Genomic DNA, 141,479 nt, shown 5'->3' with positions numbered 1-141,479 from the left:
CATTGCGCAAAATAATTCTTTATCTTGAATTGATTATTTATAAGAAAATTGTTTAATATCCTCGACGATATGATGGGAAATAAAATATAGGTACTTCTTTTTAAATGAAATATTCCAGATGTTTATTATAGTTACATATTATAGTTCATTCAAGATAGTTACATTTTTTATACATTTTCATTTACTGCATTAATAAATGGTTGAAAGTTCGTGCAAACACTTTGAATAGTTTATACATTTTTAGAAGTTTCGGTTGTAGAGTTTAAAATATTTTACCAGTAGCTTGTATCTAAGTAATTTGAGAAAAGTAAAAATAAAATTACTCGGAGTATATTGCGAAAAATCAAAATTATTTCTAATATTAGTATACCAATTTTTTCGCAAAGAATCAATTCTTTTCCTAAGTTCTTCGATTTAAAAAATTAGAATTTAAACTAAAAGGATTCTTAATAAGATTCTAAAGAAATAAACATTCTAACGCCTATACAAGAAGAAATATTACCCGATTCAAATTAACGTCTAAGCATCAATTCGTTAGTTATTCGTGGTAGCATAGCCGAAATGAGTCATTCAATGGTTAAAGTGATCGTACAATTCCGCGTTTAGGGTCAGCACAGAGGAAACGAGCGATAACGCGCGAATAAACGTTAAATGAACAAGGTGAATGCGGAAGTGTGGTTGCAGAGAAGGGACGAATTTTAAAGAACCGCAAGGAAAGTTTACGAGCTGCCAGGCTCACGTAATGACTGTCGTTAACCACGGTGCGGGACTCTCGGCCGGAGAACCAAGCCTTTGTATGCTAATGACAGGGTGGTCCGATTTCAACCACCCTGAGTAAAAAATCTTAGGGGTCAACAGACCCATCGTTCGGCCGAGTTTTAAATCTCCCTCGAGTACCATTGACCTCGAATTAAAAACGGGCTCGACCTTCGACCCGTTGAAAACTTTACGACCACTACGAACCGTAGCTTTTCGCAAATTCATTGACGAATACAGTCGTTCTCTTTCTTCTATGGTTCCTTATCCGTGCAAAATTAACTTCTGCCACCGGGAGGTTCTCGCTGCTCGTCTATAACAACAGTGAGCTCACGAGACCCTCGGGACGACGGTGTAACCATTCGCTCAAGTAATACGTGCATTAATATTCATTAAACTGCACCAACTGTGCTCAGTTAAGAAAGGAATTTCCACAAGGTGCACGTTCTTGCGTGAGTAACCTAGTATCGGTCTTACGCTTGGTTTAAACTATTAGCAGAATTTCTAATGTCTTTTGGAAAATATAATGTAATTTCAGCAAGTACTTTGATTATTTTTCTCGCTGTTGAAATATCGATATTTGTTCGGTACATGTTTCGGTATTGCATATTACATATGGCACTTAAAAGGAACGAAATATGATTTTTAATATCCTCCAAAAAACAGTAATTTAAGTTATTAAAAAGAAAAAGCTTCGGTCAATCGTCCTTGTGATATTTTATCCTTCATGATTAATAAAATTTGCGACGCTTGTGTAATTGTAAATAGCAATTTCAAAAGTGTTCAATAGATAACGAAGAAAATATAAAACATCGAACCAATAAATTTTTGTTATACATAAATATAATGATATAAACATTTTTCAAATAATAAAAACAGTATTTACCCATTGGAAAGAATGTTATCAGGGGCTATAAAAATAGTATCGTTTAGCAAATCTAACAGAAAGAATTGTTTTGCGTCACGGTCTGAACGTAATTTTAAGCGTCTCATTCTCTCTCATGGCTATTCGGATTTCATTCACCCAGGTGACACCGTGACATTGGGTTCTAGGGGAATTATTCAAAACCAGGTCTGGCTGGCAAAAGTACAGCCGTCCCTGGCACCGTAATCCCGTATTTGATTTGCATAAAACAGAAACGCAAAAAAGCAACAGACGAGAAAACAAAAGCGTACAATAAAGAACACCAATCGAACGCTTAAAACATCAAAAACTGTTACGAACAAATCATGATCTATCAAATACGATCGCTTATTTAACAATTTATATATTTCTATATATATATATATATGTATAAAATAAAAGTTTTTATAAATTACAGATAATAGGATAGTTCATACGATAGCAATTCGTTCCATAATTTCTCATCGAGAATGCTAAGAATTTGTGTTCAGAAAATTAATTTCGAACACAACGTGTGTCTATTCCAGTACTTAGCAATCTTTTCATCAGTCATAATCTATCGCGATCATTCACAATAGTTATACTAATATTTAAAAATAGTTGACACAATATAAGTTCATCTAAAATTCGGTAAACTAGATTATAAAATAAATTTTCGTTCCAACAGGTACAATTTGAATAAATAGTACTACATTTTAACTACGATAAATATACTGAAATAAAATAGAATTCATCGTCACCAAACTTAAAATCCAACAAACGCAGCTCAGATAAATAATGCTTCGTCTTAGTTACGGTAAACGTATAACTGATAAACTAAAATTCATTTTTACGAACTTAGAAACATTCTACGACGATTCACAGCTTTCAGACGAGACAATTCATTCATCCGTGGCAAAGAGCCCGAGGACCCTTTGCTCTCCCGTACCTGACGATTATGCGCGTGACGAAAGAGATCTTCAGAGAGGTGAGTATGCTAATCAGCAGGCATAATGCAATATCGATACGCCGGAGAAAGCCAATTATAGTATGGGGATCCGTCTCGTTCGACCTATAGGTCGTTCTCTCGAAAAACGTCTCCGTGAAACGCATAGAGGGTCGCACACGGGCGACGCATCGGTGAGAAAATGAATAGCAAATGAAAGAAAAAAAGGAGGAAGAACGAGAGAGGACGGGGCCGCGTGATAGACAACGCCATAGGCGGAGACCTCGTTGGCCGTTGTTCGAAAGTGCTATTTGTATTTATTCGAGGCCTTTGTTCGTACCCGGAGACTCATGGGGAGGAGGGTGGAGCGAGCAGCGAGAGGGAAAGAGAGAAAAAAATTATTCAAAGACGCGGCAAAGGGGTGAGGTCCACTAGTCGTTACGGGACTATGCGACGTTTCGGTCGAAAAAATAGTTGCACGCGGCTCGATACTGCTACGTGTATATTTTGTAGACGAGAGTGTGCCGCTGTATCCGAGTTTTTTCAAAATAATTAATTAAAATTAAATCGTGCACTCATTAAAATAATTAGATAATTAACCGTTGTAATCGAAAGTATACACCAGGAAAATCTTCTTTCAACGTGATACGTAAATTTAATATTTTGAAAAATTTATATACGATTATTTTCAATATTTTAACATTTTTTTCATACTAGAAATAATTCATCGATTACTATCGGTCGTCTGCAAGTTTAATTCTTCAATTAATGTATTAATTATTAAATTAGTGTAATTTTCGTACGTCAACTTCGTTAAAAGTTGATCGCCCGGTGAATTTTCGAAATACGCAGAGCCAGGTGAAAATAAAACCGGGAACCAAGGTGCACGGATGTCCAAGCACGTAACACAATTAATCCCAGAGATCGAATTACGGCCAAGTGTTTGCCCCATCATGCAGATTCCCTCGTTCTCGTTGGTGCAGTATGTGACGAGATGATCGCATGTGTGTGTGAATGCATCTCGTGCAGCGGATGCAACTGCGAGTGGTCAGTAGCTCGCAAAACGACTGACCGCTCGGTGCATCCCCTCGGCACTTTTCGATGTACCTCGCGCGAGTGACATATATCGAACCTACATATTTTTCTCCAACATTTCTACGAACGATTCTGAACGTGTGACACGTGATTGTGTCTAGCGACATAACCGATTCCGTTTCCGTAGAAAAATCCTCGACAGCTGTTCTATCGATTTTCAAAAAAAAAAAAAAAAAAAAAAAAAGGAAAAAAGATATAAATATATATACGTTTTGCAATCGTTAGTGTCGCCGCGTGTACAAGAGAGGAAAAAAGTGTGGTTTACAAATTCAATCATAAAATCATGATGTAACGAAAAGTTGAGGTGGATAGAGGAGAGAAAAAAAGTACGAACTGTCGTCGTGCGATAAAGTTTTTAATCACATCTACACGGTCTAAGTTTATTCTATGCGGGATCCGGCACGCTTTTCGACGAGAACGGACAAGTAATTTCATAATGTCACAAGACGAAGTTCTGACAGTTCTTACATGGTCGCAGGCACGGAAGGAAAAGTTCCGTTATAAGTTTTAATGGTACATAAATAAACGGCGACGTTGTAATAGAGTTTCTGCAGGACGAGTTTCCTGGGCGAGATTCGATGCGAAAACGTAACACGGTCTCGTTATAAATATTCAATCATAACCGTGACATTTTTCTCTCTCGAGCAACGCAGCCGTCACGTGAGACCGGGACGGACGATAAGCTTAATTCGCCGAGCATGTGCTAGAATTATAAATTAAACGCGCGCCGTGGCGCAAAAGGACCGCGTTTTCGTTGAAATTATAGAAAATTAACGAGCCGTCCGCCGGCTCGAACCAGCCCGCTCTTGTCGTTCATGCACGAAATAACTACGTCGCGCGATATTATTCTCGAAACGCAACCGAGCTTGTTATCACTGTCTTTCCCGTTGCATTACTGGCTTTTCATCTCGAAACTTCGCCCTCGAACAAGCGCCTCTCTCCTTTAAGACAACGCGAATGAATTTCGAGCGAAGCTTTAAACTACGTATACGAGACGGATTTACAACTACGTGCGTAGTTGAAGAGAAAAAACTTATCGACAGATTTTAATCGATCAACTCGTGCAACGTACCACCGCCCATGTGATTATTGAAGATCTATTTCGATCGATAAAGTTTCGAAATTGTTACGCGTAAACAACGTAAACTTAACAATGAAATATTGTAAGTATTATTTGAACTAAAGACAAACATCGGCCACGAGATATACCTGTACATCGAAGCAAACAGACTAGGGAAGAGAGAGTAGATACTGCATTTCGCTGAGACGACTGTCTCTAGGCGCTGAACAAGCATCATCCATGCTTTGGAAACATTTTTCATTTTCTTTCCATTTTGCTTGATATTCAATCGCGCGAAGCGAACCTGCCAGAATCCATTCCCGATAAGAGCGGGTGAAGGAGGAAGGGATGAAAGTGGTTGGTGGCTCTCTAATACACGCGGGGGTGCGTGTAATTCCGAGGCCGCGCCATATTTTAACATCGTTCCGAGTTACATTATGTTTCAGCAAAATGGTCGGCGCACACGTGGCAGCAGCGCCCCGTCGACGGGGAGGGTGGTTTATCTCGAATACACAATCCCACCCCAGGCCACCCTCTCTTCGCTGAACGCGGCTCAGGCCGGAAGGGTGGAGGGGAAAGAGAGAAGACGAGAGAGAGAAAGAGCGGAAAAGAGAGAAAGAGAGAGACAGGACCTGTGCATGGAAGGCGGTTCAAGGGGAACCGGGTGAGAGAGGGTGGAGGTCGACGACGACCCTCGGCAACCAACGCCCACCACTAGCCACCCTCCTCCCCTCTCCCCGTTAGCTTTTGCGACGTCTATACGGAGAGGGGGACGATGGTGTGGAAGGCAAGCCGGTACGGTACGCGAGCTAACGACGTTCTTTCGCTTTTCGCGGAGAAAAGAGCGAGAAGAAACTATAGAGCGAGAGGGATGATTGGGGGAAACGCGTAGAAAAAGGAAGAAAGGAAAAGAGAAAAGGGGAAAAAAGAGAGAAAGAGGTGGTACAAACCTCGTTCCTCCTCTTTCTTTCTTTCTTTCTTACTTGCTCCTGCTCGCACGCTTCGTTTCTTTGTGAACATAGACACGAAAGAGGAGGGGGGAGGCGACTGCAGCAGGTAATGATGTACCGCGGTAAATTTCCTGCGGAAAATTACCCACGCTGTTGGCCGCGGAGTCACGGGCAAAAGGTAATCATTTTCTTTTTGGAACGCGCTGGCAAACATACGCATAGCCGCGGCGAGCCGACGCTGCAACAATGTCGACGCGATTTATTGAATTATTAGCGACGCGGGGCCACGAGCGGACAAGTAAGGCATCGAGATTCAACTGGCGGGGCTTTTTTCAGACCAAGCATTTGTTGGTCGGGAGTTATTGTTAGCGGGACATGAAAGAAATCATGGTCGTTTGATAGTTTGTATCTGGTGGCTGGGACTAGCGATTTTTCTTTGTTCTTAGAGCACTGTGGATGTACGGTTATTGAGAAATTGCGACAGGTCTAATTGCGATCTACTGTTGGCGGTTTATATCCTTTGAGAGTGTTTTGAACGAATTTGAATAGAGTTTCAGTATTGTAGTAATTTTTACGTTACTATTTGTACCGCTAGTTTTATTATTTATCGTATAAAATGTTACTACTACAATTAATTATACAAGAAATTAATTTTTTTATAACTTTCTTAGAATAATTGAAATATGTAAAATATAAAAATTAACGCTGTGCTAACTTCCAAGGTATAAAGATGGGAGCAAATTATTAAAAATATGTACATAATGAGAGGTTTAAACGCTCTCTGCAAACAATTTTAACGCTGAAGTACTTTGCAAAGAATAACATTTGAGTTGAACTCCACGATTTTCCTACTCAAAAGTTAAGTAATTGAAGATTATTTGCCCAACGGATAAGGCCAATAATTTAACACGAAGAGGAAGTTTGTTATGCGAATTAAATAGTAATCTGTTTTAACGGTATTACTTCTTACTTACAATTTCTTAATTCATCAAGATCGAAACTAATTCGAACAAACAATTTCCTTGTTAAGCTCGATGTCCCTGAACGTAAAATTTTATCATAATTAACAATCTCTTCTGATAATCTGTATACACTGATGTATATAAATTTTACATTAACGATTATCTCTTTACCGAATAAAATCATTTTACAGCAAAAAAAAACCGTGTACCCTTATTTCACAATAAAAAGAGCAACAACTTTACACATGTTAAGTTCCAACGAAACGCTTTTCGCGGAACGAGGACAGAGCAAAGAAGTGTTAGTGGAATCGTCGTCTGAACCGTTCAGTTAATTTGTTCTGGATTAAGAAGCACGACAGAGCGTGGCCGATGAGACGAGTACTTTCTTCTTTTGCGCGAGGGAAACAAGATGTCAAGTAAGAAAGAGAAATTCTTTCCTATAGTCCGGCTATGCACGGAAACCCCTCGAAGGCGTATTGTGAACGAGACAGCCGATAATTTGTTTTGGGCCTCTTCTCTCGTTCAGCAGCACAGAGCCGGAGGTACACGAGGAACAGCGAACTTTGCATTGTTACGGAATCGAGTGTCGCATTCGCTGACTGCCGACAATTTCGAACTTTTAATTTGAGTTTGAGGATTCATTAGAGACATTATGCTCCACCCGGCAAACTTCCAAGCAGCCACGCGAACGCCACCCCGCCCTTCCAAGTCACCCAAAACATCCTCAACCTCTGACCCTTGTGCCAGACCCTCTCTCCACTCGAATCTCGAAGCACAGATCGAATAATTCCGGAGTCGCGGATCGTGTCCCTATTTTTTTCTTTTATTTCTCTCTCTCTCTCTCTCTCTCTCCCTCTCTCTGTCTCTTCCTCTATTACCCGAGGACCAACTTTTCCTCGAACATCGGCATCGAAAGGGTCGCTTAACAATATGCCGCGCGATTGCTCGACACTTTGAAACGAGGATTCTAATGTCGCCCACGACGGTAATCCTACGCAATCGCGATCGTAGAGACCCGGCGTTATTGCATTCCGCGACAAATTCGAGGTAATTGCAAACTACGCGAAATGCTTTGGGATAAAGAGAGTCGGTTTGTCCGGTTGCAACATATGATATTTGATTAACCTCTTCGAACGGAGTGTGTCACTTTCATTCTCGAATATCGTAGCAAGAAGAATTTCTCGATCTTTCTCGTCCTCTAAACGTTGTCTCAATTTCTAAATTCTGAGAAGTCCAAATATTTGTAATCCTTGACCAGATCGATGAACCCGACTTTGTAAAAAGGACGTACAGCTGCCGTTCACTTTCACCTATCGCGCTATCATCGGTCCTCCCTTTTCTCTCTTTCTTCCTTTCCTTTCCTTTTTTGTCTTTTTTTTTTTTTGTCAGGGCGAAGGTATCTCGTCGTCAGTGGCAAGATCGCGAGTGAATCGATACCAGAGGTAGATGTACAGGGTCGACCGATGGAGAGAACGAGACAGGCCAGAAGGGACACGGGAGAGGGTGCGAGGGTGGTTTTTGAGGGAGATGTTTCGTTCGTAGGCAGTAGGTTTCCCCCCACCCAGAAGTCCTGCAGCATAATCTCCGTCCCTCTGGCCCGTCTCTTTCGCATCCCTCTCACCCCCTCTCGACGGTGAAGCTCGCTCATCCTCTGTTCCATGAGCGCAGCCCTCCACCCATCTCCGGTGTAAAACCCCCCCAGTGCCGTGACGTAAATGCCAGAGAAATGGGCTGGAGGGGCTGCGAGAACGTGGCGTGGCCAGTGACGCGTGTGCACGCAGGAAAACTCTTCTTATTTATATGCTCCATGCTGCCATAGCGAATCGATATTTCGCATGAGTTCACTTGGAAAAAAAAGGAAGGAAGAAGGTCACCCCCCAGCGTCAACGGGGGCGGGGAACGATTTCCTTTTCCGCTTTTAGCCGAACGATGGCTACTTTCTTACGTATCCTGTTTTTCTCTTAACGCCACCCCACAGAGTCACGGGAATCTAAACTCCGATACGCGCACTGAATTCTAACGATAAATTCTCGCGCTTTCTTCTGGCGTATCTGACGTAATAGTGTTTGTTAATAGCATTAGCGTAAATTTTTTTGGCTCAAAGCGAAGCTTTAATGGCAAGTAAATGTATGGAACAGAGTTGAGGTATGATGAAGGATTAGTTTTGTATAATATTCACTACTCAAAACAATTAGAGGATCGCTATTACAGTCTATTGCATCAATCAGGCATAAAGTTGATAGACTGATACGTCACTTACTATATGTAGTGCTGTAATAAAGTATATAATATAATATTCAATAAAAAGTAGTAGGATTATTAAAAGTTATGTTTATGAGCAGTTTATTAAGATATATTAAACGTACCTAGTTATTAAACAATAAAAATTAACCATCTACTTGTATAAAAACGAATTCTTATTCGTCTCTGGGCATTAACATAAATGAGCTTCGATTATAAATTCCTGGATTAATTAAAAAGCATAAAAAGTACAAGATATATGCTATCTAAATAACCGATATCAAAAAATATGATGGAAAATAATTTAACTTAAAACAAATTACATATATATGTATTTAAAAAACCAATGCTTCATATTTACATAGAACCTATTATTTTTAAAAGAACTTTATAGTTAACGAAAGGGGATTATTTTCGTCGTAAACTATATGATACACTCTTCCTTATATATCATGTAAATTCGTAGAAGAATCTTACATATCGCAGTTGGCAAGATTAAACCAAAGGATGGAAGAAACACGGGGGAAGAAAGGGGAAAAAGGGGGTTGGCCAGAAAGATACGAGGGTGGATCGTGGGTAGGAGGCGGATGAAACGTAGTTGGTTCGTATCAGCATAATGTAGATATCTATTCCTTGCCTCTTCCGTTAGCTTCGAGGTTTGGAGATGGCTGGAATACGAGACGGGGGATGAAATTGAAATGAAACTACCCGAAGGAGCAGACGGCCCCGCGGCTTTCCAAACCCGGAGAAAGATTAAAACGCGACCGAATGGATGCGAAAGAAAGTTTTGCCGCCGAACTATACTCCGTCTAAACTAAAACCGATCTCTCTGTGTACGTGTGCGCCCGGTTTCTCCGCCGAGTCTCGAGTGATTCTTTCTATAACTGAAAACTAACCGGAAAATCTGAATGTAACTGTTGAATTATAACTTTTGTATAATGATATTCATTCTTAACGACGACTTCGCGTTCTCTAGCCTGTCTCTTATTATAAAGAAAATAAATATATCGCAAAATTTTGCCGGCAATAAATATTACATTCCTTAACATATTAATCGAGGCATCCTTGAATTCGAAAATTTCAATAAGGGCAAACCAATTTCAATTAGGTCAGATTCAGTCCTTGGAAATGTAAGTATAATTTATTTATAACAAAAATGAAACTACATGTAAGAAGATAGGAAATTTCTAAATAAAAGGAATTATTATCCGAGTGAGGATAATTAACTCGTCTTTCTCGCTTAACGAGTGAAAGATATTTTATTTTTCGTTTTTACGTAACGTCATATTTTAATATCTCGGTTTTAAAATATTTAAATACTTTGATCCGAGACACGAATAAACGTATCGTATAACTTTTTTCGGGAATACCATACTCTCCGAAGAATGTTTAATTACTACCATTTCTTTATTATTCTTAAATTTTTTATTTCTATCAGTCAAAGCGAATAAAATAAAATTCATGACGTAATTGTTGTAAATTAATGATAAAATAGTTTAATTCCTTTGCCTTGACTAATAATCGGAAAATGCGTAGTTAGGCTATCGAGTAGTCGTAACAAAGAAAAGGATAAAACTTTCCTATTAACAGAAATTACCCTAAGGCAATTTGAGAATTAGAAACGAACACGTGCAGAATAGACTTGCTTAAACTGTGCGATAAGCAGTCTATCGTTCTGGTTATCCTTTTCCTACTCGGTTTCTTGCTCTTACCACCGTGGTCCGAAGAAAGTAAGCGCGTGGCGGTATGAAATGGAATTAATTATGAGAGCGTCTCAACAGGTGGGTGTAGACGTCTTTAAACTCTGTCCGTCTCTCTTTCCCTCTCCTCACCGTTCACTCTCGCTCTCTCTTTCGTGGCCAAACCCCGCCACCCCCTCCGACAATTCACCCCGACCGGCCACCCCTTTTCGCCGTGTCCCGGACCGTCCTCAAGTAATTTACTAAGAAAATAAATAGAGGACGAGTCCCTGGAAAAATGGAAGGTTAAACGAGCGCGTCGGCGCGCGATCTTCAGCTTCCTTAATTGAGAAAGAGGGAAGAAAAAGGTGGAACGGAGTCGGAGGAACGGAGACGAAAAGAAAAAATAAGAGAACTGGAGCTTGGCATAAAAGAATGCATCATTAAGGATCGGAGAAATGAAAACACCATTGTACAGGCGCACCGTGAAATGCCGATTTCAATCGATTTTTAACTAAGCATCCTCCGATACCTTTTGACCCGTTTCCTTTCACTTTGTTCCTTTTCTGCAAATAATTGTTTTTAAAGTGGAGAAACACGAACCCTCGTTTATCCGTCTTGTCGAATAATCTGAATTGTTTTCCTTCAAATTTAAAACGAAGTTGATAATGTTACGTTTCTTATTCGTCGACTGTGGATGTTCATGCATTTACGGAAAATTTAAAGACTCAAAAATGCACAGAATATGTGAAATCGTACAAAATATCCAAACCAGTGATCGTTATAATATTTGATAGATGAAACAAATCTTTGCCTTGGTTCTATTTCTTTGATTATATTTATTGAAATATCAATTAGCATAAACATCCATCGTTTATTTATTTATCAGTTACGAACATGATATGTGATATATCAAAAAAAAGAATCAAATTCATAACAGATTGAAATAAATGATGCAGCTTTGACAAACTGTAAGTAGTTCTTTTGTGCAACAGGATGGCTGCGTTTCCTAACTGCACTTCAGTTTGTCGAATCGCTCTCGACCTTCGACCTCGCCCAGGATTGATTAATTGACGTTTAAGGTATATTTGTATCGTCACTATTGTACCGCAGCGCTATTGTAAACCACGGAGCTTGCGGTCCCAGGATATACGATCTATCGAATCCTTTGTCACACCACTTTACAATGTACACGATTTTGATTTATTAGTGACGATTGTCACGTGCCTTCGGACACTATTTTTATTATTAAAAAGTACTCAGTCGTATTATCAGTGTAATATCATACTTCGTACAACGACAAACGTTGAATTAACGATAAAATTACTTAAAAAACTATAATCTGATATTCAAGTATTCTAGCGTTAAAAATGCTATTAGAAAATATCACATTATTGTCTTTTTTCGTCAAATGAAATAAAATAATATTTCATGTAATCCTGAAATAAAATTGTATAATTTCACTTCTTATACGCAAAATAGAATTATATGATTTCACCGCTTTCCAAAATAGAATTTTACAAATTTCATCTCACCCATAAAATAACGTTAATATGATTCCACAGGTGCCAAAAAATGAATTATTTTTTTAATCAAATCTCGACAGCAGTAGTACGCATTCGAAAGCTAAACAAGTGAAATCATGTCGATGGGACATGACATTTGATACCCACTTGCCTCGCCCCTCAGAACACTATTGACTATTATTCGAAAACGCACGAAGGGGTTCACGCTCTTGGAAATGGAAAATTCAAGCGATGAATTTTTCTCGCTCTTTTCCAGCCCTTCAGTTGGCGTTTACCTTCTCTCCCTGCCCCCCCCCCTCCTCCCAGCCATGGAAAGGCCCTCGAAACTCCTGTGAAGGAAAACATACCCTTCGTCTTCGAACGTAGTACGTTCAAGTTTTTTCTTCAACGAACATATGTATGCTGATTTATGCGAGCTTCTCAGTGAGAAGAGCGTCAAAACGGCCACACCATCCCTTTCCCACGTTTAATTTAAACATTCAACGTGTGTTTTACCTGCGCCCTGAACGGGGCAGGTGCGTAGTGACGCGGAAAAGAAAGAAGATGACACGTATCGGTAGCAATTGATATTCCACGAGAAAAAGATGCTAATGAGCCTGGTATTCAGATCACCGACATATGTTAAAATTATTTAAGAGAATTTTAAATAGTTTCTTTTATTCCCAAATATTATGAGTTTCTGTTATATGTTCGTTTTTTACTCGTACAGAATTAAACGTGTAATGGAAAATGTTTTATCATGGAATAAAAATACTTGAATGTAAATTTCATGAATTTCTGTTAGTATCTTTTATTCCATTTTTAATCGTATTACTTCTGAAAGTGTGGTTTCATCCCAATTTAAAATACTTTAATTTTATTTGATGAGAGAGATATGCTACGAAATTTTCAAGCGAACGTTGCCCAATGAAATGAATTAAACCCCGCTTTTTGAAACGAACAGAGTCATATGATATAATAATTTCAAACAAATAATTTCTTCGCTTGAATAATATTCAGCGCAGAATGTACAAGTGGTGTTGCAATTTTGAACAAAGTCTCCCTTCGTTTCGGTAATTTTCAACTCACGAACGTGATTAACCAAATCTATAATTTAAAAATTTACTAACGATAGACAACGATGTTTCACGGAAAATTGTTGACAAAGGTCGGGTAAAAATCGGCTGTCGCGATGGAGAATTATAAACGAGATCCATTGCATGGAACGTGGTTGGAAATACAGCGAAGCAAAATGCTCGCGAAAAGATATTGATGACAACGTTAATAATGGATCAGGTTCTCCGTCGATGGATATCATTAACGATCATCCGCTATAGTAAACTATAGTGGCTTCGATCAATCATACGAAAGCCCGACGTCGTCGGCAGACCTTCTTCCCCATTCCCTGTCCGTCTCAGGCAGCTCGAGGCCCGTGTTGTCGTTTCTTCTTTCACACCCCCGACAACGACGTCTTCGTCTTCGAATAATTCCCGCATAGGCCGGGATATCTTTTTTCCCTTCTCCCTGTCCTGGAGGTTCGCCAGGATCCATTCATCACCGACATCCGAGGGCGCGAACGGAAGGAGGCAAAAACTCGAAGGAGGAAGAGAAAAGAGCAACGAATAGCGTCGCCAGGGCGAACCAAGATGGAGTGGCATCGTTATAGCGTCTCCGGCATCGTGCCCGTTATGCCGATTATCAATAAATCACCGGAGAAAACACCGAAACAATGTCTTATGGAATACCAAGGGAGTTCGCCTGTGCACCACCTGCACCGATCGTTATTTCGACTTCGTGCGTCGAATTTGTTCGTGAAAACTCTTTTACAAAGTATCATCGTTGCTTATAAAATAAATTTGAAGCGTAAAGTGTAAGGAGAATAAGGTCAATAGGAAACAAAAATAGCGCAATATGCAATATAAAAAATATGACCTACCTAATATCTGAGTTAAGTAATAGACTAAGTCTGTACGATATTAGAAGCGATTGAAATATATGTTCTTAGTAATATTATAAAAGTTTATATAGATTCTATCAAACGTCAATTATGTATTTCTTATAGACAAGCACGGAAATAGACCAAAGCAGATTTACTTTTTCTTTCAGTTTACATTTAGCGGAGTAGTTGATCTCGTCTCAATCTTTTAATCGAGTTGCACCAGACGTCCCTGATAGTGTACACACTGTACATGGTGAGAAAGGAATATACCTAACATGCCCGAAATGCACTATCGAACGAACATTAACCCCGATCCAGATTGCCAAAAGAAAGCCACGTAATAGAAAAAAACGTAGAATCACGTATAGCACTCGCGCATACTACACGCGTGCACGAAGAGATAGAGAAGAAGTTGAAGCGATTTCCATCTGGGGCGACCTTTCGTCGCTCGGGAAAGCGCGAGTGTGTAAAAGCTCGAAAGCTGGAAAAAGCTTTTCGGTTCGGTGCCGGTCGGATAAAAGTTCTTCTATTTCTCCTTGCCGCCACCCCCTCGGCCTGGTCGAGCTCTCCTTCGTCTTTCTTCTCGCTCCCTTTCTCGTTCCACCCTGGCCCCTACCTGTCTCACCCTGTCCTTCTCTCCTTCACCCTCTTCGCCTCTCTCGCGATGGAAGGCGAAGATTGAAGCTTACGCGAGTCGTCTCTGTGCTCGCATATTCCGTCTGCTCCTCTCCGCGTTCTCTCCGTCACACGTGTGCGCTTCCCTCGCGAACGCACACGCATGTACCACGAGCTCGGGACGCGAGTGCGCGCGCGTGTTCGCGTCGCTCTGTCTTCGTTGTAGGAGCGGTTGGGCGCCTGCTCTCTCATTCTCTTCGGATACAATGTGTGCGCGTCAAGAATACACGCTATTGATCGCGGGTGGATGCGAGAAAGAGGCAGGAAATACGAGAAACCGGTCCCCGCTTCTGCAAACTCCTTTCCTCCCCGTGTTCTTCACGTGAGAGGAAGAGAATGTGACGTTATTCCAGCAGAGTTCCACCCGGTATTACCGTATACTTGATTCATGCGGACGACTTCGAGAATAGAAAGTATTTCGCACGATTCGACCATCGTTCCACCATTTCATCGCTGCCGAGCAAGATATCGTTTGGAGACGCGTTGTTGGCACGCGGTCAACGTATATTGTCTGATGTAAAAGAATCACTTACAAGCCAAGCTGGTTAACTTTCCACTTTTTATTAATTTCTTTGTCTCGTTGCATAAGTACACACAATTGATATTCAATTTTCACAAAACAAGTACTTACTTCCATAAGTTCGTTCGTCGCGGGAAGATGACGTGAATAACGGGAAATTCTAAGGAAAATTTAAGAAACAACGTTTGTAATATTGTCACTTTTCTGAACTTTTCGATTTATGCAATTGGCCAATATGACTTATGAATGACTAAAAGATTAGGACAGCTGTTGGTTGTGCATTTATTGGGAAACTCTAATAAATATTTTATTTTGTATTTTATATTAGATATGATGCGAGTGAAATAGATTTAATAAAATAATTAATAGATGAAAGCAATATATGATACAGCAAGTATTCTAGTACTAATGATCGACGTGTAGGTATGCAATGATGTTAATGGTAATTCTCAGAATTGACAGCAACTCTGTTTAAGTTCATGGGGTAGATAAAGTCTTTTGTTTAAAATTGATAGATCTCTCCCTTTCTATTTGCACAGAATTTTATATATTTCTCAAGCTCATTTTTATTGGGGAAATTATAAACCGCGCTAATTTTATTACATATTATGAATTTCAATCTTTTCATCCATTTTTCAATTTTACATTTTAATTCATTATTCATAACTAAATGCTAATTCATTATTGTACCTATTTATATAAAATATGATTATCTAGATTGGTTTTCCAAGATAAAATACTGTGTTAAAAAATTTCACGGTACCATGAAACAATTATCAAAGCGTTAGTCACCAAAAATTTCGTACTTGTACAGACGTTTAAATAACTCGTCGTTTAATAAAGAAATTCCGGGTTTATAGTTCGCAGAGACGTGAAATAGACTCGATCTTTCTATTCTACGCTAGAATTAATGTTCCTGCAAATTCGCAGTACGCCAGTAAGCCGTAACATGAAAAAGCGATAAAATGGGTTTACTTGATCTTCGAGACTTCCGTACTCCGTTCAATTTAGAGTGATCTAACAAACGGAAACTTTGAAAAGATCTCGGTTCCTTGGATAAGAAATTAGTTTGAAATCCGTGTGTCTGTATTAAATTAATCCGACGACGGGAAATCACCGAGTAAGCATCGCGGTAACATTTACCATAATACCAAGGAAGTTACGACACGGTAATGAAGTTAAGACCTTCCTCGGGACCAGTTGGGCCGGCTTTTGTTCGAAACGAAATTGAAAAATACCAGGGACAGTCTTTGAAGACATGAAAATTTTTAAATATAAGTTGATCCAAATATTTTTGAATTTATAAAAAAAAATTTAAACGATCACCAAGTTTAAATCTTTTTGGAATTGATAGTATTAATAAAATACAAGTCTCTCTATTTAGTAAGATTGCTATACTTATTCCTAGGTTTTCTTATCAATAATATATTTTACTTTTAATAAGAGTATTAAGATTATTGTTTTAGTAAATAACAAAATAACCATCACATGTATTTAATAATAGAACTACTAAACTTGTCAAAATGCTCGGTTTCACAGTTTTCTTTTTTTACAATTGCTATATACAGGCACTTTTAGCGAAATTAACGTTAACTTCTATTAAATTAAAACCGTGATTATATATACTTATTCGCATTTATCACATTATAATCGTAATCATTTCTTTTCGTATTAAACGATTAAAATCTCATACGAGATTTTATTTCAACCCCATAAACGTATAGAATATTTGTATACATAAAGTACAGGTAAAATTTTTAATAATATTTTAAATTTTTCGAGTACAATTTTTCAAAAAGTTATATTACATATATGAGCAAACGAGTATATTTCGTTGATCACAATACCTAATATTTAAAGACAAAATGATAAATATTCAGATGTACATCAAAGTTTGACAGCTTTAGTATTAATAAAAAGTAAAAAATATCCTTATAATTATTTATTTAAAAAGGCTATAGTATCTATAGTTGATTTAATTTTGATTGATTATTAATAAATACTCCGCTTCGACTGCATATCATCTAAAATAATCTAAAATAATCTAAGAATAAAAATGATTAAGATTTTGTCTTCTTCTTTGTCAACTTCTATCGATAGAGATAGGGAAAGAACGAGATGGAGATAGTGTTCGTCGGTAGGTTCGAAGGGAAACACATGCCGAGGATCCAAAAAGAGAGGCAGGCGACGCGACGCCTCGGATCGATGCGCGTTGGAGTGCGCGCTCAACCCCAGACCAACATAGACGCGGATTTACGAGGTTGAAGCGAATGGAAAAAAGAAGACGAGAAGAAAAGGGAACAGTCGTGTCTCCTGACCTTATCGTATAAGCCCTGCGATATACGAATACTGAACGAAACGCGAAATTATAAATCAGTTTAACATTGCGAGCATTTTGAACGCACACACATTGCAAAGATATATGTGTATTTAATTGAAGAACATACCTATGAATAATTAAAGTATAAAGAATAACGTATACGCTCCATACGGATACATTCCACGTATATAGTCCTCGCGTGAAAGGTTGAAATTGAAATATTTGTATAACAGTAGGTGAATCATTCTGATTCGATATAAATATTAAATATTGAAATATAATACTTCATATAAATACAAATTACTATCATATAAGTACGAACTATTTGGATTTAAAAAATATTTGCATTTAAAGCTGCCGAAAACAAAACCTCGTTTACTATCCAACATAGATTATTTGTACGAGTATCGATAAATTTTTCTAACCAATTTTCCGAACAAAAGCAAGCATATTATTCTTCTCTGCGAAACTGTTTGTTCAACCGCATTCCGAATTAAAGTCGCGAATTGACCTGACGCTTAACCCCTTTGTCCCCGGCACGTAAACGCTCGTGATCTTCGCCGGTCGGATTTTCTTGGCACCGGCCGCGAGAAGGGTAGAAAGTTTGCCTGACAAAATTCGTCGTCATGCGGCGCGCTTCGTTTTACTTGTAATTCTGGCGCGTTTTAATATTTTAACCGTGTATCTGCACCGTGTACCGCATTAATACGAGCGAAAAAACAACTCTCGAAAGGGAGGCTGCAGTATTCGTCTTTTGTTTTCGGTCGTGCGAGTATTTTCGATGCAATGGCGCCGAAAAGAAGAGGGCCCCAACCGAGTAATGGGGTGTCGCTGGCAGTCGCGCATTTATAATTTCTGTCCCCCACACCTCCCCTCTTCTCTTTTCCCGCCCCTCCACACCTACCGACCACTCTTCGTACTTTATTCTTTCTCTCTTGCAGACTGCCAGGTCGAAACAATTGCTTTCCGCCTGACAGAAAGGAACAAAACTGTCTAGGGTAGTGTACAGGCAACCAGGGTGAAAGTTGCAAGATGAGTTACAGCGACAGCTTAAAGATCCGATGACATCCGATGCTTTCGTCTACTACGACGGCAAAAACGCAGCATCTTTCTTCTTCTATCTTTTCCTTTTATTTAGACCAGTATCGTATCAACCCGTTAATTAAATTATCGTTTGATTGTAAGTTTAAGGTTACGGTAAATGCGTGTTTCGACGAATCGTCGTTGGGATGAATGAAACATCTGAAGATCGAAAGGCATGTTCTTGTGGGAATCTACATACATTGGGCATTTAACATAGAAAACTTTTATGTCCACATTGTATATGTTATATAAAACATTCTGAAACTTCAGTGGTACTGCACTGTAATGAGACTCGATTGCCATAATTATATCGATGAAACTTGAATCCAATTTGAACGTGTAGGTCCAAGTTACGAAATGTTATGTTACGAAACATTTATTTAGAAAAAAAAATGGTATACAACAAGAATTGTCATGTTAAGTATGTAATAAGCGTCGAAGATGGTTCCGCCGAATATCGAGGTTCGTTAATATAGCGGATAGTTCACTGTTTAAATATTTTTATGATCTCTAAGAAATATACAAGCGTAATTGTACTAAATATCTTGTAACTTCCGATGATAGTCGGTCCCATAACAATGCCGATGAAATTTCAAAATGTTTCGTGCAACACACATAAAATATTCATAAAAAGTGTCTACAAATGTTTGAATGCTTTCGTGAGTCTGTGGTAAATTCATCAAAATGATAGTTCGTCAGAACATGCATTCACTGTAAAATGAATTAGATCGAGGATTATTATTAAAACTGAAACTTCAAACGAACTAAGGTAAAATTATGGCGAAAAATCTTACGAATTCTTGAAACGTTTGAGGAAGATCATCGAGTGCTGAAGCTGCAATATCGTGAAAGAGATCGCGCATTAATTCAATAAACTTGATGAGGAACGATCGTGCCAATTTACAAGGATTATCAGGAATGATGGTGTCTCTGTCTCGTTTACGACAACCGAAGGGGATCGAAAAATAAGAGCATCGTAATGTCCTCGCATTCTTCAGCACCGGTGGACACGTTCCTCTCCCTACTTTTGCTCCTTTCTCTTTCCTGCCCTCCTCGGGGATTTGTGTCTTTATCAATGCTGATCATCGCGCTTAATCCTCCGCCCAAAAGTCGTTACAACACGACATGACTCTCATCCACAGCGTTCAAGGGCCAGACTGTCACGGATCCCCGATGTAATTAAATTATATTCTGATTAGTTTTCGAGTAGATACCGATCAGTTAATTTATTTCGATAATAATTTCATCGTTGCGCCGATGTGGAATTGTTAACAACAAAAGTATCCTTTCCTCTCTTTTTTTATTAAATAATCATAAATGAGTTAAATGATTACATTGTGTTGTAAAAGTGGACTAGATTGCAATTTTTCTGAGTGTAATTTATTCTAATAAGCTGTATTAATTATATAGAAATGGAGAAATTCATTTTTTCCAAATTAAATCGGAATACATACAACGAGATCAATTGTACTGAATATTTTGTGCTCTTGTCTATTTTAAACATGGAATTACTTAGTTCGTTTAGTATTTCCTATTAGATTTAATCTACTAATGTCGAAATATTTTCGTATCGTTCGCATATTCTAAACTTCCCAGTATCTTCTCAAAACCATTATACAATAAATATTCATAAAAGAACTACGTTCAAAGAACTCATTAATATGTTAATAGCAGGAAACTGCCATCTGAATCGTTACTAGCGAACGTCAATGAAAACAGCAACGTACTATGAGTGTTCTGGACGAGCAGAAAATGACGGAGGCTTCGACCCTTTTCGATCTGTTGTCTCGCGGAACTCGTTTCGATTTAATTTATGCATCGTGGTTCACGTTTCCCACCCCGGTCTTAAGGCCCTTTTGTACAGTTATTAATGCCCTGGGCCACTTCATTTTCACCGTATGCACGCACACAGCGACGCGCGAGCTGTGACGCATCGCTACCTGACGTCCTTCCGGATCCTGCGATTCGTTCCCGTGTATGCAAATTTTGTCGAACACGAAAGTCCAACAGAGAGAAAAGAATAAGTGAAAGAGAGAGAAGAAACGAACGACCTTTCAGTATACATCTGCCTGCTCGAACAATCGTCGGAAAAATAATAACTGTTTTTACAGGAGAGAATAGGGACTTTCGGTCTGGTTCGGGGCGAGGGTAACACGCGGACGAAGAGCTCTGTGGAAAAAGTGAAGTGTGAAGGGAAAAAGGAGAAGGAAGCACAAAGAAGAAACGAGGAGAAAGTGAAAGAAAAGCGAAAAGAAGTCAGGAACGAGAGAGAGATACAAATTAGAAAAACTAGAGGAGAAGAGGTTAGGAAGTCAAAAGCGCGGCAAATAAAGTAAGGTAGGGAAACGACAGATGGCGTCAAACAGAGGAAGACCAAGGAACGCGCGTAAAGCGGAAGATAAGGCAGATTTCAGAAACACATTGGATAAATACAGCTCGTCAGAAAAAGAGACACCAACCAGGGAGGTAGGAATGGAGGTAATGATGGAAAAAATAGAGAAAATGGAAAGAGGATTCGATAAAGGAAATAAAAGGGATATTCGAAAACAAGTGGAGGAGATGAAGAGGGAAATGAAAGAGGAAAGGGAAAAAAGTGAGGAAGAGAGAAAGCCAGAGAGAGAGAAGAGTGGGAAAGGGAAAAGAAGGAACTATTGGGCAGAATTAGAAGAATCGAGGAGGAGAAGGACAGTGCAGAGAGAGAGAGAGAAAAGAAGAAGGAACATAGTAATCAAAGGAGTAGACTGGAACGAAGGGAGCAATGAAGGGACAGTAAAGGAGTTCATAAGGGAAAAAATGAAAATAAGCGTAGAAGTAGAAAGAACACATATGATAAGGGTGGGGATAAAAACACAATAATAGTGGCGACGATGAAATCAATGGAGGACAAAATAAGGGTAATGAAGGAGAAAAGCAAATTGAAAAAGTGGGTATACATAGATGACGACCTGACAAGAAAAGAAAGGGAGGTACAGCAACAAATAAGAAGAATAGCCAGTGTAAAAGGGGAAAAGGGCGAATATGTAAGGATTGGATATAAGAAACTAAAGATAGAAAATAGATGGTGCAGGTGGAACGAAAATGAGCAGAGGCTGGAGAAAGAAAGAAAGGGAGGGGAAGAAAAATGAAAAAAGAGGGAAAGGGGGGGGACTACAAAGGGGATAAAAATGTGCTTCTGGAATGTAGCAGGGCTAATAAGTAAGGACAAAGAGGTGTGGGAATATCTGAAGACGTTCGACGTAATCAGACTCACGGAAACTTGGATAGAGGAAGATAACTGGGAAAAACTAAAATATAGACTACCCAAAAATTTCGACTAGAAATGCAGGGCAGCAATGAGAGTAAGGAAAAAAGGAAGAGCATAAAACTGCTAAAGTAACTAGAAGAGAGAGGCTGGATGATAGTCAATGGAAGAGATAAAGAAAGGGAGGAGTGGACATATATTGGGGAGAGAGGAAACTCGGTGATAGATTATGTGATTGGCAACCAGGAGACGACAGAAGAGATAATTGGCATGAAAGTAGGAAAAAGAACAGAGTCAGACCACATGCCGTTGTTAGAAATAGAAATAGGGGGGGGCTGAACTACAAGCAATCATATTCAATCATATGATGATTGATATTCAATCATAAGGGCGCTTTATCAAAAATATAATTGCTTACGAGATAATACAGTTATCAAAAGAACGGATTTCTTTCTAAAAATGGATTTATTAAAGCTAATAAAGTAAAACATATCGAATGTTTTTATTGTCACAAATGAATGAATCAACAATCACGCACTCTTTTTTTTTGTTTTTAGGTTATCTTTTGCGCTCCTCCATATTATTACTATTAATAATATTTTCAATAAAAATAATAACTAATTATTGAACCTGGGCCCATTACTTGTTGTTATTTCTGTATTCAGAGCTATGATCACAATAGCTATTATTTTATTCTTCGGATAAATCTATCACACTGTTCTGAGCCGGAAAGCTTTTATTGCACTTTCTTACATGGACTAGGGATAAAAACAAAAGAACTATTCTAGTTACTATTTATTGTAAAAAGCGCATCTGCATATGGATGGCGAGCATTGTCATTTTCAACAAGATATTTATTTTGTTTATATTTTACACTTTTGTAAGATATTCACTCCATTTATATTTACACTTAACTCTATAACAAAAAAATAAATGACTTAACTCTTTGACTGTTGTCTTTAAATATATGTTTAGACACATTAAAATAGATTTATCTCGGATTTCGACAATCACGATCCTATTTGAAAGAATTAGACTTTATTGTTAAAGCTAGAATATATACCATAATTGATAGACAATACAAAACAGGAGAAGTGGGAAGATTTTCAATAATTAAATATATGATTTTTTAATACCTAATGGCGTACATAATTTTATCACGATTGCATTTCCGTAAAGCATAATTACGTATTAGCGATCGTTTGAATGCGTGGAAATACTTTCGCTGGAAGATAAACGAAAGCAATTAAGATGGTAAATTCGAATTTATACGAGCAATTTTCCTGCTTTCAACGCGTAAGTGACTGTTTTATCACGCACATAAATCGTTTAGAAGCGAGCCGATGCGACGCGTCTAATACGTGAGATACCTTCAAACGTGAAAATTAACATGGGATGCAATTTTGAGAACCACTGAGTGTGGTAAAACAAGAATCTATAACCGCAAAGGTCTCTACAGATAAGGGAAATTTCTACCTTGACCGAAAACGTGTTCGATGCGCCTACCCTCTAGCGAAGGGTAGTTGAAACACATTAAGGGTGGCTTTACAGCCGATAACATTGACTGAAGTTCCAATTGAAAAGTGAGAAGCTATCCTTTGTCACTTACAAATTTTACAACTAAAATTCAATATTTTTTATTAAAATCTTTATACAATCGTATAATAAAATATTTATAGTCGTAATTATAGTTTATTTTGCATTTAGTACCGCAAATTTCATTTTCATTTTTATTAGCTCGAATAAACATCTATACTTGCAAATAATTTTAAATTGTAATATTTATAAGTAGAATTTTTAGAAGAATATCTAACGCTATTATTAGATTTCTTTATATTTTCTATAATATTTTCTATAAAATCGTATAAAAGAAATACAAAATCATTTTGTATAGAATCACTAATATTTTACTTATCCCATTCTTTAATGTTATTTTGAAACGATGTCGTAATTTAAAAGTAACAAATAAATTTAATATACTTAACAAATACATAGACACTTTTTTACACGACCTGGACGAGAAACTTCGACAGGAATCGAAATCGTTACGACTCTAAAACGTTGTTCCCTCCGAAACTAACCCTGCAAAGTGATAGATCTTACAAGGCTGCGCATTAATTGCGATCCCGGTCTCTTGTTCGAACGAAATGTAAGTCCTGGATTACCTTATACGTTAATTACAGCGTAATTAACTCTCGTCGTCACCATCGTCAGGGAGGAAGTCGTAGAATGTCGACGAAGCGATTTTACACCGCTTACCTCGAAAATCCTTCGTAAACCCGAACCACCGTAGCCGGCGCGGAATAAAACGTGACGATGGCGATTATCGACCCCCACCGAAAAAAAAAGAGGAAACAAAATAAGACGATGGGGGGAGAGAGGACCGGTAGAATTGAACGCGACGCCATTAAAACTTCATTTTACGCTCGCTTATAGCTCGTACTTTTAACAACGTGGCTGAAGACGGGAAGTGTTTGAGGCCCCTTCGATGTAAGAGCGAATCTCGTTTAGCAAATACCAAGACAAACAAAGAATTATGCGGTACAAATTGAAAATATTTTCAATACCTGTTATATTTCAATATTCTCGAGCAAAGTAGCGACAGAATGATGCATGGATAATTTCAGAATGAGCCAGACGAGCTCGTTGAAATTTAATTGATATCGAAAATATTTATCGCAAATTATTATTACGATATTACATCGTTTTTATTTTTAGAAAAATACTACTTGTACCGTTTTATTTTATTTGCTTTTAATTGTTTTTAAATAAAAGCGGATATTTATAATTCAATAAATTGACAAATAAAAATTCTTCTCCATCATCTAAGTTACCTACTAATCTTACTAATACCACTTCAGAATTTTTTATGTCTTCTTATATACGCATAAACTAAACCTGAAACTTTTTCACGCTACACAGAAGCAACTAAACTTGAAAAGTAAAAAATCTTTCTTGTCATCTTCATCATGTATCTCATATACGATTTTTACATTTATATCTTACGCGTTAAATTATTGAAGAAAATAGGGGTAATAGATGAATATTGTTTACAAATATATCCTGTTCGACAGAAGGAAATGGTTAAATTGCCTGGCAGTGCATGGAAGGGAGGCAGGTAACAAATCGGGCTTCCAGCAACAGGTATCAATACCTTTTATTATTTTCGCACCATTGATTCGATACCCAATAGAATCGATATCGTACCTGTTCGGTGCGCAGCAGGTAGGTGGCACGCGACCAGGTAAAACCATCCGCAGGTTCACATCGAATATCATTGAGGGGTAACCTTTACCTTTTCAACAAGATCAAAAGTAGTTGATGTTTGACACGTTCCAATAAAGAATTTCAATCAAGGATAAGAACTTCCTTTAGCTTTTAATTCTAATGATGTCATTTTTATAAATAAAATAGTAACTTTTATATAAACAAATAACTTGTTTCGCTATCGTATCACTTAATTTTCTCCTAACATTTAATTTTAATTTAATTTAATCTTATGCTAGATTTATATTTTTAGAGAATTTTGAGATAATCGTTGTAATGTAACTGCTTTTAAATTACTAAATATTCTTAATATTTTGTAATTATAAAATAATACACTGTGTCCGTAAGAATTCGTAGAATATTTAATGACATAGTTGTAAATAGAGTCACAACATTATGATTCTTGTAGGGTTTTCGTTATTTTATTGAAATGTATTTACGAGTTTTCCAATTTCTCCTTACCACGATTAATGAGTTAATTAAATAGATTTAACGAGAGCATTTAAGGAACACAAAACTGAAACGGGCGCCATTGCACAGAAGAGGAGCTTGAATTGTATCGTTGGTCGAGGAACCACCCTCTAACCCCCACCCCAACCACCCTCGTTTATTCTGTGACGATACAAACACCATATTCTATTCGGAAAATTATTCGTATTCTAATTATTAAATCTTTGACAATGGTGAATAAAATTTGGAAAACGTTTTATGTTACAATGGAAATATATTTAACGGAATATAAGTAGAAACTAATAATTTAAAAACATGCAAATATATATGATAGGTGTATAATATAAAATGAATGGAAAATAAGTAAAATAGAATTTTTGAAAACAGATGTTTGCCATTTTCTGAGAAATAGAATAATGATATAATGATAAAATAATATAATGAATATGATATCAAAATAATGAAAAGATGTTTGATTGTTTTTGGAACGACAATTAAAAGCAAATCTAAGAACTGTTCTTTAAAGACGTGATATTTCTAAAAAAATTTCTCCGACAATAATTATAACATTTTATAACAAATTAAAATTTTCCAGTTATCAACATTTTTTTCTTTTTAGTTCTGAAAGTGAGGCTGCAAAAAGGCTTAAAAAGAATATCGCAATTTCCCGCTACTCGAATACAAACCTCATTAATATAATGATCTATTAAGGCCCGTATACAAATTCCTGATATTCCTTTTACTTTCAACTTTTCTTACTCGAATGAAAATTTGTATTATTAAATATTTAACTATGTACTTAATAATATTTAAAATATAAGAACATGATGTATTCATATGTAAATATTTATTAAGAAAATGGGTGCTAAATATATAACGTAAAATACTATTAAATATTTAACACTGTCGCTGCAACTAAAATTTCATTTTCTCTCTCCTGTAGTAATGTACTCTTTTTCCCATAATTATCTTTGCATCCAGCTTTGTTATCGACCCTTATTCGAACAAACCAATTTTAAAAAATCAATGAGTAACCGCATGAAATATCAACGTATCAGAATATTCTTCGCGTGTTTCACGATATTCTTCTCTTAACCACGAAGATGCAACATCGATAAGTATTTAATAAATACGAAATCGTAATAGTTGTGTCAACAGCATTACCAAAAATCTGGCAAGATGCAACTTATGCGTCAGTAGCGGCAAAACAATTAATATCCCTTGCAAATAAAAACATACGCTACTTTCCTACACACTGCAATTATCTCTCTATCTGTTGCAATGGTTGAAGATTAAAAACCAACATGCGCAACAAACTTTTCTACCTGCACGTCCATCGATAATAAACCATCTCGATATCATATGAACAACTTTACAGTATCCACCATCATCACGATCGAAATTCCTTGATCGTGACGTGATCACGAGAGCAGCATTTCAATTACAGAAAAATATTTTAAAATTTTCTGTCGGGGTTCACCGCGAAGGGCAAAGAGAACGAAGGAGAAATCGCTCGGGCGCAATAAGTCAAATCTTGTTTGCGAGTCGGTGCCTAGTTAGGACGACTGGCCGGGTCTGCGCGAGGGATTGATGAGGAAAGCTCGAAGAGGCAGTGACGGAGCGGACGAAGCGGTGTAGAAGGGGGACGCGAGAGCAAGAGGAGGACGAGCACCTTCCTCATCGACCGTATAATTAAACCGGGCGCTGATTAAAAAAGTTACCACGGCCGTAAGATCATTACAGGGGCCTCCGACTCCGACTCCCACCGAGCACCACCCTTCGCTCCCTAGCTCCTCTTTAGTCCTCACTTTCTCTCGCTCGCTTTCGACCCTTGGGGCTGTGAATTCTTTCCACTTGCTACACCCGCGACCGAGCCTGCGAATTCAGACAGTGAATTTCCGCGTCTTACCGTGATTTCTTCACGGTTAAACCGGTTCAATGGTGATGATTTCCTTTTAACGGAGTTGCATCGTTCGAATATTGCGTTTCAATCTCTTGAATCGAGGAGAATTTTGTATCGGTATCGTCATACGAGGCGAATTTTTGTACGAATGTTGCATGTGTAATGAGTTGGAATATATGGCCCTTCATTTGGGAAGATGTGGACATTTTTTCAAACTTTATAAAATATTTTGTATATGAATGAGGAAAATATATGAATCGCGACGTATCGTGCAGTTCTTTTGATAATGCGTTATTGAAAATATCACGGAGGAAGGTTGAATCATTTTTCCAGAGATTGCGAAATATTTCTTGTTCGTATCGTACGCTGCTTCTGGAAACTACGTTGTATCCGAAATATAATGGAAACCATTGTATCCAATTTGAATTTAAAAACGTAAATTGAGTGAAATATATACGCGTGTAGGTACACTGATAATAAATGAGATGCACATGTATGGAGTAATGCAGAGAGAGAAGTTGTAAAATCAAAGATCGAAAAATATAGAAAATCCATGGTTGACCATATGATATACTAAAGTTTTCTTTTAACTATTTCTATATGAAATGTTGTAATAATTTATACCTTTATCAAATCTATAGTACTAAATTACTTTTTAATGTTCGAAGTGATTATTACAATTCGCGATATAACGATGACCGATACATTTTCGAAGTAGAAGTGTGGCAAAGATTTTAATTTACTAAAAGTAATTATATTCATCCTAAAACCAAGCATTATCCTCTTTCTCTATTTTTAGTGAAAAATATAGCGGAAAGCTGTACGCGCCCTTTGTTTGATTCTACTGGAAGGTCCATGCAGCTAAGCGTACAAAGTTTACGAGCGCTCTCCTCCGGGAGATTGTTCCTTTTAAAACAAAAGGAGGAACCGAAGAGAAATATGAAGAGTACTGAAAATATAGAACATTCGCAATCGTAAGCGTGATTTAACATCACCAACCAGCACTTTGATTACAGAAGAAGGAAGATGAGCTTCCTCGATTTTCACAATGATGTTGTGTATACTTGGCACATGATTCAAATGATTCAGCAGCTACAACGAAATATATCCAATCTTTTTCTCATAATCCGATCAATCCAATGAAATAATGTCTTAATTTCACCATCGATTTCGTCATCTTGAATTTATAATCGTTCAAAAAATGATAAAAGGTTATAGACTTCGATGGAAGGATAAAAACATACATTTTTCTTGACCACTAGGTATCACTGACAGAGAACGAAAGAACTTCGTCAGGTCATATAGGAACACCATGAAGAATAAAAATTATAGAAATCGTGGATAACCAGTGGATACATTTTTCCGCGAGAAGCCACCCCCACGGCTGCATGTATCTTTTCCGCCGGCAGGAACTTCCTTAAAATTCAATATAAGCCCCGCGGGCACCCCTGCGAGACCCGGTCGCCACCCCCCTCGTCGAACGAGTCCCTTCAGCCGATGGCGACGGGGCCTGGTTACCATGGCGATTCTTTTGCTTGACAGGTGGCTGCAGCCACCGCCAACCACCCTCCCCCAGCACCCTCCATCTCCTCCAGACTCGTTTGTTCTGCCTGCCACTGGTACGACGAACCAATCGCGCACAGCGAAAAAATATTCAATCACGCGTTAAGAACTCAAGGGTGGTGGTGTGGTGGTGGTGGTGGTGGTAGTGGTAGTGTTGGTTTTGCGAGTGTGGTGGTAGTAGTAGTGGCAGAGAATCGAATCACCCTCGAAACCCCCTCGTCTTCACCCCACCCTCCTTCTGTGTTCGACTGTGACCAGGGACGAAGGTCGATGGCGGTGGAGGTCGAACCGCCCCTGCCTACAGAGGAACGCCACCCCCTTCCCCAACTTCCAAGTACGATGGAATAATAAAATGCCTCAGATTACATATTCAAAATCAATGGCTCCATACCTTCGACGTACAAAAGGGTGGGTGGGATCTACCTCCCCCATCCTCCCGCCCAACCCCCCAGGAGCCGCGAACCAAAAGAAAGAATGATAACGGACGATTTCGCGGCCGACATTTTAAGCAACCACACCCTCATTTGCAATTGTTGTCCCTGTTTTCAGTTTGCCTTTAAGATTCGCTTCTTTCAGATTATTCCCCCGGAATAATTGACTTGGTTCGTTCGGTTCTTTTGCCAGGATTCTCTTCTTTGTCGTAGATCTTGGTCGCGTCTTGGAACAATTATCAAATATTTCTGCACGGAATTGAACGATTTCTGAAGAAATATCTATTAACCGTAATTTTTAAACGCTTTGAAATAATAAATTGGATCTTTGCCATAGTTTTCATAGTTAGAAAAGAAATCTGATCTGTTGAATGAAGCCGCTATGATTAATTAGTGGAACGATCTATTTGTGGCAGTGCAGTAAAACATGATTTATTGTGGAATTATCTCATAATTAATACGAATATTTTAGATCGTGCTCGACATCGCTCTTCATATTCGATAAAGCAAGCTATGGTTTTAGAGGAATTAAATTATCAAGATAAAGGTGATAAATTTGAGCGATCCTCGAACAATAAGTGAGCAAAACATTAAATAATCATAGAAATTAATAGAAGAATTTAGTAGAATCTATAATTTGTAATTTATTGAAATTTATTATTTATAATTCATTATTGTTTTTAGATTTAGATTTTTTAATCTTCTATTATAGGTAGTTTCTATTATAATTAGTTTCAATATAATTCAAGTTATTAAATTTATTAATTAAGTTTTGTATATCGAAAGTGATTATTATTTATCTGAAAATTACGAAAATATTTTTTCACTAATTTTTTTATACTTTAATTTCGTGTACTTACCATCCATACCTTTTTATCTTCACTTTTCCGTATCAAATTTTATTAAAAAAAATATGTAACCTTAAACCGAGGGTCACCCTTCGAATCTCGTCCTAATTAGCTGTAATTAGGCGCGAACTGGAATGGGCTGCAACTTTATAGAAGTCGAGGGGAAGAAAGTCGACCTGATCATTATGAGGTCTGAATTACGCGCGATAATTTCACAGACAATCGAAGAGGAAATGGCCGAGAGGATACTTCGCGAAAATTAATCAGCGACTAATTGATCCTGTAGAGATTAAGGTCATCGTCTTGAAATGGCGACCCGAAAAGTTTTTAGCTAATTAAAATTAATTGGCGCAATGTTACTGAAAGAATCTCTCGAAATCAAATTCTCGTTCTAGTATTAAGAGACAAAATTAAAAAACTACAAATCAAAGAAGTTCAATAATAATTTTACTTTTGGTAAGTATATATCAAAAAGACACTTATATTTGAAAAATACATATAAAATATTTTTTATTATTATGGAAGATGTGAAGAAAAATTTTTAAATAAAAATTTATTTTCTTTTTGCTTGTGAAAAGAATTTTTTCGATCGTCTCAAAATGATTGTCCTTCTCCAATGATCAATTTCGATTTTACATATTCCACGAATTTTATTACAATGTTATAATCTTATTTATTCAGTAAATATACGACAATACCGGTTACGTATAATATGTTAAAGAAAGAAATAATAATAAGCAATTATATTAGCTGGTGCGAAATTACACAGAGTTGTTTCTTTGATGCTGATATATAAATAATACTATAATAAGAAAAAACTGTTAAACTTGTTAAACACTGGAAGTTTCTAAGCTATACGAAAAGATCGAAGTATTCTTTTACAAAACAAACGACCAAATAATAGAATAAAAATTCAATGAGAAATGTAATAACAATAATTTTAGAAAGACGAACTCTTTCGAACTTTCTACACCATCGAGAAGCAATCAAAGACTCTACGCTGTTCAACAAATTTTCCAATCAAGTTTAACAACTCAGCAACTTTACATAGAATTTTGATTTCAATTACTCTGATTTTATAAAACCTAAAAAGATATATAATTACACAAAATTGTATGTTAACGAGTTACTCATTTTCTATTCGATTAATTTTGAAGCGAAGACTTATCTTTCTTCTTCACTAATTACATAATTGCTTGCATAATCACTCAATAATCACACTCGAATAACAATGCAAAATGAGCAATCTTAGAAATCACCTCTAAGAAATCGACACGATATAACACAACACGGTATAGGTTACAGCAACGCGACTTTCTAAATGAAGCGAACACTTTAAAGTCGTTAAATGAAACATTGGAAATCAATTTCCCTTGATTGTTCCACAGCCGTCTCTAGCAATTACTTTCCCCTGTCCCTTTCCCTCTCGTTTACCTTGCTCGTTACGACTTTCAAGAATGCAATGAACTCGTGACTCGTTTCCCGATTTTTACTATCTCTTCGGGGATAATTCAGAGACGTAATAACGTGGAGATATGATGGCCGGTCGTTTTGAAACTGGCCTCTTGCATTTTGCATGAACGTAGGACTGGTTCCAATGGCAAAGACCACCCTTTCGTCGACCACGTGGTGGGGTGAGCTCATGGACTCGGTCAGGTTTCACATGACCCTTTCAAGATTCCATACGAATTCGCTCTTATGGCAGTTCATGGTACGAGAACTGGACCTTGCTCAGATGTATAACCTTACTTACCGAGAAGGTAACTTTAGAAAAGCAAATATACTTGGTTTCTTTATTCGAGAGCTATTTTTTATTCGTCGTATTCGTTAAGGAGGCACAGGTAATATCATGCGTGATATTTTAAGAAATATTTCCGTTAACGTGTGAAATGTACTAGGTTTCTGTGTCGTTACATTATATTTTTATATCTTTGTGTACCATGAAAATTTTGTTTTCATAACTTGCGTGAAATATGTACTATTTATCTTTAAATTAATATAAAACTACAACGGGTATTCGAGGAATATGTACATAGTATTTTAGGCAAAAATATATCTCCGACGATTGATGAACAGAAAATAATTTCACGATCAATTAAATCGACGGAAGACTCTAATTACTTACACGCTCGTCATTGTATATAGAAAGTACGTAAAAAGAAGGTAAAAGGGTCACGAAGAAAAGAGGTTGACCAAAGCGTCAGGAAGACAAGTCACTTGAATCCGACCAGAAAAACATTAAAATTAAAATTAAGTAAGTGAATTCTATCCATTCGCTATATATCGATATAGAATAAATCGCCATAGAAAAAAACCATACAGATTTATGTAAGGAAATACAATTTTTCAAACTTAACGTCCCTACAAGATTATAATATCATTGTAATCATTTGGTCCCCAACTAAATAACTATACATAAACAATAAATAGGTCATCGAAAAAATTCCTCAAACTTGATACCAGTATGAAACAGATTTAAACTCGGTGCAGATCGGCGAGACAATGAAACTAATCATTTGATATTATGCTAAATTTCATTGGCAAAAAATATATTAACAAAAGGTGTTACCCAACATATCTAGATCTATATCGACTTATCGTTAGATGCTTATAAAGAATAATAACAGACCAGAGCTCGTACCAGGCGAAATCTTACGACCCAATGTAACGATCTTTGCGCTTCATCCTTACGGAACCGTCGTCGATGCAATGAGAATATGCGATAGACAAAAGCAACAGTGGTTTTTTTGGCAAGGCAGCTGTCGGACGCAAAACCAGAGGGGGACATTACTTAATAAACGTGCGCATCCGGGGTGCGGTCCGGTCGGCATTGTTTCAGAATCGGTAAATGGGTGCTTGGCAGCGGATGCGTGCGGCCAAAGGGTTAAGGATTAAGGGTTGAGAATCCTGGCTCGGACCCACAATGGACACCTGGACGGGTCCGCGGGAGCCCATAGCAAAAAAAATCCTCTTTCCAGTCGTCTCTGGACATCTGCCATCGATCGCCATTGCATTCGACCGTATATCGAGGGGTATTACGCCATGGACCACTGTCCATCATCATATAAGAACTTTAACGTACCTGCCATACCTATACCACTCCATTAATTCCCTGCGCTTTTCCTCCTCATCCAGGAATATTTCCTTTCTTTTTTTCTTTCCCTTTTTTTTTTTGAATTTATTCCCCGTTTCTCACGAGAATCTCGTCTGCGAGATTTTCGCAACAGCAGAGAGGCTAGAGAGGGTACTTCAACCAGACTACCGATACAGAGTTATGATAATTATTTCGCACAACCCTTGAGAACGAGATGCACGAACGAGAGAATCACTCGAGGACTTGTTTCCTTTTTTTCATTCGCTTGAACCAGTACCACTCCCGGAGCTCTCGTGTCTCAGCGAAAACAATAACTTGCATAATAAGCAGGACGAATAAAGAGGAACCTGTTTCTCGGGTGCCGCGGACAAAGAGGGAGCGTACGGCAACGGAGATAGAAAAGACGAAAGAGACAGAGAAAGAAGAAACGATCCGAAGCTCGCTAAGAGGAACGAAGGAATTCTTTCTCTCGCGCCTTAGCCAGCCTGCCGTCTCACGAGTTATGATGATCTTTTTTCGGCGCGCCGATACAGGTATATTGAAATTTCGAAGCGGAAGGACAAAACGACGCACTAATAACGTATGCACCGTGCAGCTGGCACCGTCGTTTTGTTCTTCTTGACGCTACAGGTTCTTGAATTTCACACACGTCGTGCCGCGGTTCGATGGGGTTGCTCTCCGCGGCGGTTCTACTTTCTCTTTCTCACCCTCTTGTTTCTCGCCGACCCGGGTAACCGCGCGCGCGCTCTTTCACTCGCTCGCGCGTTCACCATCTCTACTCTGCTCTGTCGTTCTTTCCCCGGCCGAAGAACCCCCTCTATTGTTTTACCTAGCGAGACCAGTTTTTGTTTCACTCTGTCTCTCTCTCCATGGCTTATTATATGCGCTTTCTGGCGTTCGTGCACGGTCGATTGTGTTCGCACGGGCGAGCTTCGAACCTGATTCGCTCGTTCGCTCGCGGGCCACCAGGAGAAAGAGAAACCGTGAGGGTCGAATGCGAATCCGGTCAAACGGCGAAGAGAGAACGATGGAAAAAAAAGCGATACAATAAAAGGGGTTAAAGTTGATACAATTGAGCGAGAAACGACGACGTTGCACGCGTGATTTATTTTTACAGTCAGCCCTCCCCCCCCGCGCGCCGTTCCTCGCCCGGCACCCGGCTATATCGGTCCCATTGTCTTTTCTCTCATGCACCGTTCGCCTGGCAGGCGAAAATACCTTCGCGATGACTTAAAAACTCGACACGCAAGCCTTTTTGTTCGGAAAGTTCGTTACGGCTAACGAATGTCGCGAAAAGGGAGAGAGAGGAGGACTGGTTCCGCTGCGTATCGAACTGTTGCGTTTTTCTTACCGTTATAAAGAACCAAGTTGATGATTATATTCCTTGTGTCAAAGTCTGTTGCACTGCGAAAGTTTTTATAGTACGATCAGCCAAGGAGATTCCAATATAGTTTTACTTTTATAGCGAAACTTTTTGTTTGAAAAAGAAAGAGGTTTCGCGAACGTTTATGAGCTTATTCACAAAGCAGGCTCTTTCAGGTAAGAGCATAAGACGGTTCTTTCTAATCGTAATTGTAATCTAACTTTAACGAACAAAGTAGAAGAAAAATGTCTCCCAACTATGCGTTGTAAGCTGTGTTAATATCTGCTTGGTTTCCAATTTATCTCTATGTCCCTGAGGAAGCTAATGATTTTCGAAAACCAATGGTCACGATTTTAATATACTGCTTTTTCATGTACCCTGCACCCCCATTTACGCCTACTTGTACAATCTACAACGCGGATACATATACTTCGTATAACTCTGTTTCCTATGATGCGGTAGAGGACTTTCTCGTTATACAACCGATCGTCATATTTTTGGAAAAATGAATTACGCAAAAGACATAGATATAGCGACATATTCTTTCTTTGCTTCAAAATTTAAAAAATAAAATTAAAAAATTTCCTGTATAAATGTAAAATTAAAATTAATTTTTAATTCGTGCCACGCAGCTCTATAAAAGTTCAATTCGTGAAAAAGGAAATTGAAAATTTGTAAATAAAGAAAGAGAGAAGACAGAAAATAAAAGATCCAACAAATATGATGATATATTAAAATGATCCATTTTGTTGCAAATCTAGATACTGTCAGTCTGTCATTGGCTAAATACTCTATTGGTAATAGAACGATCTGCAAATAAATAATCTAGGATCCATTAACATAGAGAAACAAAAAACTTATACTTTTAACAAGCATATACTTTTCTATCAAATAATGACGATAGCATATACCTGGATCTGAATGAATAATTGTATGTACCATACACGGTTGTCGTAACTCGAAATTTAGTGGCACCGTACAGAACGCAACCATTAATCATCGGACCACGCACTGACACAACATCCCCTATAGACCACTCCGACACGAGATGGCATGTGACGCCATAAATTGCTAAATTAAAAGGCCGAACGGCTATACAAAATAGTACCAGTGTGCTGTTTTTTACGACCACGGAATGGTTCTGTTGTATTGTTTTTATATTTACTCATTTGCATCCGAATGATGTTCGCGTAATTAGCATAGAAAGAGCACAAGGTGTTACGGTTTAATTGCCTGAAAGGAATACTTTATATCTTCCTGTTTTATTGCAAACCCTATAAATATTGAAAACTTAAAAGATCCAAAATGTTTGGTAATACGACGTTATTATTTTTAGAAGCAAATTAAGAACGTTTGGATTACCTCGATTTTACAAGAAAGAAAATTATTTTTTTAATTCATCTTTCCATTGTGTTACACTGTATATATCGATCATCCATATCGATTGTACAAGATAAAATGTTCATCGAATTGAGAGTAGATGCTCCATTTTAAAATGTAAGTATAAAATAAAAATAGAAGAACGTAATTAATTGTAACATAATTTTTCGAGTCTATTGCAAATGTTCAGTTAAAATCTAAAAATTGTACATAAACACGTGAGATTTTATTGAATGCAATACACTTGCCAATCTGATATGAAACAAAATATCTATCATTTGTAAGGACGCGTATTAAAATGGTTTCATAATATTTCTGGAACGTTCGTTAAAATCAAATACTTTTGGATGACACTGTATATAATTTACTGAATCGAATTTTTATTCGATCTTGTCGCTGCCTACGTGACACACGGCTTTTCCAATAAAATTGCAATGTCACGTCAAAAATGACATACGACCGATAAAGTTTAATTCAAAAAATGTAATTTAAGATAACACCAAAAAAGGAGTCTATCAATCAATCAACGAGTCCTAAGCTTCTAGATTAAAAAATAAACGAAGACAAACTTCTCCTTTTCCATACAAATCTCTCTCTGTTAAATTCAATTTTTCCATCGAATACGCGAGTCGAATTCGTCAACGTTACTGCCCCCCTCCCCCCTCCTCGCCCTTAATAACGAAACGAAAGAGAAAGAACACGCGGTGGAAAAAAGAAACATTTCACCGAGCGGGTGTATTTTATCCATCGAAATTTCTCGTCGTTCCCTTGCTCTCGTAATCCAGCGATCCGAGAGGGTCGGCACGTCTAACAAATCGGTTCGCGGCCATAAATTGAAATGCTAAAAGCGAAATTGGGTAGGAATTAGGAAAAACGCCACGAAATGGGACGATGATTACACGAAGGAAAGTTGCAAGGCGGAGGTGAACGAGAGAACGAACGAGCGAGCGAGCGAGCGAGCGAGCGACGGTGAAGGTTGAAAGGGTCGAGGAGGTGGGTCGGACGAAGAGGTGGGCCCAGCGGCAAAGTCGGAATTCCCTTAGCCCACGTTGAGGGGGTTGCGCTGGCCATCGGTAGTCTATGGTGGAACTGCGACTAGAACGAACGAGGGTGAAAGAAAAGAGTGGAGCAAGCGCGAGGGTTAAAATGGTGGGGGTAGCAGTATTGCTGCGTCTTACCGAAGGAAAAAGGGGGAGGCCGGCGTAGAAACGCGACGAGGAAAGGGAATGGTTACGGGGTTGCGATGGTGGAGGGTGCTCCGAGTGCCGCGTAAATAACTTCCATCTTCGAGGGTGCAACCACCCGCTTGCCTCCTCCTTCCCACCCCCTGCCCCTCCTCTTCTCCCTTCCTATCGGGGGGATGGACTCGCGGAACAGAAGGAGAGAGGGATAGGGGATGAAAAAACGTGGAAAAAGAAAGTCGAACCGAGGGTAAAGGGGGTGGGTGATCCAGAGGAGGGTAGTGATTCCGTTGGAAGAGGGAGACGTAAAATATTCTTAATGAGCAAAGACTTTCAAGTATTGACTCAAAATGGCGGCCGTCCTTTCAAGTCGGCTTGTTAAGCATTATTCCGCGCCCTGCCACCCCCTTTCCTCTTCGCCCTTCGCTTTGTACGAATTCTCGTCCTCCCTCCTCTCGTATTCTTCGTCCTCCTCGTGCGCACCGCTTGCTTAGCGTACCCGGATCCTACGCAAGGACACTAATCCGTGTCCCGAGCCCCTCTGTTCTCCGTAAGCTTTTGACCGAGGTACAGTGGCAAACAAGGGAAAGAAACGAAAGAAAGAAAGCCGCGAAAGAAAGGACGAGAAGCCTACGATGGTAGTCTCGCCGATCTTTTTGAGGTTTTTATTAGGTCGAAGAAGACAAGAAACCCGTCCTTTCCCTCGTTTTTCGCTAATGTCAAAGGAAACCAGCCACAATGGGCTCGTTCATCGCGGAAGAAACGGAAGTCCTTTTTGTTACAATATTTACAAGGGCCGAAGTCATGGCGCCGGAAACATTCAGACGATTCCACGAGCACCGATCCGTAAATACTAATTAAAGTTTTTGAATCGACGTTGAAAAGGATTGACGTTTCGATGTCCTGTTTAAAGAGTTCTCCAGGATTTTTATACGCCCCGGTTGAATAAACGTCGTAAATGAAAGAACATGTATCTGAATATTAGTTTAATAACTTGAATCATGTTTATATTCATTTTCATATTGTATATTCTTTCTCGGTATTTATTTAGTTTGAAATATAAAATAAAATAGAAACATCTTTCGCATCCTCTTTGAAAGCTCAAAATTTAGATACCCATTTCCATATCCACTGTCCTTCCTCTTACATTTCGCACTATTTTTACGTACAATTGTTCTCTCCGATAAAAAAAGATGTAAATGTCACGAATTCAGTTCCACGATTATTAAGAAATCCACTTGTATCACAATTTACTAGGAAAGAACTATCAAAGAATCGGCTTAGATTTTGGATCTTCGGCTTTTCGTCCTTACACCGAGTGTCCAGTCCAATAACGAAATATTTTACGACCGATCTTAACGATTTATAGACACATGATTCTTAATTCCGCCGACTACTGTCTTTCTTCTCACATTTATCTTACGTTCATATTACAACTTCCCTTTGCCCTAAAAAATATAAATACGAATGCAAGCATGCATGTAAAAACATAGATTCTAATACAATGTAAAATATCTACCATCTTCTAACGGCAAAAAATATCAAGAAACCAACTTGAAACCTTCGACGAACATCTGATCCGTGTCGAAGTATTTTCCAATCAATCTGAATTTAATTCCTCTACCTACCGTTACGACTTTTACTTTACTGTTTTACTTTTCACGTTCAACTTCTCTCTTCCCAAAAAGATGTAAGTAAATACCGCGACTTCGGTGAAGTCCATGAATATTCTAATGTCATTTTATGTATCAAAGAAGCAGCTTAAGACGCTCGACGACCATCTAATCCGATGTCGAAATATTTCCCGACGAATTTCAACCATCTGCAGGCACGTGATCCTTAATTCTGTCGAGCGAAGAGACCGACGAAAGTCCCAAATTTTTTAAGACTCTCTCCCCGCTGAGTGATGGCTATCCAGGCTTTTACAAAAAGGCTTTCGTACGAATGGATCGGGGAGTGGATTATTTAAGGGAGAGGGCCAGCAGCGTTGGGTGCTCGGCTCGAGGCTTGTTAGAACTTGGCTTTCGCTTTGAGCCTTCGTGCACCGTTTCGTCCTCCTCCTTCGCACGAAGGGGGAGGGGAAGCCGGAATAAGGGTTAAAAATGTATAAGATAAGATAGAGAACGTCGGTGGTGGAAGAAAGAGAAAAAGAGGGCCAATAGCTCGGGGCCAAAGAAGACAGTGAAACGAAGAAGAACGTGAAACCGAGACAGAGAGAACTTTCATTATTGATCAAAGAAACTGAGTGTCGCTTCCCTACCCAAAAGCTTGTTCTATTCAACTTGCCTTCGGCTTTCCATTAAAAATACCGGCGTCATCCGCTTTTTGCGACGTCGTCGGCACGATCTCACCTTCCGATACTATTCGCGTGTCCTACCGGGTTCTCTCTCTCTCTCTCTCTTTCCCAGTTATTTATCGACTGGTGCCGCTTCCACGAATGCTTTAATTGTATTGTCGACAATCCCAATGCTTCAAACAGTTTATTACCTTCAAGAAGTTAATTAAGTCTCGTTGCGGTGTCTCGTGACTGCTAATAAAAACTTGGAGCAAATACTTTATCCTGGCCTGTTAGAAATGTAAAAGTTTCTTTTCTATGGATTCTACTTATATAAAAATTTAAATTATGCGTCATATAAAAATGAAACTATGGATCGTATGGTGTTCCCAATGATATTTTGCTAATTTGGTAATTTAGTAATAAATGTATGAGGAAATGTTTCAGTAAATATTCTAAGTAACCTACTGCTTGTCTATAGAGAAAATGGTGAAACATTTTTTAACTACAAGAACGTAAAACGCAAGCTATTTTACGAAACATACGAGGATAATATGTTATTGGTACGATCAATGAATTAATAATAAATATCAATTTCCTAAAATATATTGAAGAATTTAGAAATACCAATATGCAACAAATCATGTATTATACTCGATAGAAATATCATTAGTTACGTGATTTCAAGTAGTATAGGTATTTACCTGGAATATCCGATTTATCCACCCATTGTACAACCGTAGTACGAAAAACGTGATGAGATGTAATAGAAATTATTACTTTTATATATTATTATATATAATGAACAAATTATTGATTTTATCTTTTATTTTTATTATGAGATAAAACACAAAAGAAGGCAAATCACTATATGCTATATACTATACTATACTATACTATGTACTATATCCTTAAAATATGAAACTAGATTTTGATGTCATTTTACTTTCATCGTGACATAATCATTTAATTATGTTTCTCTCCTCGTACATTTGTATGCATTTGCCTCACATTATGTCTACGATAGCGTTCTTGAAAGGTCGCAAAATGTGTTTTTAATAACGATATTTGTTACAAGTAATGATTTTATATATCTAATAAAATTCTATAGTGTTGCATACAGTATCTACCTGTACAACACAGAAACTCGTCGTACTATAAAGTAAATGGCCGAATAATACAGCGTACTCTATCCTAAAAGTGCACAAGTTCTATGAACTGCCATTGTACAGTTACCGATACAGACCTTCTTCTATCACGGACAAAAACCATCGATATTGATTATCGAAAACCTTTTTACCATAGACGATAAGGTCAACTGTGATAGACTTTTAACTTTTGTATGATTAAACGATAAAACATAACGCGATTATGTTATTCTCATATTTGTCTATCTCAGATAGAAAAGTATAAATTTCTGTAAAACCGTAATGATAAAGTTTTTGTAACGTGAAACAATAGCGATTATACCTCGTTTTGGTGAAACTATTGGGTTGTCAACACCACCTAATGACAAAATTCGTAATCACTTAGTTGCCAACCCAATAAATAGGACCTTCAGTAGTAGACCGCTAGGGACAGCGCTGTACTATGGAAGAACAAGGACAATGGATATGAGCTCTGTTACTTCTCTGATATGTATATTTTCCACGGTTTGATAAGATTGTTCGATGTTATACTTATTCATGATCTGTTATTGTTAAGTTTACATTTTTCCAACACTTGGCGTGTGAAGTGTCTCTAAGTAGCATCAGCATCATGTCATCTTCAAAGCTTACTGCAGATGCGAAGTTCGGTGTTGACATCGGAGGTACAACTTTATTTTTTGTAATTACTATTATTATAAAAGAGAATTTCTTTTTATCACCATTTACGTAACTTTTAAGCGAAAGCCTTTCACGATTCTAAAGCAAACATTTTTTGGTTAATTATTTACAATGCCCTTCTCATCGATATCAATAATTTTTGAATATATTGTAGAAATCAGTATTTTGAAGTTTAGTAGTTTTGATAGTTTTCGGTAAAAATCTGTCGGACACAATAATGAATTCTACGAATTATGTCTACAAACAAAGATCGGGCGAATTTAAAAACCTCATGCACATCTGATATTATTTTATCATTGATATTATTATTTCACAAAAAGAATAAATTTTTATTATTTCACACAAGCGTAGCCGGCCGCTTTGCGACAACCAGATTAAAAATATTAGCCCAAACCCAAACGCAATACATCAATGTTATTCATTTTTAGTTGAATTATAAAATATAGTAGACATTTCTTACAGTCTCGTATATGCTCGCCCGACTCTCGTTTACGTATACTTCGAACAAAGCATAAAAGTTCGGTTTCGATTGTATCATTATACCTTCACTACAAGGCCACCGAGAACCAATACTGACGCGAACGCTACCACAGACGTATAATTATAGGCAGAATTCGCTATAATAATGCTGATAACTTTCGTGAATATCTCTAAACGAAACTAAAGCTAATCTACAGTTATATAAGAAAAAGGGAAAATTCAAAACGTTGAGTTTTACAACGCATTAAAAAATCATCGAAATCGAAGTTGAAGGAGAACTTCTAAATATCTAATTACTTACTTCTTGTAGATATGCGAATTAGGTACAAAGGCAAAGACGAAACTTTTACGGAGGAACAACTTGTTAGCAAGGAGCCTATTGGTCAATTTAAAGCATGGTTCGAGGAAGCCTCCAAGAACCCGAATATTATGGAGCCAAACACCATGTTTCTTGCCACGGCTACTAAGTAATACTAAATAAATCGCTTGGCATTGCCTACTATAAGATATTTCCTACAATATCGTTTTTTACAGAAATGGAATTCCGTCCATACGACCAGTATTACTAAAACATTATGGTAACGATGGTTTCAAATTTTATACGAATTACGAAAGTAAAAAAGGTCACGATATAGTAAGTACATTATATTTTCAATTTGCAACGGTTGTAACGATATGTATAAGTACTATATTTAACAATTTTTTTAGGCTCAAAACTCAAATGTAGCAGCGTACTTCTATTGGCAACCTTTGAGACGAGGCGTAAGAGACGTTATACCGATATACGTTGGCTATAGAAAGAAATAAAATATTATCTTAAATTAACGTTTACAAATTATTAGCATATTATTATAATATTGAAGTAAGAAATTATGTTTAATGAAAATGTTGAACGAATTTTTTTATTAGGTGCGTATGGAAGGCAGAGCAGTAAAAACTTCTCCAGAAGACTCGGATCATTATTTCCAAACCCGACCATATTCGTGTCAAATAGGATCAATGTCTAGTAAACAAAGTAGTGTGATCGCGAGTAGAGAGACGCTTATTGTGAGAGAAAGAGAATTACTGGCACAGTTCCCAAAGGGTCAAGTTAAAAGGCCAGACTGCTGGTAATTCGATGAATTATTAAAAACGCATCATGTACGATAATAATCTAATCTAATTTTTAGGGGAGGGTATATTATTATTCCACATTCCGTAGAATTTTGGCAAGGTCAAAGCGATCGTTTACACGATAGAATTCATTTCAGACGGCCTATGCCAAACGAAAAAATCGACAACGTATTACTCCATCGGGGAGATGACGGATGGGTTTATGAAAGATTATCTCCGTAGATAATACAAGAAAGGATATTTTTTTATTAAATAACATTTTTTGTTTTACAAATTACAAAAAGAATAATGCTTCTAGAATAATAAGTTCTGAATCAGCCTAAGATTGTTGTTTCCTTGTAATTTTTAGAATTTCTCTTTGCAATCCTAAAAATGTATATATATACATAATATACAAATATAATTACATATACGTTAAACTATATAAATGAACTATATATATAAATAAATTATATATATATATAATTGTTGCTTGTTTAGAAAAATACCCTCTCTATTTGTCCACACTATCTCAACGTCAAAAATAGCATCTTCCTCTATTAGGTCCTGAAATTGCCTCATTCCTCCACCGACACCGAAATAATAGCTTTTACCGGCAATAAACCTAAGAATACCACGTGAGCCAATGTTATATTGTGTTCTCATAAAAGTCGAAACCAAGATTAGATAATAATTGTACTTGCCCAACGCCATTCGCTTTGAGCCTGCGTTTGAAAACTTCGTACAATTTTTTATGATTATCGGGGTTATAAATTGTTTCACTTGTAAAAATCAGATCGTATTCTACGAATTCATCCCCATTGTTAGAATCACGCAATTTTGTGAACGATTCCCAATCACCGCAAAAAAATTGACACCTATTTAATATGCTCTCCCGATCCTCAAAATTCAATAAAACGTTCGGGATCGTTACAGTTTTAATTACCTCTACATTCTGCAATGGTAATTAATCGTAAAATCAACTTTATAAGTCACATCATGAACATATCATGATAAATACGAACATAATCTTGAAAATGAACGATGGAATTTTTAAGAAGAGCAACAAGGCCAATAATACCGGTACCGCATCCTAAGTCCAAAACAAATTTATCTTGAAATTCGATATTTTTTAATAAGTATTGGCCTAAATCGTAACTGCATTCCCAGATTTTTAAGCCACCTTTATACAAGAAATCGAACAATTCAACAATTTTTTTACTGCCGTTAATGGTGACGAAACTTTTTCAGAAAGTAAATGATATTGTTTTAAGGAAAATTAGATATAGTCTACCTTCGTATTTAGCGGGAATAAGATCAGAATGTTGCGATTCTGCCTCCAGAATATTTGTACAATTATTCTTTTGCAAATCGTGTAACGCCCTTTCAAATCGAATTAATTTTAATTTGCAATCCGGAAAAAACAGACATTCTCTGTAATCATTAGGTTTATATCGGTTCTCGATTTGCAATTCCGATTCTGATACCTCCACCTCTGAGGCAGGTATCCAATTGATTGTTGATTTTTTAGTATCTTCACCTCTCACTAAAATAATAACTCTATTCATTTCTTATTCAACGAAAACTTGGATCGCGTTCAACAATTACATATATGCGGAAGTATAACGCAAGTATAACCTCAAAAATAATTCTCGATGCTGAGAATTTTAATTAGCTATAGGGAAGTGAAATATATAAAAGTACCTTCATCCTGTTTATTTTCCGAAAATCCGAATTTAAACATTTTCTATTTGATAGTTTTCCTGTCACACTTTATTACAAAAAATCATTAAAAAATAAAATAATTGAAGAGAGAAATCAAACCATAACCGTATGCTTCCACCATTTTAGTGTCGTTACCAACGTTATCGACATAACGTAGAATAAGATAGCAATCACAGAGAATCACTTTCATGGAATTAACATTGATATAGTTTATAACGTCTTTCAAGCTAATAACAGAGTTACGAAGTATTTGCAATTTATTTAAAATTTTGTCGAACTTCCTTTAGGACTTTTAGTTATCTATATTGAACTACAAATATTAATTAACCCTGCTACAGTCCTAAACTTTTTATATCTAAATCTCAATCTTGTTTTAACAAACAGTTTTAACAAATTTTCTATCAAAAAATTAAAATAAAAAATCACGCATGTCAGTAACAATTATTTCATATTTTCCTCAAGTTTAAGGAATTTGTTAACGATAGAGAAATACGCTTGGATGGACAATAATTAAAAGAACGCAACAGGATTAAGTAAAACTAGTAATCATGCACAAACAATACGTAGTCGATACGTATAAATGATTAGTATTATACTTACCATTACCGCCACAATTTTCAACAACAAGATTCCTGTTTCAAGGTACAACTAGTGACTCGTTCCGCCCAAAACCGTGCAATAAACCGTCAGTTTAGATATTGTAAAGATTTTCTGGGCTAATGATAGGCCTAAACAAAAATTTTGGAAGTACTTGTTAGAATATATGTAAATAATGAAATATTAAACTGAATAGAATATACTTTTTAATTAAATTTAGCTTGTTATTTATAGAAAATTTTTTAATTCATATTTCTGAATGATTATAATCGCAAAAAACACAAATATTTATAAAATAAAATATTAAATATTATGAAATAAAGTACAGTTTGCTTACAAATCAAATCTCTTAAAGAGCATCTTATATCATTGCTTTAATGACTATAGCCCAAAAAACTGGACGCAACAGAAACTAATTCCATTAAAAAGAAATAAAAACATGGAATACAAAATACTTACACTGCTTTATTTACCGTTTTGCTTAATTTTTCGGCAATAATGGAAAACTCTCTTAACCGACACTTTCAAACTTAATAAACTTTTCCGGAAGCTGAACTGCTTGCGATTCTCGCATCACTTGTTATCCTATCGATTATCGATTCTACAAAGACGCGAAATTTAAACTTTCATTATTCAATAGAAAAAAAATATGAAATTATTTGTTGTAAAAAGAAATATAATTATAGAATATATTTAATTTGCTGTTTTATTGATGTTTAATATTAAAGAAACTATTATGTTATTATAAACAATAACGTTAATATATATATATATATATGTATATATATATTTTTTTATACTATCAATACTATCTCGCCTTTCGTTATGCATGTACTTCTATTAATTATTAAGTTGTTTGATCGTTTCTTTTATCTTTATAGATCATAACTAGAATGAATGAAGAAACTGTATGGCAAGAATTATCAGAAATACTTGCTGATCCTCCAGAGACAAGAGATAAGTGTTCGCAATGCAAGTACGTATAAATATGAAATTAGGTTATGTTTAAGCAATTATATATATATGTATGTATTTCACATATCATTTTGATTCCATTAAAATTGATTAATGGGTTATATACAGAAGGCCTGTACCAGTATGTTGGTGTCCGGGATTACCAAAGCATCCTGTATGTCCTGCATCAAGAATAATAATTTTACAACATCCAGCTGAAGCAAAACGTTGCTTACGAACTGCGCCTATGCTTGCTCTTGGTTTAGAACCTGGAAAATGTGTAATTTATAGGTGATTTATTTAGAATATTGGTGTATAATATTAAAATTTGTAGTTATGTATAACGCTATGGTATTCTTTTATTTTAGAGGAAAAAAGTTTCCACTTTCAAAACATGAAGGCTTAACTGAAATTTTAAATGACAAAGATACTATATTATTATACCCATCTCCGGGTGCTATAGCACTTGATAAATTAAATCCTGTTGGAGTTAATGAACAGAAACCTTATAATCTTATTTTATTGGATGGAACTTGGCCACAAGCGAAGGTAGTGTATCTTGTAACTTAGCCAATTTATATACTAAAATGAATAAAGGAGAAGCTGTTTGTGACAGGCAATATATCATTCAAGTCCAGCACTGTGTGTTTTACGAACATGTAAATTAGTTGGTATTCCAACAAGTGAATATGTTATTAGAACGCAACCAACTGAAGGTTGTTTGTCTACACTTGAAACTGGTGCATTTGCTCTTTCCATTTTAGAAGGTGATCTAGAATTAAAAAATAAAATGCTTGGACCTTTACATTATCTCTGCAGGCAAGATTTCTATTCGTGTAATATAAGATTACATCTTATATAGAAAGAGAATATAATTATGAAAATTTTAGGTTTCAACTAGAAAATGGTGCTGTAACTCATCAAAGTAAAGAATTTCTAATTAAACAGAAAGCTTATCCAAAACTAATAGGACGAAGACTAGCTAAGCAATTACGTATACTGCCAGAAGAATCTACATAACATTTTTTATGTAATAGTTTTTGTAAGGAGATATTTTATAATAAATATGTAATTTTTATAAGCATATCTAAAAAATAAGCAAAACAAAGAGGTAAATAAGACAAACGAATAAAATTTTTAATTCAAAAGTATATTTTTATAAATATTACATCATATTATTTCATATTTTTTGACAAGATGCGAAAATCAAATGTAATATTTCCGTATCGTGGTACAAAACTAAATGACCATAAAACAGTACTTTGTTGTGTAACCTGTGTTATGTCCTTAAATAGGTGTACACCTTGTCTTGTAAATGGGTCCCATGATATTCGTTTCCCAAATTGTACTTCTACAGTAGGTCCTGATGATACTGTGATTTCGGAATTCAATTGCCAATCAACCCATAAGGCTACACCATTACACATTCCACTTCTAAATTAACAAAAAATATAAAAAATGTAAACACGACTTTGTAATAACCATTAACATAAAATACCACAAACTCTTACGTTAAAATGGGTACACTTTCTGAAATATTAATATTCTCAGATTCATTGACATTTTGCGTTAAATCAAATTTTTTAATAACAAAAGGCAAACTTAATGCTTTGGCAGGATATTCCCATAATGGTTGAGCTTCTACAGAACTATCACTTTTGTCACTTGATGTCTACAAACATTATAATTAAAATTAACATTACAATTAAATATTATAAAAATTAAATTTTCATCATTTTATAATCTGTGTTGCTGTACTTACTTGTATAAGTTTGTCAAAAATAGATAAGTCAAAATCCTCACAAACTCCAAGAGGTGCTCGTATTTTATGCAAATCCTTAAATTCAACTATAACGCCCATTATTGTTGCTGCGATTGGAATTCTTTGTATTTGAGGCGAATACCTTGAAACTAGATACCAAAAGTAAAGATTTTCCCAAGGTACAATTGAAGTGATAAAATATGGTTCACCAAAAATTAAATTAATTGCACTTTCAGGAGGCAAATCGTTTACTGATTCAACAATTTCTACTCTCTCGGATAACTCGTTCGTTTTAACAAACATTTCGATACATTTTCGAGACAAAAAATTTGTCTCTAAGATGAAAATCTTTTTCGCACCTAATTGAATAGCTGCAAGACTCAATAGAGAGCCGTCTGAAAGACATAAACACACTGTGTCAGGTGTAACTTCTTTTTCTAGAGCTTTGATATATTTTTCATTTCGTATATGATCATTTAATTGTCCTATACGAGTTCTACAATAAGCTACGTGTACATTACAGCTGCAAACAGGTCTCTCACAATCTGGTGCTTCATTTCTGCAAACAAGACTTTGTATTTATTCTTATGAAAAAGTAAAACAACTAAAACAAAATAATAAGATTGTTAAAGCAGCTTACATTGATTCATTTATTAATTGAAACCATAATGAATATTCATCATGATATCCAATCAAGCTAACTTCTTTGTTGACAGTAACTAAGGTTTCAACAGGTAAATAGTAAATAGCTTGCATCCAGTGATCTCTCCAGGGTATTATATCTGCTATTTCTTGCAAACTGAAACCTTTATTTTGTAAAATTTTTGTATCTGGATGTTCCCACACTGGAGCACTGCTTAACAAAACCTACATAAAGACTATTTAGTGATAGGTTTAAAATCTTTCATTAAATAATGATTACATACCTCATTATTTACATCCATAACTAAATCCCACCACATAAAAATAGCATGTGCAGTACCACTTGTAGTTGGTTTTACATGCAAACACTTTTTTTCACTATATAATAGAGTTGATTTACCAGATAAATCGAATCTAAAATATTCATTTTATACTTCGATCTTTTAATAGGTCTTTTCAATCTTAAACAATTTACATACATATGTAACATATATTTACCTAAAGATAGGCTGAGGAGGTAATAAAGGTTTGAACGCATTATCAGGAAATTGTGTTAACTGTATATCATGTACTGCAGCTGCTCCAGAACAAGATTTTACAGAACATGGGGTACTTAGTAAATATTTACTTTTATTTTGGATGGGATGTACTGTATTCCATGAACATACAGTAGGACTCTCCACTACTTGTACCCAAATGGTGGCAGTATGTGGAATCACAATACTGTTTTCCTTGAATAAAGTAAAAATGCATATATATTAAATGATATTATTCAAAATTGTATTAACTAAAGATGAGATTATACTTCAAGGAGATTTTCATGAGCATGACGAAATGTAGAAAGTGCTCCTTCTCCTATAAGTTCAGTATCAAATACTTCAGTAACTAAAATGTTTGCTTTTTTTATCATATCACCATCCTTTCCAATAGTCATTCTTGTGGAACGCTTGTGTATTAATTTAATTTTGTCTTCAAAACCATTCTCTTGAATTATTTTTATAGCACATTTAGCCATTGGTGTAAAAGTCTAAAAAATACCGCCAGGACATAAAAGGTTTTTAATTTATAAATGCAATTCATAATAATTTTTGTGAAAATATTCACTTCGCAAGCTGTTATACTATCAGCTCCACATCTTGCAGCCATCATTGACAATAAACCAGTTCCAGTTCCTATATCAAGTACATTAGCTTCTTCTCCATCTTTATGTTTTTTCTCAATCGCTGCTTTAAGAGCTAGGTAATATTTCTGATTCTGTAATTATAAAAATATTTTATAAACAGCACAAGTAAAAACTTATTTTAAAACTATATAATATATAGCACTAACTCTTTCATGGTCATGTAACATATCAGCAAATGCTGATCTTGCAACTTCTTGATGATAATCATAATTTTCATCCTTTTCCTCCCAATTAACAGTCCCAATTAAAGGATTCAGGCATTGGATAAATATACTCATATTTCGTGTACGAATTAATTGAGTGAAACAAACTTTTAGCATAACCTTTTTCTGATAAACTCACAGAAATATGAAGTTTATTACCAAAAGCAACTATTTATTTAGGAAACGAGAAATAAAAAACATTATGAAAGGTCAATGTCAAACATGTAATTAATAACAAGTTTATTTATAGATATAAGATACAAATTAAAGCTAAGGTTAAAATTTATCATATATTGAATGATTGAATTTATAATAATTGCGCTATAATTAATGCATAAATCAGAAATAATGAAATGGAATAAAATAAAATGAAATCAATAATTGCAGAAAATTATAATTTTAATTTTAAACACTGCAAACTATAAGAGCACGTGTATTCTACAAATTTATGGAATTTATTGATGAACTGTCGATAAATGTATGTGAATAAATACATATGTATGTATCTGAAATTATTTTCTGCTATAGTAGAGTAAGAGATCATTTAATATGGTAATTCCTAAAATATTAGTTTTAATTTATGTAATTATTGGGCATTAATATTCTCCTTGTAATAGTACATATAATGTGTTAAAATGGCTACTGCATTTTTTCTACTATAAGTGGATATTTTTTGAACATACTAATGTGTATTAAATATTATAAACTGTAATTAAAAATATACTACTTGAGAAATAAGTAATAAAATAATAAAAATTAATACAAACTGTTAAATTTTTAATTTTTTTCGCGCGTATTTTTACTATTCTGTTTCACTACCAGGTGGCATACTTTCGCGCACATTTTCAACCAATCATAGTCATTTACTTAAACTTCGCAGATATCTAACTCAAGAATACCTTTTCATTTGTTTCGTATCTTGTTTACTGGTAACGCATTTCTTTAAAACGGACTATATGTGTATATTTCTTTAAAGCGCATTTACATGTCGTTTCGCCTGTTTTAGGTGTAATGAAACCAAGAAAAATTTTTAGGAAACTGAAAACTATGATTCATCGAAGCGATTTAATCACCGACATAAAAAGTACGTAAATATATATTTTCTGCATTTTATGATAGTTTTTATGATTTACTGTATAATATTCTATTGTCAGCGGTGTATTTAAATAATTTCTATTTCCTATATTCTTAACATATTTCGTGTTCCAAAGATTGAATTTTGGCAGATGTTCGATATATAACCAAGAAATTACATAAAAATATTTATTTATAAAGAAATTGCAACAGCATCGAATTTTTTTCGATATGGTTTCGTTTTGTATGAATTTCTTTGTATTTTGTTTGTATAGTAGATTGAAGAATACTTTTATTTACTGAAGAAACGTTTTATAGTTTAGTGATCAAAATGAAAAGATCTTGATATCAATTATAAAATAATACTTTGCGAATATTATTTTAAATGATATTTTACGTAAATATTAAAATAATATTATATATTAATATTATTAATATGAATATATTATTCTGAATTTAAAACTAAATTTTATCTCTTAAAAAGTTAAGAAAATCGATATAATAAGAAATCCACATTTACGCCCGGTATTTATTTTAACATTCAACTGACAACAATATATATATGTACAGTTTTATGTATGCGTAATATCAGTGTGTATATACTCATTATTCTTTATATATAATTATAACATTAGCTACCGTCCGTACCTGATCTTTATATCTTATTTATTATTGCGCAAGCTACATCGACATTGGTTACTTGATACGATGTATCATTAAAACTTTAATATAATACGAATCATCCTCTAAATCTGACTTCACAGCTTACGCTCGTGTCTCTTCGACCGATATATCAACCTTTCTTTCACGCTTAAATTGTATTTTAAGTATGGATGGACACGACTTCCTTGTTATACACTTTGAAAACACAATGAGATATGTAGGAGAACGACAAACGAAATTATCTAAAATTAAGATATTAGGATTAATAATCCATTCTGTTATCCTTGATTAAGCACATAATAGTTCATAATTATTATTGATACATTTCATTGACCCTTTTCGTGCACTCCACGAACATCGACATGAAACAACGTTCTTCACTTATCCTTGAATGCCATAAGTGGATTTTAAACTACTCAAATCGGCGTATAAGTGTACAAAGTGCGCTAAATAAATTATATTTTATTTTTTCTTCCTTTAAATTCTTATCTTTTAATTATTGTCTACTAATTACGTATTGTTTTGCTCAGGCAAATGATACTTACTGCATTTCGTATTTGCGTTATTTACTTAAGTTTCTTTTATTATCGAGATCGATAGGTAGTAACACTTCGTATTTACAAATAATTTGCGAAGATATTAACAAGTACGGATTAACAATTAAACGATGTTAGCGCACTGCATACACCAACGCAGCCCTTTCAGGCTCAAGATCTTGAATAACGATACGAAGAAATAAAATTAATTCGTGTGAATTATTGTCTGAGATTTATATGTTTCATAGTTCGAGGCAATGCATACGAAACACATGATAGTGAAAGAAACATTTGTACTATTCATTGCAGGGGCGATTCATCATGTTTCACGCGGCAGCTCCTTGTCCCGCAAGTTATTGTCCATTTAGAGTTTAAAAGACACTTCAACAATTATTTACAATCGAACTATTCCATACGAATAATAATAATATAATATACGAATACAAGTAAATCACTAATCGATTCAGGAGCAACATAATTAATCCTCGGGACTGTTATTAAGTCGGTAACAGGACCTTAACAAGTATAATATAATATTATCAACGATTTTGTTTATATATATCATTTTGTATTAAATTCTCTTATATTATCATAGTTTAGCACCTTTCTGAGGAAACAAGAGAAAAACGACCTATGCGAATGTTAATAACTCGAAATCAAAAGTATATGTGGTTATTAGTTTATCGAATATAAAGGTTCTTCTCTTTACCGATGATGGCAAACCTATTTCCGATACTGTGCGCGATTTCTACAATGAATTTCTTCTGTTTCAAGCTGTTTCGTTAGAATGATAGTGAAACATGTGACAGTTCGTGATCAACAATTTGTCAAAAAGAGTTAAGACCATACCCAAAAGCGCGCATACAAAATAGAGAGATTCGAAGTACAAATAGACGCGATTAGAGCGTATCTCGCTACTGCTCTAGTCTCTGTTAATAAACGATTTTCTTATCGAAGGAATGGATTCGTTTATCTTTTTCGTAAAATACCAATTTCGGAAATATTTCTGGATTTTAATGTTTACGATAGATTTGCATCGTTTTTAGTTTTTGCCTTAAAGAGATCCTTTAAAGTGTAAAATTGATCTAAAAAGTATGCTATCTCATTTGCATGTTACAAAGACGATTGGAATAACGTAAACGATACCGTAACATATATAAAATACATCGTATATAGTACGTTAAGAAAATATATGAAAACGAAATTCTCTATTCCTTCGACCGATGCAGTAGCTCTCGATTTCATAGGCCTCGGTGAATGTGCAAGAAGTGCAGTGCATACGTTTATCTTATTATCGAATTTTTTAATCGATTAAAAATTCCGATTAATCGAATCTCATTATTGTCGTACGATTCCTCGTCAATATCAAGTCTTAAAAGATTTTCTTATTGTCATACGTTAGAACGTTCGCCGACAAGATCGACGAACATACGCTATAATCGCAACGAAATTTTCTCTCGCCTGATACGTCGTTTTGATATGCGATCCTCTTTTTTTCTCTTTTTTATTCCTATCGGGGTACTTTCAACGCGATATACCAAACAAACATGCTGATCAATTCTCACTTGCCCTTCGAATTCTCGTTCTCTTTTCTCGGCTATACTTAGAAACAAAGTTTATAAATTCGAGACGTAAGATATGTATGTAGAGATACCGTTAAAGTAACTGATATTCGTTTAAGAAGGCTACGATGGAATATTAATTATTCGAATGCAGCACACTTGATCACACCTTGGGAAAGGTTTTTTCTTGATATAATCCTTGATCTGATTGCTTTTTCTCTTTCTTTCGAACTTTCGTCGTAAATTTTGCAATGAAATATAGATGTTACCTTCGTAATATAACTTTCATGTAATATTAGTACGTAATGGTAAGAGCTTAACGGAGAATCAATCAGCGAAGTAGCGCTGTTTAATACCTTCACCAAAAACGAGAATAAAAGCAATACGATTCGGGAACGTCCCCTTCTTTACGCCCATTGGACGGTTCCTACTCTAATCTTAGGTCTCACATTATTTAAAATTTGCTAAGCGGTAAAAGTTCTCTCGAGTCTAATTTTAATATTATCCTAGTTATATTATATTCTGCAACCTGTCGCAGAGATTCAACTTGTCTTTTAAGAATGTATATTGTAAATGCTAAAATGACGCGTTACATTGCTAAATAGTCCGGATATACGATATATCTCTTAAATTATCGCGAAACATATGGTTTAATTTATGAAATTTTATTCGATAGAATTCCTACTATTTTGATAACTGTTCGATCTTTCTTTCTTTCTTTCTTTCTTTCTAGAAGACGATTGAAATACTTTGTTATATTTAATTTAAAACGATTTCTTATTCGCTGTATATACTATGAATAGATATATTTTCTTTTTCCTTCTTTTTTTTTTCATTATCGCGCAATGTGTAAAAAACAAAATTTTATCTCTTACAAGTTTTTGATATATCGAATATAATAATCGAATTAAATAATGGAATTTAATAGATCTAATGATAGTATATCGTATCGATAGATGTATCGTATATCTGCATCATCAGAGAAACTGTAAGTTTATATTAAAAACAGAACTTGCAGTTTCTTATTAATGTTTATCCTTATCCGCTTTGTATTCGCTTCCACATATTGGAAATTACTTATTGAAAATGTTAAACGCTTCTACTTTACCTTCTCAATTAATATTGACATTCGCACGTACCGCTAAATGATTCAGAGACTCGAGAATCAGCGGAAAGACACGTCTAAAAACGAAGAGCAATTAATTGCGCTTTAATCGTCATATTAAATTCGTACTTTCGAATTTCTCCCTTATTCAAACGTGTTTTATAATATATCTTCTAAAAGAAGTTCATCATAACACCGCAATGTAAATGTAAATCGAATTATATAAACGTCATTTCCAGATTAATTGACACGATGTACCCTTCTACATATTCTCGAAATTAAATTAAATGATGTCAAGTGTTAAATTTAAATTGAGACGAAAAATGGTAATCATAACACCTGGTTACGCTTAAATTAATTTCCAACGATGCAAACCTCGATATGAAGTTAAAAAATGCTGTTTCTCTGTCTATGAACCATTTAAACACGTGTTAATCCAACATATACGAGGATAACCATTCCTAGGTGAGATCCTCGTCGTCATCGCTGGGGCCACCAGTTGGGCAACAAAGACCCTCTGAGCCATCGCTTCTTATACAGAATAACAAAGTTTCAGCAGGTGTAACTTCGTGTGGTACGATTCCGTGAAATTCTTTCAGATCGGCTGCGGGGAACCACGCCTTCTCGTTATCCTCGATTATGAGTATTCCGAAAAGTCTAAATTGAGAAATGAATGACAAAAAATTGTGAGAATATGAAATATTAAAATACATATATAAACTGGTTCCGGATATTACGAAATATTTAAAACGTGAAATTAATCTTTGACTATAGGTCGCATGTTCTTATCGAATTTCGAAATTCGGAATAATCGAAATTTTGTTCCATTATCATGATCTAAATATCTCTAACTGTAAAAATCTTTAACAAAAAAAAAAAACAAAACGCGTATCGTTGAAGGAAATAATTAGATTAATCTACTAATTTCTATCGCACAATTTAATAAATAGAATCATCGAGTAATTTGTTTGTAATAATAGAAAAATACGAAGTTTATAGTTAGCGGTTTATAATAAAAAAAAAATTGAAAAAATACGAAAAAATCACCTGCAAATAGCAACTGTGGGAATCCAAAGAACAGAAGCGAGAATGAGGATACCGATGAGAACCAAGGCCCAAACCGGCCACTCGTGTTTCTCCGTAATACCTTTGCTGGCAACCCAGGCTGGATAACCACTTCCATCGACAATGATTTCCACGATCGAGGCAACTAAAATGCTCAACATAGCTAACGGACTGAGATATTTCCAACAAATTAGCCAATAAAGGCCTGGACGGTTGCCAGTCATTAGCTCGATATCATCGGCGAATCTATCAACGAAATAACGCCAACAATCCAAATGATTTTACATATAATATCGATGAAAGACGTCACTTATATTTTGGATATTATTATATACCTTTTCAAACCATATACATATGACACCGCGATACATTCAAAGAAGGCGATAATCAACAGAGGAAAGTTTCCACTGAAATTATCGAATAATACGAACACGTAGCTACCAGCACCGTGAGCAAAGGCCATTGAAATCGCGCAGCAAACCAAACAAATACCTCCTATATTGAAAATGATTAACTTTAGTCGCGTTTAACTATTTCAGTGAATAGCTAATTTTTTAATAATCGCTGACCTGTGAGAATTTCTTTTCGCAAATTTGGAAACAATTTCATGTCCACGATACTTGTAACGACTCCCTCGAGAGTGCCGAATTGAGAGTCGATTCCCAATGTGAATAACATAAGGAAGAATAATATGGACCAGAATTGTGCTCCAGGAAATTGGTTAATCGCTTCTGTGAAGATGATAAACGCTAAACCTGTGCCAGATGCTGACTGAAATGATCATTAGAAAAAGATTAAGCTTCTAAAACAATTGAAGATAAATTCTGTAATAGTAGAATTAGGCTGATCGTCATTATTGTAACTTACATTATCCAACTCTTTCTCGAGATCACATTCGGGTAATTCTGGCATGATTAAATTATCCAGCGTTCCATTCCCTGTAGTAATATTCAAAAGTGTACCGGTTGCTGGTATTTCATCCGGTATTTTATCTATCTGACCAAAAATATTCATGAGCGTCGTGTTCCTTTCCACTAAACAATGTTCATAAACCATAGTCGCTTTGAAACCTATATTTCAACAAATACACGTACATATGTATTTAATATATCCTCTTTCGTATTTATTATTTAAAAATCAGTAGAAAAATGATTACCAATAATAGAAAACACAACAATTCCGGCAAACATCGAAGTGAAACAATTCGTCAAACTGACCATGATAGCGTCTCGATAGCAATTGTTATTCACGGGATTGTAAGAAGAGAACGCTATTAAACCACCAAATGCCAAACCGAGGGAAAAGAATATCTGAGTGCCCGCTTCTAGCCATACTACCGGGTCAGTTAATTTCCACCACTAAACAAATTATTTTATTATTGAAATTAATAATAATAATAATTAATATTCATCTACTATAATACTAATACATATTATAATATGAAGATTAAATGGGAACTAATGAAGATTAACATGATAAATTTATATCTGTCGATGTTCTAATTTTTATGTTACCTGATGACTAAAATGAAATACTTTAATATGACACAATTGGAAAAAGAACCATTTGTTAAGTCCGAAGGTATAAATCTTGTTAAATCCCGCTATAAAATGTATCTCATTATCATATTTTCCCCCTGTGGTTTTCATATTAATAATGTTATTATTGATAAAAATTGAAAAATCGTACCTTTGGAGTGAAAAGATGACGTAGACCATCGGACATTCCCGTCAAAGTGACGCCACGGAAGAAGAATATGATCAAAACGATATATGGAAATGTGGCGGTCACGTACACGACCTATAAAAGATATTTCGATTTATAAAATTGTTTGAAAAATTGATCATATAATCCTACACATAATTACATAAAATCATGCAGTCAAAGATTGAATACTTTAAAGGAATACCTTCCCTGAAGACGCGATTCCCTTGATCATGCACATATAGACGAGAATCCAAGCGATCACCAATGCCAGAGCAATTTTCCAATTAAATATTTCTGGGGTATTGATATCTTCGGAGATTGCCAATGTCGTTCGATACCAGAAGTACTGTGTGGGACTGCTAACCTGAGAAGCAATCACTGGTTATAGCGCAATTATCCCGATTAAGCACGGAGGCATTAATTAATTCGATCAATCGTACCACACACTCTGGTTCAGGCGCATATGATCCGTTTTGGAAATATACGTTAGGACACTCTGCCCATGGTAGCTGTGATTGAAAACTCTAGAGAGGAGATGATTTATTCGTTAATTTATTTATTAGCTATATTTAGATATAAGTACTAAAAGAGTTAGCATACGAGTTGACATATCTACAGCTGACAGAAGTTTTCGGCCACAGTGTGACTCTATTTTAGTCTAAATTATGCATTAATAAAATCTTCTTTTTACAAATGTTTTATGTTATCCCAACGATATAATAAAATTATGCTTTGATTGGGAATTTTTGGCAACCGTTATAGAAGTATCAAGAATTATAGCAATTTTTTAGCGAGCAACTATTTAAAAATGAATGAATACTTGCTTGAACGAAGTAAAAGAGGCACCAGGCGATAATAGTATTGTAATACAGAGCTACGTTGAAAGATACTACAGCACTGCTTACGCCGATACCAGCCATATATGGAGAAACCTGTTAGAGAGTATGATGTATCGTAAGCGTAAGTTTATTTTGACGGATGCAAGTTATACATCTTTCAACAATCACCTGATTCCATACACCGATAGCACCCTTTCGTAATCTCTGGCCAATTGCCAATTCCAGATAAAATATAGGGATACCCTCGATGGCCAGCATTACAAAGTAAGGGATTAAGAATGCACCTGTTTTGGATGGTTCGAACAAAGAGAAAACAGTGAATTTTAAATATTTAGAATTTCTATAATAAAATAACTCGTTAATCATTCCAGAGCCCTACCAATTTTTAAAAATACGTTTTTCTTTCATTATAAAACAATCAACGCACCTCCACCATTTTTTTGCGCGAGATATGGAAATCTCCATACGTTCCCAAGCCCTACTGCGTACCCCACGGTTGCTAATAGAAACGTAAGCTTACTATCCCAGTTTTCTCTTTCATCTTCCCCCGCTTCTGGTCGGAAAATCGGTTTTCCTTCATTACTTCCAAGCTTGCTACCCCCGCCCTCATTCCCCGTTTTGTTGTTCTGCAACCACAAATAATAACCAGATTACTTATTTCAGTTAATAACAGATGTTCTCTACAGTACGTTTATTCACACGTAACAAACATTTTTTAGTCATAAATTAACAAATACAAGTAATTAAATTTACAAGCAATTTATATTACTTATTTAACTTCCAAGTTCTATTTTTTTTTATAATTGTTCCTTCTGTCGTGACCTATTATTTTTATAATATTTTTCAAATTATTATTGCTTGACATTATTACCTTCGTGTTAGGACTGGAGTCCTCAAAGGCTGCGTTCGTGGCCCCGTAATTGGCAGTGGTGTTGGTCTTTCTATTGTCCACCACTAATCTTCCTCTCATTTCCTTCATTTCGAGTTTGTCGACGCTTTTTTGGGGCTTCAAGTCGCGCGAACTTTGCCGCCGGACGAGGTGGGCCGTGTTCGCCATTCTTTCTCTTTATTGTGCGACCACGATTTTCTTTTCTTCGAAAGATCAAACAAAAATACCACGCGCGCCTATGGACTCCATCCTGTTGGAATTAAAATGTCTATTGTATTTTATAATCATATAAATATTAATTACTATTATACCTATGGAGGAATGTCTGCGATCTTGGAAAGAGAGCAGCAAGTGTGAAAGATGTAAAGGTTCGAAGATTTAAATAGCAATAGAAGGTTGGAAGAAAAAGAGAGAGAAAAACAGAAAAGTATAACTTTTAGTACGTATTCATAAACATGAATGAATTTGTAGATACAAACGTAGTAAATTTTAGTCACTTAATAAATGCAAATTTCGGCGAAAAAATTAAACATAGTATTCGTGTTTGAGATATTCAATTTTAGTACATAGATAAATATAAATGCGAACTATAATTATTCAGCTTTTATTTAATTTAGTAGTTTTTAATTTTATTACGCTAATATTGAGTTCAATTAATAATTAATTGACAGCTAATAGATATTAAATTCTTTTGTTCTTTAAAGATTTTTGTATACCATAAAATTCAATATCCTGTGTTTCAACGGTGCTAACGAAATAAAATGCCAATATTATTCGTCGGAAAGGTTCTATTACAGCATCTTATTTTACATTAATTCTGAAAAAATCATAAAGGAAGGAAATGAATACATTTCTGGAATTAAAATTAGGCTCGTTTCAGAAAGAATTATTGAATTACTCTTCGTTCCACACGCGTTCACAGTTCTCGGTTCCGTTTTATGGTGTTAACAAGTACAAGCAAGGACTACGACTAGTACAGCCTTTTACAGTCCCATTTGTAAGAACACGCTCCATAAACTCGACACGTTACATTTGAAACCTCTAGTTATTTCACTCGTTCGTTGATCATAATTTTCAATAAAATAATTGTTGAAAAACAAAATATGGCTTAGAACATTCAACATTAAATATATTCGTTGATTTTATATATTTATTGATTTATTAATCATTTTTAAAAAGGTCTATTTTTTCCAACAATTGAAATAATAAACAAGAATAATTACTCAATATTCAGGAAATTCATATGATTATGTAACATAGATATCACATGTAAATTATAATATAGTCGTGAGGATTTAAAGTAAACAATAGATAAGGGAGAGCAAGTGATGTGTAAAGGATCGCACGCGATTTCCCCGTTTACTAATTTGAACGCTCTCTACGCTGTGAGAAAAGCACTTGATAGAAAATGTCTTAATAATTCTACTCAAAGAACCTGGCACACGTCGTTTTTTTCATCGATAGGACAGTTAGTTAGGAGGGACAGATGTTTGCCTTGCGACTTTATCACGGCCCTGACCTCGTATACAAGGAAACTTGACAGTCAATTACGAGTCACTAAATATTCTGCAAGTATGATTACATCGAGAACGCTTGCCGTTGAAAATGTTTACTTCCATGTCGATTGTGATGTATCAACGATCGAATATCGTTACAGTTTTCCAACCGAACGATTTGCGCTAATTTGATGAATAAAAATTTGCTCGGAAAAGAAAATGACATTAAGACGAATAATTTTCATACAATTTCCTTCGTTTTTGTTTAATAAAAATCAAGTGAAATCTAATCATTTTTTAAAAATATTTTCGATAACGTGTTGGGCGGCAATTTTACACGAGTGATATGCACTATAACTATCGTTCCCATTGACGTCATGAGCGTACTAGTCAAGTGACATTTTTCGTCCTACGTAATATTCCCAATTGAAAACGGCTTTGAGAAATCTCTTCCAAATATTTCGAACTGTATTCATTCAACGAAACTTATTCATACGAACGTAATTTGATGTGCTTTCATTCAAAAATCCGGAGAGAAAGAAATGAAATAAATACGATTCGACCCTGTTGTTTTCACAAATAATAATCTCACGTAACAACAACGTAATACGATTTATACCGACTTCGTACAAAATTATTAGCAAAAAAAATTGTGCCATTTAGTCAGAAAATAACATTGCAAGCTCGTCACTAACCTGTTGGGGTGAAATAAAGAAAAGCGCGAGGGCCTCCTTATGGTTCGAGGAGCAGTGAGCTACTGTGGCACCCTCTACTACGATGGTAACTTTTGAAATCACGATATTCAACAGAATCAATAGCAGGCGCCGGCGCCCCAATGCGTCCGTGTCCTACAGACCGGAATATGCGTGAGCTCCTTTTGTCAGGAGATTGGTCGATGATCGGCAAACCGATCGTAGGAATGTGGCGAGTAACCAATGTCATCGCGACTTTGTCGTTGATCAAAGGGCTAAAACGCAAACGTAACACGACACGGAACGATGCCTGATATTACAATCGTTTAGTTTGAAATATTACGGAAAAATGGAATTCTTTCTTATGAAATTCCACACGTATAGACATGTATATATGTGACTTTGATAAATGCATTTTGCAATTAATGCATTATCTTCCATACTTTTAAGTAATTCTTCGTTAAAAATTAACGAATAAGCGGATTTTTTAAAGAGGAACTTTTAAAAAGGATTCCAAATACTTAGAAACGCATAATAATTTTATTAAGTTGGAAAAGTTGGTGACAGGTGAGTAGTTCATAATAGACTTTGTAGATTAGGTGTATCGAATGCATAGGATTTTATCTGGGTAAGTAATTACATTGGAAATTCCGGTGAAAGATTAAATAAAAGCATTTGACCTTTACAAAAACTGAATCGATAATAAGTAACACGAATTCTACTATTCTATATATACGTATGTGGAAGAAAGTGTCCAAGTGTGACATGTCTAACAGAAAAATGTCATGAATTACGTAATTATTATTTTTTCTGTTGTGGACTTTACTTCATCTCGCGATGGAATTATGTTTCGCTAAGTGGTTGTTTTCTCCAATTACCAGTTGCTCGTGTTATGGATAAGTAATGCGAAGAGGGTAAACCTCAGCGACAGTAATGAAATTATCGTTAATATTGTTTCAAGCTAACGCTCATTTCGATTAAACAGCACGCTTTACTTCCGATAGACAGCGAAGCGGCTTTGTATTTGCTAGTTGGGACAAGGAACAATCAAATTTTGCTTGTATCATGTCAGAATGTTTGTTAATACAAAAAGGAATATCAAACCTTCCATGTCAGTTCCTTTTTTATCAAATGAATTTAAATTCACATACATATTGGTATAGTAAACAGAACAAAAAGTTAGCGAAGTTTTAATTGAAATTTCACTTCAATAACGTATCAGACATCGTGAATCATTAGTTCACGCAAGAAAAGTTGTGGTATCTTTTTATTGCTGTCACCTGCAGATAAAAGAAGTTTATACATACATTCGTCGTTTCAGTAGATAAACTTGCTTTTAGTCAGACAAGTAGAACACGCCGTGCAGTCTGTGACTGTGAACTTATATAACAGGTTATACTACTTGTAATACCTATTTCGCTATGGATTTCATAATCCGCAGGCAATTAGTTTTCGTTATTTTGTATGAATTAAGTTTTCATATATTGATTTTGTGAAGTATACAAATATAAAAACACATATTTGCGAATTCACTCGGTATACTTATGGTTTGCTGTGCGCAGAAACTTTTTGAATTTCAGGAAGATGAAGTCATTGAAGAAATAATATAAATAGAGATATTTTTATTTATTCTAATTATATATAAAATATTGCAGGCTCTAAAAATATTTGTTTATGAAGATTTGTGGTAGTTATACGCAATAAAAAAAAATTTCTAACGTAAAGACTCTTTTATTAAGAATTGCGTGAAATATAGTATACCTGTAATAAATAATGCAAATTAACGACAAAATTGCTAATTAATTAAAATGCTAATTAAAGCCAGGCACTTACGTTCGATCTGCGCCCTTTTAAACCGGTCCTCGACAAAAGACTTCGTTAAATTTTCAATCGTATCTTCATCTTTGTAATTGAATTGTTTCATATTTCCATTGATCAGAAGATATCTAAAGATCTTATAAATTAAGAAAAATCTACACATAGATACAGTAACGTTGAAATCTGAGAAATATTTCCAATTAAAAGATACAATTCATGGTAGTAATTGAAAGCCTCAATAGCCCATTCTAAGAGCAAATTTAATCGTGGTCTATAGGGTGTCCCATTGATTAATTCCTTCATTGTTCCCTCGTCTAGCGAAATCTTGCTTCGTGCATCTTCCAGATTGTTTAAACGATTTTTTAAGTCCTAAAGTAACATTTTCAATAATTCTATCACATCACCGATTAATTAATTTTTTACTTTGACATAATTATCTCTACATATTTTTATATGCGATATTATGTAACAGTTTCTGGGAAAATTAATCTTTTTATATAAATGATAGTGTACTACCTTCAATTCTTTGTAATCAATAAGAGAAGAAGAATTAATTAAGGTTATATGTATAACAAACAAGTAAGATATGAATGTAGAGATGAAAATTTTATTTACTTGATTAACGTTATTGAATCGCGTTAAAATGTTGAACAGCAATGTCAGTTCATTGTCGATCCCCATAAGAATTTTAAAAATCAATCTTTCGCGTAGCTCATCTACTTTACAGAGTTCTGCATCATCAACTTCGCTGCTGTAACAGAACGACATCTGATGGTAGATCAATGAAATTTCTACTTCTCTGAAATATCGACGTAGCTCGGAATTATGTGTCGAGTTTCTACTCTAGCTACTGTATGCGCATAACGTCTGAAGCAATGATAAAATTCGTGACAAAAAATAGAAAGTTAACGTTACCTTATGACGTGTCGGAGTTGCTCTGATTGATTTCTCAACGCGTGTAGAGGTCGCTTAGCTTCCTCGGATAATTCATTCCACTTGCAATCTACTTTCTCTAACTGTGAGAAATAATTTATCAAACATTTATGTACTTCCTTTGCCATGCCGTCTATAGGTTATTAAACAACTTTGGACATGTCCTAATAGCTTCTGGTAAAAGAAACAGAGAGCGCTGATTCACACTAATGTTATCACCGCGAAGAAAATTTTGTATTGATGTATCCAATGTGTTATAAATACAAAATTCGCAACACAGATAGATGAAATCAATCCAAAATTTGCTATCATTATATTAAATAATAATTGGTCATATAAAGATATTGTTTAAGTAATCATATTTCTACAAATCCTGATTTACACAATTTCTTACTTCATATGCAAACGTTGTTGCACCTATCAATACACTCTAGTGAAGAAAATTACTATAGAAAACGATTAACGGATAAGTTATGCAATTAATGCAATTGTTTGCTTCATTTTATGAATCGAATTATTTCTATAGATATAATATATTACATTATCATTATAATTATTTAGATAAAAAACACTTGATTACTGGTTAGTCGCGGCATTGATAGTACTGTCATTGACGATTTGAGATCTCTTTCACAAAGTTCGTAAAACTGATCTCTTGTGTGAACTCATTCATTCATACAGAAGCACAGCTTACATGAAACAGGGAGAAACAAGAACCTTTCTTCCGTTTAATTGTGTTTAGAATAGAGCGAAGCACAACCATTGTATCTGAAATATACATACATATATAAATGCAAAAATATCGATATTAAATTACAGAAAATATAAAAATAGTGTTAAATAAATACAGAAAATTTATTATATTTATAAATACAGAATTAATTTGTTATATTTATCTTTTATTTACCTATGTATAATTTACTTAACTACATTGATAATAATAAATGTATCTATGAAATATAGATTAGTTTGAAATCTAGTTTAGTTTAGAATAAGTTAGTAGTCTTTGAAAGATTGGTTTATCATTGTGCCTTGAACTGGAACAAAATTTTTTATTTACACGATTATGAGAATATAACTTCCTCGTTCTATAGAACGTTCTATATCATTAATGTTTAAAGTTTCGATACCTTGAGAACGAAGCTATGGAAAAACTTCCGATTTATAAACTGCACTTTAAAGCGTATCTGTTTCCTTCGTCTTTGTTCTTTTATTGATCATTCTTACAATTGAGTTTACTACAGTATCTTAGTGGCAGTAATTTTCATTTCACAAGAAGTAATTACAAATTTTAACAATTGACACACTTAAAAATTATTTACTTAACACCGTTATTAAAAATTAAATTACCTACATATAAAATTTAAAAGAATATTTTTTTAATTCTAAATAAGAGCATTATAAGCAGAATTTATTAACATTGACAAAATTATAAAAATATATACGATCGTTTTTAATATCGAAAATATTATAGCTGCCATTAGGTTCCAGAATTTTTCATAAAATGCTACTTTTATTGGGCAACTATTATAGTCCATATATTTCATGTACTAGATACTAAGTAAGTTAATTAGACGTTAATTTCCAATAGTTCTTCTAGCTGAATTGGTCAGAAATCACTCGTTAACTCCGTCAAAAATTACTTCCCTGATTCTGTGAATTTCTCGTAACCATGAACATCGAATAGTTTAAGACCCTTACCTAATTTAATTACTTTTTATATATTTAATTTAACACGGCTATTTATTTGTTTCAAAAATATACTATTTAATTCAAAGGAACAAGTATTAAAATTTATTCTCTATCATGATTATTTCCCTTCCTAGATTATACTTCTAACATTTTTAAACGAAACGTTTGATTAAAAATTTTGACACCAACATGCGCTTACATTTTTTAATTTATCTGTACGTAACATAACCTTTTCTTTCTTTATACGTGGGGAAATTTTCATGAACACCCCGCCGCTCTTCTAGGAAGCGGCGGAATAGTGTCGGACTGACTAAAATCTCACAGTGGTCCGCCTGAGGGCCTACAAGGGTGCCCCGGGACCTCTTTCGAACTACTACCGAAACACTCCTGCGCCTTCTCCCATTCTAGAGGAGTCGTTTCTAAGTTAATTCGGGCATTGGGAAGGACCAGCCCTCTCAACGCCATCCCCTGGGCCGTTGTGCAAGTCCGAGGAGATCCCAGAACCTTCTTGACGTGTCGACCCCTATGACCACCAATGTGGCGCAGCGCCCCCTTCGACGCAGAACCCTACAAGAGTGAGTCCTACCTTCTTCCGCTCTGTCCCCGGTTTACGAAAATTACTCAATTAAAAAATACCAATTTTGATTAACTTTTTACAAAATGATAATAGATGCAAGACATTTTCTTAGTAGCGATAATTCAGTTTAGAGGAGTGACAAAAATCATCAAAGTTCAGTGTAACTCCAGAAAGTCCTGTACTTGAAATGTACTTTTCAGAGAAATTAAACTACATCAATAGTTTTTTGCAAAAGTCATACATTATTACAGATTTTGTACTTTCATTGAATCTTTTGCCCCTTGAAAGCGAATTATGGATGTGAAAAAATATTACTCGGATTTGTTTAAAAAACTGCTTATAAAAAATATATAATATGTAACAGCATTTGTAAATAAATAATTCCTCGTTGTAAAATTTAAGTGTAGGATTTGAATGTGTATTCAGGCCCCGCAAAATTTTCAAACCCGGCCCCGCAAAAAGTCACGCCGGCCCTGTTGTCTTACGATTAATAAAGTGACGTTTTATTATGAGATTTCTCATTCACGTAATAGTATACAGTACTATACAGTACAAAAAAGCATTAAATATCATACAGTTTTATACAAAATATTCAAAATTAAATGATGCAGCATATAAATTCACTACATTTCTAATTTTTACTTTTTAATTTCAATTTAGAAAAAAGAATAATATAAAATTATTCGCCTCAAAAAAAAAGATGATAATTTTTTAAAAGTAAACTTATCTCAAGTGAAGTAAGCTCTTCAGAAACCTAAACGTAGAAAAGGGAAGGGCACCTAGGAACGAAGATAGCGGCCCTGACTCGGCTTCTTCCTGCCACTTCGCTTTCACAGGGGCAGTCTGACGGAGATACCCGAAGGAACTTTCGACTAGGCGGCAAGATGCGCACGCATCCGACAGTATCCCCCATGCATTCGGTGGGGTTCGGTAATAGTCGGAGAGCATTTGGCCGGTTCGTTCCGTCGAGTCGACCGCGAGCACAGTAGATCGTCGACCGACAACCCCTTCGCGTACGATCATGTCTCGCCACGGCTGATTAAGAGCTCCCTTCTTTTTTCTTCGTCATTTTTTTTTTACCTGTCTGTCTCGGCTCGTACCTCATTACAAACAGTGTAAAGAAGCTCAATCATATCGCCGGAAAGTTTCGCACCTACCGATACATATCGACGTTTCGCGGCTTGCAGTGTGTGACACGTCAGGCTACTAAGCCGCGTTTATTGTCTTGCTATCCCTCCGTATATATCTTTCTTCGATCCTCTGTCTCCTTCCTATCCTCTGCCTCTCTCTCTCTCTTTTTCTGTTCGTGACCACTCGGAAAAAAGAATATGGATGAGGCGAATGGAAAAATGCGGAGCAAGCACGAGGACGTGGATACTGCGTCCCTCAGCGCTGACATCCTGAACCCCTTTGTGCACCGTCTCGAGCTCGACACAACCTACGACAAGCTCAAGGTCAGTAGTTCTTTGAATCTTCCTGCACGCGAAAATGCTCCATGGAATCGATGTTCACGCATTGGACCCGAATATTTCAGGGGGTTGTCAAGGGCGGGGCGGGGAATTTTACGATCGTTCCAACAACGTTTACGTCCGCCACTTTTCGGCTACCACTCTATACTTTCTACGTTACACATGCCGGTCTGTGTATAGATGAACTTGGTAGACGGCTACCATCTGGTTCGTAAAAATAGAACGAATTTTTTCTGAAGCGACGTAACTCTACGTCACGGATACATCATCAAATGTTCGATCTCAAGTGTTTTTCTTATTCGGGAGCCATCGTGTCGCGAACAGTTACGTAAAGTTCGAATCGTTGTTGCGACGTAATGATCGGTTTCCGATTAGGGGCGAAATTTGACGATTGAATCACCTGGTTACGCATGGACCGCGTAACGTTACTCGTTGTGTTAACGAAAATGTATTCTCATGATATTTTAACATCGTTAATGAGCCATCATCGAATGTAGGTATTGAACATCCGATTTTTGAACATTTTCGGCAGAAATGCTCGTATTTCGTATTAATCGTAAGTTCTCATGAACTCCTTTTATACATATATAGTATTATCTGTTGTGTTATAAACCTTATCTGAATTAAAGTCGATCTTTTAAAGATCTTGTTTTGAACTCGGAAATATATATAGATAAAATGTATAGATGATTTTGATTAATTTAATGTAGATGAATTATTGACATTAAATGAAGAAATCAGAATTTTAATTGACTGAATATAAATAATAACATACATGATTTGCTTTAGAAAAAGTAAATGTCATAAAAGATAAGATTCAAAGATATTGTTTCCTTTTATGATAACGAAGACTAACTGCAAAAACTGTTTAAAGTTTTTCGCGTTTACGTGCACACGGTTTTGACACCTTGACATTATCGAGTTATCGACATTTTCTAGCTGTTCTTGTCATTTGAAGTGATACAACTTCGCTATGGATGTGATCGAATTTTTCAGCCTCAAATACACTACGATTCATGTAAATCAGCTTACGAGCTATTGAACTTCCCTCACCACAAATATTTTAGCTAAGCAAAAGTAGATTAAAACGTGAATTCCTCGTAAAATCTATATCAAAAAATTGTGAAAAATACCTGTGAATTTTATATGGACGTATTGTACGATTCGTCAAACGTTAATGACAAATCAATGATTTCATCGATCGTTTATACGATCGCTCGATATACATTTACTGTAACAATGAAATGTTTCTTCATTGACACACATTGATAAATATTACAAAATACCATCTTTTTCAACTGTTGCATTTTAATATCATAATCAGTAATAACAAAAACCATTGATTTCACTTTGCCGAAAGGAAATTAATTTTTCGGAAGATTTTTATTGAGAAAAATCGAACAATGAATTAAAATAGAATTTAATGTAATGATTATTGCTCTTCTTATTTCTTCCGCTACCGTTTCGTAACTTGATCTACCTTCTTAATACAATTTTTGGTAATAGAAAGGCTGATTGGAAAAGTAATACAAATACATCTTTTCAACTATGTAAGTGTATTAAATGAGATAAAATTTGTAGTTACGTAGGAAAGAAGCGATACAAAAATATTTCTCATGACGATAGTAACACTCATTTCATCAACGTTTAAATATTTTTAAATATACAAAACTTTTTCTATGAAAATATAGCTTGAAGATTTTATTACTGACGTACCATTTTTTCCATTGAGTTATACGTATAATGATTGAAGATCATAACTAAATTCAATTAAATTAATCAAAACCTATTTAAAAAAACCGAAGAGCAATTTAATCCTAAGCAATCCGTTATCAATGAAATGCTTACAATTCCTTCCAGGTGTTACATTCTGTTTTAAGAGTAAAAATCTTTTTTGAATACCAAAAGTAAATCGTAGATATTCTTCTACGAATTAATTATGTTTATAGGAACATAATTAAAAATATCGAACATAAATAGAAAACAATTTCATCATAAATATTATAAGTAAACCGCGGATTTTTATGATTTCATGGGAAATTTAAGAGTACAAAAATGAATATGACGCGCATAATATCCAAAAATGTATCTATAAAATATCTAAAGTGGAATACCTATTATAATTAATATTCAGCCAATAATACAGATACTGTTTAACTTTGGTTTCTTTAATTGTGGTCATAAATATAATTGTTACGAATACTATGGATATTATATAAATATATTTTTCCATACTATCTGTACTCTTGAATTTCTATGTATAAAAATATGTAAATGTATAAAAACCAGCTATTTAATCGAAAGATTTTATGGCTTCCGGCCACAAATTCTCAAAAATTCGTCTGACGTGGTAATTAGCACGCATGTTCACTATCTTACAGCGACTCGTGCAGGCGCATAACTTAAACGCACCATGAGATGCACTTTTTTGAATAGAAGAGGCTCAGAAAGCGTGCTGCATCGCATTTGATGCGGGCATCACTGCCTCTACATTGTAGACCGTATATATCACGCAATCGTCAGAGATGAAACAAGTTAAAAGATCGCGTTCTCTTTATTCCACGACTCTTTTAGTTTCGTTTCTTATTCGCTTTTTAAACCTGTCGAGCATCCGGATTTCACTACGTGTTTAAAAACCGTTTTGTACCACGTACAAAGTCTGCATTTGAAATTTTTCCCTTTTACTGTCTTTTCCTTTTATGTGAAATAGATGACCGGATGATAATAAAATTAATCGTTTTAAACAGTTGCTCTATCGTTGGTCTATCGTAGTAGTGAAAAATACTTTGTAAAAAAACGGAGAAACAGATGAAGATACGGATAAGTTACAGATAGGTTGAATTTGGATTCTAATTGACAGATGATCTTCTTACTCGACGACTATAGCATAGACAAAGTGCACTGATTAGACAAGTAAGTTTATTTATAAATAGAATCCTATCATATGATGAAATGACGAACATTCATTTCTTAAAGATATTATTAGTAGAGCTATACTTTGTCTATAGCCATAACGTTAATATTAGGCACATAAGTTAAAATTGTGTTAACATTAAATATGACGCTATATTATAGGCACACGTTAATCTGTTCATGCCAATTAAAATAATAATTAATACTATGTTTCCATATATCTTTTCAAGATCAAACATTATGTATTTTCACATTTCATGACAAACAACAGAGTTGACATCACATAAATTATTTAAAAAATGTCTCTTATCATGTCATAAAGGATAAAGCATTTTTTTTTTATTTATCATTATAACCCTTATCTTTTGGCTTAACATTGATCATAAAATCTATATGATATTTATCTATAAAATAATTTTCATTAATAATTCTTAATAATATTGATGTCTTTTAACGTTATCCCTTTGCTAGGACAACAAAAAAACTATATTAATAACAAGCACTAATACAAAAATATCATTAATATATGCCATTTAAATCTACGATAGGTAACATTAGTATAAAAATGAGGGAACATCGTAAAAAGGAAATTGAAGTACATGTAGGTCAACCAAAATTATAATTAACGATATATTCCTTTATATCTTTCCGCTATAGTATAAAATGTATACATTTCCACATTTTATAAATTACTGTGCCAAATTATGAGTTTTCTTAAATTCAGTGTGAAATACAATTTTCTATAATTTATAGGTAAACCATTACCAAAGAAAGATTTATCAAATTAGTCACATTGCTACGCGAATTATCTGTATATTATCTTATATACTTAGGAGTATAAGAAACGCATGATGCAGATACATATTGTAACAATTTTAACGGCATCATTCGATCTTATCCACTAGGGTAGGTACCGTTAAATTTGATGCGTACATTAAGCGAAATTGCATCGCGCAGATGGTTCGATGAATAACCACATATATCGTGACAGAAGCATTTCGTTGCTTTGTCATAATCTAATAAGAAAAGAGGTGCGACGATGAACATATGGTTAAAAAGAAAAATTCTCTGGTAGCTAGATATAGAAAAGAAGATCCGATAATAAGTACATATATCATAGGCGATAAATAGTATATACCAGATACATTGTTATTTTACGTATATAATATTGTAGGTGTAAGTTGTTTGATTTCTTATTTTTGTTAATTTATATTCACAAACATAAAACATATTATAGAATTTTGCAAACAATAAAGCTTCCACTTGCCATTCCTATTGCAACACTTCTTCTCTAAAAGTTGTTCCTTTCTTTAAGTGATAAATTAGGATGTAATATTTTTAACGTAATATCATCGTTCTTGACACCATTTTAATTCTCGCACAAATGACGGCTGTGCACACGAATCGAACTTTCTCCGTTTGAACTGGACATACCGGAACCAGCGTAGATAGAAATAACGTAGTATTACAAAGGAATTATAATAAAAGTTATTTTTCTTTAATAGTGCGAATTTCAATAAGTTGTGTTCCCGTACAAGAGGCTTTTCGTTGGCCTTTGTGCGTTTATTGCAGAGATATTATGCAACAGGAACTCGATAGTATGAAAAGATATTGCCATAGAATATTGCAAAGAGATTCTATAGTTGACACAACGTTGGTCATTTCAAATTACAAGAAAAAGGCATTTGTATTCATAACAAGAAAAAAGTGTATTTCTCAAAAATTGTTCTTTGCATCGTATAGATAAGATGTATTTGTTTCACATTTATTTGTATTTCTAAATGTCAAAGATAAATTAAAGATGTTATTTTCTTTAAAATAATTTGATATTACAACGCGTGCAAAGATTTTATAATAAAATTAACAATTTATATGAGGTGATAACAAAGGCTGATTTCGATTAATCATGTAATGTAAGAAATGAGAAATGTGAAGGTTGAAATTCAGTTAAAATAGACGATAAAATTTACTTTTTAATAATAATATTTAAATAATATATGATACGATATAATAATCTCTTAATTACGATCAGTTACAAGTTGCTGTATTATTTTTAGTTGCAAAATAGGAAAGATATTTTTAATATTTACTAACATTTTACCACATCGTGTATATGTTATAAATATAAAGAAGACACAGCTATTAGGTTAAGTAAAAAGTTCTGAGCGTTTTTCGCTAGATGTCTTTAGTGAGCCATATCTCACGATGTGCACATCGCATCGAGTCATAGTATACACCGATTTCAAGGTGATATTACGCATCAAAAAGGTTCTTTGTCAGTTTTGTGTTCGGTGAAGCCAGTTGTGTGTTACAGCGTTCGAAAATGGAGATAAAAAAAGAGAAAATTCGATACATTCTTCAGTACCACTACGACCAAGGTGAAAAGGCGGAGCAGGCGGCCAAAAAAATTTGTGCTGTTTATGGACCCAGTACAGTATCGAATGCAACAGCAAAGCGGTGGTTCCAACGATTCCGTTCTGGTAATATGGACGTCGAAGATGAGGCACGCTCTGGTAGGCCAATCGTCGAAAATGTGGATAAAATCATGGAAATCGTCGAGTCGGACCGGCATGTGAGCACTTATTCCATTGCCCAGGAACTGAAGATTAGCCAGAAAACCGTTTGGAACCATTTGCATAAGGCTGGTCTCAAGAAGAAGCTCGACGTATGGGTGCCACATGAATTGACGCAAAAGAACCTTTTGGACCGAATTGATGCCTGCGATTCTTTGTTGAGACGTAACGAAATCGACCCATTTTTGAAGCGGATGGTGACTGGCGATGAAAAATGGGTCACATACGAGAACAACAGCCGAAAAAGATCGTGGTCCAATCGCGGTGGGCCGGCCCAAACGATCGCCAAGCGTGGATTAACGGCCAAGAAGGTTTTATTGTGTGTTTGGTGGGATTGGAAGGGAATCATCCATTATGAGCTGCTCCCATCGGGGCAAACACTTAATTCGGACCTCTATTGTCAACAACTGACCAGACTGAAGCAGGCGATCGACCAGAAGCGGCCAGAATTGGCCAATAGGAAAGGTGTTGTGTTCCATCAAGACAACGCCAGGCCGCACACATCTTTAACGACGCGTCAGAAGCTCCGAGAGCTTGGCTGGGAGGTTCTATCGCATCCGCCGTACAGTCCAGACCTGGCACCAAGCGATTATCACCTTTTTAAGTTTTTGCAAAATTTTCTTGATGGTACAAAACTGGCCTCAAGAGAGGCTTGTGAAAATGAGCTGGTCAAGTTTTTTACCAATAGGGACGAGGACTTCTTCAACCGCGGAATTATGAAATTGCCTTCAAAATGGACAAAAGTAATCGAACAAAACGGCGCATATTTAATCTAAATCGAATAATCTTGACTATGTTAATTTCATCGTCGAAATAAAGCGAAAAAGCGCTCAGAACTTTTTACTTCACCTAATATTTAGAGCCTGTAAAATGGTATCCTATTATAGTAAACAGAAAATATTCAGGTAACGCATATGTAATTGATATTGAATTCCGAAGCCTCTAAATATCCTTTCAGTCGGCAAGAAAATCTCTTTAACTACGACAAGAAAATCTGACGATGGTATACTCTATCGGATTCACGATATGCTTCCGGTATTTACCGGTTGTAACTTTTTTCCATATAAATTGGCACAATAAGTATATATCGAGATGCAACAAATTATCAAATTTCATGTAATTAAAACAAGTATCTAATAAATTAATTCACCTTCGATAACAATTTAAATTATATAAAATATATGTTGATTTTAATTTTTAACTTTTATTTGTAAATTTTTAGATTATTAAAAATTTACAAGTAAAAATATATGTGTATTAATAGTCTACAACAGAATCATTACAATGTATACTTTGTGAATTTGTTCACCTAGTTAAGTACAGAATAAACTAGATTTCACATTAAACGAGGCTAAAAATTGTTAAAAATAAATACTAAATAAGAAGTACGAAGATAATTTATACAGAAAAAGACGAATAAAAATATTACCGGTGACTTTTCAACGCAATTTCATCGTTGCGTTTCACGTTTTACTTTCACGTCGTTTAATCTTTCTTAAGGTAAAAGATATGAAAAGACTTCAGTAAAATGAAAGGATATTCTATCTTATCATCGATAAATATCGTGTTTGGCAAATTTTGATCGGTTGCACAAAAACGCGCCAAATACTGACGTGAAGAAAATGAGCGATGTAAAACGGCTGGAAAAACAATTCTCGTCAATTTTTGCTGGTAGAAGAGCAAGTCTTTCGCCTGCGCGAAATGTGGGTCACAAGTACGTAGAGAACTTACTCCGTGGAACGTATTCTTTACAAAGAGCAAAAAAAAGAGACAGAAAAACAGTCCTAGAATTTTCTCCCCTTTTTTTATAAAAATTATACCGGGGAAAAATTATGCTTGACGGTAATAATCGAACCAGCGAATTATGCATGTAATCTTTACATTTCCGGTTATTTAGAAAAGAAAAAACACAAAAATGTAGTATTAACACCTATAAATGAGTATTGAAATATTTCTGTGCAAATGTAGTCATAGTATTTAATTATCTAAGAGTTTAATACGTCATGCCGAGAAATATCGTCATTGCTAATAGAATACAGGAAGTTTAATAAAAAAGCGTTAGGTAATCCTAATATTATTTTAATCGCAGTTAAATGACTCTCGTGAGGTTTATTTAAAAATTCATCATATTTTTGATCACACGGCACGTGACATTTAAATATACGCATATCTATATGTACACCGTATATATACGTAGAACTATGTACATAGTTTCTTCTGATTCAATAACGCCGATTGTAAAAATAACATAACTAAAAGGTACGAGGGAAATCATTATAGAGTTGGTAAAAATTGTCTATAGCATATATACATATTTCTATCAAATGTTTTGGAAATATCTTATCGGTTGCGCAAAAATATTAGTCGCTCTCATAAAGTTCTCATATTTTATGATATGTTTCACGTATGTACATACAGATTCGGCACATACGGCATGAAAAGCTCCTTGTCGATACACGTTTGAAAATTCTCACATTTAAATCACTTGTTTTCCTCGTCTTCGTCGTCCTGAAGAGCCTTGACACAATTTCTGACCGTCAACCCAAATAGCTATGAGTTCATTAATTCACAACGTAATGTTATACACGGTAGATTAAATTCGTGCTTCGTGCTTCGTTCACGTGTTTTCCGTCTCATTACAGCATATACAACACGTATCATTGACGATGTTCAATGAACAACCTTCTAGATTTCGTACAAATACCTTGCTCGACATTGAGAAGTTCATTGAAAGTTTCTGAACGAAGTCTTACGTAGATGCCGCTCATTCTTTTCGAATACTAATTGTTAATTTAGCAAAGACCTCATTCGATCAATTACGTCTTTGACTGTACTTAATATTTGACCATGAATACACTTATAAAATCATGGTTCTCGCAGCCTCATCCAATGTTCGTTTTCAGGCAAAGTATTTTTGTTTGAAAATTATAAGAACATTATAAGAAATGTACCCTAAGAATTTGTTCTCGTTATATTTATGAAAAATGCAGGTCAAAATGGAAAGGTTTTAGCAAATTTTTACTGTAATAAAATTATAGTAAATGAAATTCTAGTAAAATAAAATATATGTATGAACATTATTTGTTAACCCCACGTCTTATTTTTACAAACATCGTCTGCATACTAAGTCGTTTAAGCCCACGCAATTCTTTTTTAGGTTTTTGTCGTTTGAAAAATCCAAAAAGATTTTTGAATATTCTCCCAAGTATCCAGAATATCATCCAATAGTTTTTATTACTACATTTTACCTTAATCTTTTTAAGCAACGCAAAATTCAAACAAGAATTTCGAAAAAATGAAAAATTATAAAAAAATTTATGATTAATTACCGAATAACATTTGGATCTTTGGATTCGTACACTACCAGGTATGACCTGGTATAAGAAAACGATGGCATGACAGCCTCGGCTTAGAAAAGTATAATTATTTTAATAATCGAAAATGGTCAAAATTTTTCACCATGCGTCGTCGGAAACATTATCGTAAGTCGAAAAAATACCGATCTAATAATTAAGTAACCATTTTTAAAGCATATAAACATTTAAAAACCAACCAAAAATCGCGAAAAAGCAAAACTTTCAAACTTTTGAAAACATTAATGCGGTCTTCAATTTAAGTCATCCATGATCAACATGACAATACTAGACTAAACTTTATTTTAGAAATAGGACGAGGTCTCGATTCTTTGCAACCTTCGAGCAACTACAAAAACAAAAACAGTTTATCTCAAAGACGAGCAAGTATGCAAACGATAGATTTATTTAAAAAATTACTCTAAATATTTTTCATCCATTTAGATATATTTATAAAATTCCTTTGTCATCGCATTGTTGATCTATCGAACATTTCAATGTCTTTCAACACCTATAATAGTAGTACCTAATTAAAGAGATAAAAATCAGTATTCTTATTTCCTTATTTTCTCTCAAGATCTAGGTTAAGATTTTCCATCATTTAGAGATACGTATCTCGTGAAAATTTTAAGAGAAGAAACTATACGATCAAAGGTGCACATAAGTGGCGAATTTCACTATCAGCGTCTTCTATGGAACTTAGTAACATGTCTAATAATTGGTTGTAAGGTAGTCACAAGCAAATAAATATTTTCTAATGATAAAACGACAAGATTTAATGCATGGTTTGTATTTATAATTGCACAGTCTGCAATATCACTAAAAGTTTATTATTTACTTTCTCTCATAAACGTAACTTTACGGAAATTGTTTTCGTGAACAGAAGACAAAAAGCAAAATGCAAAAACGATAGTTTCGAGTCGGCTGAAAGCGAATAGACTAATGATCTTTGCCTCGTAAACATTCACCGATCTTTCTCTTTGAAAAGTTTTTAAGCGAGAAGGGGAACGAGAAATCGAACATAACCGACGAAACTGTCAGATCAATTTTCACCGTCACATTTTCAGTTTTTCGATTGATCTACTAGTCTGTATAATATTCGAGAGTAATATGCAACGCGAACAAAGAAGAGCAGAATATAAAAGGTGCAGTTATAGGCTACTTGCAAGTGACCTAAATACAATCATTTTGAAAATGCTGATTTCATAGAATAGTTATTCGACGAAATGCACGATTTAGATTTCGAAATTTTCATAGATAATTTTAATATACACGCGTAATTTATTTCTCAGACATTAAGTTTGTAAGAAGTTAAGAAACGTACATGTTCTTACATTGATAGTTTACGATAAATGATCATGTCGAAGTATATTAAAATTCGTGTTACTTAAAGTTATACATTACTATTACACATTATTATTTCGTCATACAAAAAAGAATACTGTAAAATGTTTTTTTTTTTAATTCATAATTTCATTAAATTTATTTCACTAAATACGAGATCGTAGAGAGTATAAACAATATCAGTTTCTCGAGGTAGTTATGATCAAGGTAGTTCTTTGTAATAATAAGACGAATCCACGATTTTTCCATAATCTGACGTATATAGAGCAGAAATATTTCTAGTGGGAAGACAAGAGATTAAATGTGCAGATTTCTGAGGAAGATAGAGTGTTAAAGAAGTTATTTGTATATAGCCTTGGTGTTCAAAGTCACAGATGAATGACACATACATTATGTATGAATAGATGAGAAATTAAACAAGAAGCCGGGGGCATTGAACACCGATTCACTATTGTATGCCTACATATAGTAATCTCATGATTTCATACTTCAAAATCCAAAGGTTTCTAAATTCAGTGTGCGTCCTACTTAGAATATATTTTCATAGAGGCTATTGCATACCTATCTTGCTAAAAATGTACATGAAACAATTTTTTAAGGTCAAAAATGGTCATGGGAACATGCTTTAGAACAACAAATTGCTAAAACACTAATTTAAACATGCAATCAATAACTTTATTATCCCACTTTTATTAATAACTCCAACTTTATATCGAGTACTTTTTTTATACGATAGAAATAAAAGTTTAATTAAAAATTGTAATTTTCTCCTCCCCCTTCCTCTCTCTTCTTCAAGATATCGAATTGCAAAAAATATGGACAAGATAAAGACACTGTCCATTTAATCGACTACATTGTATTCAAACATTTATCGCGTCTAGTATTACCAGTCGCATAGTAACAATTTGGCCAATTAAAGTCTGCACTTAATTACCGCCGACGTCATAAAGAAAAAGTGAAACTTGAAATACAATTTAAATTACTCAGGCCTTTTGTATTCGTTAAAAGTCAACTTACAAAGAGGAATATCTGCTAAAAGAATTGTAAAAAAATAATCTATGCATAATCTTTTTTCTTGTTTTGAAATAGAACGTGAAAAGGAATTTCATTTGTTAGGAAGCTCAAAGTGTCGAAAGGATTACTCGGTCGTAACCTCGATCTTGAAAGTTTCTTGTGTGCGTGTTATGTAAATACATGTGCGTCTCTCTGTAATACATGGACGAAATGAAGTTAACAGGTGAGATGGAGCCTAACGGAACGACTGAACGGTACTCTTTCTCCTTTTTTACTCTTCGCTCTCCCTTCCGTCTTTCTACGCCTTTACGTTCCTCTCTTTATCGGCCGAACCAAACAGCATCCTAAATCATCTACAGTACCGTAGCCTTGGCCCACTGAAGAAAGAAGTAGTTCTTCTCGTCGAGAAAGAAAAGTTCACTCGGTTAATTCAAAATTTATTTGTTCGTTAGATATCGATTAATTGGCCATCCATTTTACACATGAACCTTCTTTGGAGCAAATTTCACGTGTAAAAATGTTAAAACGAAATTGTAGATACAGGGCGTCGTACGAAAAAGTTATCGAAATTCTTAGATTATTAAATCGTCGAACAACCTTGCAAAAAGCGTGAGCTCGATTAACTTAAAAAAAGAAAAGATGTTTATCGTACATTTATTTGTCAATAATGTATGTTTACAAAAAGTAAAATTATCTATTTACGACAAGAAGCATCTTCTCTTGGAAAGAAATTTGGAATGCAGGAAGTTCTGAAAATACTACAACGAAATAAACGAGATCCAATGATAATCTGACGTGATGATAATTGGTGTGAAGTAAAAGTCTGCAAATAGATGGAAAGGAGGTTAAAAAAATGTTATATAAGTAATCAGCACAAAAGGTCGTCGTCCTTTTCATCGCTCCTTGTCATCGAAGGTAGGCGATCAAAGTTTATCGATTGTCACGCAAAACGAGCTCTATCGAATATTTGTGGCGTTACTCATTGTCCGCTGATGAATGTACAAAATGTGCTGATCTAGGTTTTGTTAGCCTTATCAGCGAAATACTTGTCCATCCTCCAATTTAAGTCACCGTCAACTACAACTGAAAATGGCCTAAAGCATTACCTTCAGGTAATCGCCAAATAAAGAACCCCGAACCTTTCCTTTTTGACCTGCTCTAACATTTTCTTCCTCGAGAAACGATTTGGCAAATGACCTGCCGCTTTCTGACCTGGGTTCGCTCGCTTCGACGTCGAATTTTGCTCGAAAAATTTTGGAATATTTTATGCTACGTGAGTTTGTCGCAAATTAAAACTATCGACCAGTTTTGACGTTTTGAAATACACATAAACTGGAGTAGTACATTACACACCAGTTCGTAATTATTAGGATATTTAGAAAAATTTAAGTAAACTGGAACGTACCATTAGGAAATTGTTAAAATATTTGAGAATTATTATTTTCCTTGGAAATCTCGTTAATTTATTACAATAAAATTATTGTTTTCTAGTCCATATCTGTCGTGTCTTTCGATAGCCATTTTCATTAATTTTGTACATTCGTATTATTATTGTATTTGATGTAATTCAATTCTATATATGCTACGAACGATCTTATAATACAGATTCAGATTTTCAATGGACATTTTCTTCCTAATTCGTATGAAATTTTTTCAGTAAGATTTACGTTATCAGCTTCAACACGTAATTATTATAACTTACTATGTTGTTGAGCCTTTGAAAGGTAGTTTTAATAAATTTTTGCTTATATATATTGGATCGCAGTCATGCATGTATTTTAATGCATTAAAATCATATTTTATGTAGTTTATCTAGAAAATCGCAAAATAATGCAATTCAAATTTTCAGACAAATCATATCCAAAACTCAACTGAAATACGAATATCTGAAACTTATTTGAAAATTATATAATCATTAATGTATTATAAAAATAGAGTGACAGGCTGTACAATCTATTTAGAAAAACATAAAATAAAGCTACATGAATATCAAAACAAAAAATTATCCAAATCCTAACCGAACTCTACATTTTATCAAACTGAAAAGAGTTTATCTTTACAGTTATTCTGTCTTACAGTCTTAAAGTTTCATATGTTTTATTCGATTTAAGAGAACACAGGGTAATATAACGCGAATATCAAAACGAATGATATTTAAATCTCAACCAATCGCAAACAACTAAAACTTTAATTTTATCAAGTTGTGAACAATTTATTGTTAATTTATCAACGATACACCTGTCGTAAAATTAACCAACAACGTATAAACAGGTGCTAGACTACAAAGAGTCGAACGGTACAACGATAAACAGGTAGTGAGCATAAAATCGACGCTTTGACGTACAATCCTTCTCCGAGGGTTGTAGAACTTGACGGTTTTTTCGTCTCTCGACCGCTGTAATACGTTGAAAGTGGTTGTTGAAGCGGAAATGCTTCATGTTTCAGACGGCATTCCTGACGGTAGCACTACTACCATTCAGACTGGCTGCAATTACGGCTCTGGTGATCATGGCCTGGCTCCTGGCTTGTTTAGGTCTTCTTGGATTGTCCGAAGAAGATCTACGTCGCGCACCTCTGACAGGGTGGAGACGGTAAGATACATCAACTTACCGTTACGTTTTTCTTCCTTGCATATATGCATATATATCATCTACGCATCATCTCATTCTCTGATGTTCAGTTTGTAGTCACAACTATCCGCGAGCATCGAGCATTTTATTTAACTTTTGCTTCATTTTCATTTAATGACCATATTCGTTTATTCTATTCTTATGCATGTAAAATGATGAGTTTCCGCTTGCTTCCATTACATTGTGTGCTTGTATATGTTAATTTATTTGATGATGTTAAATATATTCGCGCTTTTAGTCTTCAGAGCTTGTACCGATTATATGTCTATGATAACATTGCATTTGAAAATCACTGAAGAAAATTGAGTAATTTTTATTTTTTTTTTTTAATTTACTATGTTAATCGAGTTCGTGTTATCAAGATCGTTTCTTTTTTCCTTGAACACTTTAAAGATATTGACTATCACAATGTTAATTATGCTAATCGTAATAATAATTACTGTTATATAGCTTCCACCTTTCTTCATACAATTTTATGGATTTATCGTGGGTTTTTAGGAGGCTTACACTTTTGAGCCAGAGTTTCTTTCTTCAAATATATTGCATGAAAATACTACCTTCCAACTACCGAAAGATACTAAAATTATGCAATTAATAAAAATGAACTTACTATATTTCTCCATGCGTTCTTCATTCTTAGTCAGTCTTAGCTTTCATTTACTTCATACTCGCACAGCAAATTATATTTAGGTCGAAACGTTAGTATCATGCCGTCAGACAAAAAATACGCATATTCACTATTTATTTATATGTAGCACGAGCTTTAAGAATTATCCGGTCAGACGTTATTTTTAGATAAATTTTAATTTGATGAGACGTAACGATACGGAGTCACAAAGACAAAATTAGAATTTATGACAAACGGATGCAGTTTATAAGAAAAAATAATACGTAAGTTAATTTAGATCACTATAAAGATGAGCAATGTGCAATCGAGATGACGTGGGTCATATCAAACGTTTAATAAATCCGCAAGTTCCTCTAGAAATTACACAAAGTTTCTAAATCTCAAACTAAGATCATTTTCAACAGAAAATTTCATTTTCAATTCTTTTCTTTTATTCTTTATCTAACAGTTTTTCATGTAGTTTTTATCCTAATATTATAATTTATATTTTCCTGGACCAAATAGAAAGAAATACTGAGGCAATGAATGTCTGTTAAAATTTTCATGATTAAAGAGAGAGATAAGCATATGGTTCCTAGCGAAGGCGTATTATCGTCCAGACGAAATGATGAGGATAAATTGCGGAAATCCCTTGAAGAATTTTATTTCATGGTCATACACTTGAAATGATTGAAGATGTCCAGTGGGGAGAGAGCGTGAATGACCGCGGCGAAGAAACGAGCGAGGATACGATAAAAAGAATAAGTAACGGGAGAAAGTATGCGTCGGATAAGTAGTTCACGTCCGTTTCGGTATGAGCTTCGAATCGAAGTAATTCACAATACGCTTGCCTGAGATGTTTTCGTCGATCGTGTGTCATCATTTCGATTGTTCGATTGTTGCGACATTTAATCGTAGCAAGTAACGTTGCACTTCGCTTTGCTCACAATTCGAACGATACTTCGAACGAGTTTCGCGTGGGAATGTACAATAGATTTTTGAAAATAATTCGAGAAGTTTCATTCAGATAAACGGTACTGCTATATTATTATATTGCGATTAGAAATTTGTATTATTGATTATACTATCATTTTTATAGTAAAAATGAGAGCATTAGTTATTATTTTTTTTTGATAAAATTTAAAGAATGTAGAATACGATTCAATGGAAAATTATACCCACGATTATTTATTGTAATTATAGGTTTCGTTATTTTTTATTAAAATTTTAAATAATTAAATTTTCGTTACATGGTAATGACATTTGGAATTTAGTTCAATGAAAAGGAAGCGATACTTACGTTTATATTGATAATATTTTAGTTTTTTATGTTATAATTCTATCATTTCTAATTAATGACGAGGCTATAACATGAAAATTTGTTTCATTTTACTATGGTAATCATTTAGGTGCATTTATTTGGGTGTGCATAATTGTTTGGATTTCCATAGCAGAAAGTGTGTCAAACTGAATTGCAACTTTCATTAACACTTTCACACGTGGACATTGTTTAGAATAATAAAATCCTCCGTAAGAATACATGAAAAGGAAAAATATTATCGACAAATATTTGTTCACACGCAAATGTAATCGCATTTTGCATAAAACAATGATTATCCTAGCTGCTATTCTACTTTGCACGCCAAATATTAGATACATACCTGGCATTTATTATTAACTGGAAATGCAAACCTCCATGCACGATGTAGAAGTAGAATATTGATTTTATGTTTTATACGTTTTTAGGTGTAGCATACCATGTAGGTTATTAATCCTCTGAAATACATATTTGTAAATATCAATCCTCCAGAGATAATTAATCATCCGGACATTACTTTTCTAATTAAATAATAGACATTTAAAGGAATGTGAATAGCTCGTACTAAAAATATGTTCAAACGAAAAAAAGATCTATTTCCTTCCGAACTTGTAATTTGTATTATTAATTGCTTTTTACGAACGATTAAAATCTAAATTCTCAGAGTCTTTTAAATATATTTGAAGTCTATGATAAAAAGAGAAATTCAGTTATAAAGTAGATTGATAAAATAATTTCATCGGATATTTGAAATAAAGATCGAGTAAACATTTTTCTGTAAGCTTGACTCGTAGTCGGTGAAGCCAAAGTACACGCGATGATTTTCTTTATTCGTGTAATAATCAATATAAACGATACCTTAGATCTAACATACATCGCCGGTGCCTAGTTCCTGATAAAGAATTTAGTAACAAAGTATAGACTTGAGATTCGATGTAATCTTTAGGAAAGTAGTTCAATTGTCCTCTACATATTGTAGGAGAAATCTCAACTGGTCATAAAACGTATATACAATAAATATTCTAAAACTTTGTCCAATTTTGGTTTCACAATAAACATTTTTGTTTCGCAAATGCACTTGTTATCTTTCGTAGATGCTAACGACTGTGTATTTTGTTTATCATAGTAAGTCTTTCTTTTAAAGAAAATTATTATATCCTTATTTTCTTATCGCAAAAATTTTCAAAATAATTTGGAGAAAGGCCATGCATGTCTTGTAATATCAATATATCGAGTAGTTAAAATGCTTTGCATGTTACAATAAGTGCGAAAATATATTACGTGTACAAAATGAATTCATTTTGCCATTTACTGGAATATCTTCCTCCAATCAACCGAATAACGATTTTAATCGAAACAATATGCATAACCTCATTTCTACATCAGTTTAACTATTGGCTATAAATAATTTCATAAAAAATTTATTTTAATCAGCACAGTAGAATCTCGGTTACCAAAAGGAAAATAATAAATTTATACATGCATATCATGCAGTTTCTTCGCTAGAGCTACAAAAATCTTTAATCCACGACTATTCTACATTACTAAATTTCATTTGATAGAAAAGAAAAAAAAAAAGATATAAATAGAGGACGTTGTCGAATAATGCATGTTGTAAACGAAATTCTACTGAATTTTACGATCGTTCTGAATATCGTAAATTGGGAAATATAGATTGCACGATGTAGCAACTAGTAGAATTATATATACTAAATAATATTATTTAAATATATTTACTACAAACAAAAAAATGGAAAAAACAGAGATATGAGAATTATAATCTGCTGGATGATACGAGCATTGTTCATCTGCGGGGGATTTCATCACCTGAAGGTCAAAGGTCGTAAAGCGGAAACAAAGGATGCCCCCGTGTTAGCCCTAGCTCCGCATTCAAGCTTCTTCGATGCACTTCCGGTTGTTTACCTCGGCGGACCGAGCATCGTCGCCAAGGCAGAGATCGGACGCATTCCTTTTTTCGGAAGTAGGTCTCCTACTTTTTGCTCTGTCAAGCCACCAGAGTCGTTGTTCCATCTCGTGGTATTTCTTTAGCACTGTCAAAATTCACATTTCGCATCTAAAACAATGAAATAAGCTAAAGAACTATTGTTTTATAATTTTACAGTTCATTTACGAATTTGTTGCATTTTTTGCTTTTTTTTTTTACTTGACAACTAAATGTTAAGAACTGTGATAGGTATTAGAGATTAATAATAACGAGAATCCTTCAACACGATAATTTACCAAGCGTATAATGACATTGGTGAATCGACATAAGTTACAGGTTATAGATTTCTGTCTTTCTTGGAAATTTATAATTTTGCATTAAATCAACCGATTGGCAATTTGTAAAATTTAGATGTGCAACTTCGTTTGTTTGATATTCCAGCCTGTTGCTGTTATGTTAATAACTTGTGACTTGTAAAATTTCATTAATAATAGCCTGGGCATAAGAGGTCATAGCTTTCTATTTCCTTTCTTGAAAGACGCAACAATGATACTGTGCGAAACAGATTGGAGAATTTTTAAAATACAATTTTAAATAAAAGAAGAAAGTACGTCATTTGCTTGGCTCATTTTAAGAAACATGAAATGGTGGAACACGACTTTTATGCGTCTTATAATACATATGCAAATCTGCAGATCCTCTACCTTATTCTTATAAGTTGAATACTTGAATACGAACATATCCTTTCGTACTCGCTATTTTATATCGATACTTGGCAAAGAAATATGTTGAACTAGAAGCTCGTAAATTGAAAAGTTTCATTAGTATTCAAGAATCCTTGCAGTTTGTATCCGACGACCAAAGAATTTAGCTCAAAGTTAAAAAAATAAAGGTTCTAAAAAAAAACGAATTTTTAAATAGCAATTCGTAAAAATTTCGTTTGATTCAGTTTTCAATCGTATCGTTAAAACGATTTTACTTGCCTACATGTATTGAAAATTATACAGGATCATACTGCTCTTCAAATTTTTGGAAATGCGTAATGTTAATCATAGTAGACATATCAATTGCTAAACTATATATTTGTATACACATGCACAGTTGTGAAAACAGAAAAAAGCAGAGTTATCTAAATTAGGTTAACAGAGAAATGTACATATATATGTGGTGAATGGGAACATCTACATCGTCACTAACAAGCTATGGAATAATGGGCATACCTATGCTATTAACTGATACTATTTAACGTTCTAGAACACAGTTGGAACACATTATTTTCCATTGCGAGGTTCAAAGTGTTACACTTTTAATGCTTGACGCTACCAGCCGCTTCGTATATTTATTCATTCCTTTATTCTCTAATTATTCTATTTTTTAACTTTTCCTTTCTTTCTGTCTATACTTTAACACTGGAATTAATCAAATCGGCAAATTAAAACGACAAATTTCAGATTCTTCATTTTGACAATTATTAAGAACATGCAGATATTTTTGACGAAAGTCTTAATCCTCGTTCAATAACTTATAAACGTTATATTGTTATTTTTGTAGTAACACGGTAACTAGTACTTATCGTTCGAAACATTATTTTGGACACCAATTACAAATCAGTGATTCTAGTGTTAGAGTAATCTCAAAACTGGATGTACCTAATCGTTGCGTATAAAACAACATAAAAGTTCATTCTTCTCTTTTTAACCCTTTCGGGAATTCTTTTGGAATCTTCGAAAAAATTATTTTTTTTTTATTAACCTTCCAATGTACGAGTGAAAAGTAAATTCCAAGAAAGTTGAATGGAAAGAAATGAGAAAAAAATGGCACGACCTAATCGGCCACGACGCAATACGTGCACTGGATGGTTAATGATTAGGGCAATACTGAACAATTATAAGGAATATACGATGCATTAACTACAAACTTCAAAGATAACTACATTTATTGTTTCATTAATCAACAACTTATCAAAGTACAATGTTACGTATTTTCGCAACATAGAGGCCGAAAGGGTTAATTGCTTGGGAAAAAAGGAAAAAGTTTTCCGAAGTATATTTTCCTAGGCGTAATAATATAACAAATGAAAATTGTCGGTACTCGTAGAGTAACGAACTCACGGCTGCGTAAACTTTCTCGTTGCAGTGTCACGTGGCTCTCGGAGCCGTAAAGTTTCACTGTTGTGCAAATAAACCTGATCGTGGAATTTTCTGCTATAATAGGTCACTACAGCTCTACCTATTTGAGATAAAAAGTGCTTGATATATTTTCAGCTCTGTCTACTTTGATGCAATGAGCTATAAGAACCGTGTACCATCGAAAAATGCGATATGATCGCAAAGTTTATATTAGCCAAAAAAGAAAACTTTTGTTTATGCTAAAATTATCGCCAGCTAACTTTCAATTTACGTTTATCGTTAGTTCTTGTCGTGGGTAACTTTACGCTGGTACAATATTCAAGACGTTAATTGGCGCTAATTATATATTTGCACCGATGAAACTGTAAATCACTTCCGTAGAATATGCAACTGAGAGTTCGAGCGAACGAGCACGCGACAATTTTGGATATACATATATACATATACGCAATGAATTTCTGCATGCTTTCGAGCCCATTAATATAACGAGACGATGATTTTCAACGTCGCTAATGCTGCTCGAGATTTCCACAGTTACCTTGTCTTAGAAAGTCGACTCGAAGAAAAGAGCAGAGTAACGTGGCCCACAGAAACTTCGAGCAACGTTACATGTAAAAATCCAGGCCGCGAAATTCTAAAAAGCTGCATTGTCTTTTTCGATCTTTTGGCTATCGACTCTTCGTTATTTGGCTAATAAACTGCAAAAATTGTTACGATATTAAATTTTGTACGATACGATCTATCAACACCTCCAGAATGCTTCTGTAATAAAACCGTTTGAAACCGGGGTTTCACACCAAAAAGGATTATCTTAAATATTCATAAATTTATTTATATAGTATCGTTCTTTTCTCTTGCGTTTTTATCGGTGAAAACGGGGAAAAAGAAACAATGTTCGCCTTATCAATATCAATATCACCGTAGCGCCAATGAAATACAAATAGTCAAATCAGGATCAACGAATCTCATCCTAAATTCTAAATTTTTTGTCACCAACGAAATTCCTTTGTATAAAAATACGTTGCATGAAAAAAGAAAAAAAAAACAAAAACGAACAAAAAGAGAAAGATATGAAATTATCACTTTTCGAGTGAGCTCTTCGATAATCTCTTAAACAATCCACTCCGTTCAAACGTTCGATTGATAAGCGATCAATGACAAATATTCAGCTTGTATTAAAATTTGGAAAAATAAGAAATAAACGTTGAGCTCGTTAAGAGCGTCTAACGTCCAAACGATGTGTTCTCGAGGCTGAAATCTCGAGACGAAATAAATAGAACGCAAGAAATCGCGTTAATGTAATTGGGATTCGTTAACCATGCTCGATTGAAACCTGCAGCAAAATAGTGCCCTGGCTGTGTTTTATGGGCCGGCTGACATACCAAGCAGGAGGAATGAGAATCATTGTGCGTGGAAGACAGGCGACGAGGGCGGAAGCGCCGATTTTAGTGGTTGCACCCCATTCGACCTTCATGGACGGAGGGATCGTCTACATAACCGGGTTCCCTTCGATCATCGTAAGACGAGAATCAGGATTGAACCCATTTATCGGAAGTATGTGCAAATTATTGAAACGATTTCACGCTCGCTTTCCACGATTAACCCTCTCCGTTAACGGTAGACTAACCGTGGTTGTCGCAACACTTCCGTAAAAGCGGTTGTTCGATAGATCGATGGTTTTAACGAAAACAGTTGAACTAACCGTTTGTAGGATGAAACATAAAACTTGTAACGCACAAACTATTAGAGGTTTTTCTGCGTAAATTCGATTTGATATAGACGATGATAGGGGTTACGTTAGAGCGTTAAAGAGAAAAGTTAGAGACTTGGATGCTTCGTGATACTTAATTCATTGAGAAAAGTAGAAATATTTGATTATGTTATTGAAAGAAAGATGAAATTAATTCTTTTACGAGAGGGAAATTTAATTTTTTATGTGTAAATAATTTACGTTTATTGAAAATGGGTTAAAAATTAATTAAGGAAATAATAAGGAAATATTACATATTAATTTAAAAAACTTAAAAAAGGAAGAAGTATCGTATCATGATAAAAGATTGTCGTTAATATAACGGAGATATAAGATTACAGTAATAATACGTTTACCTGCAATTCGAAGACAACGTTCGTAGACGTGAAATTTCTATTCATTTGAAGTTTTCTTTCACCTCGTGGTGTACACATTTCCCATTCATTGTTCTAACTTAACTACGTTAACTAACGTTGTTGTGGTGCAAATTTAGCTCATTAAGTATTTCTACAAGACTGTATAAAATTATATTTTACACCGAAGCTATTAATATTAGAACCCACATCGATTAAAACGCTCTTTATTCCTTTTTCTCAAAGTTTTCTTCTTTTTTCAATACACCGCATAGTTTTGATATTTTACAGTTTTTCCATTGTTTTCATCATGAAAATTGATTTATGTATTACTGTCAACTATATCGACAGTCTCGTTTACTTATAAATAGAATCGATACGAATACTTATGTTTTGAGTTTTCGGTTCCTGTATTTCGTCTCATTATCTTGTAAAAGAATACGACTCACACTTGAAAACCTCTATTAGTTTAATTGGAAAATCATGAAGTCTTCGAACTTTGATCAAAAGGATGCCCAACCATTTCAATAAGAAATATTTTACCGATACCTAGCAGTAATAAAAGTAGTAGTAGTAATAAAAAGACATAATAGTATAATGATTTGATAACATAAACGTTAAAACTTTTCAACTGTTTTATCGATAGCTTTAATGAAAGTTTTAACGCCTATTGTATGCAAATATCACTGGTAATTTAATGGTTACTTGTACAAATAACGCTTCAAGTGTATCTTTTATCAATTGGAAGAAATTTCCAAAAAAGATAAATTTAATAATAATTTCTTTATGGATTGTCCCATTCGCCACTATATTATCTAGAAATGAAATTTTTTTTTTTAATAAAAAGAAAAAAATTCAGGTTCAAAACATAGCACAGAAAATATGATAAAAAGTAAAAAGTATTATAAAATACGCAGTTTTTATTCACTCTTCTTTCTACATAAATAAAATTTATAGAAAGTAGGTTTCTCTACAGCATATGAATTGCATAACAAATATTGATTTAGGAGTACTACGTTTCCGTTTGTTACATTATGCACTTTTTTATGATGTACTCACAGAGCTTATCAACTATACACAACCGGTCTATGTTTGGAGAGAAGATCCGAATTCACGGCAAAATACTATCAAGGAAATTATCGAAAGAGCTACTTCAAAAGAGGATTGGCCACAGGTAGCCCTCATAAAAATAGTACCTTTATTAAAAATAAGCTTATGAACTCGCTGCAGTCGCTTATTTTCTAAAAATTACTCTTGATATTATGATCCGCATAAATTTTTCAAGTACAGTAACGTAACGTATAATTTTTAAATTAAACGTATATTTTTTTTATTAATTTTATATATAATTTTTAGGTATAATTTTTTTTTAAATTACATAGCGCTCTAAATCGAATTGCAAGGTAATCGTTCATCTGCAACAAAAATTAAAATTAGCATCGGTATTAGTGTTATTATTTGTTAATTAGAAACATCTTAAGAAATACCTCGCTTGAAAATGTGTACAATCTTTTGAATCTCGCGCAATAAAGTCTCATCTTCGATCCCTTATTAGAAAATATTTAAATCAAATTAACAATTTTCTTCTACAGGTGATGATATTCCCGGAAGGTACTTGTACAAATCGATCGTGCCTTATTACTTTCAAATCAGGTGCATTTTACCCTGGTGTTCCTGTTCAGCCAGTCTGCATCAGATATCCTAACAAATTGGACACCGTAACATGGACGTGGGAAGGTCCTGGGGCGTAAGCGTCTTATTCTAAATGTCTTTTTGTAATTAAGATTACTAAATTGAATATTTTAGAAATTAAACGGAAAGATCTCCTGACATTCTGTTTATCAAAATGTTAAATTACAAAAATTTTTATTTCAGATTAAAGCTACTGTGGCTTACATTGACACAACTGAATAGCAGTTGTGAAATAGAGTTCCTCCCTGTTTACAAACCAAGCGAAGCGGAGAAAACAGATCCCAAGCTTTATGCAAATAACGTGCGACGTCTTATGGCGGAGTGAGTACATTTCGTTACTCCAAACAAGTGTTTCTCAATTCTGAAAAGTCATTTAACTTGTCCGTGTTTGACTTAAGTCGAATGTTCATAAGTTACTAACATGTTCAACGATAAAATCTAATAGGAAAATTAATCTAAAATCTATAAATAATCTAATGAATTCAAACTTAATAGAAAAAGAAATGAAAATGAAATCTGTATTTTTTAAAGTACATTGTTAAAAATGGAATTTTATTTATTTTTTAGGGCATTACAGATTCCCGTGTCAGATTATACGTATGACGATTGCCGAATTATTAGCAAAGCTCATCAGCTAAACATACCACGAGCATCCATCATAGTGGAAGCCCATAAACTTCGTAACAAACTCGGGTATGTCGTTGAAACCAAATACATGTGTATAGAAAAATACAAATATATATCATATAATTAATCTTGCAATATATTTCCACAGTTTGGTATCGGCCAAAACGGAAGAGGAGTTAGTTCAGAAGAAAACAGAGAGATTTAACGAAGAAGTTAATTTGCACGAATTTGCGCAAATCCTCAGAATAGACGAAAAAGAGCCTGTTACTCAGCAACTATTTCGGATACACGATAGGGTCTGTATCACTTGTCATATCCTCTCTTAATTAAATTTTGTATACGATTGTTAAAATAGCTATGCTCCGTTTGTAATTCTCCAAACATTCTTTATAAACGTTTCTCATTGTGTATCATATATAGGTACATAGTTCATTGTGTAATTCTAATATAACCAATATTTCACTTTTTGTTATACACAACGCATCACTTACTCATCCTATAACTATTCCAGCATGGAAATGGTAAAATAGATTTGGAAGAATATTTATTCACGGTGTTAGCTACAACAACCGCAAACTCGGAGCTAGACAAAATCGAAACAGCGTTCGAAGTAAGTACCAATAAGAAATAATCTTCTAAATTATTTATCTGCTACATATACGTATTATTTACGTCATAATCAACAGGTATGTGGTACCAAGTCATTATCTTGTATCAATAAAATGGAATTAAGGAAGGCTTTAAAACTCTCATTAAGTACGCCAACGGAAGAATCTGATAAAATTTTTCAGAATGCAAAGATCGATTTTGCTGACACAACAGTAAATTTTGGTATGTTTTACTTAAACCAAGCTGCTATATTAAGATAGAAAGTTATCTTGACTTTATAACAGTAATTACTTTGTTCTCTATTATGTTTGAATAGAATTCGTACTAGCAGCATTATCAGCAAGAGCAGAATACTGTCATATATTCGCTGGTAACCCCGAGACGAGGAAAAAAACTATTTGAGAGTATTTCATCAACTCGTTCCATGCTCATCGAAGATACAGAACACACCGTGTCTGTGGCAGGCCGCTTCTCAATCAGGCATGCTCCAGCCCTGTATAAATTTGTTCAATTCTTGCTGATATTACTACCCTCTCAACGAATAGATAGCCATTTTTATTTAGTATTATTATCGTTGACGAAGCAAGAAGTGTCGTCTTCGTGAGAATTAAACAAGCGACGTACGGAACGAGAAGATTATATACCGATCACTAAAAAGTCGCGTTAAACGAGTCTGGCGTTTGTATAGCACGAATTTTCTTCCTTTTTTCTTTTTCTTTTCCTTAAATCCTAGAAGAAGAACTTATCTCGTACGAATGAAGTCAATTTTCGAAAGGAACGTTAAAATACAGAGTAAAAAAGAAAGCAAGGAAGGAAAATGATACGTATTTATTATTTAACTCGTAATGATGACTTAACATTGTAATGATTTTTTATTTTACTGCGATTTAATTTATGAAAATTTAAACTTTTGTATCGTACCATTTTTTCAATACAAGAATTCATATTGCAAAAAACACGTAGTTATAGAAATATGAAAAAGAGGGAGACAACGGTTGACTTTTTTTTTAATTTATTGCGCAGTTCATACGCATACGATAGTTGTGATATAGTTTTTTTGTTTCGTTCGAATAACAAGGCATAATAAAAGAGAACTACTATGTATTTTCATTCACAGATATACACTTATCGTTGTTACTCACGTAGAGCTTACTGAAAAGCTTTCTTCCCTTTTATTAAAATGTCACGTTAAAATTCAAAGTCATGTACATAAATAGTATTACACCGAAGGTTTCTTAGACGTAAGCAAGTTCCCCAAATCTAACCCGTGTAAAAATTACGAATCACGGCGGGAAAATTGTCCATGCAAAGTAAAATTAGATTTAGAACTATTATCTAGATTGCTCAGGGTATCGATTAATTCGGACGCTATTGAATGTTTCGCGCGTTATATCGTAATAAAACGTACGTGGCCAACAGTTGGCGAGTCATCGATTCATACAAACATAACCAGAGTTTCTAATATGTCTAAGAAAACCGAATATGTTTAGGACAATGCATTTAGAATAAATATACTATAAAATTTATTCTTTGCACGGTAATGATATATGCTACAGTATTTAATATTTAATAAACGTAAATACATATGCATGTATACGGACGTATATATGTACATATATGTATGTAAAATAACGATAATACATTGATCGTGAGATACGAAGTAAATTATTGATCATTGTATATACACATATATATACATATATACGTATACATGGATTATATACATGTAATGTGTATCAACATATATGTATATACGGGAAATTTAATTGTATATATATATAGATACAATAAAATATTCTTACAAGATATGATCTATTTTAAATAAATTTGATTAATTTTTTTCTTTCTTTCGTTTACAGTGAAGAAGATAATATTACCCGATTTATATTTATGTAACCGATTTAAGTACAAATATACATACATATGTTCTAATTGTAATAGATCTATAATATCACACAAAATGCTTAAACGTGATAAGAATAAAGACTATTTTGCTTTATAATATCAAACAGTAATACAAAATGAAATTGTCTCTTCCGACATTCAACGCTTAATGATCACAACCGATTTCTTGCACAGTTAATTTACCTATAATTATTTTTTTTATATAATTTAAGATATAGCAAATACTCTTAAAACTTTACTTTTAAATTCGTAGTCGTGTTATGGCAGAACATATTTGAAATTTTTTTTAGTAGGAGCACGATAACGTTATACGGTTCATAAATTATCGGCGTTAGTAAGTGGTGAGATTCATTTTAATAAATAAACTATAATGTCACAAAATATAAAATAACAAACTATAACAACATTCTACTTATTACGATGCCTTGAAAAAAATGACGATATAAAACATTGCAACTATTTTAGTATTTAACGTTATACTTAGTTGTGCAGTTAAAAAACAAAATTAATATACTATTGACTTTTCTTCTATCTCCAAACATTTAGATTTTGTAATTTACGTGATTTAAAATTACATTTTAAAAGGCACACACATCATTACAGCAATATTCAATAATAATTGTCTTCGAACTTATATGTATTCCGATTATAATGAGTAATACTTACATAATATTATATCCTGATTGGTGTAAATGTTGTGCATCGCTTGTACCGTTAATCGTATAATACATATGCATGCGGTAAGTACAACAGAAATTATGAATAAATAAAATTTGAAAACAATGAAAAGGGAATATAGAATTTTGAAATGATAAAAAGTAATTTGTGATAAAAAGTAATAAAAGTATTTGTGTACAAACATGAATACAAAAAAAGATCTTACTTCTTTCGAAAGATACTTGACATACTTGGTGAACTAGTCTTTTGTTGAAATATTTTGCTCACTCTTTGTCTCATGTCTTCTACACCTTGTCCTACATTTACTGTAGCCATTGATAATGAGAGGCCAGAACTCATTGATAAGGACCTGAGAAAACGACAATAAACAATCCACTGCAAAATTATTTTCAAAATAAACAGGTTGTGTATTTACCTCTCCATTGGTTTTGAAAGATCCTGCCTAGATTCGGCTTCTCGCAAAAGTGACCGAACAGCTTCCTTCTGTTGAGGTAAATATTGATTAACCAATTGTTCAAGATATTTCAATCCCGGCAGTAACACGCCAGAAACACACTGATTACTCAGTGGACAATAAACCAAGACAGAATATGCTTCGACCAAAGCACTAATGAGATCGATCTTGCGGCCTTGTTGCAACGCTGATGAAGTTATCCCCATTAATTGGGTAGCTATAACTATACAGAATTAAAGACTTTAATTTCACGTGTTAAATATTAAAAATGCAAATTTTTATAAAAACTTACCATCTTCTATATAATTTTGAGGACAATTAGGGGCAATAAATGCTAATGTTGAAACCAGTGGGAGTGCTAAAGTAGGCGGAACACCTTGAGGTTCTTTAGCAATGGTTTCTAAAGTTAAACGTGCTTTATCACGCATCTCTCTCACTTTACATTCCGTTATTAAACGACCGAGAGAAGGAATTGCAGCAGATCGAACAGTTCTAGAAGTATGTTAACTATGACAAATGTTCATATTGCTTCAAAATAGATAATTGACTTAATTAATTTAATTAAATGGTTTTATTATTATTATTTTAGTATTAAATAGTTAATTTGAAATAAACGAAATATTTACAAAGATATCTTACATATCAGGATCATTAACGAGCGTAACAATTGCAGGAACTACCTTAGCACTTGCTAACCGATCGGAAACGTGAGCTATTACACAACCAAATAATGTTGCGGTTGCACATCTTACAATGGGTCTTTGGTGCACTACCCCTATAAAAAAAAAGTATGGAAGACAAAACTTGATTACTAAATTTCTAATTAAAAAAACAACAAAATTCTATCAAAACTATTTGATAAAACTAACCATCCCATAAACCACTAAGGACGTATTCTTGCATATGTTCCTGAGTACATAACATAATGATTCCGATCTGTAAACTAGTAATACTGGTGCCACTCATAGATAAAGCAACAAGGAACTGTTTTAAAGACTTAGAAACATCTATACCGTTTAAAGTGGACAATATAATTAAATATGTTGGGATTAACGTCAAACTCATATTTTTTTTATCTGTTGCAAGAGTCGTTAATTGTTGCTCAAGTTCAGTTACTTCGGATACGACTATCGGTTGAATCTAAAATATAGAAGGTTGTTAATTATGTCCGTGATATAATATAATAATCAAACTTCATTAAAATATCAAATTTACCCGCGTTTGCGTGATATATCGCCCAAAACCCAAACATAAAGAATGAATATATGTTAAAAGAGCATTTAAAATGGTCTCCTGTGTACTTTCAACAGATTTTACCATTTCCAAAATGTCCAATACTCTGAAAGTGTCAATTGTAAGTATATGAAAGTATCGATTGAGAACTTAAAGGAAAAATATCAAGTACAGTGAGTTTGTAAACCACTCTAATTCTCCCCATGAATCATTCTCCCACGTATTTGCAAAAAACGTATTTAGAAGAGATCCTATATCTACATCTCCATTATAAAATAGCTTTGGATTAACGATATTGGAATGACACAAATTCAGGAACACATCAGCTGCATAATAAAACATATGTAAAATTTTAAATGTCACAATTATTTAAATATTTTCTATACGCAAATATACGATATACTCACGTAAATCGGATGGTGTTCCATGCTCAATATAAGATCTAACAGAATCAGTATCTGCAATGCAAATAACCATATGTGGAAGTAAATACTGTAATACCGCGATTGATGATACTATTCTTCCTTCATCAACATGATCTTTATTAGGCGAATGTTGAGAATACCCAGACTTTAAATGACTTTTTACTTTAGATATTATACGTGGTAATAAATGTGTTTGTAATCTTTTAAGACAGAGTGCCCACTGGGCTAAAATTGGTAAAAGCAAAGAGGATGCAACGTCAACGACGATAGATGACGTGTCATGAAGTGCCGTTAATGCTAATTCTTCACACTGTAAAAATAAATATCATCGATACGATACATTTAAATCTCTATTAAACGTTAAGTAACTTCTCTTTTTATATCGCACCTGAAAATATTTATCAGGATCATCCATTAAAGCTATCAACAGTGCAAGACTTCTCACTACACTAGCTCTAACTGTTGGATCTTTATCTTCAAGTAACATTTGCTGAAGCATGGAGAGCATTAAAGAATTTCTTATCCCAACTGACATGTATGGAGCTAATACAGAACAGCACTCAACAGCTAACAACCTTTTCTCAGGATACTTATGCTGACTTTGTTCCCAACAAATGGTCAATATTTCTTCACCTTCCATTGGTTCATCTTCAAGTTTAGCCATAGCAACGAAACCTAGTATTAAAAGGAATAAATAAAAAGACATTTCTACTTAAAATGATTATATCATCAGTGATAATTTGCATTAATAACTAACCAGCTAAAATTAATTGCCTTTCATCTTCTTGTGGCCTTTTCTTTAGATTGAATAACATTTGTAATAATTTTTCCCTTTCTGTAGAGTCATTATGAAGTCGAATTGCACTTAACATTAATGGTATTACCTCTTCGCGTTTATTTAAGATAACATTCGGTACGATGCGAGGTAACGTTTGTGCTAAAATATGAACGAGAGTATCGCGCGTAACTCCATTTTTGAAAACTTCTTCTGCTGCCGATATTACAGAACTTGGAACATTTACTAAACAATGTGATATTACTTCCATTTTAAATTTCAATGGTAAATGTCTGAAAAATACTTATTTTTTATAAAATATTTCTATATATTAAAAAAATATGCACGTTATTGAGAAAAAATACAATACCTAGATGGCGGATTTGGAAGGATGGATGATCCTTCAGTAACGTCCACCCTAGGCAATTGAATTCTAGTCCATTCTTTATCTCCAGGATCTGTTTCACCAAGACTAACAACAACAGAAACGCTATCGTCTTCCTCGGCTTCTTGAGTCACTGTCGACGTATCACGAGCTGGAGTTTCAAGGAGTTCAAACTTATCTGGAGTAGTAGAATTCGAATTTATCGTTTGTATCGTTCCGCTGCTACCTTGCTACATAGAAAGTACATCTATAATAGGAATCTAGAAAATAAATCTTTTTAATATTTTTGTACACGAATTTAGTTTATACCTTAATTGGATTTTGAGATAGATTTTCTGAAGTGGCAATAAATTGTTGCAAGTCCAACCTTTCTTGTTCTAATAATGCAGTCTGTTGTTTAAGTTCTTCTACTTTTTTTACCTGTTAATGATGCTATTTTTTAACAAATCATCCATACAGCACATCATACCAGAAGGTAAAGTTTCTCATAAATACGATCTACAAACCATTTCTTTGAACTCATCCTTCTCTGCTTCTGTTTCTGGTTCTAATTCACAGAAATCAGTTTGCACACCAACACTTACAGAAGGTAATTTATCATATCCATTTGCCTTCATATATTCCCTATATATTTGTAATAATTCTGCTGGTTTTGGGATATTCAACCCTACATCTTGCCAATCTTCAAAATCTTGATTTCCATTTTCATCACTAAATGTAATTGATGTTAATTTGTAAGAACTTGCTAACAGGTATTCATTAACAAGAAAATTTATAGCTCTTTGTTCATGAGGTTTTATGGGTGTTCCAGTAACAAGATGCTTATCAGAGCATTTGTCAGGTGTAGTCCCTTCTGACTCTAAAATATTAAAATAAATATCAGTTTTTATGTCATAACTGATGTTATGAAATTGTAATAGTCAAACTGAAAGAAACCTGTTACTACAGTGAGATTTGCACGAAGAGCAGAAATACTTTCCCTGGCCTTTCTTAATTCAAATTCTAGAATTGCTACTCTCTCATCAACACCTGCACCATCTTCTGAGTATCTGGTCATATCAAGTGAGTCTAAAGTAGCCTGACTAGAGGACCTAGCTAATAAATTAAAATTCAGATATTGTATTACTCTTGCAATATTTTACGAAATTAAATACGCAATTTACTTGAAAAAGTGAAATATGCACACAAATATAGATACATATGAACAAATAAGCAAGCTTTAATATTTAACCATAATTTTCTTTATATTTTTAATTAATCTTTTTGTAACATAAAAATGAAGAATTATTACAATATAAATACAATGACAAAAATTTATTTTAATATTAAATTTTTGTATTGATTTCTATTAATTTCTTATTTATTTTGATTATTTACAAATTTGTATAAGAAAAATAATAACTCCTGTAATATATATTTTATACATACGCATAGGAGTATATGGTTCTGGCTTAATACTTTGACTCTCAAAATGATTGGGGTTTGAAAAAAATTCTCTTAAAATAGGTAATTCTTTTCCAGCTTCGCATAGTTCTGCGTGTAATTCCAAGGCCGTTAATAAAAGCTTTTCATTTAAAAGCTTGATAGCAATTTCTTCATATGATATCGTTGGTTTTGCAGTCGCACACCCTAAAATAATAAGTAAAAATCCAATATTATGACATTCTCACGACAAGAATGTCACATTATTAAAAATTAATATAGGATAATTTGTTTGCCCTAACGTTTGCCCGATGACGTGTATATATTCTATGGTACCAGTGACACAATTTATATTCGTTAAAAGCACGTTTTTATTTCAAATTGTGATTTTGTATAATACGCAAATATTATTTAAAAAATAGAAAGTGTAAACTTTTTTTCATAAAATTAAGCTACTAAAAAATATTTATTACCTTTACTGTCTGTAGACAGAGGATCTCTAACCTCTTGTGTAGCACCAGCCATAGCTTTCACTTTGTTCGAACGTTAAGAGAGAATGACATGTCCATCTAGGTTGATGAATAAAATAGTAACCTACTCAAGCGCGTGCCATGCTTTCATTAATTTGATTAAGTATATTAATAGAAATCACTTGACTCTACGCAACACAGCAGAGCATTTAAGATGACAACAAAGCCATGTTACCCTCCGTGATGTCAGTTAGTAAACTAGCGCCTTTGAACTGGCAACTATGAACACGTGAATTCTTAAAAGATCTCTCGCAATAATGTATTTAACTATTTGTATATCAGATTAACATAAATTTATGCGACTAATACTACATTATAAAATTCAATTAGGTCAAATTGTTGAAGGATCGAAATAATGCATAATTAACTCCTCTTAATAAGTAAAATTAAATTTCCGTTCTTTTTGTAAGCATTTTGTATAATATTATAAAACGAGACAAAACTTAAACCTCTAGTTTTTAAAAAATATTTAAATAATTTATAAAGGTTCTAGTTCCATGGTACACTGAATAACACATAAAAGGTATAAATTCTTCAACATACACATGTACTTCAAAAACATAGTTCTTTATCTTTCTCAGTACAAGTTTGAAGCAATTTGAATATCAATAATTTCTTAGAAAAATTACAAATAAAATATAATTATAAGGAAATAAATGTGTATAAAATTAATACTTAAGCAGAACAAGTATTACAGATATAAGTGTTTTTGTATTATGTTACACTTAAAAGTCTAAACGATCCTGTGGCTTGCTGCACATGGAAAAACCTAACAAAGAATAGGGTCTGAAGTGTACCGAACTACGCTTTAATTTATTACAAAGTCACATTTATTAGTTCAGCTCAGCTATCTCAGCATCATCAGTAATACGAACCTGTTGTTCTATATACAATCTACCTTCTGCGCGTCTTTTTTCAAATAATAATTTTTAATAAGTAATAATAGTAGTAATAACGTGTCTCAAATTTTTTCGAAATATTTTTCAATTTTTTTTCTTTTTTGCTTTCGCCTCGTTGATATTTTTATAAGTGTGCTGAAAAATCGGTATAAATGTAACTACTAAAGGAGTAATATTTTACCGTAATAATCATCGTAGCTTAGAGAAAACTCGGAAGGACTGTAACACCGCTTTATGTTATCCTATATTACTATTGCAACATTATTAAAGTTGGTTCGTTTAGATATATGGTCATCGAAAACCATTTAGAAACAAGATTGGCCGAACGGTCCATTCTAAGTAACTAATACGAAATTATTAACATTTTATTCCTACAATTCGTTCAAGCACCATTGGCTGTTAAATATATGAGCGATTGAACAAATTGGATTTGATTACGTCTATAATTATTACTTCGTTCTTGTTTTACTATCACTGATAGATACTACTTTGTAAATGTCGATAATGAACTTTGATCGACCCTAGATGCTAATATTAATTCTTACAACTAGATCACTACCGTCGATATCATCAACGATGAGTTTTTTTTCGTTAGTCTTGCCGTGTTTCTTGGTGTTGGTAGCTACGACACTTGATTCGTATTGATATCTTATTTTCTTAAACTTCTATTTATTTTCTATCATCACGTCATATAATTAACAACTAGTTTTAATTCGAACAATGATTTTTTTCGTTATATACCAATATATTCAACTGTCTCAGCAACCAACGGTAAAGTCAAAAACAGCATAAAATTCATATAAAGTATTACAGGTCTTCCAGAATTTTTCTAAGTTATAATTATTTTATTATATTTTTTCTAACCAGAAACCGCCATCTCCAGACTTCACTCAGTTTGGGATCAAGAGACACAAGGCGGTGTAGTACTTTTTTTTTTGATTGGTATCAATCTAAATCTAGTATTTGGACGAAGTGCGAGGATGGGTCGTGCGTGCTTTTGCTTTCTAAATCGAGCGTGCAAATCTCATAAAATCGTTTTACTTCATTTAGCCACAGATAGCTTACTTTCGTATTTTCTTCGCCAGTTAATAATTTATCTTCGTTAATTCATTTGATACATGTGTACTAGTCTTGAAAAAAAAAAGGAAAAAAAGAAACAAAAATACGAATGTCGCAATTATGTATATGAATGTGTTCATGTTTGTGTGTGCACATATCAACATGTGTGTGAACGATGATTGGAATTTGTAGAGCAGCCCTGAGAAAGAGCGATTGACGCGCGTGGAAATAACGTGTAGGTGAATTAAGGCATGTTGCCTGTGTGAATTTGATCTGTATGAGAATGAACGTTTCATTGAACATGTGAATTTGGGAATTACTTATTATTTACTTTTTTTTTCTTTACGTTTACTTTAACCTCAAGTCTTAAGGGCTGTGTGACGCGAATCTGCACACCCGTGCCTCGAATTTGTATACAAATGACAACCTTCAACACTAAATATCGATACTTCTGTAAAGAAATAATATCCGATCAATGACAAATTACAGTTCCAGTAAGATAAATATATATTTTTTTAATAAATATACTGAACTTACCGTCAGGCAACTCGTATAGTTTTCTAGGAAGAGAGGCAAAGTAAGAATGCCTTAACGCTTCTTCAGCTCCAATCCGTTGATCCGGATTTAACTGCAGAAGCGACGATGCCATACTATCACCTTCGGCAATATCATAGAGTCTAGGAAATGAAAGACCCAATTTTCGTGGAGGATAGAATCCCAGTCTATGTGGTTTATATCCTGGCAGGTGTGTGACACCAGGCCAAGTTTCTTCAGTAGGAGTACCCAATACTTTGAATATTTTATCAAGTTGGTCGTACGTACAGCGTACACCTGGGAATGTTGGTTCACCAGTCAACATCTCCATAAATATGCAACCTACTCCCCACATATCAAGCGAGGTAGAATACTCTGTGGAACCCAAAAGAACATCAGGTGGCCTGTACCATAATGTCACAACTTCATGTGAGTACGTATGTGACGGTACAGATTTAGCTCTCGCTAAACCAAAATCTGCTAGTTTAAGTTCTCCTATTTCACTGATTAACAAGTTTTGCGGCTTCACGTCTCTATGTAATACTCTCCTAAATTAACATACGATAAATTAGTTATTAATATTAAACTCGAAAATCTTAAATTTATATGTACGCGTGCCTTTACCTGCGGTGACAATACGCCAATCCTCTTAATAATTGAAATAAGAATAGTTTAACATTTCGTGGATCTAGACCACCATTACCGCTTCCATACCTCTCCATATATTGCGATAGATCAGTATGAACATATTCAAAAACAAAAGTAAGAGTCTCGCGCGTATGAATTATATCGTGTAAAGTAACGATATTGCTATGCTTCAATTCTTTAAGAAGGCTTGCCTCGCGGATGGCAGTAAATGGAGCACCTTCTTCCTCTTGTAGTCTAATTTCTTTAAGTGCCACCATTTGATTTGTAAGATGACTATAGCCTTTGAACACTGTGGCATACGATCCTTCCCCTAATTGTTCCAGTTTTATATAAGCTTCGGATTTACCGAAAGGAGAATCTCCCTGCGAATATAAGCATAAACACTTGTTAACACTAAAATGTTGAAAGAATATAAGTAAATATGAGTCTAGCATTACCCCAAATGCTGAAAATCTCTTGGTTCTTCTAGGAGGTGGATCTGGCCCAAGGAAGACCTCTGACTTGGGTCGTGGTGGACGCCGAGGTCTTAAGATTACTCTCGCTTCTTCACGTATATCCTCGTCGAGAAGCTTGGAATCACTAGAAACGGAAAGCTGCCGATGCACTCTCTCATGGTCGCCCACACCTGTCCATTCTATGACATCCAATTTCGTCCTTAAAACTTTCTTTAAAATAACAGCAATAGGAATCCACGTAGAATCATAATCCCTCAATATTTTATTAATACAAAAAAATTTTAGTGTATGTGCAATACATATTTAGTAAACAATACATTATAATGGGTCAATTTAATCATACTACTGGTTTCTATTAACTACTAAAGTAACAAATATTTACCACAGATATCAAACCCCGATGTAAATGTTTTTCATAACAGTTATCTATTTAACATGTTATGACTTCAAAAAAAAGATGGTATGTAGCTTCCTGATAAGTGCCAATGTGCACTATAAAAACTTAGTTTGATAAATAGAGTTATTCGTTAAACTATTTATAGTCATACCATATATTATAAAAAATATAATATTTTCTTTTATAATAAATAAATTTTGCACTTACCATAACGACGATCCTTATCTGCAGGTATATTGCCGTTTGGTTCTAAACGGTCTAGGAACTCCTCGGAATAGCCATTATATGGCAGTTGACCCCTGTTTGCAGCATCATCAGCCTCTTCTTTTGATATTGCTAAAATAGACAAATCAATAATTAATATTTATTAATATCAATAATTTTTTAATCAATAATTTTGATAAACTAATATTAAAAACATTTTTTATCAATCTTTACTATACAATTCAATATAAGAAATAGATAAAGTAAAAAATGTAAATAAAGATCAGAGTAGCAATTACTTAATTAACTTGGAAGTACATGCGATAAGCAATATTATTTTACAATACAAAACTAATACCAATGATAATGAAATTATATTTGTGGAACCTTTTAAGTGTCTAAATGGACATTAATTCTTTTATGACCTATCTTTATATAATGAAAAAGTACTATATTTAAGTAATAGGTATTAAACTCTTCTTATCTTTTTATTTTATAAGGTATTTTACATAATATATCGATGTTGTGTAACATTAGATAATTTTGATTATACTTACAAAGTCTTCCAAAGCTGTGGCTAAGCCTTTTTTTCAGTTTTTGTACTCTGCTAAGAGCACCTCCTTTCTTCTCCCGCATTGTCACAGACCCTGTGCATAATAAGCGCAATCTTTAGCAACTGTAAATCAAAACAAAGATATATAAATTCAGACATTGGCGTACTATAATATATAACCAAGAAACTCAGAATAATTCAAACATTATGGACTATTACATGTGTGATGACATCATGCAGTGTGCAATGCCAGTGTTCCTCAATCTTATGATTAATAGTGGCAGGGATGTGTAAGATATATTTGTCTTGGATAAAGTGCTATATATATATGACAATATTATCAATGAACACTTCTTTCAGAAAGAAGAATATATCTTGTTTATATAGATAACAATATTTTTTCTTCTGTTAAATAAAGTAAAGATTACCACCATGTAACAGTATGTTCGTTGAAACAATGAAATAGTAGAGCAGAAGAGTTTATAACTGCTTCTACAAATACAAACGACATTCTTTCTTAATTTATGTACCATATAAGTATGTATGCTCAATTCGAAAAGATAATAGCACCAGTTGTTCAACTGCATTGACAAAGTTATTCTATTGAAGAAAATTCATATCTAATTAAATTCATGAATTAATACATAACATGAACAATTGTTAGCAGATTATGATATTGAAACAATGATATGCTAATACATAATGATAATGAGAATTTGAAAGTGATCATACATTTTTTCAAATAAAAGATAAGTTTTTCTTTAAAAACCTATAGTTTATATCTTAAGAGCAAATAACTTATAGCTCTATAAACATGAATTCCATTGTTAGGAAGCAACAAATAATTAGATGTTTGATAAATATATGCATACATAAATACATGATGTGTATGGTTATATGTATCTCATGTATAACGTATATACACCGTACAATGTACATACATGCGTATACGCACATGTGTTGTTACTACAGGTCAATGAACTAAAGAAAGTTTAGTTATAACGTGTGAAATAACGATAGATAAATTACGTTGATAATCTTTAGAGTGACTACTGACTCCACATCTCATTTCACGGTGTTCCGCATGCTTCCCCGTACACAAAAGCACTTTTCTCCATTCACGCATCTGTCGCGGTTCTACGAGTAACGTTTTCGCGGCAATGGAAATGCACTACAATATCCAGAGCACTCGAGGTGACGATGCACAACTTTGATACAATATCACATCTGATAAACTTGTCTACGCAACCGAAGTTCGATAAAAAGCTTCGCCAAGAATGTACATGAGTCGTTTCTCTCTTCGAAATACATACTGTCCGCCCCCACCCCTCTCGTTAGTAAACGACACGCTCTCCTTGCCTCTCTCTTTGCTGCACTCTCTTCGCCTGTCACTTTGTCTCTCTTTGTCGGACCAATGTCCGCCCCCATAATCGCGCAACTTTTGACACTCTGTCCGACACTACTCGATTGTGTTTTACCAAGTCCACATGTGTAAACCAGAGAGACGATTCAATTCGCAATGAAACACGAACAGAGGGTAAAAACGGAAAGCGGTACACGAGCGTCGAGGACACGGTCTAAGGCTGCGGAAAAATGGAAAAGGGGGGGGAGCAGCCGGGGGAATTAGTTCTGTGATAGTCGGATCTCGCGGGCGTCAACTTACCCTCTTTGCTCTTGGAGGCGGTGGAGCCCTTGTCTTGACAGTACATGATTACTCATTCGCTCGAACGCACGAAACACATCACATATGGGCGGTGACGCACAGTGTGTGTGTATATGTGAGAAGCTATGTTTCGTGGTGTTCTTCTCGGGCAGGTCAGGTCCGGCGAGTACCTCCTTCACCTTTCCCGTATCTTGTACATCGGTGGCAGGGTACGATACTTTCCTAATGAACTGATCGCCATGAAAAACACACCACCGTCTTCCCGTTCACCGCTTAAAGATCTCGCGCCGTGCGCTCTCGCCGTGCTATGGGCTCCGCCGATATTATCCCCGGTTAGACCTCGCTGAACGTTTACACGTTCTCGATTCAGTGAAATATCTCAAATATCTTTTGCAACCGGGTTTCTCTATCGCGACTTCCTGGATATATGGCGGGTGCTCGCGCACGCCACCACTACCTCGAATAACTCATCCGCGAGAACAAACTTCTCCCACGAAGTTCTCTATTCCCATAGCCCCACTACTGCCTCGCGCCACAGACAAAAGTCTGAAACTGGCCGATCTACGTTGGCCTGGGTATATACAACATACAACCAGAATGGCTACTCAATAGGATTTTCATACGTGTTCGTTTACACCCATCTGGATTTCGTTATCGTACTCTTTTGGTGCTGGAGTTACATTGTATATATTTCATTGCATTGTGTAATCCTTTTAATTAATAATATGTATATGAGTCTTAAAGTGAGTTTTTATATTTATTTTGCAAAATAAATAAAGTCATCAATTACATATTGTCAGTTTTCATGTTACGAGCAATATCAAATATCAATATTTGTTTTTATTTGCCATATTGTTGACAAACTATTCTTAAAACACGATTACATACTCGGCTAGTTTAAAATCTACTTTTCATTACTGTAAAATATACCTAAACAAGTTCCTAGTATAATATTCCTTTCTGTATATTATATAATCATAGGCAAGCGTTAACCGTTTATTCTAGCTATACCTAAATTATGCAACTTATATCTTTTTCTAATTCAATTCACTTCAAGTACGGACGCGCGTGTACAGTTAATTAAACAATTTTACAAAATATTTACATTTAAGTCAAGTAAAAAGTGAAACAACGACTTGTTTTCAATGAAAATAGGAAAATTATAATATTAAGGAATTAAAAATTAATATAGTTGGAATAAAACAGTAACACTGAAATTTTTAGTGCGAGTATAGGATATGGATTAAAATCAAAATTTGCGCGTTTATGTCCATGGCGACATCAGAGCACGTGATTTGTTCTTTTTAACAGTTATAGTTCCATTTTTATTCGCATCTTTGTGTATAGCATGCATATTGCGCATGCGTCTGCGATGGTTTGAGGCGTTGCGTGTTAGTGCATACTTTCGCGTTGTGAGTCGGCAAAAAGGAAAAGCTCAAAACGGGTTTTAAGACATTTCGATATTTAAGGATTTTTCGAATCGCGGTTCAACATCGAGCGATGTCAAGTGTAGAAAAAAAGCCATTTCGTCGGCTGCCCACAGATGTTCAGCCTTACCACTATAATATCGTTTTGTCACCGAATCTGAAAACTTTTGTTTTCGACGGCAAGGAGGATGTGCACATTGACGTAAGCTCAGTCAATCTAGATCACTCATTGGCATATTAATTATTCACGTGGCTCCTAGTAAATTTGTAATTTGAATGATAGAACAAAAAATGTTGACCATATGGCAAACATAACCACAAAATTTATACGCTATATATAAAACAAATTCTAATATAACCTTGAATGACAGTAAATTTGAAGGCATTTTTCTTATCTTGCTTTATCTGTCCTTAAAATTCTGAAAATGTGTATGATTACTAAAAGTAGAACATGATAAGATAGTCATATGAAAGATATTTGATTTGATGTTTTATGCCAAGATGTTAAATGTTACGTTCTTTTAATTTTATTGTCACTTTATTAATTATGATTTTTTAATATTTGCAGGTCAAATCGTCTACAGACACTATCGTTTTAAATTCATTGGACATTGATATAAAGAGCGTAATTTTTAATGATAATGATGGAAAAGTTATTCCAACAAAACAAATTGAAGTTTGCTCACCCGAAGAAACAGCCACTTTGGTATTTGAAGAAAAATTACCAATGGGTAGAAGTGGATACTTGAGCTTGGAATTTGTTGGGGAAATTAATGATAAAATGAAGGGTTTCTATAGAAGCAAATACATTGGGTACTACAATTTGTATAGAATTATAATAATATGATTCTATCAAATATTTATTTTATTATAAGAGTTATACATTTTTTTTTTATCATTTATTATAAGAATTTAACATTTTGTAGACAAAATAAGTACTATGCTGTAACTTATTTATGTCCTACATCAGCTCGTAGACTTTTTCCCTGTTGGGATGAACCATTATTAAAAGCTACTTTTAGTATACAACTTGTGCTTCCTCGTGATATGTCACTTGTTGGTTTATCAAATATGGTAAGCAATGATTGGCATTTTTAAAATAACAAGGATCTTTTATGTGTTTGCAGGACCAATGGAACTGTTGAACATGCAGCTGTAACTCAATTCGAGCCAACAGATGCTAGACGTTGCTTCCCATGCTGGGATGAACCAGCACACAAAGCCACGTTTGATATTACTCTAAATGTACCGTCAGGTCTTACAGCACTTTCCAATATGGTAAGCAGCGCCTAGCACATGTGGTTTTATTTATTTTTTCTTTTGTTTTCTTTTTTAAATAAACATTAATATTATTAAACATATACATAATTTTAGAAGAAATATTTATTTATTTGTTTTAGCCTATTAAAAGCAAGGTAACGAATGAATCGGTCGAGACTTTAGTATTTGAGAGGACACCAATCATGTCGACATATTTAGTAGCAGTGGTAGTTGGTGAATTCGATTACATAGAAGACAAATCGAGCGATGGTGTACTAGTACGCGTGTACACCCCGAAATCGAAGAAAGAACAAGGACAGTTCGCGTTGGAAGTAGCGACAAAAGTACTGCCATATTATAAAACCTACTTTGGAATTGCTTATCCACTCCCAAAAATTGATCTTATCGCGATTGCTGATTTCTCATCCGGAGCTATGGAAAATTGGGGTTTAGTTACATATCGAGAAACTTGTCTTCTAGTAGATCCACAAAACACGTCCGCCGTGCGGAAACAGTGGATCGCTTTAGTCGTAGCGCACGAACTGGCGCATCAATGGTTTGGAAATCTCGTAACCATGGAATGGTGGACGCATTTATGGTTAAACGAAGGATACGCTTCGTTTGTGGAATTCTTATGCGTTGCCCATCTGTTTCCCGAATACGATATTTGGACTCAATTTGTGACAGACACGTACATCAGAGCATTAGAGCTTGACGCTTTAAAGAATAGTCATCCGATCGAGGTACCAGTCGGTCACCCTTCTGAAATCGATGAGATTTTTGATGACATTTCTTACAATAAAGGGGCATGTGTTATTCGAATGTTGCATTCCTACATTGGAGACGACGATTTTCGAAAAGGTATGAATCTCTACTTGAAAAAGCACAGCTACGCCAATGCAGAAACTGGAGATCTTTGGGACGCTCTGGAGGAAGCCAGCAATAAGGACGTACGCAGCGTGATGTCCACTTGGACCGAGCAGCAAGGATTCCCTGTTGTCAGAGTTCAACATCGTCAAGAAGGCAGCGATCGAATTCTGTCTCTGTCTCAGGAAAGATTCCTAGCTGATGGTTCCGTGGATACCGGAAACAGTTTGTGGATCATACCAATTAGCATAAGTACGTCGAAGAATCCAGAGGAGTGTGTACTTAAGGCTTTGTTAGACGAGAAGACGAAAGAGTTTCGAGTCAAAAACGTTCCTGAAGATCACTGGGTAAAGATCAACCCTGGAACAATCGGTTTCTACAGGACTCACTATAGCCCAGAAGCATTGTCTCTCTTGTTACCGGCTGTCAAAGATCACGCGTTACCTCCCTTAGATAGACTGGGTCTATTGGACGATCTATTTGCTATGGTACAAGCTGGTCATGCTTCTACCGTAGAAGTACTTCAACTTATGCAAGCGTTTCAACATGAAGACAATTTCACTGTATGGTCTAGTATAGTCAATAGCCTAGGAAAAATCGGAGTTCTCGTGTCTCACTTGGATTTTGAGGATTCGTTCAAAGCGTTTGGACGTAACTTGATGCGCGACATCACCAACAAACTAGGCTGGGATCCTAAACCTAATGAATGTCATCTGGACACCCTTCTACGATCCCTTGTTCTAGGTCGTATGGCAGCATTGAACGACGAGGATACTATACAAGAAGCGAAAAAGAGATTTGAGTTGCACGTTTCTGGCATCACGCTACTCGCTGCCGATTTACGCAGCCCTGTTTACAGGGCTGTACTCTCTGTTGGCGATGCCGACACTTATGAAACCATGCTGAGGCTTTATCGAGAGGCAGATTTGCACGAAGAGAAAGACAGAATATTGAGAGCGCTAGGTGCGATCAAAGATGAAACCTTGTTGGCAAAGGTTCTAGATTTCGCTATGAGCGACGAAGTTAGAGCTCAGGACACAGTGTTTGCTATCATGTCGGTGGCAATGACTTACAAAGGCCGCGTGATGGCTTGGGACTTTTTCAAGGAAAATTGGAAGACCCTGCTCGATCGATACGGTGGCGGTTTCTTGATTTCAAGATTGGTGAAATTCACTACGGAGAATTTCGTTACCGAGGAACGAGCCAAAGATGTCGAGGAATTCTTCAAGAACCACCCGACACCGGGAACCGAAAGAACGGTCCAACAGAGCGCCGAATCCATCAGATTGAACGCGGCATGGCTTGCCAGGGATAAAGACTCTATCAAGGAATACTTGATCACTCATGTTTAGTAGTACCATGAGTTATTTATCTTGAGTTCTTGTCCTTACCTTGTTACAATTTCTCATACAATAGGAAATCTAAAGGGCTACAGTATGCCATCCTGCGAACGTATTAAAAATAAAACACGAGTTGCTTCGAGTCAATTTAGAGAAAAAGAGAAGGTTACAAGGATTCTCTTGTAACACACGACATCGTAGAATTCGCCTTTACAGACATACATATACACACGCATACACACAGCGGGTACACATATACAACAGTTGCTTCAAAGGAACCTCGACTGCGTGCATAGTTGCTCGTTGTTTCGTTGCAAATTTCGTTGCAATTCTTTCAAACGAATGTACAAGAGTTACGAGAAGATATTACAGTCCGTACTACCGAACTTTATCGAATGACGACGGCATTTTTTAAATTGCTGCATTATATTCTTTGGCATTTACTTCCCCAGTTTTATGATTCACGTACGATGTAAGTTCTTTCCCCGATAAGCATGATGTCTCAAAACCGCGCACTAGTGTTTACCACTTTTATAATATGAGTAAAATGAGTGAATCAAGATGAATAAAAAGAAAGAAAACAAGCGTGTAGCTGCAGAAACTCATTTATATCACGTACTATAACCGAGAAAATTGAAATAAATACTTCTACGCTTGTATCTTTACGACTACGTATTCAATTAGCTTTCTCCGTTCTTAATATTTAACAGTATTAAAAATTTCATTTGATCGACCATATTCACATTTTATTGATCATCAAATTTATAACAACCAGAATCCACCCCTCAAGCCTCCAACCTATGAAACTCTCCGCCTCCTCGGTATCTCGTGATTGAAGCACGCGTGGGCGAGCAGAAGTCATATCGGTCACTTAAGCGTCGTTACACGCTCGCAAGGTGACGGTTGCGGAGTACGAGTTCGCTCCTTATCCCCAGCATTGATCAGCTCTTTTAACCCGCGTAGGAGGGTTGTGCTGCCGTGAGTCAGCTTCCACTTTCGTTTATTAGCGCGTACACACGCGTGTATCCAGCCTGGTGGTTTGCGTCGACTAGTCGTTCGCCACCCTCTTTATCTCTCTCTTTCTCTTTCTCTCTCTCTTTCTATCTCCCTACGGTGCTTCCTCCCCATCTCACCGTATGAATACGAAGCAAACTCGAGTGGCCGAAGGGATGAGAGAGCTAGCCGGGCCGGGGGCACACGCGCTCGGACGGAATCAGTTCCCGTGGGTATTCCGTGGTCTCGAGGTTCCCAGGAGCGCGCACGCGACCCGGGACAGGGGACACACGATCAATACGGGAACTTAGCGAACTCCTACAACGATACATCGTGCGACCACTACCAGCCCTGTCCTCTCCTTGCCTCGACGAGGACGACCATCCGAAGGGCCGCCTCCTCCTCGCACGTGTGCACGGATTATTACGTACACGTGTGTCCATTTAAGTCAGCCCACCCCGCGCGTGTTCCACGGGACGCTCGCGGATTTATCGTTGAAAGCGATGCAGCGACCTAACGAGAAGAAATTGCCGATGGGGATCGTTACGGGTTGAGCTCGATTGTCGGGAACAGTCCCTTTTTCGAGGTAATGTCCCCGGAACACCTTATTCGCCAACAACTTCGTTGGCTTTTCCATTGCGTCTCGTCGACCAAGGAAACCTTTATTGGACCATTCTATTTCTTGTAATAGGCACCTGTGCTGGCAGGAACGAACGCGCGGGATATATCACCTATTCGAATCGTTTTATCGATGATTAAGACTTTATACTCGAACGCCTTGGGCAATTTAGCGTGATGTATGCGTTGGGCCGAGGGTGAAAGGATTATGGTATCAGATGGATCTCCCGGATTGGAGATCGGGTAGAAGGGCTGGCGTAATCGCTAGAAGTTTTTAGGGTAAAACTTGGAGGAGAATGGCAAAAGTAAGGTATATATGAATTTATTGGCGATATTTTACGAAAAGGCTGCGTGCTTTGGAACATTATATTTATGAAGAAGGAAATATATTGTCAAGTTATATTTTTACCTTTAGTATCCTTCGAAAGGCTGAGATTTTCTGTTGGATAACAACTTACATAAATATACGACTCTTCTCTTATTTCTTCTCAGCGTTGCGCACAGTGGCGAGCATAAAAATAGAAACAGTCCTAATTTTGTTTGTAATTATTAGTCGAAATAAAGACAAACGTTGTTCTACATTATAAGAAAAAAGACATTTCACGATATAATTAGTTGAAATTACAAGTTGCATTTTCCTCTTTATACGCTTTTTACAGCTTAAACGATATTTTTTATCCTTTTTTTTTTTTGTTAATCAACTAATCTGTTAAGGGGAGGGATCATCGTCGATGAGAAAACAGTATACACAAAAGTAATCGTATGGACACAGTTTGTATTTTATTTCGCGCGCGAGCGAGCATAATCAACTCGCACATCAAATATACTTACACTTTACAGCCTTTCAGTCTTCGCGAATATACAATAATTACGGAGAAAATTTCTAAATTATAATATGAAAAGCAATAACAATGATAATCATGTAATAATAATATAATATAATAATAATAATAATATAGAATCGACCGTTGCGATTAATGTAATAATTCATAATACAAATAAATTCGCTTTATTATCTACAAGGGGGAGTTCAAAATAATACATGCTCTGATCAACGCGATGATAAACATTTCTCTTCCACGCGAAAACTACGAAAGAAAAGGAAAGGCGATCCATTCACGACTGGTTGCGGACGAGGGGGTGGTACTTACAATTAAAACGCAGGTGATCAATTCGATTTCGATCTTCGTCGATCCTTAAATATACATTCGTTCCTCTAAAACGAACATTTATAGAAAAATTTCCTAGATTTCGAACTAAACTATCGGAATTTCTTGTCGAAACGAATAGTTGCAATATTATAAAATCAATCGACGCGAAGAAACGATCTTTCTATATGTTACAATTCGGAATTACGAAACAAAGTAACAAGAGAATGATAAAAAAAAAAAAAGATCAACGCGATCGTCGTTCGCGATATCGAGAAACGAGACACGTGTAACACAGTTCGGATTAGGAGAGGATTATAAGAATCGGAGAAGGGAGGTCGGAAGGCGGAGAGAGTTTGGTGGATCAAAAAAGAAGTGAATCGATTAAAAGATGAGAAAAGGGGTCTCGTGCGAGGAATGCGGTGAGTTCTATGTACAAGTATTTACATCTTTACTCGAAGAAAGAAGTTAAGATCGGCCGTAATCGGCCCGCTTCGTCGTCCTTCTTTCACGTCGTCTTCGTTCTTCTCTTCAGGCGCCGCGCCGCCTCGAGACGTCGAGCGCATCCCTATTCGATGTCCTCGCTCTTTTCTCGAAACGCTCGACAAAATCCCGTTCTTCTCCCGAATACCTGAACATCAGGATACCTTTCATCCCTGTTTCCCTTCTGGACCTTCGAAATCTTCAAGAAATCTCTATACAGTCGAAGACGAGCACAAAACATGGTTGTAGCAACGTTCTTCCGGTGAAACGCTACCACAATGAGCCGAGTTCTCGATTCAACTCCCCGAAGATGACTCGAACAATCCCGCGACGTCGAAACACGGAGGTCAAGCCGTCAGCCCACGAGGACAAGAAGCTCGCAGCGACCTGAACCTCACTGGAGCTCGTTCGCCGATACAGGTCACCGTTCCGCGACCATTCCGGTGATCGTGGATGTTGACGATGTTGTCGTCGTCGTTGGGACGGTCGTCGGGGCATTCAACAACGGTTGCAACGGTTGCCTCGGTGTCGTTTTCGCTACGGTGGATTCGTGATGAACGTTCGTTTCCTCCAGAGTCGTCTGAAGATCGCAGATGTACTCGATCACCCTCTGGATAACCTCGAGCTTGGATAACTTCCGTTTCCTCGGCATGTCAGGCACCAGGGATCTCAGCTTCGTTAGGTAAGCGGCCACTTCTTCTGCTTCCAGGTCACGACGAGTTCCGTTGATGCCCAGGCTGCTGTGCAGAACACCTCGACTTGGCGGTACTCTGCCGCCCACTGGGCTTACCACCATCGCCTTCATGTCGTACGCGTATATGCGTGTTTCTTACTTCTGGTCGATTTTCAGTCGACGCGAGAGTTCGCTCGCTAAACGGCACACAGTCAGCAGTTAAGCGGCGAAAAAGATGTGGGTCGTCGATTAATTCGATCGGGCAGCACACTTTCCGAAATATACGGCTGCTTATCTGCCGGACGCCAGTGCACGCACCCCGTGTATTTATCGATCGAACCAACCCACCAAAGTAAGCGCACGAGATAGCGGTAGAGACTCGCGCGATCTTGGTCTTTCGTTCTTCTTTCTAATTCCGTCCACTTTTGTATGCCGCTCCTTTTTCCTTTCGGTGAAGTTTGACGATTTACAACACCAACGTCACACACTATTTCTATGGCTGTCTGTGTTATCGCAAGATAGTTACACTCGCGTTGAACATCGCCTTGATCGAACTGTTTGTTAATTCGAGAAGAGAAATTTTCTGATGACTATTCCGAACGCAACGAGTGCGCAAGAAAAGAGCGTGCAGCGTACTCCTTGTAACGTACACGTTACGCTCGACGGATCGAAATCAACTGGCCTCCGCCCCTCACCTGCGCGCTTATATAGCTTTCCCCCACCCGGTACCGTTCTACCCGCGACGCCTCCACTATCCATACGGCGCAATCGCTGCCCGAATAAAATAGCGTTGGATTCGAATCGCTCACGAAACGAATTGTTATCTGACCTATTTATATATGCACTTTTGGTAAATATTTATGCATGGGTAATTTCTTTTTTCTTTTTTTTTCTCTTTCTTTTCGATCGACTGAAAAAAATGGCCGCTATTTGTGATCGGAGATAATGTAATCGACGATAATCTTGTTTGCACTGTACTCGATTGCGCGGGCTATTTGCCGGTACATGTGAACCGAGCGTCGATTTCTTTAGAAAAATTATTTTACTGCGAAGTATAAAGTGGTATTCGTGTCGCATCGGTCTTTGTTCTTAATGCTGGCTAGATTGGTTTATTAAAGAAGAATGTTGATATTTATTATTATTTGAATATAGTTGATATTATATATTTAGATTCTTTTACCTAATTTTTCCTTTTTTCTTTTTGTTTTAGACTTTAGATCTTGTAATTGTCGCCATCTATCTTGGTACGTAGTTTAATTAAATTAAAAGGGATATACATATTGGCAGGATATCGCGTAGGTAGTTCGTTTCATAAATTTAATTTATTCGTCAATGTACAGCTACAAATACGGTAGTTATTAAACAACCGATGGAAACAATTGCTACTATTCAAAGCAAACATTCGGCTTCCTTAATCAGTACGGAAATACCAAAATAGCAACGTATAAAATGTGTCACATGATATATCATTTTCTATTAATATATTCTTTCCACGGGTTAATTTCCTGCGGTATGATCGCATACGTATTATGTAGCCCAAAGTCATACAAACTACCTAAGAACTTCAACCGTACTTCCTTACCCATACCAGGTGTACACAACTTCTATATAACCCAAAATCCTGTACCACGGCCGAACACCATATTGTACGTACAAACACGTTCCCAAACCATCGATCTCGTCATTCTTCCAAACGACGTTCTGTTACCCCCTATAAGGCATCCCTTATATTCCATTCACAAGCTGTAGCCAGCAGCTAACCGAAGAAGCAGTGAAAAAGGACGAGGCGAGACAAACAGGAGAAAAGAGGGAAGAAAATCCGACAGAAGCGGACGGGTACACGTATCGTGAGCCGAGGCGACGAATAATTCGCGGAAAGGCACGAGCAGGAACGCCGCCAGGAATTCCTGCTGGACGCCTGCTCGCTATCTCCGTCACCTCCTCCCCGGTCATGGAGCTTGTTCCAGCGAAAATCGTTCGGCTCGAAGCCAACCGTAGTCGGGGGTGTTTGACGACCATGGGACCAGAGGCGTCGGCGGGACAAGCCGGGCGTGGAAGAGAAGGGCGACGCCGCTAAAGCTAAAGCTGCCCACGACGAGAGGGACACTGGTGGCGGCGGCGCTTGAGGGGAGGGGGCAAAGGCATAGCGGTGTGGCGGCGGGGTAGGAGGGGGTGCGCGCTAAGGGTTCTAGGCGCGGGTGGAGGGGTGGGAGAGCTGCGCGGCTGTACGCGGTCGCGGGGAGGGGGGAAGGGGAGACACGACCATTGTTGAACGTCCGGCGGCGCCAGCCACTAGCCATCACGGCTACCACCACCATCACCGACTCGCGTCGTCTCACTACCACCATCATCGACGACAACCACCGTCCTCTCATGCATGCTCATGGTTCACGAGCTCTCGCGGCACCGTGCACCGCCAACCTGTACACCATGATTCCGGCTACGGTTTTCTATATATGTACGCGCGTGTATAGCATATCTATATATACGTGCACGCATATATGTATACATGCGCGAGGTGCCCAGCGCCGAGACTCTTTCGCCTTCTCGACTTTGCGTGCTAGCGCGTATACATACGACTCCACGCTCTCGTGGTCTTCCTCCGATCGCCGGTTCGTCGATCTCGCTCTCGCTCCTCGTGACTCTCTGGTTACTTCGGCGTCTCGTTACCGGTCGCCGGGACAAGAACCCATCCGTTGTCCGGCGCTACGGACACACAGCGAGCGGAGTCCTTTATTATGCGCTACGTTTCGGATACGAGTCCCACGAGACGTCTCGGTGAAATTGCGTTGGAGGAGGAGGCGAGGGAGATCTCTGATTCGTAGGGTGAGTCGGTACTGATTGCACGAACGCGGCGGTGAGGATACGAGGAAGGTTCCTATATGATATACAGAGAATGGATATATGACACGAGGAACGTTGATGTTAGAACTTCGAATGTATCTATTTTTGTCTTTCTTCGGGTTCCCTTCTTTGGCACCTTTATGTACTAATATGTCACAGTATCGTATCTTTTTTTGAATATGACAGGTATAAAACTTTTGTAAAAATGATTATTTCGCTGTAGCTGCTCTGATATTACTTCACCATGCATGGGATTTTAAATGAAACAGCCTCGAATATCATTTCATCCCCACAAAATTACGTACATACAATGTGAACTTGTTGTTTATTTCCTGTATCTTTTAATATATTCAACTTCGGTAAGGAATTCAATAAGAAGTAATTCGTTAATCGTTATGGTAGCTAAAAAAAACTCAAGGAAAAATGCTAACAAGGTTCTAGTGTCAGAATATATACGAAGCTTATGAATATATATCAAGCTTAGGTACGTTTGCACTTGAGTGTAATTCGCTGTGGGCCAGCTTGCCTCATGGTTATGTTTATGAACGTAGCGAATGTCCGTGCAAAGTTCACGGCGGCGGTGAAGAACCGAAAGAACCCGGGGTTGAACATGATACAAAATGTAGAGCAAAGTTCACATTTGCTACTGTGTATTTTAGAACTCGTTTACATAGTAGAGGTGTTTGTAGAATTTCAACGAACTAGCTATACTTCTGAGTTTTCCGTACACTCGAATCATTATCAGTTAAGAACGTCGAAAAAGAAGAAAATTTCTAGAATTTCGGAAACGTTTTTAACATTTTTCAATAGAGATGAACGATATTTACGTTAAAATCAAGCAGATAAAACATTTTTACGTTTACATTCGATCGTCGAGCGAAAATGATGCACGAGTATGACACATCGCGATGAAATTTGTCAAGCACAGTTACACTCGAATACTCACGTACCTATTAAACATTCAAAATCTCCTATCTTTAAAACAAATTTATATACAAAATCTTATTCGTGTTTACATCTCATTTTCTCGCATAAATCGCTTTCTCATCGAAGCTAGCAGTTACGAAGCATCTCGCGTAACAAGCACGCGTAACATTCTCCTATAGAAAGAAAATTAAAACTCTGCAGATAGAAGATAACGTTATCTAGTATCGGAAAAGGATGAGATCTTCGTGAGAAAGCTGCTTCATGGTAAAGCTGTTTTTTCATCGATGTCTAACGAGGAAGAAGATTGAATATCTTCGCGAGCAAACTTTGTCGAATGTTGGATATTCAGGACAACAGGTAAAAAGAAAAAAATAGAAAAGTAGAATTTCTAAGAACGAGAAAGAAGAAAATATACTGCTGTAGCGGATAAAATAAGTTTATGCCGAGGAGAAACACGCGGCGAGAGTATAAAGCGGAGAACGCTGAGAGAGATGCGAGTGTGATAATCGGAAATGCAAAGCGTAACGGAGCGCGCCTCATTGCGCGTGAAATCTCGTCGTGATAAAGATTTTAGATACCACGGAATAGTTGGCCGAGTTGGAAGCCGCGATTTTCCATTCGGCTAAAAGCGAAGGCGTGAGTCGAGTCGATCGAGAGGAAGAATATGGGAGTTAACGGTAAACGTGGAAGAAATACGTAATTCGCGAGCTTTTGCTAATCGAGGAGCTGCAGACGACGACGCGCGCCGGATGTTCCGTTTAGCTGTCGGTGGAGCGCGAGACGAGCAAAAAAGAATAACGAGGAGAAATAGAAAATGATGTGGTAATAAGAATTGTGGATGTAATTAAAGCGCTAAGTAGCATGTAAGACGCCGTGACGTTCTGACATGTTAACGCGATGGAATGGCAAGATAAAGGCACTTCAAGTCCTAGGTAAATATTTTTAACATAAAATGATGGGTTTCGTTTCTCTCTTTCTGCGATTAGTAAGAACGTATGGGTGTTTTTGCAAGATTGAAGTTGATTTTCTTTGAAGTCGAAACGTATTAATGTACTTACTTCGTGTTCAGCATACCATTTTGATTATAATTATTTATGTATGTATATATAGTATACTTGTACGCACATCAGTTCTATTGTATTATAAGTAACAGCTAGTATGGAAATATCGTTACATATAAACCTTCTATTTTTATAAAGCGACGTTAAATAAAAAATTAATATTTTTACCATATCTTTAGGCGAAGTTAAAGTTAAATCAGACTGTTGAATATCATCCAACTTTTCGCTGTTCTTTCAGATAGATACCGAAGACTTCGTATAGATTATGCGTATAATGACTTTTTATTTCGATGCCAAATCATAATACTTCAGCTGCTGTCAGTGCACAGCTATAATCAAAGTCATTATTACTCCATCAAACAAATCTTACAAAAAATTATTCCAATTTATAGCAGCTTTTTGTATCACGGGGAAAAAGCTATTAATAAATCATATTTTATCTAATCGACATAAATCAATCATCACCCTTTCTCGACCAGATACCATCAACGATTTTGCGTAAGTTAATCTGCATACGAGCGGTGAACTAAAACCATGGAATTTTCGATGCTTATCTTTGTCCTTTTGCAATAACGCGAAACAATAACGCATAACTTGACAATGCAGTAATCCACCTTCTAACATAGTTGGTGCGTACGTACGATTATCGAGCAATGACGATCGCGTATAATAATCAGTGTCGTTAGTTCGACGAACGTGAACGATATCTCGATGAAGAGATCGTTGGTGTTTGTCGATGCAGAGTCAACGCTAACCGGCACGAAGATTCCATGGAAAATTACAGGGAATAAAATCGAACGAAACGCCCGTGAGACTCGGGCACTTGCGCGGTTACATACCTGAGCAACCGGATCTCATTGACTTCTTGACCTTCGAGTTTAAGAAATGGAGTTCCCTTGACCTGGGAATAAATAAACTGACGAAACCGCTGCCCGGCAGTATCATTTTAGCCCAAGTGTATTTATACTTTTCCCCGGTATCGTGGCTCTATTACGCGTAAGCAAAGTATTAAGTGGTACCCGGTAATTGAAACTGGATACCGTGCACGCTGTTCCTTTATCTGTCATTACGGGATCGCGAGTCGGAGAACACCAGTTACCGGTAACGACCGCGAGCACCCGCTTTTAACCTCGTTTAATTTCGTTAATTAATTGTTACAATCGATCGTCTTCGGCGTCTCTATTTAAGCTTCCGTTTCTCGTTACACGTGTACCGAGCGAAAAACCGCGTTTACGTATATAGTCGCCGGGGTTATCTGGATATGTTACGAGCTTAATTAGCATGAGAAACGTAGCTTCGCATTAAGTTCCAAGGGAGATAAGTAAATTACTATATTCGAACGCTTTCTAACGAGTCGAATAGTCACGGATGAAAGAAACGTCGACTGGAAACGTTTCGTTCGGCCAGTGTATCATTGCTTAACTGGAATTATTTTACTTACTTGCTGTTTATTTGACTTGAAGTATCTTTTTCAATTTCTATCCTCGTTTTTTGCTAGTCAAGATGGTTAACTCCAAGCTGCGTGTGATCAAGAATGCAGCTTGAAACCATTTTACTAATTTGCAGCTATTATCTTACTTCGCTTGAAATATCCTTTCAAGTTTCTCGAAGCTAATGTTCTTCCAACTATTCTTTGTCTCGAAGGAACAATAACTGTTATCTTCGTGTTTTTTTTTCCTTTCTTTCGCGATCTCTTCCAATGCCATTTACAGTATCCATTTTCCATTAGAAATCCACCTGAAGCCAGGTGGCTCGAATTCGATAAAATTATATATCAAATAACTGAATGAACTATTAACGCAAACTTGAAATGATTCGGGAGCTGGAACGAGATTATACTCTCGATTTATATGTTACGACATCGACCGCTTGCTCGATCGTTAATTACCCTCGGAAACGTTCAGTTTCCACTGAAATTCACGAGATAATTATTCCCGTGTTCCTATTTTCAGCTCGTGGGTCTCACTTATACGCGTCGTTTCGCTGGACACGTTTTTGGATCGTCGTTTAGTTTAGACGATCAGCCAATCTACACTCTCAACTGAGCAGTTTTCTACGAGAAAAAAAAGCTCAATGTCCGCCGTTAGAAACCGGAATAGTAACGCGTTACGTGGAAATTCTACGGAATACTAACGCGAGTCGAGGAAATCACTCGAATGCCGGACACGTAGCTCGTCTCACGAGCACCGGATCTTCATTGACTCTGGATAGCTCGAGTGTCATTCGAAATTAACCCCGGCGGACAGGGTAACATACTTGTTACGTAACTGGTCGATTGGGAATATAGATGTACTAAAACGTACTATGTAACCAAAAGTGTAAAATTACTTATCCAGTTGTTTTCTTCTAGTCTTAAGCCTCTAAAAATTTCTAAAGAGTCGCATGGCTTTACATTAACTTTTACATAAAGATTTTGTATTGTACGTTTGCTGTTTCTCGAGGCGCGTGAGACTTTAAACGCCAATTGTAAGAAGCTTAAAGTTGGATGTTACATCTTTTCAGAAAACGATATACATGAGAATACGCTCCGATATTTGGTTCATAAAGTAAAGATCTTATGTTTAGTCGTGGGTACGATTTGCGTTTTGTAAAATTCTTTATTATATCAATAAATTAAAAGACACGACCAGAGTATATAATAAATCACCTACTATTTTTATTATTAATTTCAAATTAATGTTACAAATATCAATAATATTCTTTAGTTTCGATAGTATCTTGTATCGGGAATTCCAATTTGATTTTTTCTTTAAATTCTTCATTTCTATGAAATACATGGAGATTTCAAATTTTAGATAGCGTACTTCAATAATAATACACCGAAAATTATAGTGTGAGACTTGTATCAGAGAAATAAAAAAAAAAGAAAAAAAATAAGAGGAAAGTTATATAGAAAAAAATCCATAACGCAAGGGAAGTATATATTTTACAAAAATCATGATAAAATTTCTCCGTTACGAATCCTTTCAAATCTATAGATCAAGTTACCGTGAACGATTGCGAATTGATCCTACTGATCTCTGTTAGATATCAGCTTGTCACAGTACGATACGATACGATTGTAACTATCTATTATAAATGTCAGCGCATCGCAACTTTTCGAAATATTTTGTGTATTAGCCATCAGTCATTCTCGACCTTTGCCTTTTAATTACCAGCCCTTCTCCTTATGCGTCATTGCGTTTCTACGAAGACGTAAATAACAGGTCAACGAGCTAAGTATATTTTCTATCTTTTTGATTTATATCAACTACACGTACTTAACACCAATGCCGTTAGATCAACGTTTATAAAGCTTGAACTTTACCATAACGTTACTTAAACGATATTTTTATCACTGCTACACTGAAAGGAAATATCATGGTAACAGGAATAAAAGAAAAGGTATCAAGGTTTCTAGGTTAAAAAAAAGATGGTAAGATGACTCGAGTTGGAACAAGATCAGCAAAAGATAAGAGGCAGACACGTAACTATAAATTAGATTATGTAAATCACCGATGACGTGCCATTGACTGCGACCCGATACAATTTGCAATCGAGTCGCTTTCATACGTAACGAGGAACTGAACTGGAATTGGATCGAAAATAACTGCGACATTCCTCCGGGGCCGATATCAGTTCGATGTTTTTAACCGTGACCAGACGCAATAGAACGCGCAACGCACGGTTTTAAATAAACCGTAATCGTGCACGCATTACATAAATCTTTTTCGAGCCTGGACAAGTTAATCGGCCATTTTACGCCGCGAAGAGGTGCACCAACGAGTCGTATAAATTATCGAGTAATTGCTCGACGACTTTTCCGAGGGAACGAGAATGCGTGTCGTTCGATGGTACTATCGCGTTGGTAACAGAGACAGATAGATACTTGTTCGTATACATATAACGATCGTGGCGAATCTTATAAAACGCGATCTGGTTAGCGAGACCGATCAAGCTGTAGTTTTCAACTGCACACGGTACAGCCATGAATGCAAATAAGGATAAACTTCGTGTCGTTAAAGGTTGGAGAAAATGATCTTTCGAAGGAACGTTACGCAGGAGTAAAAAGTAAAAATAAAGAAGAAATAGGAAAGTCGAACGGACGACGAAGGTATGGTTTCGATATAAAAACACGAATCGTTGTGATATGCAAATTTATCGGAGAAATGCGAAATGCAAGATGATCGAAAAAAAGGAAATGATCTTTCGACAGAACGTTATACGGGAGTAATAAAGTAACTGAAGAATAAAAAGAAAACTCGGACGAGCGATCGAGGTACCGTTTCCACGTAAAATCACGAATCGAATGGAGAAACATTGTAGTATGCAAATATATCGAGGAAACGTAAAATACGAAAAGGTTGAAGAAGATCTTTCGAAAGAACTTTATATTTACAGAAATAAGAAAAAAAGGAAATCGAGGTTTCGGTCGTAAAATTACGAATCATATGGAGGATCATTGCGATATGCAAATATGTTGGGGAAATGCAAAATGCAAAAAGGTCGGAGAAAATGATCCGTCGAAAGAACGTCATATGGAAGTAAAAATGGAAATAAAAAGAAAAATGAGAAATCGAGCGAATGATCCAGGTACCGTTTCGACGTAAAATCACCAATCGAATGCAGAGAATCGTTGTGACATGCAAACACGATCCAACACGAATACTCGAAATGCAGTTTCGTTGTACGCTTTGGAACAGCGTCAATCAGAGCGTGAATTCATCGATCGCGCCTCGCCCCTTTTATTTGCTTCGCGATTCGTCCTCGATTAGCTGAAAAGGAAGAAATCCGTCATTTCACGGGGATTCCAGAATAAAAACAGCTTGGTCGTCTCTGCTGCCGTTGACAGTCGGTGCCACTTGCGGTACCACTGGAAAATGGGACAGAGGAAATTTATACGTACGCATCCCATGCTTCACCTGTCTTCGGGTAATTAACATAAATCACAACGCGGAGGAGAGCGAAATTACGATTAACCTCCTACATTCTGTGGTCGGTTATTACGATGTAAAATATAGAATGACTCATGGTGGATTATATTTGTCCCTTGTTAGTAGTATATCATTATCGTATCTTAATTATCAGAGAAGACACGGAAAACTCTACAAACCGATTTTAATTTAATTAACGTTTATACCGTTTAATTTCTGTCTAAATTGTATCGTTCGTGTATCGAATGTGATTTCATTCGATTCGGCTGGAATAATTAAACGGCGAATATATTACGTTGTATTATGCATGCTTGACGTTTGCACAGTGACATTTTCGCCTCGATTCGAGAATTATAATTGCTATCATGGTTCGTCGAATATACGATCTATCTTCTACTATATTACGATTATAATTTTATCATTTCTACTTATATATTCTACTATAAATGAAGTAACTGATATAATTTAACCGAAGAAGAAGCTATTTGATTTATTCATACTGAACTAATATCGTCGGTAATAAATTTTAAATATTTCTATTGAACCATTGTATACGATACCATCGAATCTTTAAATATAATCATCGAATATTGGATATTTTTTTTAATTTCTAAAAAATACAATTTAAATATTACAAATTACGAGTAGTAACTTTTTCCTTTGCATCAAAGAAAGGAGAAGAAGTACTCAATAAAGTATAAATAAATTTGTTGTAATTAATATGATTAAGTAACGAATACGCGTACAATGTTTCAACTAAAACATAATCAAGCGATATCGTTTTTAAATTCGCCTTCTGTATCGGCTCGAGCATCTGAAGCTGTTTGGTTTCGGTGTAAAGTCTGGTTCGTTGTACATGTGTTTTCATAATGGAATTGTATCATAAATCATAATTTATAGTTTTATAACGTCTTATGACTTTCTACCTACTAAGGGCCATATGTAGAGAGTGTCCCAAACTTGAAAGTCCCAACTGAGAGAGTCTAATCTGCTGGCAGAAATCCGAAACAGATGTTATACAAAGTTTGTCAATAAACGCACTGTCGCAGAGAAATAAAGGAATACTGTGCGCATGAAGTAGGTAACGACGCAGCTATCGAAGGTCAATAATTGTTCTTTGCTCGTGTCCGAACACAAGGGCAACATTTTGAAATATGAAATTAAAAGTACCAAGTAAGCATTTTTATTGTATTATTGTATTCCATAATTATTAACGACACAGAATTATTTTTTTCCACCCAACTCATGTGTGCTGTGATGGAGAATGCATACGATATTCGTGTATAGCCATGGAACAAAGCGTTTACTGACAAACTTTATATAACATTTCTTTCTTCTTTTTTCCCGTAAATCAAGTCTGGCAAACCCTTGACTGTTTAAAGTTTGGGACTCCCTGTATATTCTTCTTTACAAGACATATGTACGATCAAAAATATAGGCATACAGAAAGCAGCTGTCTCTTTGTTGTTACAATCCCTTCGACTTCTCCTCTTATCACCAATAAAATAGTTCGTTGTTTCTATTCGTCCCTCGTTCCAATTTCAATACGATATTATTCGTTGCGACGTACAAGTACCGATTATATTAGTATGTGCATTATCTTTTAGGCACAAAAGGATCATTTTCCATAAGTTGGAAGAAAGAAAGGGTTACCTGTCCGGCGTACAAAAAGCCACGTTTCCTTCGTGATTTACCGATTTCACCAGGAATCCATAGACCTTTTGAATGGGACGAAACGAAACGCGTCTGTTCTTTGTCGGTCTTGCGCGTGGAAACGCACAGCCGCTGCGGACGCATTCGTCAACGGGTGACTTCAAACTGCTCGTCGCTATTATCTCATGCATTATGAATGATTCATGAACGATCACGGCGTTGGCTACGTGGCCTGTTTTTGTAAAAATCATAGATTTTCCTCGGTGTACCGTTTCCGAGAACGACATTCACGACACGTCGGTTTTCGGAGCGAACCAGAGGAATTTCGAAAGCGACACTATGTTTGTTATGCTGCATATGCGATACTCGTATCGCAATATTCAACGTTCGTGTTAAAATACGCGAGTACGGTTATATTAATATTTGGTATTCCAGCTGACTGAACAACGTCACATCGATTTGGTCTCTTTGATTAACACGTTAGCCAGCTATTTATTTAGAAATATTTCCGTCGAGTGGTATCTTCGGCGATCTTTAATTGTTGAAGAAGCCGAAAAACCTTTTGTTTCTAAATATACGTGCGTGTATTATTATGCGCAAGAGTATGAACATTTGCTCTGTATTTTGTAATACGATAGATAGATAGACGAGATTCAAAAAACGATAGCAAGCTTTCTTAACGTAAAAGTTCATATGTAATGTGAATCTATTCTCATCCTTGTTCCATTCGTGTTTTTGATAAGATATACATGGATCTATTTTTTAATCAGATTTACTTGACACTATATTTCTCATTATATTAAGTACGTATCTATCTTTCCATTTGTTACTATTTTATATAATGCCTTATTATATCGTAACTAATATATAATTGTACAAATTTTGTAAAGTTCGAATTATCAAAAAGAGTAGTATTTAAAATACTATAAAGTTTATTATATATAAAGTTGTAAAAATGTAGTAAATAACGATGGCAAAGAATAAACGTATACTAATTATTTCCGACGAATAATTGTCGAAAAATATTTCGTCGCAAGAATTTGCGAAAAAAGCAAATCTTCGCTAACGCATATGATACGCAAAAGAATCACGTACGGTAGCACAACTAAGCACGTAAACAGAATATCGTATCTCAAATAAGCGAATTATTTGCTGCTTCACGAGAGAACACCTGAACTAATTACGCGAGAATCGGTTTGCGTAAGCGATAAAATGTTTTTTAGGGAAACAACAAAGCTATTACGTAATTTTTCGTTATATACCATGCGGTCGAATCGCGTGTACGTGTATATACACGAAGATGCACTTTATCAGACAAGCTTTATCGAGATAAACGAATCAAGAAAAAGACAAGATATCATGATAAAGAGGCTCACGACGAACAGTAAAGAAATATTAAAAATGAAAGAAACGTACGATGTAGGCTTTTCTCAAAAGAGTTCAACGTAAATTCTTGTGAATGATGAAATGGCAAGCTGCATTCGTGTATGTCAGTTGTTCATAGAGCATTCTGTATGAGGCAACCTTGCGATAAGATTACGTGAAATTGTCTTTGATTATTTTTATTCTTTAAAGATTGTTACGTAGTACACAAATAGTTTCATTGAATAAGTAATAAGTAAATTAAAAACGCGTGTACACCGTGATTAAAATTGCAGAATGTAAAATTAAGTAGCTTGTATGAAAAGAAATTTGCATATAATATAGAGGTTTCTTAAGCTAACTGTTCTGTGAACTGTTTCCAACGAATATCGAACGAACGAGTATCACGTAAATACGATGGTAAGTACATATTCCAAGAATAATTAACATGTCATCATTATGTGATTCTTGACGCAGTATATACAAAATTATCTGTAACCTTATGTCGACGTTGCTTTTACTGTACTTCAACTTGTCCAACGTTCTTTAGTCTTCTGCGTACCTCGTGTTTCTTCCTTCCGAACTTTACAACTTATTTGTCACTCGACGTTTACGTCATGTATGACGTCCAAGTAAATAGCAGTACTTACTTAAATGATTTCTTCTGCCAGTAATCAATGCCCATAAAGGAAAAAAAGAATCTCTACGTATAAAATGCTAGATAGATAGAGTATCAAAAAATACTCTAATCTTTTAGTTTTCTATATTCAACAATCTATTTCTCTACCAATGTACTTTCCGATTTCGTATCCTGTAAAGTTTTCTTTCGCGTAATCTATTTTATCGTTTCCATATTTATTTGTTTTTATTGTATTATTTTCTCTATTGTCCCGTTAAGATTACATTTATAACGCAACGAGTAAACTAAAAAAAATACCTTTGATTGAAATTTCGATTGAAACCTGACTCTAATCCACTTTAAATCATAATTCTCTAAAATTAAACCTCCATAACCAAAGTCCACTGCTTTCTTAAAACCATTTACGTCTCTTAATACTCTTTCAACGATGCGAATAACGGTCCTCTAAAATCAAACCTAATCCAACAAATTGGAGAGTGCGAAGAATCACACTTATATAAGCTAGCTGCTCCAAATTCTCAACTACTTAACAGGCACCCATACATATAAATACGTCTCTCGGTAAATGTCACGTCCTTTTACGTTTCTCCAGCCATCATCCTATTAATAAATGATTATGTATCTCGATAAACGTTCGCGGTCCTCGAAATAGCGTACGCTTTCGAAACTTCACCGCCGTCGGACAAGGAACATCTTCGCGAGCCTCGAGTGCTGCACGTGTCGAGTGAAATGTAATCGTTGAAATTTACGTGGCGCGAAAACAAGCTACGTGCCAGAATGCAAAACGAACGAACGAACGAGCACTAGCAGAGAAAGAAGATGGTCGTGACTGCGAAAGAAATTGAGTCACACCTACTCGGAGGTGCACGATTGTGTACGCGATTTGGTTTGTGATTCACCGAAAGGAAATGATTTGACGGAATCGATCGACGCTCGTCCAGGTGTTTCGGTCAGCTGTACTGACCACGCACTTGAAGGAGTTCCGTTCGTGGCAAAAGAATCGGCTTATCTAGGTACCGCGATAAGGAATCGCGATTAGGCTTGTAAGTACACCTTCGGTACAGGTGAACCGAAATTCTACGAAGTTTCGTCGAATCGTGATATCTATGTCGGGTTTCGATAAACCACTCGACACAATTTTTCTGTTATTTTTTTTCAGCTACTTTCCTCGACGCTGTCTACGTTGTTTGTTTACAGCCAACGACTTTTTCTGCTTAGCTCCGTGCATAGATATCGATAGGACGTTGTAGGAAAACTACGAAACTGGATTACGATGCGATCGTACGTTGTCGAGGCTAGTTAATGTCGCTTTGCAATTATTTAAAATTCGAAGGTTCTCGTTATTGATGACATCGAGTATAGCGTCAATAGTTTTAAACGTGTAAGAGAAGTTTCAAATATTTCACGAATAGTACTCCTAATGTTAAATAGCAATGCTTTGAATTTTTCATGAATCTGAAACACTGAAGAATCTAAAATTCTGAACGAATCTGAATAACACTACTTAAAAGGAAAATATATAATGTAAATTGCGATTAGTCTGCTACACTCGTCATCTAATACGATAAATAGTATAAATCTCTTCAATGGAATTATTTATCCTTTAGATAGAATACTGGGAATATTAACGAATCTCCCATATAATCTTTCTCCGTCTCGCAACACCAAGACAGTTTATAAAGACAAGAAATCGTAGGAAAATACTCGATAAAAGATGTACTTTACTCCAACCTCGGCTTCACTCGTACAAATGAATGAACTCAACGTGGTGACGCAAGTATCTATAATCTGACATGAATTTTGAATCTGGATAAATATCGAAATAGATTTAACTAGACAGAGATTCGATAGAAGACTGTTCACGATAAACAGGTGCGTCGCGATGCGATTTTATCGAGTCTTCTCACACTTCTTTTAATCAAGCCACCAGGTGTTACACCTATCGCAACAATCATATAATCCAAGTGATCTGAAAGAAAAGGGAAAAGAATTCACTTCGTCCATTGTTTTAGATCTTCGATGATTTTCTTCGTGAACATTTGAGTCACGTAATGACTGAAGAATTCTCGAGGTAGTGACGTTTCAAACATCACGCAGACGATGTCCAATGAATGGTCGCTTCTATGTATGTATTTCGTGATAATATAAATTAAGTTAGTATGAGTATGTTCCGTGTAGTAGAAGTTCGAATATATCAAACTTGTCATTATTAATTCCAAACTAATTTTTATATATTTCAGAATTTAACAATCGTTAATTTTTTATTTATTAATATATTTAAATCCTCTCAATTATAGTTCCATCTTTCCTATTTTTTTTTTTTTTAAACAAGCAGGAATTAAATTTCCTATTAGAAGAATAGCTACATATCGTAATCCTGTATTATTCATTAACTTTCTACAGTTTATCAGTTTTACTTCTTCCTCGAAATCTACTCGAAGAAAAACTACTACGATTTTGATTTCATTCAAAATTGGTGAATTTCTTAAAGTTCATGAATTTTAATGTCTTTCCATTTTTTTAAACAAACATGTCAGACATCAATTTCCTATTCGAACGACAACTATTCTAATATTTTATTATTTACTAGTTTCTGACAGTTCGTCGCTTGAATTTTATTCAATCGAAATCTCGTCAAGTTTTCTCAGAACCTGTTCGAAGGACAACCATTTACTAATTTCAAGTACGTAAAATTCTTAAAGTTCGTCAATTTCGGTATCCTCTCCTTCGCACCAAACGAATCAATGAATGATACATAAGTACCTACATATGTCTATGTCTATATATAGACACACGTCCATACATATGTAAGTACCTACCGTGCGATAATGCAGGCGAGAATGTAACGTAAGCCGACGTGTACGAATACGGGTCGATCGAACGCACTTCTTCGCGCCTGAGGATCGGACGTGGAAGAAAAAAAGCAGACGCACGATCTTTGGCGCAGATACTCGTTTCTCCTCGATACGAAGGTCGAGTCTGCACAAAAACATTTCGTAACGCTTTATGATAAACGAAAGGCTGAAAGGTCGGTTACGTAATTAGACGTATGACGGTGCAGTTTCGTTTCCATTATATCGACGCTAAAGACACGCATCGTTCGATCGAGCTTACGATCCGTACCGATTTTCCGCATACCAGAGCGGTAAACTACGGTTGCCGCTGGGAACAATCTTTCTCTCCTTCGTTTCTTTCTTTTTTTTTTCGTTTACGAAACTATCGCGCGAACAAAGATTGCTCAGAGTCACGTAACGCTCGCTAACAATGAGAGATGAGTATGTGGCGCGTTCAAAAATGGAGCGATCGGTATGACGTTAGGAGAGATTGCGATGTCTTTATACGGACGTTCATCAGTTTACCGCTCGAGGATTTCGATTTGGTTAATCAAAGTTTACAACTGCGTTTGGGTAATTAGGTCACTATTTACTATTTATCGAGAAGTTTTGCAAGAATATTGTATGGAATTCTTAAGGCCGAAGTAAAAGGAGGAATGTCTCCTACACGGTATTTTATAAATTATCACCTAGTTTCGTCGAATCCTTCTCTCTTTCCATGATTTCTATTTTCTATAAATCTTCATTCTCTGTATAACAATGGTTTATCGGTTTATTAGTAATGGAGGATCTAGTTTTGGTTAATAAACGATCACTATCTGGTTTGAATAATTAGGCCACAGTCTGCCAAATTATTAAATAAATTCTGCAAAGCATTACTCACAATTTTTAAGGTCAAAGTACGTGAACTAAAATTTTGTATACGTTTCATAAATTATCGTCTAGTTTCTCTTTGCGATATAAATAAAATTTACACTTTCTCAGAATTGGTAATAGATTAGAATGTCTGCATCATACGTAATGTATTGTGTATGATATATTCCGTTTTATGCATTGGAGACAGGCCGTAAAGCGTTAGTCTTTGTTCACACTATGAGTGTTATCGGTGTAATATTGGTTGGGCTATACAGGATAATTCATAAATGCATGTGCATATCTCGGTAGGAAAATCTATTGAAAGAAAACGAGTAAAAACTGTCGTACGAACACGTGTCCGGTATACCTTAGTTTTCGAGTACGAGAGATTAAAGAAAATATTCGATATGGCCTTCTCGTGTGTGGACACACGTTGCTGTACGAGTTACGTACAGACCTTATCTAATGTTTACATATAATGTTCGTACCAGATGGATTTCGGACTATTTGAAGAATATGTGGTATTTTGGAGCGAGTGCGGAACTCGATTCTACGAGTGCCTTCGTGCAGTAGCATCTGCTGAGATACGAGACGGTCATTTCGCATATTTTCTTTAATCACCGATAACTCAAAAACTAAGGTATGTCGAACATATGTGACGTTCTTTACTCGTTTCTTCTACTTGTATAGATTTCTTCACTGAAGCGTGGACATGCGTTTATGAATCACCCTGTATATTTCTCCGGCAGCCGGAAGGCGATCAGTACCCTTATACGAAATGATGTTTGACAAATCGATTCATACATTGACAATAACTTTCGTACCAATGGATTCGCAAATTAAAAATCGCTATATTTCGTCCTTGTTCGTCGACTACTATCGGAAGACGCAAAAATAGTTAAGCAAGAGGTGACGCCCCGAAACGAAGTTTGACCTATTTTCCCAAACTCTTAACCGCAGAACGAACCAAAAAAATATTTCCCCTATAATTAGTCCACTTGCGCGATATAATGATATAACAAATATAAATATAATATATAAATAAAATTGAACATTCCTCTTCGATAGCATCTTACGGTATCGCTATTGAAACACCTCCACGCGAATTACTTCTCAAGCCACCAACAACAAACTACCACAGCAGAACGTACAGCCATTAAAATTCCCGAGATAGCTCGATATTTCACGTAATTACGCGGCAGTGTCGGCCGAACGACGAAGTCAGGTGTGCCCAGGAGTCCATCTATTAACGCGCGAAACTTGGACGAGAGTCGTGGTTCGTCGATAAACTCGATCGTAGACCAACGTTCTCGTTGTTCGATCCGACGATTATAAGATCGGTCGTCGCCGTACGATGCGCTCTCCTAAGTACGATTTGTCGCGAAGAAAGGCTAGAGAACGTACCCACACCTATAATTAGCGTACTCGCGTGCTCGCCCCTTGGAAATCGGGACGGCACGATTGCGGACCGGTGAAACTGCTCTCGCATCTCTTGCAGCTGGCGCGCACGCACCGGCCGCGAACGACCCCAAAGCGAGCCGGTAATCGTGTGCTTCCTGCCGCATCGCGTCCGTCGCTCGTCGCGATAGCATGCGTAGGTACTCACCTCGTACACACGCTCGGTCGTACACTCGCGCGAATAAATTTACGCCGCCGACGAGGCGTGCGCGCGTGCAAGGCTGCCGCCGGCGATTCTTTCGTTTCAGAAAAAACCAAGGAAACCAGAGAGACTGTATCGTTTGTGGCTCGTCTCTGCTGCGCGATCAGCGGAAAATGAAGGATTCGCTGTTGGATTTATGGTCGGGGCAATCGAACGAGATACGGTTGGTGGAAATGTTTGATGGATGAAACTTGCGGATTCTGATGTTCAGGGGGTTGGCTGGTGGTTAAAGTAGATGGATCTGGTAGATATTGGTGCTGTGATATTTAGATCTCGATATCTTATGATTTGATGTAGTTGCACAAATTATGTCCGAACTTAGGTTGTTTTGATATTGCAACAATTAAATTTATCGCAACGAAGAGTTACAGGTATTTTGATTTTGCGATCGGCGAAAATATGAACGCTCCTTTGGGAAAAAATCACGTTGGTATGGATGACTATGTAGATTACATGTATTAAAGGTTACGGTCTTAATGTTTCAAAGATAAGTAGAAGATATTGTATAGCATGTTGAAACGTATAAACAGGGGACAATTTAATTTATTTGCCCCGATAAATGAATCTTCATTTTTTAATTTAATCGTAATTTTAATTACACGAAAGACGAAGAATTATTGGAAAAATAAAGCATTTTAAAGTAATGAAATAAATTTGAAATATTCTTTATTATCGATGATTCGTTGGAAAGTACTAGATTCGTTTGAAAGCTTGGTGTTGTGTTAAGCGATAGTAATTGATTTGACTGCAGTGGACAATTGAATGATGAATTGTTGGTAGCAACGTGAAAAAATAATTAAAATATCGAAGAATATTGAAAACACTCGGTACAGTCTGATTCAATAAAAAGCAATAACATCCGATCTACTTCCTAAACAGAAATTCGAATACATTAGTATTCAAATTTATCGTCACTGATTCGGAACTATTTTTCACATGCTTTAGAATCTAATAATTGACCTATAAATCAAAGACAATTTCTCAAGCAAATTCGATATCCAGTTACTTCTGTCTAGTCAGCGACAAAATTAACTTTTTTCCAAATTTTTTCAATTTTATTCAAAATGAAATCACATTTCCTCAACATCTACTCGAAGATTAGCTATCGTAATTTCATGCTGACTTTATTCGTTAATCTGCATAACGATACATTAAAGTATAACGATTTTAGTCCCCTTTCGTTTTAACAAATATTTTACCAAATTTCCTCAAAACATATCTGAAATTTAAAAAATAGTTGTTACAGTTACTATATGCGTTAAATTATCGTTTAAAACTTAACGAATTGTCAAAAGCAGTAATATCGTTGTTGATTGACTAAAATTAGAAAATTTAACTGTATTCGCCAGGCGAATAATCCCGCTATTCTCGCAAACGAGAGCCGTAAAAAAATAAAAATAGAGTTACGTCGAAAGGTAAATCGACGAAACCCGTTCTGCTTGGTAGGTAAATCTCTTTTTTCGCGATGCACAGAGTCGAAGGAGGAAGGCATGGGAGTGCCCCACGAAAATTATTCCGTGGAGTGTATCTTGGCATCCGATGATTGTGCGCCAGAGGCTAGAGTGGTCTCTCGGAGTGCACGTGCGCCTTGCACGTGTTAGCTGTGGGGCGACCCTCCCGATTCCTGACTGCCTACAGACTGTAACATCGTATCAGGGCCACGCCGGCTATAACTATATACCCACACTTGCCTCGTCGTACTTCATCTCTCTTCCTCCTCGTCGCTCCCTCGTTCAGCCGCGATTCCACTTTACGATCTCTGTCCTCTTCTATTCTGACGCGGTGCTAATTGTAAGCGCAGAGCTTCTCAGCCGTCACGATCGCGGGAATACGCAGGGAAATCGTGGAATCGGGAACGACACGATCCAATACTATCTTCCTTTACGATCTACTAACGCGTTTCGCTGCAATGCGATTCGATAGGGGCGTTTTTCAACTGTGCAGAGTTTAAGTCCTTTCTTATCGTCTGCTTTTTGTTTGGTGTCTTCTGCACAATTTAAATGTTGTTAGACGTGGACGTTGTTACAAGGAACGGTCTCTTCGCTACTTTTAAAATACTTTAGTTACGATAATTTGATAATGAGGAATAAACGATGACAACAAAATGGAATTTTTCTTATTATAGTCTGGTAATTGTATTGAATTAATGAACTTTTAAGTTGTTTGGTTATCGTTCATTGTGATTTTCATTGATTCAGAGATTAAGTATTTTAGACTTGATCGTTCTCTATGTTCTACTTGTATTTTTCACATTTTACTAATTAATTTTATATTCGTTATACTTTGACAAGTAAAATGTCTGTAGAGTGTAATAAATTTTGATTCTGTTCGATGGATTTTTTTTCTTGTATTTTATGAAAATAAATAACGATTATGATAAAATGGAATAATTTATATTATAATATACGGCTATCGAATTGATGGATCTTTTTATAGCGTCGTATATTTTGCAGAATTCGATATCATTAGAATTTCAAAGTGTATCATAAATAATCATTCTTCGTTATAAGAAAGTAAAAAATAACGGTAATGAAAGAACGATAAAAAACGATTAATTATATTGCTATCTCGTTGATGCTTTAACGCTCTAATACCTTAATACAAAGATGACAATAATAGCAAAATCGAGGCGTTTATATTCCCAAGAATGCCAAAGGACGATCAGTTACGATAAGCTAATTTTAAATTCATACGTGACCTCATACACGCCACAAATTAAGTATCATGTGCGACTTCTTTTCCTCCTCAAAAAATCCTTCAATATCCGGTTTTACACGGTCGACTTCGTGGTAACCGGTTCAAACGTGCATATGTCAGGAAGAGAATATCTTTTACAAGTTTGCTCCCACAGTGACGCGACGTACCAATAGGTCGCTAATTAGGAAATAGATAAATAGAAACTAAGTTATGCGTCACTGTCGAAACACGAACGTTGATGTTTCGAATGATGGAGACAAATCAGGACAGCACCTCCCCTTTCCACTAATAACCTCCATTAGTCTAACTTTGACTGATCTGAGATTTTTCTCGAGAGATCTTAATGAACCCATCGATCGGTATCTAACAATTTCACCGATCTATCTAAAAAAAAATTAGGTAAGGAAGAGCTGCAAATATACAGAGAGTGTTTTAAAATATTATCCTCGTTATTTAGAACAGAGCGTACGGTACTTACGGGTTATGTATATGTACGTACGAGTTTTTCCAGTGTATGGGGTATGGTAGACATGTAGCTAGGTACATACGAATTTTCTCCACTTCAGTAGACAAATAGGGAAAGTGAAATTTCATTCCATTGTTTCATTGCTGACTCAAATAATATTTTGAGACTTTTGAATTATATTTTTGTTTATCTTGTATTAACCGAGAAAGCATTTAATGAATATAATCTTAATTTTAAACACTTTTTAAGAGCTTAATGCCTCTATAATACCCTTACGTATATCTAGGTGCAAATGAAATTTCACTTTTGAATATTTCGTCGAGACTAAGAGAATTTTGAACAATTAACTTTAAAATAAGAACGTTACCAAGCAATCTGTAATTTTTTCCAAACTTCTGAAACCTTCGAACGGATGTTAAAAAAGGTGGACAAAGTGTAATAAAAAGTACATAGAAGTACCGTGATATTAATAGAAAAATGTAGTATACTGATCAATGGATCTTCTCATACCTGATAATAATAATAATCGGACAGACAGACATTCTCTACGTCACTTATCTCTTTGTCATTCGACGTGAGATCGAGACACGAAAATAACCGGTTAATTTATACGACCGATTATTTCAGCCAGTATAAAGAGTGGCTCGCAATCGGGCGAGCAATAAAAATACACTCGGCTCCGAAACGGGAGACAAAAATCGCGGCATCGCGTCGCGGCGAGGATCCGCTATTTGCGCAGCTGTTCAAACGGGTCGTACCGCGAAAATACTACACCTCGCCGCCGGTTTTTAAAATATCCGTCAAGTGACGAGTGCGCATTTGCTACGTGCGTAGAACACACCCGTGTCCACGGCCTAGTCATTAACACGGTGAAGAAACGCTTCGTGACCCGTTTTTCGTTGTAAGAGCCTAGGAGGGCCGTTTGTTCTCCGGTTTAACCAAGATCTAGAGCACTAGGTACGTCGATGGCTTCTTCACCTAGCTACGGGAACCGGAGGCCGTTCCATGGAGAACAGAGCCGCTCATTGTACGGCTAGACATTGAATTTTATTATTTCCAACGCACAGCTGTGCGATGCCCAAGCCAGAAAACCAGTCGAATCCCATTAAGACCGAGACAATTGTTTCTTATTCCCCTTTCATTCTTTGCCGAATGAATGCTTAAGCTGTGCTTCGCTACCTGCGTGCATGCTGCACGTCTGTCCGTATACAGTTGTCCGTTTTCACGGTCATCGTTGCCGCGCCGTGAAATTCATTTGGTCTCGAGTCACTTACGAGGACCGTTCAACGTGAAATCTATACGAAGCCTGGAATTCTGCCGTTTCTGGGAATTGTTCCCAAGTAAATGCATCAGGTAATTCAGATATGCCGAATACCGTCCAAGGTACGTGGTTGGTCACGAGGAACGTTCGGTTTGCTCATTCGCTGCGACACGACCAGACGTTCTTGCCGATTTTCGGCACACAATGCACAGTACACCATATGGTTTTAATTTGAATATACGCAGCTGATTGGGAAGCTAAGAGTGGCTGCGAAAACAGCCGTAGTGTACATAGCCCAGGTACACAGAAAATGGCCCATAATCTAGGGCTTAAGAAAAACTAAGCGAAAAGAAAAATAACTACTAAAGAGTGGGCGTCGTATTTTTGTAAATTAGGAAGATTAGTCTTGTTGGGAAAATCCCGAATTAACATTAGAGACCCGTATGCTTGACCTTGTCGTTTCCATTCCCTATATCTCCATATGTTCTGTCTTAAGCACTCAATGATGTTTCAGGTTTTATTGCTGCAATATTATATACGAAAAGTATTGTACAATGTTGTCATTTTTATCTATTTTATTTATACTTATTGAGAAATTGGAAATTCGTGTATAAACTCTAATTTGCGCGATGAAAAATAAATTAAGGGAATCAATGTATTTATATATTTCATTAAGAGAAATTCTTCTTTGTAATTATTTCAAATTATTATTTCTTTGTAATTCGACTTTACTGTTCGATGTATTTTGAAATAAAATATATGAATTACATATGTATTAATTTTTAGAAATTCATATAAGTAGAACGATTGATTGTTACACAATGTATGTTATGTATCTGTAACAGACAATTGAATATGACGCTAATGAAGAAAATTGTAGAATATAACTGGATGTTTGTTAAAAATATACACACAGTAAAGAAAGTCGTGTACTATCAAAATGACCATTAATGAGGTCCTAGGTAGACTGAAATCTCTAAGATTCTAGTGTTATAGATGTAACAAAATAGGGATAGGTTGTTGCCTGTATCGAACAAGAATTAAACACACTTATTACGTATATTATTGACATATCGCTCTTATTCTAATTTAAATAAATATTTGTTAACATCGTACTCATATAGTCAATTTGATAATTGAAATAATTTTTTTAAATTGCAATATTATTGCAGTTGACTAGAAACTCGGTTAAATCGATTTAAATAAACATCGTATATTATTATTATTATACCGTTGTGTCGAAAAATTGTAAAAGAAAGTTCATTTTGTTGCTCTTTGAAGCATCGTTATCTCGTAAATCCAAATGAGAAGAAAAACAAGATAAAACGAACGAGTACGGTAAGCATAGATTTCCATTAACCACGGTAACCCCTCTACCCTTGTCATCATATTTCTTGAAAACGAGGCACGACTCGCGTATCAAAATTTGGATACGAGTCATGAAAAGCCCAAAAGTACGTCGGCCACCCTCGTAACATCACTCAACGTTACTTCACTTCGGATCGATAACGGTGTATATCACAAGGACCACCTCTGTTCTCAACTCTACATTTTCCTCTCGGCTATACAGAACAGCTTTTTGTGTAAAACGCGTAACGATTAATCAGATGAATATAATGCAAAGTGACCTTATCGTGATATTAATAGCGAAACAATAAAACTATAGATGAATGTTAGAATCTCATAGAATTCTTATATTAAATAATATTTAACAATAAGCGACAAATGTATAAGCGACTATGTATAATCTAAGCATTAATTTCATCTTACTAATATTTTCATATAGCCTTTTGTTAGTCGAAAATTCAGACATGTACATCTATCTATACAGTTTACAAAAAATTAAATTTTAATTAAAAATGCTCCTATCAAATTACATATATCAATTTCATTTAACAAACTATTTTACTTTCCTTGCGAGACTATCATTTGATCTTATTAAAAATATCAACTGAATCAGAATTAACATAAAGACAAACATGACCTATTAACTATTTGCTTTTCTTAAACGATAGCCAATTAAAAATTGTATTCCAATCTCGCAAAATTAAATCTATCGGTTACTAAGTGAACATTGTAATTCGTATAAAGTCCTTATAGGAATCATCTCGATTGAAACATCAATTGCTTCTCGCAATGAAATAAGTCAACCAAAAACGGATGTTTTTCATTCAGCGTCGTTGTCCATCGAACAGAGCCACCATGGCGGTCCTGTATGGTGATTATATGA

At 35.5% G+C, this 141,479-nt stretch overlaps 12 protein-coding genes, 1 long non-coding RNA gene and 1 pseudogene across 23 annotated transcripts; 5 read left to right on the top strand and 9 right to left on the bottom strand.

The window, feature by feature from the left end:
- The first annotated feature begins 21,086 nt into the window (after positions 1-21,086).
- On the top strand, positions 21,087-22,448 carry LOC117209714 (ensconsin-like). The gene is given in 5 exon segments (XM_033452009.1): positions 21,087-21,221; positions 21,224-21,310; positions 21,312-21,447; positions 21,450-21,634; positions 22,413-22,448. Coding segments are annotated over 5 exon segments (579 nt in total).
- An 18,778-nt stretch (positions 22,449-41,226) lies between these two features.
- On the top strand, positions 41,227-43,352 carry LOC117209753 (pyridoxine-5'-phosphate oxidase). The gene is made up of 6 exons (XM_033452104.1): positions 41,227-41,420; positions 42,227-42,383; positions 42,451-42,550; positions 42,625-42,678; positions 42,826-43,025; positions 43,086-43,352. The coding sequence occupies exons 1-6, from the start codon at positions 41,369-41,371 to the stop codon at positions 43,249-43,251; spliced, it is 729 nt and encodes a 242-aa protein (XP_033307995.1). The 5' UTR covers positions 41,227-41,368; the 3' UTR covers positions 43,252-43,352.
- LOC117209751 (histidine protein methyltransferase 1 homolog) lies at positions 43,253-44,865 on the bottom strand. 2 transcript variants are annotated; one of them, XM_033452103.1, is made up of 6 exons: positions 44,713-44,865; positions 44,303-44,554; positions 44,034-44,191; positions 43,713-43,963; positions 43,518-43,633; positions 43,253-43,395 (listed from the first exon to the last, which is right to left on the bottom strand). In XM_033452103.1, exons 1-6 carry the CDS (start codon positions 44,750-44,752, stop codon positions 43,349-43,351), a joined length of 864 nt encoding a protein of 287 aa, XP_033307994.1. In that variant the 5' UTR covers positions 44,753-44,865; the 3' UTR covers positions 43,253-43,348. The 2 variants fall into 2 exon arrangements, with proteins under 2 accessions (XP_033307994.1, XP_033307993.1); XM_033452102.1 differs by lacking the exon at positions 43,253-43,395 and having other exon boundaries at positions 43,447-43,633.
- Positions 44,866-46,107: 1,242 nt separating this feature from the next.
- On the top strand, positions 46,108-47,373 carry LOC117209747 (DTW domain-containing protein 2). Its single transcript, XM_033452099.1, has 5 exons — positions 46,108-46,306; positions 46,414-46,575; positions 46,653-46,833; positions 46,901-47,103; positions 47,175-47,373. Exons 1-5 carry the CDS (start codon positions 46,224-46,226, stop codon positions 47,302-47,304), a joined length of 759 nt encoding a protein of 252 aa, XP_033307990.1. The 5' UTR covers positions 46,108-46,223; the 3' UTR covers positions 47,305-47,373.
- Positions 47,374-47,444: 71 nt separating this feature from the next.
- LOC117209746 (protein arginine N-methyltransferase 7) lies at positions 47,445-50,532 on the bottom strand. Of its 2 annotated transcripts, none has more exons than XM_033452097.1 (9): positions 50,018-50,532; positions 49,793-49,942; positions 49,494-49,715; positions 49,187-49,419; positions 48,973-49,102; positions 48,687-48,913; positions 48,047-48,617; positions 47,796-47,956; positions 47,445-47,718 (listed from the first exon to the last, which is right to left on the bottom strand). In XM_033452097.1, exons 1-9 carry the CDS (start codon positions 50,189-50,191, stop codon positions 47,460-47,462), a joined length of 2,127 nt encoding a protein of 708 aa, XP_033307988.1. In that variant the 5' UTR covers positions 50,192-50,532; the 3' UTR covers positions 47,445-47,459. The 2 variants fall into 2 exon arrangements, with proteins under 2 accessions (XP_033307988.1, XP_033307989.1); XM_033452098.1 differs by having other exon boundaries at positions 47,460-47,718; positions 48,047-48,605; positions 50,018-50,528.
- A 1,125-nt stretch (positions 50,533-51,657) lies between these two features.
- LOC117209742 (sodium-dependent neutral amino acid transporter B(0)AT3) lies at positions 51,658-61,831 on the bottom strand. Its single transcript, XM_033452089.1, has 14 exons — positions 61,706-61,831; positions 59,497-59,764; positions 59,053-59,251; positions 58,794-58,909; positions 58,611-58,718; positions 58,227-58,310; positions 57,989-58,150; positions 57,769-57,879; positions 57,236-57,437; positions 56,947-57,149; positions 56,649-56,850; positions 56,415-56,574; positions 56,062-56,325; positions 51,658-55,671 (listed from the first exon to the last, which is right to left on the bottom strand). Exons 2-14 carry the CDS (start codon positions 59,680-59,682, stop codon positions 55,476-55,478), a joined length of 2,193 nt encoding a protein of 730 aa, XP_033307980.1. The 5' UTR covers positions 59,683-59,764; positions 61,706-61,831; the 3' UTR covers positions 51,658-55,475.
- Positions 61,832-62,952: 1,121 nt separating this feature from the next.
- On the bottom strand, positions 62,953-64,800 carry LOC117209743. Of its 2 annotated transcripts, none has more exons than XM_033452091.1 (5): positions 64,436-64,800; positions 64,136-64,268; positions 63,732-63,889; positions 63,536-63,648; positions 62,953-63,463 (listed from the first exon to the last, which is right to left on the bottom strand). In XM_033452091.1, exons 1-5 carry the CDS (start codon positions 64,579-64,581, stop codon positions 63,417-63,419), a joined length of 597 nt encoding a protein of 198 aa, XP_033307982.1. In that variant the 5' UTR covers positions 64,582-64,800; the 3' UTR covers positions 62,953-63,416. The 2 variants fall into 2 exon arrangements, with proteins under 2 accessions (XP_033307982.1, XP_033307981.1); XM_033452090.1 differs by having other exon boundaries at positions 64,136-64,271; positions 64,436-64,796.
- A 981-nt stretch (positions 64,801-65,781) lies between these two features.
- LOC117209761 lies at positions 65,782-67,667 on the bottom strand (annotated as a pseudogene).
- Positions 67,668-67,680: 13 nt separating this feature from the next.
- Positions 67,681-94,574, top strand: LOC117209760 (lysophosphatidylcholine acyltransferase). 2 transcript variants are annotated; one of them, XM_033452117.1, is made up of 11 exons: positions 67,681-68,176; positions 81,834-81,979; positions 89,357-89,571; positions 91,182-91,294; positions 91,713-91,867; positions 91,996-92,133; positions 92,380-92,505; positions 92,588-92,735; positions 92,951-93,049; positions 93,126-93,270; positions 93,365-94,574. In XM_033452117.1, exons 1-11 carry the CDS (start codon positions 68,051-68,053, stop codon positions 93,448-93,450), a joined length of 1,497 nt encoding a protein of 498 aa, XP_033308008.1. In that variant the 5' UTR covers positions 67,681-68,050; the 3' UTR covers positions 93,451-94,574. The 2 variants fall into 2 exon arrangements, with proteins under 2 accessions (XP_033308008.1, XP_033308007.1); XM_033452116.1 differs by lacking the exon at positions 89,357-89,571 and adding an exon at positions 85,707-85,924 and having other exon boundaries at positions 67,688-68,176.
- On the bottom strand, positions 90,018-91,715 carry LOC117209762. Its single transcript, XR_004487981.1, has 3 exons — positions 91,317-91,715; positions 90,826-90,935; positions 90,018-90,669 (listed from the first exon to the last, which is right to left on the bottom strand). It is a non-coding gene; the product is annotated as an uncharacterized LOC117209762 (long non-coding RNA).
- Positions 94,575-95,804: 1,230 nt separating the features above from the next.
- LOC117209755 (RAB11-binding protein RELCH homolog) lies at positions 95,805-101,153 on the bottom strand. The gene is made up of 16 exons (XM_033452106.1): positions 100,799-101,153; positions 100,332-100,532; positions 99,840-99,998; positions 99,410-99,762; positions 99,213-99,323; positions 98,889-99,133; positions 98,501-98,811; positions 98,132-98,418; positions 97,726-98,053; positions 97,491-97,644; positions 97,301-97,424; positions 96,955-97,225; positions 96,725-96,860; positions 96,378-96,577; positions 96,047-96,308; positions 95,805-95,980 (listed from the first exon to the last, which is right to left on the bottom strand). The coding sequence occupies exons 1-16, from the start codon at positions 100,848-100,850 to the stop codon at positions 95,833-95,835; spliced, it is 3,342 nt and encodes a 1,113-aa protein (XP_033307997.1). The 5' UTR covers positions 100,851-101,153; the 3' UTR covers positions 95,805-95,832.
- Positions 101,154-101,403: 250 nt separating this feature from the next.
- On the bottom strand, positions 101,404-107,825 carry LOC117209757 (cyclin-dependent kinase 14). Of its 6 annotated transcripts, none has more exons than XM_033452112.1 (7): positions 107,268-107,825; positions 105,609-105,727; positions 105,055-105,183; positions 104,433-104,629; positions 103,972-104,357; positions 103,351-103,895; positions 101,404-103,264 (listed from the first exon to the last, which is right to left on the bottom strand). In XM_033452112.1, the coding sequence occupies exons 2-7, from the start codon at positions 105,685-105,687 to the stop codon at positions 103,173-103,175; spliced, it is 1,428 nt and encodes a 475-aa protein (XP_033308003.1). In that variant the 5' UTR covers positions 105,688-105,727; positions 107,268-107,825; the 3' UTR covers positions 101,404-103,172. The 6 variants fall into 6 exon arrangements, with proteins under 6 accessions (XP_033308003.1, XP_033308001.1, XP_033308000.1 ...); XM_033452110.1 differs by having other exon boundaries at positions 105,609-105,698; XM_033452109.1 differs by lacking the exon at positions 107,268-107,825 and adding an exon at positions 106,634-107,025 and having other exon boundaries at positions 105,609-105,698.
- Positions 107,826-108,632: 807 nt separating this feature from the next.
- Positions 108,633-112,826, top strand: LOC117209756 (puromycin-sensitive aminopeptidase). 2 transcript variants are annotated; one of them, XM_033452107.1, is made up of 4 exons: positions 108,633-108,896; positions 109,263-109,507; positions 109,822-109,972; positions 110,095-112,826. In XM_033452107.1, exons 1-4 carry the CDS (start codon positions 108,768-108,770, stop codon positions 112,171-112,173), a joined length of 2,604 nt encoding a protein of 867 aa, XP_033307998.1. In that variant the 5' UTR covers positions 108,633-108,767; the 3' UTR covers positions 112,174-112,826. The 2 variants fall into 2 exon arrangements, with proteins under 2 accessions (XP_033307998.1, XP_033307999.1); XM_033452108.1 differs by lacking the exon at positions 109,822-109,972 and adding an exon at positions 109,621-109,768.
- A 1,645-nt stretch (positions 112,827-114,471) lies between these two features.
- On the bottom strand, positions 114,472-116,761 carry LOC117209759 (DNA-binding protein inhibitor ID-2). The gene has a single exon (XM_033452115.1). The coding sequence runs from the start codon at positions 116,206-116,208 to the stop codon at positions 115,825-115,827; it is 384 nt and encodes a 127-aa protein (XP_033308006.1). The 5' UTR covers positions 116,209-116,761; the 3' UTR covers positions 114,472-115,824.
- Positions 116,762-141,479: the final 24,718 nt, after the last annotated feature.

The sequence above is a fragment of the Bombus bifarius genome, unplaced genomic scaffold (assembly GCF_011952205.1).
Source record: "Bombus bifarius isolate JDL3187 unplaced genomic scaffold, Bbif_JDL3187 scf7180000008193, whole genome shotgun sequence".
Classification (NCBI taxonomy): domain Eukaryota; kingdom Metazoa; phylum Arthropoda; class Insecta; order Hymenoptera; family Apidae; genus Bombus; species Bombus bifarius.
This window is presented reverse-complemented; position numbering and strand designations above follow the sequence as displayed.

What these genes read in the sequence shown, in the direction of transcription:
- LOC117209753 (XM_033452104.1), top strand. Translation starts at nt 41,369, where the DNA reads ATGTCATCTTCAAAGCTTACTGCAGATGCGAAGTTCGGTGTTGACATC. An exon ending in GTTCGGTGTTGACATCGGAG is followed by an intron (nt 41,421 to 42,226) that starts GTACAACTTTAT and finishes TACTTCTTGTAG; the next exon opens with ATATGCGAATTAGGTACAAA. An exon ending in TTTCTTGCCACGGCTACTAA is followed by an intron (nt 42,384 to 42,450) that starts GTAATACTAAAT and finishes CGTTTTTTACAG; the next exon opens with AAATGGAATTCCGTCCATAC.
- LOC117209751 (XM_033452102.1), bottom strand. Translation starts at nt 44,752, where the DNA reads ATGTTTAAATTCGGATTTTCGGAAAATAAACAGGATGAAG. An exon ending in TCGTTCATTTTCAAGATTAT is followed by an intron (nt 43,964 to 44,033) that starts GTTCGTATTTAT and finishes TTACCATTGCAG; the next exon opens with AATGTAGAGGTAATTAAAAC. An exon ending in CTCAAAGCGAATGGCGTTGG is followed by an intron (nt 43,634 to 43,712) that starts GCAAGTACAATT and finishes TGGTATTCTTAG; the next exon opens with GTTTATTGCCGGTAAAAGCT.
- LOC117209747 (XM_033452099.1), top strand. Translation starts at nt 46,224, where the DNA reads ATGAATGAAGAAACTGTATGGCAAGAATTATCAGAAATACTTGCTGAT. An exon ending in GATAAGTGTTCGCAATGCAA is followed by an intron (nt 46,307 to 46,413) that starts GTACGTATAAAT and finishes GGTTATATACAG; the next exon opens with AAGGCCTGTACCAGTATGTT. An exon ending in GGAAAATGTGTAATTTATAG is followed by an intron (nt 46,576 to 46,652) that starts GTGATTTATTTA and finishes CTTTTATTTTAG; the next exon opens with AGGAAAAAAGTTTCCACTTT.
- LOC117209746 (XM_033452097.1), bottom strand. Translation starts at nt 50,191, where the DNA reads ATGCTAAAAGTTTGTTTCACTCAATTAATTCGTACACGAAATATGAGT. An exon ending in ATAGTATAACAGCTTGCGAA is followed by an intron (nt 49,716 to 49,792) that starts GTGAATATTTTC and finishes GGTATTTTTTAG; the next exon opens with ACTTTTACACCAATGGCTAA. An exon ending in CCTCCTCAGCCTATCTTTAG is followed by an intron (nt 49,103 to 49,186) that starts GTAAATATATGT and finishes TGAATATTTTAG; the next exon opens with ATTCGATTTATCTGGTAAAT.
- LOC117209742 (XM_033452089.1), bottom strand. Translation starts at nt 59,682, where the DNA reads ATGGCGAACACGGCCCACCTCGTCCGGCGGCAAAGTTCGCGCGACTTG. An exon ending in TGTTGTGTTTTCTATTATTG is followed by an intron (nt 57,150 to 57,235) that starts GTAATCATTTTT and finishes GTTGAAATATAG; the next exon opens with GTTTCAAAGCGACTATGGTT. An exon ending in TCGAGAAAGAGTTGGATAAT is followed by an intron (nt 56,851 to 56,946) that starts GTAAGTTACAAT and finishes TGATCATTTCAG; the next exon opens with TCAGCATCTGGCACAGGTTT.
- LOC117209743 (XM_033452090.1), bottom strand. Translation starts at nt 64,581, where the DNA reads ATGGCAAAGGAAGTACATAAATGTTTGATAAATTATTTCTCACAGTTA. An exon ending in TTCAATTACTACCATGAATT is followed by an intron (nt 63,649 to 63,731) that starts GTATCTTTTAAT and finishes TAAGATCTTTAG; the next exon opens with ATATCTTCTGATCAATGGAA. An exon ending in TAAAAGGGCGCAGATCGAAC is followed by an intron (nt 63,464 to 63,535) that starts GTAAGTGCCTGG and finishes TATTTATTACAG; the next exon opens with GTATACTATATTTCACGCAA.
- LOC117209760 (XM_033452116.1), top strand. Translation starts at nt 68,051, where the DNA reads ATGGATGAGGCGAATGGAAAAATGCGGAGCAAGCACGAGGACGTGGAT. An exon ending in CAAAAGAGGATTGGCCACAG is followed by an intron (nt 91,295 to 91,712) that starts GTAGCCCTCATA and finishes TTTCTTCTACAG; the next exon opens with GTGATGATATTCCCGGAAGG. An exon ending in GTGCGACGTCTTATGGCGGA is followed by an intron (nt 92,134 to 92,379) that starts GTGAGTACATTT and finishes TTTATTTTTTAG; the next exon opens with GGCATTACAGATTCCCGTGT.
- LOC117209755 (XM_033452106.1), bottom strand. Translation starts at nt 100,850, where the DNA reads ATGGCTGGTGCTACACAAGAGGTTAGAGATCCTCTGTCTACAGACAGT. An exon ending in ATCCTGATAAATATTTTCAG is followed by an intron (nt 98,054 to 98,131) that starts GTGCGATATAAA and finishes TTATTTTTACAG; the next exon opens with TGTGAAGAATTAGCATTAAC. An exon ending in CTTTCAAAACCAATGGAGAG is followed by an intron (nt 95,981 to 96,046) that starts GTAAATACACAA and finishes TCGTTTTCTCAG; the next exon opens with GTCCTTATCAATGAGTTCTG.
- LOC117209757 (XM_033452109.1), bottom strand. Translation starts at nt 106,730, where the DNA reads ATGCGTGAATGGAGAAAAGTGCTTTTGTGTACGGGGAAGCATGCGGAA. An exon ending in CCACAGCTTTGGAAGACTTT is followed by an intron (nt 105,184 to 105,608) that starts GTAAGTATAATC and finishes TGTCTATTTTAG; the next exon opens with CAATATCAAAAGAAGAGGCT. An exon ending in AGAGATTTTCAGCATTTGGG is followed by an intron (nt 104,358 to 104,432) that starts GTAATGCTAGAC and finishes TTATATTCGCAG; the next exon opens with GGAGATTCTCCTTTCGGTAA.
- LOC117209756 (XM_033452107.1), top strand. Translation starts at nt 108,768, where the DNA reads ATGTCAAGTGTAGAAAAAAAGCCATTTCGTCGGCTGCCCACAGATGTT. An exon ending in AGGAGGATGTGCACATTGAC is followed by an intron (nt 108,897 to 109,262) that starts GTAAGCTCAGTC and finishes TAATATTTGCAG; the next exon opens with GTCAAATCGTCTACAGACAC. An exon ending in TTACAGCACTTTCCAATATG is followed by an intron (nt 109,973 to 110,094) that starts GTAAGCAGCGCC and finishes TATTTGTTTTAG; the next exon opens with CCTATTAAAAGCAAGGTAAC.
- LOC117209759 (XM_033452115.1), bottom strand. Translation starts at nt 116,208, where the DNA reads ATGAAGGCGATGGTGGTAAGCCCAGTGGGCGGCAGAGTACCGCCAAGT.